The sequence below is a fragment of the Haliotis asinina genome, chromosome 13 (assembly GCF_037392515.1).
Source record: "Haliotis asinina isolate JCU_RB_2024 chromosome 13, JCU_Hal_asi_v2, whole genome shotgun sequence".
In the NCBI taxonomy this organism is placed as follows: Eukaryota; Metazoa; Mollusca; class Gastropoda; order Lepetellida; family Haliotidae; genus Haliotis; species Haliotis asinina.
In genome coordinates this window covers 31,804,026-31,948,204 of record NC_090292.1, presented here as the reverse complement: position 1 = coordinate 31,948,204, position 144,179 = coordinate 31,804,026, and the positions used below count along the sequence as shown (strand labels likewise).

Genomic DNA, 144,179 nt, shown 5'->3' with positions numbered 1-144,179 from the left:
ATATAGAGCGGAGCGGAATAGAGTAGAGTGGAGCGGAATAGAGTAGAGGGGAACGGAATAGAGTACAGTGGAGCGGAATAGAGTACAATGGAGCGGAGAGTAGCGGAACAGAGTAAAGCAGAGCAGAATAGAGTAGAGTGGAACGGAACAGAGTAGAGAGGAGTGGAATAGAGTGGAGCGGAGAATAATGAATAGAGTGGAGAGGAGCGGAATAGAGAGGAGTGGGGCAGAATGGAGAGGAGTGGAGCGGAATAGAGTAGAGTAGAGCGGAGAGTAGCGGCATAAAGTAGAGCGGAGCGGAATAGAGTACAGCGGAGTGTGGAGGAATAGAGAGGATTGGAGCGGAATAGAGAGGGGTTGGGCGGAATAGAGTAGAGCGGAACGGAATAGTGTAGAGTGGAGTGGATAGGAGTGGAGAGGAGCGGAATAGAGTAGAGTGGAGCGGAATAGAGTAGAGTGGAACGGAATAGAGTGGATAGGAGCGGAGAGTAGCGAAATAGAGTAGAGCGGAGTGGAATAGAGTAGAGTGGATTGGGATGGAATAGAGAGGATTGGAACGGAATAGAGTAGAGCGGAGCAGAATAGAGTAGAGCGGAGCGGCGAGTAGCGGAATAGAGTTGAGTGGAGAGGAATAGAGGGGGAGAGCAGCGGAATTGAGTAGAGCGGAGCGGAGCGGATGTTTAACCTCGAAGTCATAATTTTCGGAAATTGTCTCATGCACTGGGGCAGGTGTATTTAAAGTTTGTGTGTGTGTTTAGTCATTATTGTTGAGGAAGAAAATCTGCGAGAAACACATAAGGTAAGTTATGACCTTTTGTAATGTAGTTCTTGTCATGTTCATTTAGGGTATTAACATATCTAACAAAAGACCTACTGTGTGTACCAGCCCGGAAATATATTATCTTTCAATCAATGTTCTACCGTCTCACTTGTGTATATGTTACAGTTCATAAAACATGTACCTTCTTATATAATACATAAACAATTGCTCAGCCATATACATATAAATACTAAAATGCTAAAACATTATAAAAATATGATATAAACGTATGTGAAAGGATAAACAGCAGACATATGACATTAAAGTATACTGAGTCAAAAAAAGAAACTTCACAAAAGGTAATTTTTAAAAATAATGAATAATGTTTCTCTGGTGATACATCTATGTACCAGAAATGGGATCCCTACCTTTCGACTCAAGAAAAGGTTGGCCAAACCCAATCAAACCCACCCATTCGTCGTGTAAATGAAGTTAGTGCCAAATCAGGTTTTGCACGTGCAGTCGATCACGTGATTTTCGCATCGAAGTTTTCTTCATTTGCAGGTGTTTGCATTGGCCTCAAGAATTGAAAAAACAGTTTCAAACCACAGTTCCAACGGTACTTTAAATGCCACGATTGACAAATGTGCAACGTGAACGTGCCGTTGGCATGTTGGGAAGGTCAGTTATTGACATCGCAAGAGCAATGGGATGCAGCCGTCGTACTGTATATGACTTGCGAGGTCGTCTACAACAAACTGGCAGTACTGATCGCCCAAGGTCGGGTCGTCCACGTGTGACGTCAATAGCAGAAAACCGTCAAATCGTCTGTCACCTACGTGACAGATTTCTGCCGGCTACACGAACCAGGGCTGAGATGTTTAGAGGTCGACTGTCCTCACAGACCATCCGAAATCGGTTGTGGGCTGCCAATCTCCACTCTCGATTTCAATATTGTGGGCCAATATTGACGCCGTTTCCTCAACGTCAACGTCTGCTGTGAACCCAACGTCACCTCCGATGGACCCAGAGAGACTGGAATCGAGTCGTCGTTAGCGATGAATCCAGGCTTACTCTCATATTCGCGGACGGCAAGCATAGAGTCTGGAGATAACACGGTATGTCCAGTGTTGTGTACAGGACGTCGACAGATTCGGGGGCGGAAGTTGCATGGTGTATGGTGCTTTCTGTGGGAACAACCATTCCCGACTTCTGGTGATCCGTGGAAACCTCACAGCTGCTGCTTACCGCGACCAGGTGCTCACCCCTGAACTCGTCCCTTTTATGGCGGCTCATGGCCCAGGTCTGCAGTTCCCGCATGATAATGCTCGGCCGCATACCGCGATGTTGACATGAAATTTCCTTCAACGTCATGGACTAGCCATCGAGGTCCCCTGACCTTAATCCAATACAGCACGTTTGGGATGCATTTGGGAGACGGCTTCGTGGTCTTCGCACCTAACCACAGAATCTGCAAGAACTTGGCGCTACCCAGTGGCGCGGAATCCCCAACCACGCGTTCACAAGCATCAGGCAGTCGATGAGGAAACGGTGTTTGGTAGTGGTGAATGCGCGGGGTGGCTATACACAATATTGAACTGAGAAATTTCGAATTTTTATTCTTGTGACTGTTTTGGAACGGCGGTGTAGCCTAATGGAACTGATTGTGGCACTGTCAGTGTATCGAGTACATCACACAGATCTCAGCAATGAAATAATAACAATTTAACCATCTTAGCATCTCTTGTTCTATTATAGTGCCCTGAAGAAAGAATGAAAAGTTTCTTTTTTGACTCAGTATATACTCATGATGAAAAGCTTAGTCACATAAATATTCCTTCGTTTAAAGAGTATATGAGAGCAGATTACAGTGCAGCATTTATTTGCATGGTCCTTCCAAGTGTGTATGTCAAACAAGGGTGTAACAAAAAGTATTAAACTGTGAAAAAAGGACAACGCCTCAATTATTCTATTAAGCGTCAGTCATCCTACAAAAACTGCTATTGCCAAATGCATATAGATTACATGCCAGGTATCATGTTTGCCAACAGCAAGGGGTGGGAAGGTAGTCTAATGATTAAAGCGTTCACTCATCATGTCGAAGACTCGGGTTCAAATCCACACTATGGGCAAAATTTGACAAGCCCATTTCTGGTGTTTAACGATTAGATTTTGCTAGAATAATGCTAAAAGCGGCGTAAAACTAAACACACTCACTCTCCAACAGTGCTGTTGCCCCGCGCATAAATAACCCTTGGGTTATGTTCCTAGTTGAATGAAGTTTCCACTGAATGATGAACGGCTTTCGTGCCAAATGTTTTAATAAATCAGTCATTAGAGTGTATTGACAACAAAGCTCCGCGGATAAGTGACCTGACTGCGTACTTGGCAAGGGTATCAATATGACAGTGTAATTGTATCTAGCTTGGCTGAATTCGAAAATCAATTAGTCAATTAATAAACAATGTCTAAAAATTCCAAACCTTTCAACGTGCACAAAAGCAGCTCTAAAGTGCACTGCACTGTGTAAATGTGGATCAAACTACATAATTGATTTCTTAATCAGGCAGGCCTTATACAATTACACTCATGAATGCCTTGATTTGATCGGTGATCCATAGGCAACCAAACTCATACATGTCAGTAAATCTTCTGATATGTTCCTTCAAATAAACGTGCATCTGTTCCCGCAATGTTCTTGTGATATGTGATTTATTAGAGTTTAACTTTAAATTTATCGCAAAATTCACTTTGTTCTCCCTCTCTTCTCCCCCAATGTGAAAAATGGTCACAATCTGAGAGGGTTCTCGTTTTGAATTTGCAAATAAATAATTAAAGAATGTTAAACGTTAGCTCATGGGATGATCTCAAACTTATTTTACTGATAAAGTCTACATGGCCGCCATTTTGAAAAAATGTCGGTCATATTTCCTGTTTTCGGGTTGTCACGATATAAATAGATCTAACCATTAAATATAGAAAAGACATACATATATGGATAATGATCAACTATTTCCTCCATTTTGATATATTATGATTTATGAGAATTAGAACATTTTAAAAAATAGTGAAAAAAAGTATTGTTTTTTACTTTTTTTCCTCAAATATATATAATTTTTTTTTAAAATATGCAAGGCCTCTCAATCTTTATTTAATAAGACTAGTATAAGCTATCATGCATTTCATGCTTGTGACACAAAATGCAGAATTTAGTGAAAAAACTGCTGTTGTTCGCTGTACTAACAGTTTCCGAAAGGTGTAGAGTGTGATGTCAATAATATCATGTAACACCAAATCTGAACATCTTTTAGCCAACAAGCTGTAACAACATATGCAAGCGTCGCTATTCTACAACGTACCTTACAAAACTAACCGTTAGCACATATGACTCCAACATAATTGCATTGCATAAATGAATCAGGAATCTAGACTGCTTAGACGTATTATGCAGTCTAGATTCTATGATAAACATTAACGCAACGATTATAGCCTGGCAAAGCGAAATCTGTACCAAACCTCTTCAATTAGGTTTCGCTTTCGCGGGAATGGTCAAACTACAATGAACTCAGAATTTCGCGTTCCCGTACACAAGACAAATGACAGAGTAACAGGCTGTTCACACTGAAGTGGATCACTGAAGATGGATCAGGTCAGCCACGTGATCTGTGAAGTCCACCGGTGATATTGTTGACGAGGTCTTCCTTCAGTGACTGAAGGTGGGTGTCAGCATTCCAGTATTGGGGCTGTCCAGTGTGCTCCGATCCATTGGATGGCGACTTCCCGGCAATCTGGTTTATCCTGTTATTCCATCTCTCGACATTGCTGTTGGTTCGATGTCCGGGATTGTCGAAGTGACTCCAAACTTCTGATCCGAAACAGTGATCTTCCACCCACATTGTCGTAATGTAGTCATGCTTGGGCTTTAGGATCTGCAGGACTGTGAACGATGGTGTCAAGCCAGACGCCATCGACCTTGTCCAGGGGAACCAGAGGCAATGTTGCAGCTCTCTTCACTAGTCGTCGCTCCTCGTCGCCATCCGTGTAGTGTGAAGCAAGACCTTCCTTCTGCACAAGGCGCCAAATGCACTGTGAGAAATGAAAGGGACATCCTCGAAGTAGGGTGTTGGGAAATACACTTTGGGCAGCAAGTTCAAAGTCTGACTGGAATGTCCTTGAATCGAGAGAACAGTTCAGCTGATGGGCCATCTGACTCAAGTGTTCCAGGGTCCTACTGTATGTATCCTCGAATAAGGCAAGGAAACGTCGCACCGGTTTTACTGTACAAAAACATTACGTTTCTGTTCTGTGTGTTTAAGACTTTTATTGCTCTTGAGTATTCTGTTAGTGACATGAAACCACGCTATCAGTCGACCTCATGGGTGCAGTCAGACTTCAACAGCCAGACAAAGAATCATCCGAGGTACTGAATATCCTAAAAGAATTAAAATCCGATGTTAAAACCCTTTCACTAGATTTTCAAACTTTGAATAACAAACTAGACAATATGGCGACCGAAGTGCACGAGAATTTCGAGAGACTGACAACAGAAAATCAGCACCTCAAAACAGAACGTTCACTTATGAGAGAACGTCTAGATGATTCCGCATGCCGAAGTAGACGGAATAATCTCATAATTCACGAAACACCAGGTGCAGTCAACGAGACTTGGGAAAAAGTGCGTGAATTTCTGTCTGACACTCTCGATATTGAAAGCGTGGACGACATCTTCAGACAGGGCACACCGTCTGAACATGAGAAAGAAAGATTCGCCAATCATTGTTAAATTTGTAACAACAACAGACAGGAACTTTGTATATAGACAGGCAAGAGAGATGTTACACAACACCGAGTGAACGAAGATTTCCCACAATACATTCGGGAGGACAGGCGTGATCTGTCAAACTCGTTTACAAAAGCACAGAAAGCTGGGAAACGACCCAAAGTGAGACTGAACAAGCTCATCGTTGATGGCGAATATTCAAGTACGACAGGAACTCAAAATCTATCGTGAGGGTAAGTCCATCAACGCAACACAATGACAGTCCAAAGTGGGCGGACCCCGAGAGCGCAATATTTGGACCCGGAAGTATAGATTCGCCAAGGGAGACCACTCCCAACCACGCAAGTAACACGACACAGATATTCTTACGTGGAACGTAGAGGGGGTGAATAAATACCAACAATGCAGTGAGTTGAAAACGTTTATCAAAATATACGACATTCTTGCTTTTCTTGAATCATTGAATCATGAGGACAAACTCGGAATTCAGTGATTTTCAAACGGGATTTACCACTGAGAACTGTGTCAGAGACAAAACTAAACGGCTTGGTAGACACAGTGGAGGAGTGTCAGTTCTTATTAAGGATGATTTGATTTGATCAGTAAAGGTTATACATCAAGAATATACCATGTATTCGAGAACTCTGTCATATTCCTCCTAAATACCACGCCTTGGAACTGGGAAAATGATGTCATACTGTTCTTTACCTACATATCTCCAGAAAATTCACCACTTTATAAAACCAGGGACTGTGATGATCTCGACTTTCTTGAAGAATGCCTCCATATCATTTCTTCAGACCACCCAGATAAGGCTACATTTGTAGCAGGAGACCTAAATGCAAGAACCAAAGATCTCATGGACTATATTCCTAATGATAATATTGATTTTATTCAACATGACATAGATGACCACCCAAGTGATGTCTTCGACACCCCCAGATCCAATAAAGACCAATATCTGTATATTTATGGAGAAAAAATGCAGAAGTATGTAGAAGCTTTGGTGCACATATTTTGAATGGTAGACTGTTTGCAGATAAACATGCAGAATTCTGGTGCGAGTTCGGTTCAAATTCAAATTTAGTCGCCATCAATTCAGTACAGCATTTTCAAACACAGTAGGTTTATCCCGTAAATGGAAACTGAACATGAGTCATGTGTGATAAGATAAATAATAATATTGACTCAGCAATACTAGCTATTACAAACATTTTTTATCAGTCTGCAGACTTTGCTAAGAAATTATATAAGCCTAACACAAGGAAATTTCAAAGCCAGCCTCCATGGTGGGACCAAGAACTAGAAGAACTTAAACGTAAGAAATATGCTATACTTAGAGCTCACAGAGACTATGGTGCTGATTTTAAAGTATTCAAATCGCTGAGATCATAACTGAAATGCTTGTTTAGAGGGAAGAAGAGACAATATTATGAACACAAAAAACACAAACTTGTGGAAGCCAGGAATGACCCAAAACAGTTTTGGCAATTACTTACGTGTACTAGGAAAACACCTATTATTAATGTTAAAATTGATCCATGTGACTGGGTGAAACATTTCTCCTCTGTGATGACTTGTGATCAATACTTACAGTTACTCTCATTTGACACTCCAGATGCAGTGTTTGATACTATGTGTGATGATCACTTAAATGATAACATTACAGAACAGGAAGTGAGCCATAACATTGACAAGCTGGAAAACAATACATCTCCCGGACCTGATGGTATAGCAGCTGAATTTATTAAGCATCAAAACCATTTTCTGTTGAGCATCTTACATTAATTTTTAACCAAATACTTAATACAGGCAATTTCCCAGCTGTGTGAGGTACAAGTATAATATGTCCTCTGTACAAGTCAGGATCTAACATCTAGACCGCAGGAGTGGTGTCAGAGTGATAATACCATTAGTGAGTACCAGGCTGGATTTAGAGATAATTATAGCACTATTGACCATATGTTTTCATAGAATGCCGTTGTAAAAAAGTATGCTCATAAAAAAGGGGGAAGGTTTTATTGTTTTTTATAGATTTTGCCAAAGCATTTGATACAATCAATCATAAAGTTTTATTTGATGGTCTAAAGGATGTTGGAATAACTGGCAAATCGTATGATGTTTTAGTGTCCATGTACTCGAAATTGGTAGCCAGTGTTAGGACTTAAAATAGCCTCACTGATACTTTCAAGTGCGATCAAGGTACCCGTCAAGGTTGCATCTTGAATCCACAACTATTCATTGTCTTTATCAATGAGATCTTTTCAGTTTTAGAAAGTTTTGGAGGTAAAGGTGTTAACATCAATGTTAATGTTGATAATCTCCATGCATCAATGTTTGCTAATGATGTGTCGGGAGTTGCAGATACTGCACTTCAATTGCTGAAAAGGCTAAATGCACCTAAGAAAACAATGGGAAACAAGAGGAGTACAAAACCATTTCGCTTCAAGCTTTGGAGATAAGGTTAGAATATCCCACCTAAGGAATAAATTCGGCAGGGCATATGAAGAACGCTGGACAGGCGAAATATTCCCCACCTGTCAAAGGATTTTACGAGGTGGACTACCTGTCTATTGTCTCAAGGACTACAATGGAGAGGCTATACATGGAACATTCTGTCAATCTGAGCTGCAGAAAGTAGATGTTCTAAACGATGATATATGGAGGATAGAGAGTGTTTTCAAGACCCATGACAGAGGCATCAAGAAACAATACTTCGTTAAGTGGCTTCTTTGGCCTAAGAAATTCAATTAATGGGTCAGAGCTAGTGATGTAAATACACTTTAGTCTATGTCCATCTGATAGTTATGTCTAATATTGTAAAGGTCTGTGTAAGATCTGGCCTGAATCAGCTGGGTTAATAAATTGTACATAGAAGTTCTGTTGTCTTGTTGTTTATGGTTAGGTTAGATGCTTATCGCGTTTAGATAGGTACATAGTCAGCGCACTTGGATTGTACAAAGCTCTGTGACCGGGAACTGACCGCGGGATATATGAAAAAAATATGTGATGTCGTTAGAAAGACGTCTGAGCTTGCAGAACAATATACCATGAAAACGACGCATCATTATGCACGTGTATATACACGCATATCTCTTAAGAGACGCCACTTATTCGAACGAATTATCATGAGACTCCTGTGTATTCTTATAACTCTACTATCAGCCTCACAAGTTCTCAGGCGTGACGCGACAGTTTCACGTGTCAGAGCTATACACCCGTCCGTCTCGCTCGCCGAGTGACACTATTCAACACTCACTGTAAAGAGTTTAACCGTCAAATTTTAAACATAGCTTTAGTATGTTCCCATACGGGTATTGATTGCACCATAGACTTTTATGGCTATATTTAGCACCACATCACCATGCTTGTCTTTTTTCTGCTCAGTAGAATGTAAATATTAGATACGTTTGTTGCTTTCACTTCATTTTTATTCATATTGCCTCGAACCCAGTTGTATCCACATCATCCATGTGCATTGCCCACATATTCTCTTTAACATACACAGCAACCAACCCTTGAAGGTCCAGGGTAGAATAGGCTTTCAGCAACCCATGCTTGCCATAATAGGCGACAATGCCTGTCGTAAGAGGCGACTAACGGGATCGGGTGGTCAGACTCGCTGACTTGGTTGACACACGTCAACGATTGCGCAGATCGATGCTCATGCTGTTGGTCACTGGATTGTCGGGTCCAGACTTGATTATTTAGACATAGCAGGAATATTACTGAGTGTGCCGTAAAACTAAACTCACTCACTCACTCACTCACTCACTGCAACCCCGCCACCTCGGTTTTCTTTATCCTTACGTATTGGCTGATTAAACCACGGAATGTTGATTTCTTTGTTGTCTATGTCCGAATGTATCCGTGTTTCGGTAAGTCATATAGGCGCCCAGCGTGGTTGCTAATATATCTACTTTTTCTTTCAAACTTCTAACATTCAGGGGAATTATTTTAGTTCAGTATGAGGTTGAGATGACTATACTCACTGTAGGATTATATAAACAAAGAAATCTCGAGAGGTATGTCAAAACCGTAAAATTTACCGAGTTTTTACTTGCGCTTTGACTGCAAACTGGGCCACTGTCTTCCTATACTGTTCAAAGTCAACCGTCATCTTTACGCGTTTTACAAAGATATAAGGCAGTGATGGGCAGAATAAATATACATACATTGTTGTACTTGAATACAACACAAAGTACCTTGATAACATGCATGGTGCGGTGGTAGCATCTGCTGCATTTAAGTCTTGAAATCTATCAAACTCATTAAAGAGGATAGAACTGGAGAGGATTTGTAATGTGATCACTCCGTTTAAGGATTCAACAAGATAAGGTGCAGCTCATCCGCTGCCGTGCACGTAGTGTGAGTGCTGCACGTGCTGAAATAGACAACAAAATGCTAACGACGCTTTGGAGTTGGAGTTGTTCTCTGTATTACAAATATATTCATTTTAACGATCGTTTACAATGTAAGTATGCATTATATTTACTTTGGTAATTGCCCAAAATATTTATCGTAAAGTAGCTGTTCATGTTATTGTAGAATCATATCACTAAAGGATTTTTTGTAAATCATATATGTATTTAAGTTTATTGTAGTAAAAGGGTGTGGTGTGATTTCTTAATTAGTATTTACAAGATAATGAACTGAGATCAATTAACCACTTACTTTCACAGTGAAATAATGGGGAAGAAAGCAGGGCACAACATGAGAACATTGTGGTCTATCCACTTAGAAGTGTCTCGATGAATATGTATAATACTAGATGATAACCAAATGGGAGTCTTTTATATAAAATTAACACAAAAATCAACACTACACATTCCATGTTTTTGCCATATGGACATATACATAAGGTAGCATTTGATCACGCATGTAGGGTAGTGTCATTTGTCATCGGTTAAGGTGTGAAAGTGTTGTTATTTCAATGCTCAGAGTGGTAGAGATACTTTACAACAGTAGGGTAAGTCAAAAGAATTATGCGAATTATATAACCCTAATTTATTGTTTCGAGGCAATGAAAAGAAAAACAATTAGTTTGAAAATGGAAAACGTAATCTGTTTTGTTCACACCAGATGGCTGTATACTGTGAAATATCTGCTCAAAATGTTACAGTATCATTGGAGACATGTGATTTTGACTAATATTTTACCATGAGTCATACTCATGAAAAACAGTTTATTATTATTCCGAGTCTTGGATACCTACCAAGTCTGTTACTTAATATCAACATGAATTGAACCCGTGAAATGTAAAAACATTTTTTAATGCTGCGACACGTAAAACAAGTGGTGCACATTTCGTGAGTATAGGTGATAAGGACGTTTAGTCTTAAGGTTATGTAGTGGTACTAATATGGAAGAATGGCAGAGTTGTTTCCCTTAGCCCATGTATTATCCTTTGAACACCAAATTTGAACAACACCAAATGTTTCCCCTTAGACTTCCGTAGCAACCTTACAATTTAAAAAAGCAATACACAGGCTTTCAACAGCCTTTCCATGTACACATGTGTATATTCAGGCCTTTAAAGTGCAATAGAACACAATTTCTGGCCAACTCGTCAGGCTCATTTTCCAAGCACAAAATGCCACCTACTTGAAAATATCTTTACACAAATAAGCATCAGTCATGGTGATAAAAATGATAGCACTAACTGCTTTAAAATTGTGGTCATGTTTGATTACTAGATGCATGTACTTATAAAAGGCATAACATCTACCCTGTTTCATCCAATGACAGCTGTCACAAGTCTGTGTCTCTTCAGTTGTTTACATACAATGTCCGCTCAGGGAGCATGTGATTCTAACTTAGTGTAGTGGAACCTTGAGAAGTAACATGAATTCATGACCAACCAGTCACCCACCAAAACATTCAGAACCAGATCAAGAGAGATAAGGTAAAGTTATTTTTAGTGGCACGAAGTTCGAATGACAGAATTGTTTCCCTTAGCCCATCGACCGACAAAAATACATTTCTAGCATTGTGGCATTGGTAATTGAGTACATTTTGTGTCTCGAGTCACACATATCCATTCCCAGTGGAGAAGACATTTACTCAGAAATCGCCAAGGTTCCTACACTGAACGGTTTTATATTGACTCCGAACATTACGATGTAATTGGTGTTACCGAGACCTCTACTCACCTATCCGATGATTAAATAAGAAACTGCGGCGCGTGAGTAACGCATCTTGTAACATGAAATCATGGCAATATTAGCACAGAAACATTTATGCCATATATATTGGGAAAAATAGATAGCGATATATGCAAATTTTTGTAATTTTTAATAATGACACACTTGTAAAATATCAATCATAAAAGTACTAATATCCCTAACATATTTTATCCATCATATTTAAAAAAAGAAAACGCTTGATGTAAAGGATGAATTTCGTCCTATTCCAATTTTTATTTTGCTGAAGTTCCCCGACTGGATGTGACATTTCTTATGTATTTGCGCCTTCCATATGCAGCCGACATTAGTTTGTAAGATATGTTACGGCAGTGCCGACAACGACTATTCATGTAAATTTCGATTTGACGAAATAAGAGAGAAATCAAATTTAATCCAATGCCACTTGGTAGGATATGATATAAAGCGCGTCCTTATGAAACATCAAGTATTAGCATATTGGCCTTTATGAGAAGCAAGGGCTGCTGAAGACGAACTTTATTCCAGAATTTCACGGGTGTCGACGACAAAGAGGAAAGAGGACACACACAAAGACATATGATATGACCCATGAAATAAAGCACGGGGTTCTTCTTTTGATGTTTTAATCTGCACAGAACTTTTGAACTTGCCTCCAGGAACTCGGGTCTTCAACGTGATGAGCGAACAGCTACTCTTGTCTCGAGCAACGGTACCAGATTTTCCCCATTCTCAGCTCACAATGTGTTCAAGTCTTGCATTGTTTTCTACACTCTCCATGTGCATCCTTTAGAGCCCACTACCACAATCTTAGGTAACCGAAGGATGGTTTTGACGTATCGCACAAATATCCGTCTTTAAGCGTTGAATTTTGCTGTAGATGTAATGCAGTTCAACGTATTGGGTAAACTATCTACTTTACATGTGACTGTATTTAATACGGTAGAAGATTTGTGAGAAACGTGAAACAAATATTCTCTCAGCTTGTCAGACAATAAACGCTTACTTTGTAGGTAAATGTGAAAATGAAACCACTTTGGTTGTACTTGGCAAAGCGCTGCACAAAGAGTAACACAGGTCTCACTCCTCAATATGTCTCGTCGGATGGAGGAATGTATGACTAATCTCAGCGGTACGTCGCACTCCTGATCCCAAAATATAAACGTGAAATTTCATCTCTTGCTATTATCACTATCTGCCATACGTTGATTGTAATGTGCTCCCAGTTCGTTCTAGGAAATGCTACACAGTTTTCAAGTATACCTTTTATTTCTCTATGAGTACGCGTTCGCTTACCATGCCGAAGCCCCGGGTTCGATTCCCCACATGGGCACAATGTGTGAAGCCCATTTCTGGTGTCCCCTGCCGTGACATTGCTGCAATAGTACTAAAAGAGGCGTAAAACCAAACTCACTCAACACAAAGGAATCACAATAGTGTCTATTCTTGGACTCGACACTACGTTTCAAATTTCCTGGCGCCCCTAGGTGACGCAGCTCCACGCACATTTCACTCGTGTGTCCAGCGCGCCACCGGGTTACAATAAGTCTTCAGCAACCCATGCTTGTCGTACGACAAATGAGATCGGGGGTCAGACTCGCTTAGTTGGTTGATACATGTCATCGGTTCCCAGTTGTGTAGATCGATGTTGAGGGTGTTGATCACTGGATTGTCTGGTCCAGACTCGGTTATTAACAGACCGTCACCAATATGCGTGGATCAATATCCATGTCCTTGATCACTGGATTGTCAAGACTCAATTATTTACAGGTATAGCTGGACGTAAAACTAAGCTCAAGCACTCCCAAGCTCGTTCTCGTCCAGTCTCAATTCAACAAAGCAGCATATTTCATTTTATCTCAATTTTCATCACAGGATTTATGGCCACTCACATGTCGACTATTTATCACATAGAATCTAACATCGGCCGTTTCTGTGTGATGGTCCGATTATTCAAGGGCATCGACTAGAGACAGGAGATCTAGATCAGTTCACACATGGACATCACACCCGGGTCACAATTTCAGTGTAGTCCACACATAACGGTCCAATGACCCATTCGCTGACCTCATGATGAAAGCTGTTGCTATGGCCCCTCCAAACATAAACGGGACAGCTATGAAACTCAGCCAGGCCAGCAGGCCCATTCCGGACAAACCGTGACCACTGAAAAACCAAACAACATTTTGGTTATTATGTTATTGTTTGTTTTTGTTGTTTGAGTTTGTTTTTGTATTCTTTGGTTTGTTGGTGCTTTAGTTGTTGTTGTTGTTGTTGTTGTTGTTGTTGTTGTTGTTTTTGCATGTTTCCTTTTTGTTCTTGTTTTTAGTTGGTCTCATGCATTATCAGTGGTTACGATCGACATTCGAACCTGTCGACCTGATACAACAGGTCCCTTATGACGCTGCGGGGAATTTGATTTTTTAGTAATCATCATCTTTCTGAAGCTTTGCGGTGCCTTACATACAAACCCAGAAAAATACAGGTCAAGTCGATTGGAACTCACGGTCATATCTTTGTAAAAGAAGACACCCTACACTGACGCATCAGTGGACATCTGCATCATCGTGTTTGTCACTTGATTAGTTACATGTGACAAGAAAGGACAAATATCCTCCATGTCTTGATTTCGGCTAGATCCAGGAGTTTACAAGAAAAAGAACAAGAAGAACACGGAGATAATCCTCCCTATACCTTGTACATCCGGCGGCTATCCTCGCCCCCAGTAGCATCAGCACTCCTCCAAAGAAGCCTTCAAGTAGTCCGACGCCTTGGATCGAGGCTAGTGAGTCTGACGTCACCGCCGACACAAGTCCTCCAATGATAGCGCAGCATACGTATATCACCTGAAACAAAACCGGTGTTGTAGATACACGTCACCTTGTAGAGCAACCATTGTTTCTGGATTTCGTCGTCTGTGACGTCATTTAAAAAACTGAACGTGACGTCGGTGAATAGGGCCATCACACCGTGTTTTACTGCACAAATGAACATGATTTACATGGATAAAAATGATAATTGGCGCAAACTTACCTCTACTGTAGTATTTACTCAACCCACTTTAGATAATCCTTCTCATGTATTATTTGCCTTGTTGAAGATCATCCTTCATTAAAAAAATGCCCATAGATCTATTCCACTATTTACGAACATGAACCTAACACTTCATTCTATAGGAAATACACATGACCCTAATCCTTAATCTTATCAGAAATGCCTATAAACTTAATCCTTCATCTAAGAGATGCCCATGTACATAATCTTTCATCATCTAAGAGATGCCCATGAACACAATCCTTCATCTTCTAAGAGATGCTGAGGAACCTAATCCTTCATCTTCTAAAGGATGCCCATGAACCTAATCCTTCATCTTCTAAGATATGCCCATGAACCTAATCCTTCATCTTCTAAGATATGCCCAGGAGCCTAATCCTTCATCTTCTAAGATATGCCCAGGAGCCTAATCCTGCATCAAGGAAATGCCCTTGAACCTAATCTTTCATCTCCTTTGAGATTCCCATGAACCTAATGCCGCATCAAGAAAATGTCCATAAACCTAATCCTACGCCTTTTGAGACATGCACGTAAACCTAATTCCTCAACTTCTGCGAAACGTCCATGAACGTAAGCATTCACCTTTTATGAAATACCTATCAGTATCTCTTGTCCTTACTTATAAAACTGTGTTTTAATTTAACTTATGGGAAACATTTTCACCTCTCTTCCTTATCCTGCATTGTGACCAGTTTCTAGACAAATGTAGTTAAGTAAGTTTGAGTCACGAGAATTTGAATTGAAAGATTTTGAATTAAAAGAGATTGAGTTTAATTACATGTTAGGGAAACATCCTACCTGCCACCAGTTACTTATCCCGGTTCGTTTCGCTGCCATATACGGGAATTTCTCTTGCAGTGTTTTTGATACAACCCATTGTGACGAAATAGTGACGTAGCTGGTACTTCCGCCTATGGTGTCGCCCAAGACAAGTACGACTGGAACTTGTAAGATCCCAACGATGATTCCTATAACATACAGTGTCCAATCAATGTAACATCAGTTTGCACAAAGTTGTGTATATCGATGTAGAGAAATGTTTAACTCAAATCACATTTTCGATGGCCTGCATAGGTAGAAAGTAAAATGCGTGAAGCCTTTTTGCATCCTCGATGGAATACTGCTTGTGACAGAGTATCAGAACCGAATTATTTCCCCTTAATTCCAGCCCTTTGGGCAATGCTGAAACGTTAAATGAAGCAAGTCTAGATTTCCTTAAGTCTGTTTCTGCCTTCTCGTTTTGTCTTCTTTGCAATTTACATTATTTATGAATTATTTGTTTCCATCAAAATTGAGTATATTCGGAGACTTAGCATTAAGCTGCGGTACTGAAAAAGACTAGGTATCTCCGCACAGAAACCCGAGTATTGCTAGTCCATCTCATCGTCTGTGTAGATGTATCTTCTCCTTTGTCAGCCTTTTCTGCAATGGACCCGTGAATGCCACGGGGTAGAATAGGCCTTCAGCAACCCACGCTTGCCATAAATAGCGACTACGCTTGTCTTAAGAGGCGACTAACGGGATCGGGTGGTCAGGCCAGCTGACTTGGTTGACACATGTCACCGGTTCCCAATTGTGCAGATTGATGCTGATGCTGTTGGTCACTGGATTGACATCGGTTCACAGTTACGATGCTCTTGGTCAGTGGATTGTCTGGTCGAAACTCGATTATTTACAGACCGCCGCCATATAGCGGAAATATTGCTGAGTGCGACGTAAAACTAAACTCACTCATTCACTTTTTGCAATGCTAAATTCTAATGAAGCCAGTCTAGATGCCCTCGTGGCTTAAGGTCTCATCTCACCAGAGCTGCTTTTCAATTTAAAAAGAATTATTTGTTTCCATCACAATCCGATATATTCAGAGATTATATGTACTGTATCAAAACAAGTTCATTTGTGGTTCCGTTTCTTATATTCGCAGTTTTACCTTAATTACATACATGAGTGGAAGAGTATTCCATCTCGGTACATCGGCAGACAACACAACGTTGTCGTAAGAGGCGAGCAAATGGCACGCACCGGCTGCATGCAGAGGTTCAAGAAGTACAAGAAGTACAAGAAGTAAAGGGCCGCAACTCGTGGATGGCTTATGAGCTATGTAGAGCATTGCTAAAGACTTAGAAAATCCGATCTCCCATACTCGTGGTAATTTGGGTTTATGTAAACAGGACATCTCAGGACCCCAATGAAACAAGGCTCGCTGGTCTTTTTTAATCAAATTGATCAAAATTTCTGTTGTTCTATTTTACATGTTCTGTTTAATTTATGACACACACTTCTTGTTTTTTCCGCAGTGGGTTTGACTCACTCTCAAACTGCCCCAATCACTCCACCCTACACACTCATCTACTCACACACTCACCCGTCCAACACATTCGCTTGCACAATATACTAGTACTCTCCAGTCACTCCCTGTCCAGATCACTCACTAACTCACCCAATCACTCCCCAAGCCATTCAGCGGCCACCCACATCCCACCCTCTCCAACCCACGTACTCACGTAACCTAACCCACTCGCCGCTTCAATACACTCACTCACTCACTCACTAACTGAACTTTCTTCTCACCTGAAAAGTGTGATCACTCACTAACTCACCCAATCACTCCCCAAGTCATCCAGCCCCCACCCACATCCCACCCTCTCCAACCCACGTACTCACTTAACCTAACCCACTCGCCGCTTCAACCCACTCACTCACTCACTCAACTTTCGTCTCATCTGAAAAGGGTGATCACTCACTAACTCACCCAATCACTCCCCAAGCCATTCAGCCCCCACCCACATACCACCCTCTCCAACCCACGTACTCACGTAACCTAACCCACTCGCCGATTCAACCCACTCACCCACTCACTCAACTTTCTTCTCACCTGAGGCATAAGGAGGCCATGCTATTGTCTCGACGATGTTCCAGGACAGCTTCCCTGGTCGCTACAATTAGATTAAGCAATACAAGGAAAATAAAAACACACATATCCCCATAATAAAAAAAATAAAAACCGATAATTTGTAGATTCTTATGCAAAGCCTTCAAACCTTCGACGAGAGAAGCGAACGCTTGACCAACAATCCTAATCAACTTACACCTTGTCCGTTATGGCAGTTGGAATGGAGGTCTATAGATTTGATGTGTTACTGGGTAAAATCCAATCTACCGAAGATTCTCTGTATGCTTTTGGAGTCAGCTATGCCATTGATATGTTTAAGATATCTCTAGAATCTTAGGCAATCCTCCTCACGACGTCCTTCAGAAATGACAAGTGAACATCCGATTTATAATTGATCTTCTGGAACCCATGCTTGTCGTAAGAGGCGAGAAGGGATCGAGTGGTCAGACCGTCTGACCTTGGTTGACACATGTCATCGGTTCCCAATTGCGCAGATCGATGCTCATGTTGTTGGTCACAGGATTGTCTGGTCCAGACTCAATTACTTACAGACCGCCGTCATATAGCTGGAATATTGCTGAGTGCGGCGTAAAACCAAACTCACTCACTCACTCTGAACATGAAAATGAAAGTAAAGGAAGCAGTGTAAAATCTTCTTACATTCAAATCTCGTTGATATGGAATATAGAACTCGAGAAGAAACACTACAACTCCAAGTATCACTGCCATTGGAAGAGCGAACATGATGTATGGCTTGTTGAACTTTGTGTGGATTCTGAAACAGTGGGATGAATGATGTAAATTGAACCAACATGTCTGATTGTGTTTGGGTTGTATATAACGCCGGAAGTCTTAAAGACGCTATCTGTGAAGATTCGGGTAACAAATTCTTAAGAAACGCTTACAGTAAGAGGCGACTAACGGGATCGGGTACTCAGGTTCGCTGACTTGGTTGACACATGTCATGGTATCGATGCTCATGCTGTTGATCATTGGATTACCTGACCCAGACTTGATTTGTTACAGAACGTTGCCATAAAAGCTCCGCTAACAACAGTCTGAGTGCGGCATAAAACTAATTTTACTCACACACTCATAATGACCCAACTGTGCACAGCCAGTTGGACCTCGAAGACTAAAAGTGTTTGTTTTCTGTCTAACGCCGTACTCAGCAATATACAGCAGTGATTTATAAATAATGAGCATCAATCTACCCAACTGGGATTAATGACATGTGTTCACCCTATCCCTTTAGTCTCCTCCTACGACAAGCATGGGTTACTGAAGACAAATTCTAGGCTTGACGGGTCTCGAAGACTCCGGAAGATGATGATGAGGATCGGGGGGCTGGGGTGGGGGTGGGAGGAGGGGCGGGGGAGGAGATCAAGTCGTGTGACACCATATTTGAGCAATTCTGATGACGTCGACCACGACGATGGTGACGTTTTTGAATATTTGTAACATTATGTTTAAGCGCCATTTGGAACGCCAACGCCAGAGAATATCTTGTCTAAACAGGACATTAAAGGGAGCCTAGTGGTTAAAACATTTATTTAAGGTTCATTGAAAATAGAAACTTTTGTCTAACGAAACTTGACTGCATGCTTAAACAAATACATATACAATGTTTTAATACATGTAGATGTGAGGCTTTGTACGTATGGAGTTTACATTTAGACAAACCCGTCCGCATCCCCACAAAAATACTGACTAAATGAATAAATGGGGCTGGTGGTGGGGCTAGGGATTGATGAATGGATAAATGAACTAATGAATATAAAGAATGAATGAGTGAATGAATACGACAACAGAAAACAGAAGGAATAAATATCATCAATGCCAGGTAGTCAAGAAAAGCAAAACTCACTGGTGTAACTTAAAGGGGTTCTTTGGTCTAGTTATTCTGATGACAGCTGGGGCGACAAGGCCGTACAATAACGCACCGATTAATGCTCCCAGCAATGTGAAAACTGAAAAAATAATGATACGTTGTCAATTAATCAATTCTCTTAGTAACATAAAGATTTAAACATACGGGAACGTTTTCAGTGGATTAATTCTCTTGGTAGCCTGAAGAAGGAAATATAATAATGACACAATGGCAATAGATGAATAGTAGCCCGAAGACTAAAATAATAGTGATACGTTGGCAATAGAGTAATTCCCTTAGTAGCCCGAAGATTAAAAAAATAGTGATACGTTGGCAATAGAGTAATTCCCTTAGTAGCCCGAAGACTAAAATAATAGTGATACGTTGGCAATAGATTAATTCCCTTAGTAGCCTGAAGACTAAAATAATAGTGATACGTTCTCAATAGATAAATTCTGTTAGTCGTGATTTTGGTAACAAACAAGTAGGCTTATTTCTACAAGACGTAAACGTTAATAATCTGCTCAGATGTAATCGTGTTTGAAGTGTTGATGGCGGGGTTTTACAACTGTAATTTCACTCCAATGAAAAAGTAAGTGTAGCATGTACAAATACTCACTTGCGTTGGGAACCCAAGCTCCCACTTGAATAAGCACCATCCCCGGACACTGAAATACAAACTGACACTTAGAAGACGGGTAGAGTGAGTGAGTATGTGCGATTGAATTTACGCCGCTTTTAGCAACATTCCAACGACGATGTACATCAAACATGGGCTGCATATGACTTTAGGTAGAAACATGTACATCAGACACAACAGTCAAATGTGAATGTAATTTTATGCCATCGTGAGCAATATGCCAGCGTTGTCCAGCGGCCTATCTGTAATGAGTAAATACGGCAGGGTAGTCTAGTGGTTAAAGCGGTAGGTCCCTTTCTAGATTCCACATAAAGGAACAACGTGTGAATGAAGCGGGAGATGTGCGTTCTTAAAGGTACATAGGTCACTCACCGCTCCTGACAGGGTCATGCCAGCTCCCAGAATGAAGGGGCCGACTGAGCTTGTCAGTAGACCTTTGTCCACGAAGCACTGGACAAACTCCGAACTTGCCAGCTCAAACCTGTACTTGGTGACGGGGACGACAGACAGTATTGCCAGGAACAGCTGCCCTGAGACAGAAACTCACAATCTCGCATTATACATTACAAACTGCATTCACCCTCACACTCATCACGACGAAGATGCATAATCATTCAACACATTCATCGCTGTCGCCATAAGTGCAAGGTATTCAGCAAATATATTGCTTTCACCTTAAATACAATGACGCATTCACCAAATTTGTGTGTGATCGTCACATTACAACAGATTCACCACCATAAACACAATGCATTCACCACATTCACCACATCACCATAAATGCAATGCATCCACCTAATTCATTACTCTCACCATACATACAATGTATTCACCAAAATAATCACTCTCGCCATGAATATAATGTATTTAACTAATTCATTACACTCACTATAAATACAACGTACTCACCAAATTCATCACTCTCACTTTGAATAAGATGTATACACCAAATTCACCGCTCTTACCGAAAATAGAATGCGTTCACCACATTCATTACAATCGCCATAACTACAACGTACACACCAAATCTTCACTTTCATCATAAATACAAAATACACACACATACACGCAGGTACTTTCAAAAGCACAACGAAAATAACCCACCATTGGCCAACACCCTCCACAAATGGGCAAAGCATCCGCTGTGTTACTGACTCACTCACTCACTAAACCAATAACCAACTCACTCTACCAATGACCAACTCACCCAACCAATGACCAACTCACCCAACCAATGACCAACTCACTCACTCAACCAATGACCAAGTCACTCGTTTTTCCACTGTCAAAGAGACAGGAAAAGTATCTTACCCGATGCCACGGCAGCAAGAAACATCTTCAGCATTATCCATTTTTCAAATACCATCTGTAGTCGGATAGACTCAGGCTCGAACACTGCAACAGCAACAGATGAAGTTAATTTCGCTTAGCTTCATTTACAGCATGCTGTTCATAAATAACCATGTATTCTTCGCGGTTACTGACAAACGTATTTGTCTCTTTTGTTGAAAGGCAAAGATCTAAAAGTATAAGGTAGCGCTCAACAATATATTGATGACAGTTTACATATGAAAGAATTTGGATCGGACAATCTAGTGATCGATATTGTGAGCATCTGTCCACGTTGTTCTTGTGCACCAAGCCAACCATCGACCATCAGTCCCATTAACTAGAGTCGTCCGAAAAATATTAGCGAAAAATTGTGACTTAGACTCTACAAACATACAGCAGAACTTGGGAAAGTTCTTATTCGATATAATGTATAGGATTTTCAGTATAAACATAGGATATTGTCTAAGATTATCAATATTTCTAAGATGCTTCAGTGAAAGATCAAAGGCGCCGACAATACTTCATCAGACGATAATGTGCACTTTTTGCATTACGTCAAAATGTGTTGACGTCACTGCGCCATTCCAGTCTGCCCCCTCGTAATCGAACTTTTTTGCATTACGTCACAATGTAACCGACGTCACGATGGATGTCAGTTGCCATCGCCTCGTACAGCCTCCCACAGTAAACTACTTCGTCGCATCCCGTTTCTTGGTTTGCGGTTGCATCACACAGCTAACATCACCGGTGGAAACATTATGTTTATGTTTTCCGAAGGATAAAATGCCTCATAGATCGACTTAAAACTTTACAGAGACACGGTAGTGTTTGCAATGTTTACATTCCCACAATGCAATCGTGGAATGTCGCATGACTAGTCAGCTTCAGCTGAATGTACTGATCTAAACTTTCGTTGGTAGTAGAAATGGGACGGTCATTTTGCCTTGTATGGTTTAAGAGAATCACAGATGTAATTAAAATTATCTATAGAAGACATTTAACCCGACCATAAACCTTCACCAAACTGTTCATCATTTGTTTTTCTAGAAACATTTGTCTTAACGTAGGGGGCTGACACGTCAAAAGAATAGCGCGTCAGTTAGCCCTGTGCGAGGATTCTTAATTTAGGTCACAGACACCCTCGTTTGTTTTCTGCCATAGATTAATCGAAATTAGGCTTAGAAATTATTAAATACGGCATCTTAGAAAAGAAATACAGTTCGTTCTACCACCATGTATAGTGTAACAAAGCACACTTTCGCCGTGAACTATTATATCGTTAAAGCACAAGGACGTTCAGGGCGAAAGTGTGCTTTATTACACTATACATGGTGGTAGAGCGAACAGTATTTCTTAATTATATAATATATGTCTGGGATTATGCATATTTATATAATATATGTCTCCGATTTTCAATATTTATAATATATATCTAGGATTATCAATATTTATAGAATATATGTCTAGGATTTCCAATGTATCTTAATGGTCTACTATTATTTATTATTTGCAGATTTATGAATATGAATATTTGCATGTTGTTCGTTGAGGATTATGAATCTTTGCATGATCTGGTTTGATTATCTATAGGTGTATGTTTTATGTCTAGACATACATTTTCTAAATACTTTTATGTTGTTGAATCTGAATAAAAGGAATGATTTATCTATATTATCACGTGTTTTTATTCTCGCGTCATGAATTCGAAAAATTAAACAGCCTTTAACTGTTTAAAGTATACATGTATATCTAAATACATTGCATAATTTTAGAGCCGGATATGTATCTTTTCACACTCTGTCTGGCATTATCAATATCTGTACACATTATGTCCAACGTTTGCAATGCTTCTAAACTCTGTGCCAAGCATTACTGACCAACCGTTCTATTGTTTAAAAAAGAAAAGAAAAGAAGACGTTGACGTACGAGGCTTTTCCTGTTTTCCTGCTTGGTTCAACACAAGTTGGACGGTGGGGTAGCTTAGTGGTTAAAGTGTTTGCTAAAGACCCGGGTTCGATTCCCCACATTGGTACAATGTGTGAAGTCCATTTCTAGTGTCCACCGCCCTGATATTGCTGGAATATACTCCTTTATGTTTTAATCTTAATGTCTTACACATTTGATGAGCATATTGTCTAATGTGTCTTATTGGCCATCTGAAATGGTGTTTGTATTGTACTATTTCCTTTTACCACTGCCATTTTTGACGTACATTCACGTGACACATAAATAAAGTATTTTTCTGCCTGTCTTCTAAAAGCGTCGTAAAACCATATTCACTCACTCAGTCGACATGAAGGGAATGGTTGGGTTAATGTCAGAATATCGTGTGTGAGTAAGGTGTCAGTTTTAAACTGTTCTATCTCAGCGGGTTGGTTAACACCATAACCGGCATTATACCTGACTAGCCACACACTCGTTCAATAGTCTATGGATCAACTCCATCCATCCATGCATGCATGCATACATACATAAATACATACACACGCACGCACGCACGCACGCACACACACATACACACAGACATACATATACATATGGAAATTAATTAAGCAACACCAAATTCAAAGACACATAAAAACTTAACAAAGTTTAACGAAGTAATTTTGATGATTGATTATTCAATTTTGATGTATTGACATACAGCATGAGCTTTTCATGGGTTGATATGACGCGCGTGAAGCTTGCACAGCGCACGTGCATTGCTTTAACCTCAACTTTCGAAAAATGCACTTTTTCCCTGGGGTGTTTACAAGCGCAGGTTGTCGATTGCATTCGGTTTTTCATTCATTTCAATGTCATGGCACGTAGGAAATTATCAGAGGCTAATCGTTGGCAAATAATCGGCATGAGGAATGCTGGTATGTCTCTAAGACAAATCGGGACTCAAATCGGACGACATCATTCCATAATTTCAAAACTTTTGAAAAAATACCGGGCCACTAATGAAGTTAAAGACCTGCCTAGACCAGGAAGACCCAGGAAGACCACAGTCCGGGAGGACAGAGCTTTACTGAGACTTGTACGGCGCAGGTCCTTCGACTCGAGCTCTCGGTTGAGACAGGAGTGGCTTCCAGGGAGACCCATCTCGAACAGGACTGTTCGGAATCGTCTGAAAGCTGCAGGATACCGGGCAAGGAGGCCAATCAAGCGACCCAGACTGTCTCCAGCCCATAAGGCAGCCCGACTGGCCTGGTGTAATGACCGTTTGCACTGGAACATTGCCTCTTGGAGGAAGGTCCATTTCTCAGATGAGAGCCGGTTCTTGCTGCACATGGTGGACGGTCGTACTCGGGTCTGGAGGCAGAGGAACACAGCAATGGCTCCACGGAACATCCAGGAGACTGTGGCCTTTGGGGGAGGTTCCGTTATGGTATGGGGGTGCATTTCCATGAACTGCAAGTTGGATATCATTACCATCCGTGGCAACCTTAACGGTGTTCGTTACCAACAGGAGGTTCTTGACAGGGCTGTGGTACCTCATTTTGAGAACCATCCTCTGGCAACGAGACCCATATTTATGGACGACAATGCTAGACCTCACAGGGCGCATGCTGTAAATGATTTTTTGCGGCAAAATGCAATTGACAGAATTCCATGGCCTGCCATGAGCCCTGACCTCAACCCCATTGAACATTTGTGGGACTTTATTGGCCGTCGTGTGAGGCAGAGAGACCCACCAGTCCATAATCTCAACGAATTGACGGCTGCCCTGCATGAGGAGTGGAACAGGATCCCCCAGAATCAGATCCGGAGACTCATCCAAGGAATGAGGAGGCGTCTGGAATCGGTGGTGCGTGCGCAGGGAGGACACACTAGATATTGATGAAAGTCGGTGTGCAGACTCTCAGATGACTGTTCTTTCTTTCCATGTGACATTTGTGTTAATACACCTGACAACAACGTCTGTGGATGAATAGTAAATTGTGTCCATTTTTTCATGAATTTAAGACAGTTTTAAGAATTTGGATTTCGTTGCAATAAAGCAAAGTCTTGATACTTTTTCCCTTTAAGTTGTTTGTCAGAGATCGTCTGTTGAATAAAAAAGTGTCAAACTATATCAACCCGGCATATTTTGATTGTCAGAACACTTCAAAGTTGCTCCAATAGAAAAAATTGGGGTGTTGCTTGATTAATTTCCAGGTGTATACATACATACACACACACGCGCACACACGCACACACACGCACACACACGCACATACATACATACATACATACATACATACATACATACATACATACATACATACATACATACATACATACATACATGCATACATGCATACACACGCACACACACATGTATGTATATATTCGACGTCTTTCATTCTCGCTCAGCGTTCAGCATTCCATTCACGCTCAGCTAGCCATCGAAAACATCTGAAGCGAAAATAATTCTTCACGCTTTTCGATCAATAATTAACGAAGTTTAACTCGCAATTTGATGTATATTTACTTCTTACAAAGTCAGCCAAGCGGGGGGAGATACTGCTTATTAACGCACCCATGTATATTGGTAACTATAGGGTTGATCCTTCGTGAACGGCGAAGCAGCCCATTTCTCAGGCATACGTTTTTTAGTGTGGATTCAGTGATAGAATCGTTTCTACAATTAACATCGTGTCTGTAAATTCTGATTTATATACAGTTGCAGTTCTATTATGTGTCCTCGAGCTTTTCTGGAATGTCATATGGATAACTTGACGTGTGACATGTTTGAATATATGGGAATATATATTAATATATGTAATTAGTTGTTTAGTTTAGTTGTTTTTTCTGTGTGAAAAACCCTTGGGGGCCTTCATGATCAGTCATAGTAAATACGGTTGCATGGCAGGTGAAGCACAGGGGGTACATTACTGATATTGGTTGACTGACTAATCGATTGACTGACCGACTGATTAATTGACTGGTTGTCTAAGGTCTAACCCACTGACAGTCAGACTGACTGACCCTCAGACCGACTGACCGACCAATATTCCAATGATACGACAAGTCTACATCAGTGATTGATATCATGAGCTTCAATCTTCATATTAGTAGAGAATACTCCACGAAGTCTCATGATACAAAACGAGTGTCTTGGTCGTCATGCAACTAAATGGATCGGACTGTCAGTACGTGCGTGAGTTGGGGGTTTACCCTGCTTTCAGCAACATTCCTGCAATATCACGGTGGGGACACCACAAATGGGCTTTAACCATTGTGCCAGTATGGGGATTGACGGTCAGACGCGGTCTCAAGATTTCACTCGAGTCTTCTCTTTTCATCAACCACTGTATGCTTTGGTGAACGCACAAATTATTTCAGGCCACTAAAATACGGTCTGAATATTGCCGAGTGCGGCGTTTAGCAAAACGAATACCATAAACCAATCTGTCAGTTGTGATGTACCCCAAGTAAAAGTACACGAATGAATTGCGGAGTTAATAAAAACACATTGACTGTGTCAGGTGATTTACACTTACAGTTACTGTATCAGGAGATTTACGGTTACTTTTACTTTATCAGCTCAACAGATTTACACTTACGTTTACTTTATCAGGAGATTTACATTTACTGTATCAACAGATTTACACTTACATTTACTGTATCAACAGATATTTCCACTTACAGTATCAGGAGATTTACACTTACATTTACTGTGTCAACAGATTTACACTTACATTTACTGTATCAACAGATTTACACTTACAGTTAATGTAGAAACAGATATTTCCACTCACAGTATCAGGAGATTTACACTTACATTTACTGTGTCAACAGATTTACACTTACATTTACTGTATCAACAGATTTACACTTACAGTTAATGTAGAAACAGATTCACACTTACATTTACTGTATCAGGAGATTTACACTTACAGTTAATGTAGAAACAGATATTTCCACTTACAGTATCAGGAGATTTACACTTACATTTACTGTGTCAACAGATTTACACTTACATTTACTGTATCAACAGATTTACACTTACATTTACAGTATCAACAGATTTACACTTACATTTACTGTGTCAACAGATTTACACTTACATTTACTGTATCAACAGATTTACACTTACAGTTAATGTAGAAACAGATATTTCCACTCACAGTATCAGGAGATTTACACTTACATTTACTCTATAAACAGATTCACACTTACATTTACTGTATCAACAGTTTACTCATACATTTCCTGGACCAACAGTTTTACACTTACATTTACAGTATCAACAGATTTACACTTACATTTACAGTATCAACAGATTTACACTTACATTTACAGTATCAACAGATTTACACTTACATTTACAGTATCAACAGATTTACACTTACATTTACAGTATCAACAGATTTGCACTTACTGTATCAGGAGATTTACACTTACATTTACTGGATCAGGAGATTTACACTTACATTTACTGGATCAGGAGATTTACACTTACATTTACTGTATCAGAGCATTTTTATTTACTGTATCAGATTTGTACCCACATTTATTGTATCGGGTAATTTATGTTTACATTTACTGTATAATTTACTCATTTGTGAAATAAAACCAGTTTCACATTCATGAGAAATCTCTGCCCAAAGCAGAGTGGACTGTACAACTGTGACTGTATCCTGAGCAGATATTTGTTTCAGCAGTATTACAGCTGTATGATGTTGTCTGTAAGCAAATCATGTCTTAACAATCCAGTCATTGTCACCATGCAAAACGACCACAGAGCATGTGTTGATGAATCACCATGAAATAGTGACGACATCAGGTGTTCGCGAAAAGGTGAGCATATTCTGACACACCGGTGGTACCTGTCATACCCATATGCTAAGTCTAGACATTTGTCCGCCTAAAATATTTCGGGAACGTATAGCATAAGTCAAAATAGGGAATTATCTCCTTAATTTCAAATTCAGATGGGTAAACTCATCTTTCGGTGTTGTGTGGGACACGTCAGATAAGGGACATATTGGGTAAGGTGAAGGTCAACAAGGGCGGGGAAGCTATTTACAAATGTATCTTATACTTGACTTTCCCTCTGCTGTACGTACCGAGCGAGACTTGACAAGGACACTAGACCTGACATATGAAACAGCCTATATATTTACTACTTATCATAGTGAGATATGGGTATCATCTGTTTACATCTCTACAAGTAGAATTACACGCAGTAAATAGTTGTCAGTGTGGGTAAATGATTCACAACTGTCTGATCATATAATGATATAGGAGAAATTTTCACTTTAGTTTATTATTGCCGAACTTCTATCAGGGGATGAGAAATTAACAAAAGTATAATAATTTATAAATAATTGTGTTTTTCTACAGTTTTTCACACTGGCATGGCTAACTTTTCATGGTAGACTAACTAAAATATAGCAATATCGAAATTAACGAACACACATCTAAATGGCTATTAACTAAAGTATAGTAATATGGAAAATGACTGAAGTATTAGTAATATTGAACTTAACTAAAGTGTGGTATTACGGAAAATAACTCAAGTATAGTAACACAGAAATAAACTTAAGTATATTAATATAGATTCTTTACATAGAATTATTAATAATTAATATTATGAATTATTATTTATTAATATAGAATATATAATTCTTTCCCTTTTGTTTCGTATTGCTTTGGTTCATCTGTCACACCATGAAAGAATAAATCTAGTTATACCAAAAGAAAGAAACGGATATCAAAAGCATTCTTTAACTCCTTTGTGAATTCCAATTGTTTTTAGATCACCTGATTGTTTGGTCCATTTACAGACATCAACTATATAGCTTGGATATTGCTGAGGGCGGCGTAAAACTGAACACACTAATTAATTAATTATTTCGACATTTGCAATAGTTAACAATACATTGTACCTTACCCCGAGCTTTCTCTAGTGCAACTCCAAATATAAATCCGCATATTGACGACACAAGGACTTGGAGTAGAACTCTCCTGCTACTGTTTCTTTCCCTTTCACAGTCCTCTTGTCCGCATTCCATCTGGTCCGGAGATACGGAAGACGATTTTGTCGGACTTTGGTCAGCCATAGTACCAACGTGAATTATATCGTACAAAAGAAGAGGATATATGTCTCCAGTAAACGTATATTACACTAATATGAGGTCTGTGTGTACATACCTGTGTACATATAGCGCCATAAACGAGATAAATAGACGTGTATGTATATGACCGCCTTGTCTCACGCCTCTCTCGGTTTTTCAAAAATACCTTTTCGAGACATCCTTGTACACAGTACACTGCATCACTTCAGTTCACATCACAGCATACGATATGGAAGGCTTTCAAATTTTCCTGATGGTTATTCAATGTCAGTACTCCATGTACAGTAAATCCCATATACCTGATGTTTCGTCAAAGCTGACAACACAGTCACGTAAAGAAACAAATTCCAGATGCCTTTGTATACACCAACGCTGTTATTAGTGAGACAGACCCTTTGGGAGGTCCGGCATTGCGCACAACAGACCCTTCTCAAAATGGATGGTTAAACAAATCGGATAACCTGTGCCGGATAACCTGTGCAAACCTGAAACCGCGAAGACCGTATACTTGGCGACGTGGAATTCTTGAGTGTCGTCCTCTTTGAAACGCTTCCCATGGGATGTTGTCTCAGGGGTCTTTCTGTTCAATACAATTCACTTGCACATACATGTAGCAATGCGAGTGTTAATACCGCACTTTTTGGTTCGTTAAATCGTTCAAATGATCAATCGATCCAAACTAGGTTATCAGCGGCGTATACGTTGTCAGTGTATCTGTACCGACGATCTGTAACAGTCAACTCATCAAAGCATACACTTTCTGTTGACACAACCCCAACGAACACGTCTCGCCACGTCGATATGGTCTCCAGCCTGCTCCACGGTTCTGCCAGCACAACCCAAGAAGATCATCCCGTTTATATCTCCACCACCTCAACATTCCGACGAGGGTTCCAGTCACGTCGTCACGAAAGAAATCAGCTTGCGTCTGTGTAACTGTGCTGATATACCCCGCAGCCTTAAGCTCCGTTTGACGGACAAGGTCATATCCACTCGCTGTCACCCACCCTGCGCTGTCAAAGCCTCGCGTGCTACTGAACGACGGTGCAGTTGGGTCAACTTATTCATGCATCAACTAAAACCTTTTTTCCTAAACATCCTAAATGTTGTTATCACATTCCTTCCCTGTGTTAAGGGGTGGTAGGTAACCCTGTGGTTGCAGTATTCGCTCGTCAGGCTGAAGATCCGGGTTTGATTCCGCATATGTGTACAATGTGTGAAAACCATTTCGGGTGTCCTCGGTCGTCAGATTGCTGGAATATTGCTAAAAATAGCATAAAACTAAACTCACTCAACTCACTCCAAGTGTTAAGACTCGCTTGTTGCATAAGACGGTGGAGACGAACCATCCGTTCATTAGCTTATTTCCTTAATAAACAGATTGGCTCAATGTCCACGAGTAACCGTTAAACCCTACGATTGCTTCCAGGTGTCAAAACCTTTTACTGCAAATAAAGGTTGTAATCATCATTGCTGTTCCCGAATAAAAACATTGACACGTTAACGCTTAGTGACGTTATTGCATATATTTCTTGTCACTTCTTCCCAGTGTGATAGTTTGTGTGATAGGGAATGTTCATCAACGTTTTTTTCCTGCGTAAATATGTGAAACGTTAACGCAGCTTGGTGTTAACGTTTACGGTTGTGTGGATAATACGTGCATCAACTTATCTTAGCCAACGTTTTTCCAGAATAAATAGTAATGAAATCTTAATGTGAACGACGTTAACGCTCCGGTTGTCTGCTCTCAGTGATGTACTACTAAAAATATAGTGTTCATTAACATTTTCCCTTAATACAAAATTTGACTCTTTAACGTGAGGGGCGTCAACGCTTACGGTTATCACCCCTTTCTGTGTTAAAAATCATGTAGCGCGTAAAAAACTAATAACCCGTTCATCAACTTCTTCTCTGAATCAACATGTTTCCTGAATAAAAAGAATTGGCCCGTTAACGTTAATTACATAAAGAAATTGACCCGTGAAGGTCCCGTTGTTGTTTATTAGGCTTTCAGCAACCCATGCTTGCCATAAAAGGCGACTCAGCTTGTCGTGAGGGGCGACAAACGGGATCGGGTGGTCAGGCTCGCCGACTTGGTTGACACATGTCATCGGTTCCCAATTGCACAGATCGATGCTCATGTTGTTGATCACTGGATTGTCTGGTGCAGACTCGATTATTTACAGACTGCCGCCATACAGTTGGAATATTGCTGAATGCGGCGTAAAACTAAACTCACTCACTCACACAGAAAAAAATAGAGTTCATCAATGTTGTTGCTAATAAATATGGACACGTTAACGCTGAGTGACGTCAAAACTACTTTTCAGCGTCAATGTCTTGCGTACTGCGTAGAAACGTAGCATTGATCAACATTTTTCCTGAATATAAAAGGGACATGTTATCGCTAAGTGAGGTAAGAGTTTTCTCCCAGTGTCCAATCACCAATTTCTCACATCAACGCTTCAGGTCTAAGTAAGGGCAGCGGGGTAGCTAAGTGGATAAAACGTCCGCTCGTCACGCCGTAGATCCGGGTTTGATTCCCTACATGGGTACAATGTGTGAAACCCATTTCTGGTGTCCCCTGTCGTGATATTGCTGGAATATTGATAAAAACGGCATAAAACCATACTCACTCGGGTCTTAGTACAAACAAGTTATCAGTACTGCCGCTGACTTGTGCACTGTATCAAAGCTTGGCATTCCTGTGATTTAAGCATTTCTCAGAGCAGCGAGTGTTAATCTGGGATCGCATCAGGCTGACCGCATGATTAACTGCAGAGATATTGTCACTTTTTTCCCGAGCTTAAAAGTCAACCTTCACTGAACGTAATCAATACTGCCGTCCTTGTTGATTTGGGTGAGCTCCTGTGTACCCAGTAACACAGACGGGTATAACCTAATTTCCGCTAATCATCTGCGGTGAAATATCAGATACATTCATTGAAACATGGAGACAGATGGGCTCTTGTTCTAAGCACAATGGGGTTGTTGCTTGGTCGGTTGATTGTTGAACGCCGCACTCAGCAACATTTCTGCTATATGGAGGTGGTCTGTAAATATCAGTGTCAGGACCAGACGATCCAGTGATCAAAACCATGAGCATCGATCTGCGCAACTGGAATACAATAGTATGTGTCAACCAAGTCAGCAAGACTGACCACCCGATCCCGCCAGTCGCCTCTTACGACAAGCATGGGTTACTGAAGATTCTAACCTGGGGCTCCTTTCGCGGAGCAAACTTTACTAAGGTTAACCTTAAGTCCCATCCTTAAACATTGCACTAAGGTTACCTTAGTGACTTACGATCGACCTTAGCGCCTTGTGCAAGGTTCCCTGCATCTTCACGGGTACAGGAATGTATGTTGACCTGGTTTAGTTAGATAAATTTATCAGTTGCTTTAGATATATTTTAGAGCGCTTGAGTTCAGTTTTAGGCCACTTCAAGCAATATTCCAGCAATATCATGGTATATCGACTATGCGTCATAGATGAAAATATTATAGAATCAGTTCAAAATTACATACCTAGTGCAAACCGTTTTACAGAATTTATGTACAAACTTCAGAATATAAATTACATTTGAAATCTTGCTTTACTTATATTTTGATTTTGATTTTGAGTCATTCATTAATGCCTGCTTCATAGAACTGATTACAAGCTAAGACGTACTGCATGTCGAGAACCATTGATACGGTCCTTCGGGTTGTTCGCATGTCCTTTCTCCATTCTGTTTCTTTGTGTAAATAAAAATAAAATATTGTTTGAAAAAGTCTTCAAACAGTATACCAATGTGGGAATCGAACCAGGGTCTTCGGAGTGACGAACGCACCCTTTAACCACTGGGCTACCCCACGTCCCCTTTATTCAGAATTAGTTTAAATTTAAAATGCTGAAAATATCTTAAGGCAAGGATTAAAGGTCCTTTATACCTATAGCTGTGGTAACTCTAGTAAGTGACATATATAGTAATTAGGTCTGAACTGGAATGGCTGTAAGAGGAGGGGTTTTTTTCAAAGTCTAAACAAGAGATATGAAAAAGACACCTTGTCATTGCCGTGATTGTAATGAAGAGATAGTTTAGATTATAACAACGGCGGGTCAACATCATAAACCTTAGATTTACAAAGCGAAGACGCCGAGGGCTTCACCGTTAAACGTTTCTGCTGATTCATGGCTACGCATGCGCGGCAGTTATGAAAGATCACGTCGCGAAGCGGAAAAACTGCAAGTCACGCAGGATCTCTGGTTGTGATATCAGGACAAGGTAGCGTTTGTCGGTACAACAGGTCGTGGTGTGTCACATTATTGCCCTGGGTGATGTTATCCGTGTTTGAGGTTGGAGCGTGTGAGTGAGTTTAGTTTTACGCCGCACTCAGGAATATTCCAACTATGTGGCGGCGGTCTGTAAATAATGGAGTCTGGACCAGACAACCCAGTGATCAACAGCATGAGCATCGATCTGCGCAATTGGGAACCGATGACATGTGTCAACCAAGTCGGCGAGCATGACCACCCGATCCCGTTAGTCACCGCTTAAGACAAGCATAGTCGTTTATGGCAAGCATGGGTTGCCGAAGGCCTGTTCTACTCCGGACCATTACGTGTTACAGATGATGTAAGTGTGTGAGGTTGGAGCCTGTGATATCGTCGTACAGAGGTGCACGTCGCGAGTGATTGGTATGTGATATCAGTATATAGAGGGTGGAGTAGAGACGGAGTGAGTGAATGAGTTTAGTTTCCACCGCATCCAGTAATATCCCAGCTATATGACGGCGGTCTGTAAATAATCGAGTGTAGACCAGACAATCCAGTGATCAAGAGCATCGCAATTGGAAACCGATGACATGTGTCAACCAAGTCAGCGAGTCTGACCCTTAACACCTTAGAAATAGGTGAATGCTTTCTTTTACACATTGATTCATTTTGGATATCAGACAAACCTTAATTGCAGAATTCCTGACACCTATAACACATTGGATTACGTTTCATGATGTCATTCGTCATATGTCTCATTCGTCATCAGGGACGGCGGGGAAGCCCAGTGGTTATAGCGTTCGTTTGTCACGCCGGAAATCCGGGTTTGATTCCCAGCATGGGTACAATGTGTGAAACCCATTTCTGGTGTCCCCCACTGTGATATTTCTGGAATATTGATAAAGACGGCGTAAAACTAAACTCACTCATTCATTTTCATGACGCCATTGTGACCTACAATGAACAGCCATATCTTATCTATTTCTTTTCGGTCACCGTAGAAATATATGAATGGTGTTTTTTACCCGCCGGAGATCAGACAAATATTAAATGCAGAGTTTCTGACACCCAATCACACAGGAATTATGTTTCGCTATTATGTCTCACCACACGCCCCTTTCTGTGACTGCGAGAAGATCGCTTTGTCATAGAATACGAGGAGGTTCTCTCAAATGCCTGCGCACATGCCTAAAACGGCATCCATCAATCAATACGATAAGGAAGATATGTTTTGGAACTAATCTCCAGTGATCTGGAAAATCGATGAATTATCGATTATTCATGGAATATATCATAGGGAGAAAGCTACTAGTGATTTATGGATGTGTGGACTGTATACACGTATATATCCTCCGAAGAATCATGACCGGGGCTGTGGGGTAGCCATGTGGTTAAAGCGTTCGCTCGTCACGCCGAAGGCCCGGGTTCCATTCCCCATATGGGTACAATGTGTGAAGCCCATTTCTGGTGTCCCCCGGCCCTGGAATATTGCTAAAAGCGGCGTAAACTAAACTCACTCACTCACTCACTCGCTCACTCGCCCAAGCAGACGGGTGGTGGGGTTGTCTAATGGTTAAAGTGATCGCTCGTCAGACTGAACACCCAGGTTCGATTCATGACATGGATACAGTATGTGAAACCCATTCCTATTTTCCCCTTCCACGAATTTGTTGGAATATTCCTAAAAACGGCGTAAAACCATACTCATTTACCCCTGCCAAGCAGACTTTAGAGACCATTCACCCACAAATTAAACTCAACAAAACACCACTAAAATCACAGCGTACATCATATTCTGAAAAAAAAACATTTTGTAAACCTTTTTCATTTTTTTTTCTTTTTTGTTTCAATAGTTCACAGTTCACCCTGACCTTAAAAACAATAACACTTTGGACTCTGTGACTGTAAAATCTAGACATTTTAAAAAGAAATACATGCTAAAAGTGTATTTTGATATCCCCGCATACAACAAGACACATTTAAAGTAAAATGTAATGAAAAAAAACGACCATGAAGCTAAAACCACCTTAAACATGTAACTTAGTTAACACAGATGCACAGCACACTATAAAGACTGGATTAAATCCTTGACGGTGCATACTGAAATATAAATATGAGCTTGAGGTTTTCCCACCGGCGCGTACGCCTGTGAAACAGAAAATGCAGCTGTCTGTCTTCTTGTTGGACATTATCTGTACAACACCGGTTGCATCACGTGACCGGATACACGGCGTGGGACACGGAAAGTTGAGCGACCTCCAAGGGGGCTACATACATATCGTCAACGACTGTAACAAGACCACGCCCAGATCATCAGTTGTCAGTGTTACCGCAATATCTAACAGAAAACTTAACGGTAGTATTATCTGTGGTATATTTTAACGGATGTAAAATGATTTCTCAAATGCATATCGATAATTGCAACGGGATTATTGAAATATAACGGCAATGAGATCTATTTTATGACACGAGTACTATAATAATAGGTGGTGACTTTATGTCAGATCACAAACTGGGTGATCAAATCTTGTGCAAAGATGTACAAACATCAAGACATTGACGGATATCATCGATTTCACTTAATTCCTGGTTTACATCTCACCTTTAATTACATACGGATTATAATGAAGACATTTGCGCCTTGATATGAGTCTTATGGGCATTTTTAGATTACGTGGGTACAGATGTGTGATAACTGTTTGCTCAGAATGTAAAACTCGGCGTGTTTTATCTTTGTCTTTCTCGTCATATCAATTATAATAGAGGCTAACTGAAAACAGGGGATTCCCCTCACCGGTGTCACGGCAACTTGTTGACTATGGATTTCGACTACCTGCCTGTACGCGCCTGTATCTCAGCTTGTACGTGCTTTTAAATACACTACACCAATAAAACTGTATCTGCATTTTCCATTGTAAACTGTTTGATACTACAGGAATACTTTTATCAGAATACTAATGTTAATTAGCTTACTCAATCATCTACTATACTATTTTATGACTTATTCCAGTTTGTTTCATAACCTTTACTTTGATCAAAACAGGATTGTGTGCTCTTCCACTTTGTTAAATAATGTTTACTTTGGTCAAAAGAGGATTATGTTCTCTTCCACTTTGTTTCATAATGTGTACTTTGATCAAAAAGGTTTATGATTTCTCACAGTTTATGTTCACAATGTTCACTTTGGTCAAAACAGGGTTGTAGATTCTAGATTTTCCATGTAACTAATTACATCAGTCCTTTACTTCCACACTGTTTTCCAACATAAATGAGATCTGACTTGTGCTACTTCAACAGAGACTGTCATGACTGTGTTTCCTGTCTGAACTGCATGTATTTACAATGTGGTTAATCATAAAACTTAGTGTATTCTAGTACATATGTGACTTAGTGACTTAGTTTGCTGAATAGGATACTTCTTGTACTCATAAACATCCTTGTTGAATTATTTCAATGTGATGTAGATGCTGAATATAGTCACTATCAATAAATTTGGATCAGTTCATTGCTTAATAAAGGTGTATGGCGAAGGTGTTCGCCCGGGACAGCCAGATTTGAAAAATACCTATTGCCGCTAAATATAAAACCACATTTCACATACAAAGCACGTTGCCGCGATAGCCACAAAGAGTTAGGGAAGCATTGCCGTTTTTTCAAATAAGCGACACTTATTAATCACATTGGATTAAAATTGTTTTAGTGACTTGTCTTTGTTCAGTTGAAATATCATGGGGTACTTCTTTATTGGCGTTGAAGTTTTTATTTAACATTAATCTTTTTATGTTTATTTTGTTCTTTTTGTCTTAATTCCTGTGTATAGAATCTGATCTGAAATAAAATGACACATGATGATGGGCTATTGTATGGAAAAGGGCAATTTCAGGTTTTGCCCTTAACAAAATTATATTTGTATTTTATTTGTTTATGTCATGTTAACTACTTTGGTTTGTATGTTCTTGTATATAGCATCAGCCTAGACGTTTGTACATATATTTTTAACATCAAATAATAATGTCTTTGCTGCAATAGCGGCAGAAATAGATTTTGAAAACATTAGTCACAAAGTTTGCTTAAAAACAGCCATGAAACGGAAAGAGTTGTTAGGCTTCGAGGAAATGATTGTGTATTCATAAAAAAAAGTAAAAGCTGTTTGAATACCTACGCGAGGCAGTTAGTTTTATATTCCTTATTTATGGCAGGGGTAATCTACGACATATGTACATAGTTTCACTCAATGATGCCCATTGCTGCAAGAGCCACATTCACACGATCACTCAGGCATGCCCATTGCCGGGAGAGCCACATTCACACGATCACTCAACTATGCCCATTGCCGGTTGAGCCACATTCACACGATCACTCAACCATGCCCATTGCCGAGAGACCCACATTCACACGATCACACAACTATGCCCATTGTCGAGAGGCCCACATTCACATGATCACTCAACCATGCCCGTTGCCGGGAGACCCACATTCACACGACCACTCAACTATGCCCTTTGCCTGTTGAGCCACATTCACAGGATCACTCAACCTTGCCCATTGTCGATTGAGCCTCATTCACACGATCACTCAACCATGCACATTGCCCACTGAGGTCCACTGACATGCCCACTGAACCATGCTCATTGCCGGGAGACCCATATTCACACGATCACTCAACTCTGCCCATTGCCTTAGAGACCCACATTGACACGATCACTCAACCATAACCCATTGCCCACTGAGGTCACTGACATCCTACTCAACCATGCCCATTACCGGGAAAGCCACATTCACACGATCACTCAATCATGCCCATTGCCCACTGAGGTCCACTGACCTAGTGGTTAAGGTGTTCGCTCGTAACGCCAAAGACTCGGGTTCGATTCCCTGCCTGGGAATGTGTGAAGTGCCATTTCTGATGTCCCCCATCGTGATATTGATGGAATATTGCGAAAGATGGGGTGAAACTAAACTCATTCACATTTTCACGTTCAGACGCACTGACGTACATCGGGCGACAAGGATGGGCAGTTTGCCGGGCAATAAGGATGGTGCGGTCGCCATGGACAAGGCCAAGGCATCTGAAAGTGACGCAAAAACGACAGATGATCAAAGCCCCGACTCTACAACGTCGAAATTGGGAAAGAGTAAGTGAAGAAAGTAACACTAGCAACAATAGTAACAATAGTAACAATATTCAGCACTAGAATATTTGGACACGAATGAAGATTATGCGTCATATAAAATATGGCTCCAATATTTGTTTATTTGAATTTATGTAGGTCACATTCGGATCCAGAGAGGCGATCCACTGACCATTGAAACTCGGATGAAATTGAAGCATGCTCCCTCCATGCAACCATACCTCAGCCATACCTCAGCCATACCTAAAGCAGCCATACCTCACAAACCCCAATGCACCACATATAGATGAAATGAAATTTCACCCTCTTGACGACAACTTATTTCTGAAATGCTGATATACATATATGTGAAATGTGTAAAATCAGGGATTTCATGTAATGCCTCAAAAATCAGTCATTTTGTGCATTCAATGTGATCCCTCGGATTTAAAATTTTCCCTAAAATTTCCAGGAATTTCATGAAATTACTGTTTTTCACGGTATTCCATTTTAAAAGTCTCGGGATAAAGATTAGCCCTAACTTAAATAACCGATCATAAATTCATTTGATTGAGTTCATTCATTCATTCATTCATTCATTCATTCATTCATTCATTCATTCTTGGTTCTCTTTTGTGAATATGGGATTATCTGACTATGCTACGTTGACAGTTGTATCACTGACGGGAAGAGTATGGACATAGAGCTTCTTTATCACTGATAGGAGGAACGTTTTGAACGTGTTTATGTGTTTGGTTGGTTTCTTTTCTTTGTGAGCGTTTATTTTTGCCTGTAGTTGTTTTTGCTTTTATGTATGTATATATGTATGTATGTATGTATGTATGTATGTATGTATGTATGTATGTGTGTGTGTGTGTGTGTGCGTGCGTGCGTGCGTGTGTGTGTGTGTGTATGTATGCATGCATGCATACATGCATGGATGGAGTTGATCCATAGAGTATTGAACGAATGTGTGGCTAGTCAGGTATAATGCCGGTTTATGGTGTTAACCAACCCGCTGAGATAGAACTGACACCTTACTCACACACGATATACTGACATTAACCCAACCATTCCCTTTATGTCGACTGAGTGAGCGAATATGGTTTTACGACGCTTTTAGAAGACAGACAGAAAAATACTTTATTTATGTGTCACGTGAATGTACGTCAAAAATGGCAGTGGTAAAAGGAAATAGTACAATACAAACACCATTCCAGATGGCCAATAAGACACATTAGACAATATGCTCATCAAATGTGTAAGACATTAAGATTAAAACATAAAGGCGTATATTCCAGCAATATCAGGGAGGTGGACACTATATACTTGAGTGTGTCTGGAGTGAGATCGGGTAACGGATCTGTGACACAAGGAACCTTAAATGTTTAATGAAATGTTGTAATTGGTTCCAGATACCTCTTACAGCAACATCAGCTGCGTGAAAGGGTCGGAGAACAGCACAGTTACAGATAGCACAGTGATAGGCGCTGTATACAACAGCACAATTAACCATGGTGGTGTGTATATTTATTATATTATATTTAAATGTTTATCCTATATACACCTACATGCATCTATTTATAGAGTACAAAATCAAGAAGATGTACGAGTGTATCTATTTGTGGCGAGCAAAATTATTCCACTAGCTTATATCTCTTGTGAAGGTCAAACAACGCGTACTCTGTGTACTATGTGTGTACTCTCTCTCTCTCTCTCTCTCTTTCTTTCTTTCTTTCTCTCTGTCTCTCTGTCTCCGTGTGTGTCTTTCTCTTCCCCCCCCCCCCCTCTCTCTCTCTCTCTTTTCGAGACTTCCCTTATTTTTTTTATTTCAATGAGCAATTTCTTAGTACTTTTTTGCATATTGCATACACTATGACATTCAGGTCAATATCAACTTCAGTCTTGAGAATCACAATTCTTTTTCCAGTGATACTGGTCATACTCTACTCAGATTAAGAAAGATTTTTTTTATATCTGATCGAGCTTAAACCAATGTTGCAGAGAAACAACGGGAGGGAATATCCTGTAACATCTCCGAGGGTGCGAAGCCTAAAGTCAAGATATCAGGTAAATAGTCACATTATAAAATCAAACAGTTTAAATTTGCTCTGATAAAGATTAAACACTTCTATAAAAATGTGTTTAGGTTTAATAAACTATTTAAAGTTGCAACAACATATTTCAGTTCCGGCAGAAGATGGTGGAACATTGATTCACGGTGAGTTGCATTCATGTCTCCTTAAGTCAAATATCTTTAAGATAACAATTATAGTGCACCTCTTACAACTCAGGCAACAGACAGGTGTTTGGTCGATATGTTTTCATTCCAAAGTCCAGCGTGTAAGTATCTCAATGTATTGCTTCTCATATCGAATATTCAGTCACATAATGACAGTCCTTTTCAATGTCCATTTTTAACAGTTAAAAAACCCGTTAAATTCACCCAAGAGGAATATATCATAGATGTCTTGTCACACATAATTTACAGAATAATAGCGATAAACCGTTTGTCACCTGGTGTCATTCTAATCAAAGTGGAATCTTACAGTGACTGTAGAAAACACATACATAAGATATTTCTAGAAATAGTGCCAGCTATTGACGTTACGAGATAAAGAATAGTAACAAATGGAGGCCCCATGTGTTTTTTTTTCAACAGTTGATTGCACCAACGGCAAAGTTCGTCATTGGTCCTACTGTCGAAATGTCCACATAGAAAAAACCTTCGGATCAACATGGACATTTGGAAATATCTTCGACGGTTTCATGGCAACCATTATCAATGGAGAAATCGGCGATGCTTTCTTCGACCTCATTGGGAAGTGGAAGGAACGGTATGACTGTAAGTTGTACAAAGTTTACAAGAAATGCCTCGTTATAGAATTTCTACATGAGACAGAGGAAGGCAGAAACAAAATGATCCAAGAACAGGAAACAGTGAGACAAATGTTTCAGAAGTTTATGGAAAGCTTTAAACCAGATGCCCCAGTCTCTACTTTGGAAGTGAAAGAAATAGAAACTCCAACTTTAAGCGGCCAACCAGATACCGCCTCAAAATGTACTGAGCAAGATGTGAGTTTGTCTTTGAAATCTACAAGCGAACGAACTCGAACACCAGAAATGTCTCAAGAGTTCATAGAGGAAGGAGAGATTGTTGATGATGATGATGATGATGATGATGATGATGATGATTTCTCTCGTTAGTAAGTATATATTTCTGCATTGCACATTATAGGCGTTATGGTAATCAAACATGTTGCAATATGAAAAAAATGCTTTCAGAAATATTTTATTTGGAGGTATATGTGTGATTGCTGAAAACATTTTACACTTATACACGGGGTTCAAACGATCAAAGTTAAAAAGACTAGCCAAAATTACGACCTTCCATCGATCAATATTCTGTGTATTCAGACCACCATAAACTATATCTGCTGAAACAGAATCTACAGATATACAGATGACCATCTGATCGCTGAAAACCATTGATGACCTGATCACAGAAAATCAGTGATGAAAACATCCACCTTGCTTTATCAATATCACCTGTCACTCACTATGTGTTCATGACCCGTGAAGGTTCGGGATTAGAATAGGTCTTCAGCAACCCATGCTTGCCATAAAAAGTGACTATGTGGTAAGAGGCGACTAACGGGATCGAGTGGTCAGGCTTGGTTGACACGCGTCATCGGTTCCCAGTTGCGCAGATCGATGTTCATGCTGCTGATCACTGGATTGTCTGGTCCAGACTCGATTATGTACAGACTGCCGCCGTATAGATGGAATATTGCTGAGTGCGGCGTAAACCTCAACTCAATCACTCAGCCACTTCTAGGAGATCTTAATTATTTAACTAAAGTGATTATCGCTACGTAAGAACCTTACATCAGCATGGAGAGGTCACTCACTCACTCACTCACGCACTTACTCACTAACTCACCGACCCGTGAAGGTCCTGATTAGACTTGACTTTCACAAACCCATGCTTGTCGTAAGAGACTACTGACGTGATCGGGTGGTCAGGCTCGCTGGCTTGGTTGACACGGTTTGGTCTCAGCCAGCTCAAAACTGTAATGTGCACAGGGCCGTGACTGAAGGGACTAATTGGAAATTCAATGGGAGGATTAGTTATAGTTTATTTCGACACTTGTAGGTAGTACAGGGCCGCTTCCCAGCAGGACCATGGCAGTAAAAAGGCAGTAAAGGATATAAATCACTTCATGATTCCACATGTATATGGCATGGACAAAAAATTGTTTCATATACAGTTTCATCATTAATATACAATATTTACATTGCAATGGACACACATCAATTTCATGAACATTCCACTGATTTCATGCAACATACATTTATTACAATGTTTATTTCACTTAACATTCCTTAATCTAGATGGACAAGATGTGATACTGCATGTGATGTGATACAAGCGCCATCGGAAAGCATATTCTGAGACAATGTAGAGCGAATTCTGCAGTCCATACGGGGTGGTACTTAACAGTGTCGTATCATCGGCCAACAGTATTGATGGCACAACAATACCATATACACATATATCATTGTTACTGAGTCTTAATTCAGTTAATGTCATTAATAAACACAAGGAAGAACCATGGAGATAGGACTCTACCTTGCCCTACACCTCCTTTTGCTTCAAATGTATCCGAGCTATTTCCGTTGTACATCACAAAAGAAGAGCTGCAGGTGCAGCAATGATATAGCAGATTCCATATTTTCCCCGTTATACCCAAACTGTAGAGTTTTAGGAATAGACCGTTATGCCAAATGCGATCAAAGGCTTTCTCATTATCGAGAAACGCTGAAAAGACTTGTGAGCCACGCTCAACATAGTGTGTTACGTAGTCATTGAGCATGAACGTTGACATAACTGCACTATGTTCTTTCCTAAATCCTAATTGTAGAGGGTCTTGAATATACGGATCAGTATGGCTTATATAACGTTGTAGAAGTCTGTTTTTAGGTAAAGTATGGAAACTCAGAGCCAACACTAGTAACCCATAAGCACCTAGTCTTGCAGTTATTACTGGTATACTGTAATGTATTTACCTTGCATAGTATACGTATGTGTTTATATAAAGTATGAAGCATGGGGGTCAACACTATTGCGTCGTAAGCCTTGCAGTTTTTGCCGGGGACACACTAATGTCTCTACCCTGCATGATAAATGTCCCTATGTAAATAAAGCAGGGAAACTGTGACCCAACACTATTAGACCAAAGCACTTAGTCCTTCAGTTATCACTGGTACACAGTAAGGCTTATCATATAAAACCAACAATTTATAAATGTATCTTGTGGTCCATGTGGTATTTATTAGAAGCTTTCACACCTGTGCCTGTCCAGCAGCAATCCCATTCCCTTAATATATGATATATCACCAAGAAAGTGTGTATTATGGGCCCAAGGCCTCTTTATTGAATAAATCTCTTTGTTTGTCAGTAACCATCAGCTCCTTTAGCCCCGCAGAAAAAAAAAACGTTGAATGTTCAAGTAAACTACACTATGTTTGTTTTACTTTGCAGCGGGAGCTTGATAAAGGAAGGTAGGTTTGAATTTGAATTTCACAATGTAGGTCTCGACACATTAGGTTTATAAAACAACAGGCATTATTTGTTTCTCATGCTCATGTTCATTTCTACTGGCAGTTAATTAGTGTCATGTCATGATAATGTACTGTTAAGAGTAAGGACTTCGTTATACCGTGAACTCAATTATAATTATAATACTGTCATCATAATAATAATGTTTATAATGCTATATCTGCTCCTTTTTTAATAATGGTTGTTTATCATCATTTTATCACATTATACATATGAACTGCTAACTAAACCAATTATGTCGTTAGACGTATGTAAGTTCCATGGTTAGGAGATTTCCCATTTGGAACCGGAAGGTTTCACGTTCCGTTTTGTGTTGATTATTACATACAAATCCATTTGATACTGTCAATAACATGTAGACTGTACAGAATAAGTCAACACCCAAGATGGTTTCCGAATGTTCACAGTAAATGGCAGCGTAGGTTTTCCTGTTGTGATCTTGCATAATGCAGTCCAGTGTAAACGAGTGTGCTTTCCCGGGATTCTGTTAATGAGTGTTCACATTTTTTCAGATGACATTACTTGGTATGACTTGGAAACTCATCTGGAGTTTAAGTATTGTGGTTACGATTTGTGGCATGTTATGAACTGTAACTGATATTTGAAAACGTCAGCATGAAAAAACAAGTTTAGACTCCCTCAGCAATATTCCTATTAACCCGCAATATTCACCTCAACATTGAGGTGAGACTAAAATGTGCAGGTCGGTGCGATGTAGATAATTTCTAATTGTCTATTCAGTAACTTATACCATTACTTGACATTGGTGATCATCGACGTGTTGAGCTTGATTTCTTGAAATCTTTTTTCTGAGTAATCGATTGTGTACCTGTGTTATTTAGCTGCACCGCCCTGTGCTTGACCTTGTGATTACAGAGACTGGAGACATTCAAGAGTATCATGGATGGTGTATTTATTTTAGTTCATGACTATTGTGTTGTATCAGAACGTCGGTGAGCTTCTACTTGCAAACACCTGTTTAAGAACGTTGCAAATGGAAGATGTTTACACGATACTAGTTTCATACTGAAAACCCTGATTAACTAAGTTACGCGTTATCTGGGGTATTAAATATCTGCAAACTTGTGCATAATATACGTGTTACACATGTAACAATATAAGCCTAGAAAAGTAGACATGTGATAGTGAAAAGCATTCCTAATCTGATTGAAACACATTCCAAACGGTTCAGGAACAAAACGTGGTGAATATCGGTTTTGTACCCAGGCTTTAATTTCTGAACAATCGATTTGTCCCTACAAGCGTTTGTGGCGTTTAGCATCACCTGTTCAATGTTTTACTGTAAATCTTATCACTGTTTGATGAAGGTATAACATAGTCAGAATTTAGCATAGGCACGTTTTTCGGTAAATATATCTTAGGATTAATGAAATGTTTTAAAATGACATATTCATATCGTTTATTTTAACCTTAATTTGCAACAGGCAGCAACGTGTTGTCGTGATGAATGTGAGAGTGTGGACGTCACCGTCATCACCATCAAAATCTTTATTACGTATAAAGGCCACAGGCCCATATACATATTGATATACATATTCGAAACGATTTCAAATTCAGGAAACAATGTGTTAAAAGATTTAGCATTTACCTGTCGACCTGAGTAAAGTTTCTTACGCCCCCAGTGATAAATATCAGTAAGCTATAAGACATACATGTACAGTGGAAGCTGTCTAAACCGGCATTCACCGGAACTGAAGAATAATCCAGTTTAGATAACGTGTTGAGAGTTGTAGAGTTGATGATGAATGTTCAAACCACTGACGGGACTGAGATTTTATGCTGGTGTTGACACCTTGCCGGATTGGACAGATACCGGTTTTGACAGCTTCCACTGTACATGTATAGCTGTACTGGATTTTTATTTTTTAATAACCCTTATACCTATTACTATTTTTCTAACTTTTATCTTATTTTGTATGCATAATAGCTAAAACGAACTAGATTATATATGTGTTCGGTTTTGTTTTGTTTAAGGATATTTTTAAACTAAGTCACTCAAACCTCAAAAACCATAACTATCGCTTGATCAATAACAATACAAATTGCAGAAAACACACTCTCATAACAGTAGTATAACATATTTTATGTCTTTTTCGGAATTCGTCCATCATGCAATGTCATTAACTTAAGCCAACATTTCATCGTTCGAACGCAGGAATTAATATAAACTGGAAACCGTCCACATTCTCCATATTCTGTTGCATTTAGTGTCTGTAGACCGACATATAAAATATTGTACATGCTTGTAAGAGAACATTTTCAATCCTATCGTATCTCTTAACCCCGCATAATTCTGACCCATACAAGTATATTGGCTGAAATTGGCAGTCAAATATTTTGAAAAATAAATCAAATCAATGAAAGCAAAGTGTATCTTTTTCTTTCTTCTACATAGGTTTTTCTTGATGATAGCGTACAATGTGTGAATGGCCTTTCCGAAAACCAGCTTGAGTTTCAGAAACTTTGTCCATAATATTTGCCCATTTTGTTAGTCTTTCATTTAAAAACACTAGTATATATTTTCCCGAGTGAGCTGAATAAAGATATCCCAAAGTAATTATCGGGAATATTTACATCAACTTTTTTACGCAGAGGAACTATGATTTCCTTACTCCAGACTTGTGGAAAACAACCATTTGAGAGTATCTTGTTAAACATTGCCACTAAACAGGCATTATTTTAGATTCACTTGTTTTAATCATTTATATAAGGACGTTATCAGTTCCTGGAGATTTACCATTTTTCATATGCTGTATAGCCTTGTGAATTTCATTTTCAGTTATAATGGATTCCAGTTTTTCCTTATCAACTTCAATCATGTCTACTGATTAGGCTAAATTGAGCAGTACATCTGGTTCAGTTATATCTCTCCTACTGAAGAGTTCATAAAAGTTATCGAACCATCTTTCCTTAGTTATATCATTCGTATAGGCTTTTGGCTTTGTTGTCTTTCTCAGCTCCCTCCAAATACAGCGGAATTGTTCCTCGCAAGATTTAGTTTATTTGTTCTTTGGTTTTTTGTACTTACGTTTCCACTGACTACATAAATCGTTATATTTCCAAGTCTACAATATTGAGTTTTACACACTGAAGTTTTGTTTCATCTAAATATACGTTAACTGCATTCAGCCTCTTCTTTTGCTTTATGACACTCTGGTCCATAAAGGGTGGACACCTTCGGAATAACAGGCACTCTCTATTGCATACAGCCTGCAGCATTAAGTAAAAATGTTAGAAATGAGTCCATGGCTAAATCTATATCCTTCTCCAAGGCATTTATGAAATTGTCTAAATAGGAACCTATGTCGGATGCGTGTTTAATGAAAGTGTTAGCATGGTCGTTATTCGATCTGTACTTGAATGTACTTGCACTCACGTCTTCGGTTACCAGTATATAGCCAGGGCCAGGGAATCTACGAATCAAAGGCATCTGTTTACTTTCTATATTATCTCCTACATCGAAGTTGGAAAAATACTTAAATAGTCCCGGTGATGATATAACGTAATGAATTAGACTGCAACCCTGTTCAGAAATATATGTGAATATGCCTCCAGTTTCTCCCTTCATCCGGCCATTTAAGATATACAAGTTAAAAACTTTACACATATTTAACAGAAATTTCCCATTTCTATTTACACAAGTGTCCTTTGTAAATCCAGCATTTACAGGAACCGCTTCATCCTCGGGACAATAGTCATTAAAGTTTTGCACTCTGCATATCTAGAGGCTGATTTCCAGTCCCAACCCGATCATTTGAATGTCCACACAGAAGTAATTAGAATTACCCAATAACCACTGCTCTAACTTCTAGAACAGAGCAGCGGTTCCTGTGACTTTATAGTCAGATGATGCTACTATGCTAGTATGCTACTAGAAGTGAAACATCACGATCTATGTCTGTAAGTCGCTTATCAAATCGGATGCAAAGTGTGTTATCAATATCAATAGGAACTCTCGAACAGAATTTCAAAAATGTTTTTCTTATAAATACCTAATACCTCCCGAAAGCTAGCTGTCTAAATGCTAACTGTTTTATTGTCACACTAGGAGAGATATTTATTAAAAAGCAGATTACTCATAATGAATGGAGCAGCTAACTGAACTAAATTATCTGGCAAGAAGTACATCGAAGTGTCGTCATCCATACATTTTCTTTCAGTAAACTTGTCCTTTTTCTCCAAATTGTATCTGTTTCTGGCTATAGATGAGCGTACGTATATTTCGGCACTGATCTTGTTTTTATGATATGAAATAAAGTAAAGCACATATACAAGCCACAAAATGAAAGAAACTCTAAACAGGAAATCAAAATGTACACTTGAACTGCATGTATACACAAATACATATGTAAATGATTAGTGATTTCAATATATATACACATGTACTACGTTTCATGACGGCATGTGACGGAAGATTGTGATGATTGGATGTACAAACAATAGAGCCATATCAGACACTCATATCAGTGGCAATTCCGTTTCTTTAACATCATTCCAACATTCAACATTCAAAAATGACAATTCCCACAAACTAGGACTACTTTTCTTCGGCATCATAATATTCAAGTACTGCTCATTTATCGGATCTCTTTTGTTGGGTGAAATATAGCGATGTGTAGACTGTGTGTCAGCGCATGGTATATTGTGAGCCGACTGGGGATTAGTTCATGATTAAGACGAACATTATATTGACCAAAACGAGGGCATAGTTGAGTTCAAACATCTTAGGTGAGGTGCTTACTCAAGATATGACAAACACATGAATGAGGTGAGCGGACTTCCAACTCAACTCTAGGGCGTTTCCTACGAGCGGCAATAATCCTGTTCGCGGTCGTCCCTACACAGATATAGACAATATAGACCATATATATAAACTGACGGGCAAAAGGAACTTCCCCATGGTACAATTTGATAGCTTAAATACACGACAAGAACACCACAGTGAAATTTGAATGTTGTGATATGTTAAGCAATGACATAGGCACATGTTCAGCTTTAACAGAGACTTATTGAACACATTTTGGTCGACATGGGGTCAAAATTGCGATTTCTCTGTCAGACGGTCTAATAGCGAGTATGTCCGCCTCTGGCTTGAATGCACGCAAAGACGTGCCTTCTCATTGAAGTGGTGAGGCGTCTGATGGCGTCGGCTGGTATACGCCTATATTCTTCGACATTTGTTGAACTGGGTTCTGTCTCTGTTGAATCTGTCGATCAGGGTGATCTCACAAGTGCTCGATGGGCGACATGTCAGGAGAGCATGCAGGCCATGGAGAGACGTTAACGTTGTTCACGTCAAAGACGTTCTGCACAATTCTAGCAACGTGCGATCGAGCATTGTCCTGTTGGAACAATATTCCCTGTCGTTGTTGAAGGAATGACAGAACTGCCGGGGACCAATAAAGGTCATAATTTTCATATACGTAATTATTGGAAGTGACAAAGAGGTGAGTGAGTGAGTGAGTTTAGTTTTACGCCGCACTCAGCAATATTCCAGCTATATGGCGGCGGTCTGTAAATAATCGAGCCTGGACCAGACAATCCAGTGATCTCAACAGCATGTGCATCAGTCTGCGCAATTGGGACAGTGTCGATGTGTACATAAATCCGTAGAATGCAGTAAACAACTTCGCATTCACATTGCTTCTTGCTTGATTCTGAGTTCAAATTCCATATGCTGATTAACAAAGTAAAACAGGTACGTTCGTAACGGTCACCCATCTAGCATCAGATGGCATAAGACAGCAAAGCAGCCAAAGAATTCAGGGGAGGGATATTGTTATTTGACATGTAAGGCGACAAATCGAGATCGTTTTATTTCCAGTTTGCAATATGAAACGACTGTATCTGAAATATGTCCGGAAACAGTCCTGTTCGCTGTGAACAAGAAATTTGATGAATGAAATTTAAGTGCTTCCTATAGTGTACACAATCGGTAAATAATATGTCATGTTTTATACATTTGCAGTTCCCGCCCCATGTCCGCTACAGCAGGTTGATCGGAGTAAGTATTTGGTATTTGTGGTATTGTGGTATTTGTGAAATGATTTCAAACATGGACAGGATGGAGAGTCGCCTTTCAGTAACAGATCCCTTTAACAACATCCTTAATTCATGGCAATGTTCAGACGTTTCATGTGTGTTGATTTTAACACTTCCAAATAATTGGCGTTAATAAACAAAATAACCGGGCGGTATCCAGGCCAGAAACGTTCCGGATACAAAATGGAGGAGTGCCTTGAGTGCTTTCAGACCGTTTCTGGAAAACGGAAACATGACTGTTCAACTTTATACTTTATGCATTTTATCGTGTTTGTAGTAACGTTTATCATGCCTACATCTTTGCCATTCCCGTGTAATGCTTTGTGTTATAAAGACCTTGGAGTAATAAGAGTGATGGAGTTGCTCTTTTCTCGTAAGTGCATACAAACTAAATTCTAATTTTATTATTACTATGTTTTAGTTTCTGATAACTTTTCCCCACTTAATTGTATTAGCGAAGTTTAGATGTCAGTGATTCACTCACCTGGAAATTCGTTAACCCGGGCAATATTTCAGAAAATGCAGTTGTCCGTATAAGCAAGATTTGAGTGTCCAAGTTTGTTTGTTTGGCGCTATGTTGCCTCTCTTGGTTGTTTAATTTACTCTTAGTTTGCAATTATCAGGTAAATAAATGAAACAAATCCTTACAGATCAATCCAAAAGTCATTTGATAACGTAAAATCAATGATAATAATTATAAATAATGAATTTGTTTTCCATGGGAGATATATCATTCATTGCGAGTGATTTGGCATACTGCTAAACACATATAAGATGATCCACGACCTGACAAATGACCCCAATTTGCATACTTGGGAACGCCCCACAGAACGATCCACTTGAAACAAGAGGGAGACAGGTTGTCTGATAAATATCGAAATCTGTTTAACAGCATTGAGACAGGTGTAAAACAGTAGCGAGACAGGTGTTACACAGTAGCGATGTTGATTTCATGTCACGGTTAGCATGTATTGCACGTGCATAATCGTCAAGCTACCTGTAGCAGCCAAGTGTACTCGCCCAATTCGTTGTACCGCCTCTCTTGTCACAAATGCGTTTAATGCACAGGGTCATCTAATATGTGTCTAGCAGTAGGTCATATGACTCACTCGTTCTGGCAAAGCAGAAATTGCACTATCGGAGGCTGCTTATTTACATAACATGTAGTTCTGATATTAAGTTTTAACATATGTATTTTCCAGCTGCATGTCGAAGATGTTCGGATCTGCTTCGTGATTGTGAAGATGACCTGTCAACGTTCAAAAACATATTCATGACTCACTGGACGCATGATTTGATTTCCCCGTATGTGAAGATAACTAAGCTTCGATTCCTTAAGGTACTGACATCTTTAAGAAATTCTCATGGAGGTGTGCTCATAGTTCATGCGTTCGGAATACGTCATTCCGAGGACTTTTATAAGTTTATTGACCATGTGTTTGACTCGATCCCCAAACAGGATGTGGTTCCATGTGAAGTATTTAAAACAAAAGAGATCGAAAACTATGAAAATATGTTCAGAATAGAAGTTGAACCATCAGACATGTTTGTCACGCTTGATTACAAAACGAAGTTCCCATCTTTGTTCATGGACAAATTCGAAAATGCCTCAAACGAAAAAGTCCGACATCTCCTGTTTTCCTCACGTACAACAGAGAGTACAGGTGCTGTTTTGGGAGGTGTTTCTACCAAGCAGCAAAACCAAGGAGCCTTGAGGTTGAATTGTCACAATGACTATGAGGCGCCTCCTTGGGGACATGTGCTCTTAGGTTCCCTAGTGGATGATATAATTCGACTATCTGTCCCTCAACATATATCAGCCCTCTCAAAGAAAAAATGCGGCGGAACCATATTCGTTGTTATGTCCGCGCTCCAATTTGATGCGATTCCTTTGGATAGGCAAAAGCATATCAAGGATTATCTGATGCAAGCACTGATGAAGAAGTTGCGTTTTCAGAAAAACAAACATTCAAAAGTTTCACCTCAAGACTCTGGTGTGTTTGACGTGGCATTATCCAAAGATGAGGAAACTGGAGACTGTAGTATAGAGATCGCTGTGGGACATTTCAATGGCTGTGTTTTCTACGACCCCGAAGGACCCTTGTCTTATAAAATTGAAGGGGACACACCTGTTCGACTGCCCTTTGAAAAATGGATTGAGGAAGCCTTTGACTGAACGACAGTGTGGGATCGACGACTCAGTATTCTGGGGAACCTGAGATTTTCATGAAAGTGGATGTATGGGGATTGTATTTATTACCGGTTCAAAAAAGCGGTGAGTGTTAACTCAGGTTAACGCAAATTGACTTGTCTGGTTCTTGTTATTGAAACATCCATTTGACAGAAAGGTGACAAGACAATGTTCATAGCTGCCCAGTCACACTCTCCATGACTGACCATTTCGCGAGAGTTATTCACGAAGACAAGAATGATGCAGATATCATATAAGTTGCTCACTTGTAACCCATGGGCCCCGAGGGATCTGTGAAAAACGTATTTATCTTACCAACCACCTCAATATTAATTTTGAATAGTTTGAGGTTTGAGTACAAACCATAGTTAGATTTTGCAGACGACAAGAAAAACAGATTTAGCGCGGTGCATAGAAAATGGTACTCACTTGTAAACGGGGTACTTTGAAAATAACAGAAGAGCGCTCAGCCAATCGAAAAACGTCATTTATGTGTGAGGTAAGATGGTGTGTGATGTACCAGTGCCTGATCAGGCGGCGAAATAGCCTGGTGGTTAAAGCGTTCGCTCATCAGGCGGAAGATCCGGGTTCTTTTCCTATACAAATACAATGTGAGAAGCCCATTTCGGGAACTGAATACATTGTTAGATGCATTATATTTGTATAATGTACTCATTTCATACAGAATAATCTGTGTTATATGTTCCCACTACTTCATAGACATGTGAATTAAGTGTTCACACTAAGAATATATTGCTTTTTGTATTATTTACACCTTTTAAACAAATAATGTTACATATTCCACTGTTAGATACTCTGTCTGTACTTATTACAACTAAAAAGTATACAAAAGTGTATAAAAGCTATAATGCCAAAGAACGTATTCCTTTTTAAAACTGGAGTTTACAAGAAAATTACATACGTTATCAAAAGGGAACTAGACTGAGAACAGTTGCCGAAACACTACATGTCTAAGGTCTAAAACATAACTATGAGATCTGTAATAAAGTATATAAAGATACCTTGTGGGGTTTTTTTTAATAAAAAGTATATCATTGTCGAATAGCCATTTCATTTTTTGTTTGATTGTTTGATTGTTTTGTTTGTTTGATTTGTGGCCACCATCATACCGGGATGTATACGTTCTGTTGCCGGCAGTTTATATAGTCATTATTGTTTGTATGTACTGAGTGGATATATTTCACTCGTGTATTGATATGTCTGAAGAATTTATTAACCCATTTTGAATTTGAACTGACTACCATGTTTTCATCGCTGTATGACTGTAATATTGCCGGTGCGATGGAAAATGTTGACTCATTCACTCATTTTATTGACCCCCGCAACAGAGAACATTTGAGTTCCCTTCGTCCGTGCGTCCAGGTGTCCGTCACACTTTGTCAAAAGCATATTGGCTGTTTGACCTAAATATCAATTTTAATATTTGCTGTTTCCATGGAAACAAGAGGGTGTCATCTTTTCCGGAGGAGATATTCCAAATTCTACTCGCCAGTTTCATCAAACTTGGTACACATGTGAAGCATAATCTATTAATGTGCCTTTTGGGGTTTAGACTCAATACTCTCCTTCCAGTTTGCCATATACACACACAAAAACATTCAAACATTTGACATAATCATAACTAGTAGACATATGCGTGAAGAGTATTGTGCCATTGCGGGGGATATTGTTGATTTTGTTTTCTTGTTTTATTTTCCAATCATTTCACTAGTATATTAATGTGACTGAACATTTTATCTTATTTTTCAATCACTTAACTAGCATATACATTGGTACGACTGAACATTATGTTTCATTTTCCAATCCTTTCACTCGTATATTGATATTACTGAACATTTTATTATATCTTCCCATCCATTCACGAGTATATTGATATTACTGAACATTTTATTATATCTTCCCATCCATTCACTAGTATATTGATGTGGCTGAACGTTTTATTCTATTTTCCAAACCATGCACTGGCATACTGACGTACCTGAACGGTTTATTTTTATTTTTCATTTTTCAAGCATTTCACTACTAAATTTATGTTGATGTGACTGAACATTGTGCTTTATTTTCAAATCCTTTCACAAGCAAATCAATTAATGTGATATAACATTTTATTTTATTTTCCAATTGACCCGTGAAGGTCCCTGGGAGGGATAATCCTTCAGCAACCCATGCATGCTTGCCATAAAAAGACTCACTGACTTGCTGACACTTGTCATTGGTTCCCGAGTGCGCATATCGATGCTCATGCTGTTGATCACTGGATTGTCTGGTCCAGACTCGATTATTTACAGACCTCCGCCATATAGCTGGAATATTGCTGAGTGCGGCGAAAACTAAACTCACTCACTCACTATTTTCCAATACTTTCACTAGCACACTTATGTGACGGAACATTTTATTTCATTTTCAATCATTTGAGTATATTGATATCACTGAACATTATATTCTGTATCTCACTTTCATTCACTAGCATGTCAGTTTGTGTTTATTTTACAACTTACTGCAGTTTATCTGGTTAAATGGTTTCACAGCATTTAAAGTGGGTTGTTACGTGTCGATTTCCCAGTTGAAACAAGAGTGAGTGAATTTAGATCTACGCCGCTTTCAATATTCCAGCAATATTTCGATGGGTTATCCATATGGGGAATTGAACCCGGGTCTTCGGCGTGATGAGCAAACGCTCTAACCACGAGGCCACCCCACTCTTCCTGTTGATACAGGTAAATTTAGGTGATCCACACATCTATACGTGTGAAAGAAATGTTATATATTTCCCGTTTGTAAAATTTACTGGGTTTACAAATCAGTACAAGTTACAGCATAACATTGGCAGTACACAACAGACGGGAAGTAAACACTTCAGTGGGATTGTAGGCAGTACGGAAGTAGGTGTGGTAGGCACCAATAAGGCCAGTGATGACACTCACCCTGCAGCAGCTGCGGTCAATCTTCCAGCCAGGCCTGGGTTGGATATCCACGGTGATGTCCACTGATACACACACAGCCGCTGGTCTTGACGTGACAGGGCCGCAGCTGCCCCCACCCAAAAGGTTTTTTACGGATTATTTTTTGTGCATCAAAGTATTGATATGACACCCTTTTGAGTGTCACATGCCCTTCCCACAACCGTAAAATCCACACGTCAATTAGTGAGTGTGTGAGTGAGTGAGTTTAGGCTTTTGCCGCATTCAGCAATATTCCACCTATTCGGAAAATCCAGTCTTGACCAGATAGTCCAGTGATCAACACCATGAGCATAGGTGTGCACATTTGGGAACCGATGACATGTGTCAGCCAAGTCAGCGAGCCTGACCACCCAATGCCGTTAGTCGCCTCTGACCACAAGCATGGGCTACTGACCTTCACGGGTTACACACACCTCAATTAATGATGCAAAGACTGCGAGCAGCCCATAATGACGAATAATTGTTACCAAATGATACACCTATATTACATATGATTACTATCCAGAACTCTCTATACTGAAGGCACATTGTGCGATACCTAATGATAACTAACGAAGAACGACTTAATTACAAAAAGGTTTGCATCAATCCACATGACTCCAAAAGACAGGATAGACAAAAAAAGAGAATAAGATTTTAAAAATGAATATACAATGCAGAAAGAAACACTGATTGGTGAAAAAATAAGTCACGTGCAACAATCAGCACTGAACGTCTAACTGGTCTGGCAATGCTTCACATGTAAAGAAGCACACCTATCATGCCAAGTCCATAATACCAAGTCCATAATGCCAAGTCCATGCACTCTCTCCTCTAATAAGACGGAAGGAAATTCAAATACAGTTGAAAGCGTAGACAAAACCTTTTTTGATATTTCCTTGGAACTGTAAATGTGTTATCTTCAAGACTAATCATAAATAACAATAAATCTATCTGTCTGACTGACTTATCTTCGTTAAGTTTCAATGAGTAGACGAGTGACTAATATTGAATATTGAACAAGCCTGAAGATATTTTGTATTTGATGTAAATTTCACTTGCAATCTTTGGACTGTCAACTGAAATTGATAGTACTACTATTATATACTCATCCATAAAGTAAACAATACATATTCATAAAGTTTAGTTCAAAACATTATGTACAATTAAATGCCACAATTTTTAACAAAGAAACCTTTTTAAAAACATAAAAAAGAATCCAAAGTAATATTTAATACAAAACTGGGCATTACATGAATGGAGGCATTTTGCCTTCAGAGAGCAGGAAATTGCATATACGAACATGTAATTTTTAAAACACTGTAAGACAATTTAGTATAGCCCACACAACCGTTTTGCCGGGTTTACACCATTCGTCCTGTACAATGACAATTGCTCACGTGTGTGTCGCTTAAGGACATTTTGTCAATATCACAGTGATATATCTAGGCAAAGCGTGACTAGGTGCAGTATTTGCTTTGTCTACAGTTTCTTTTTTCTATGTTTGCATCTTCTGAAGTTGTGTATGCAATCGTGTTTTCGTTATGTTACCCACCTATTCGCTTATTTATTTGTTTGTTTATTTCTTTCAATTTAATCTACTTTATTTTCTTTTTCATTCAAGTTTTCCTTTATTTTATTTTATTTTCATTTTATCTATTCATTATAATTCGCCTCTCTAATTTACTTCTTTTCATCTCTCCAATTCATTTCAAATAACCTCTTCATTTAATATTTTCATTTCATTCAACTTCTTCATTAATTTTCTTTTCATTTCATCATTTCATTTAATGTTGAGTCATTTTATTTTATTCATTTGATTACATTTCTACAATTCATTAAATTCAGCTCTTTAATTCATTCCACTTAATGCCATTAATTCACATCAGTTAATCCCATTATTTCATTTCATGTCCTTTCTTTTCATTTCCAAAGTTCATTTCATTTTATCTCATCGTCTGATTTCGTTTCATTTGATTTCATTTCATCTTTTCAATTCATTTCATGTCCTTTCTTTTCATTTTATTTTCATTTCGTTTTCTTTGTTTCCCATTCTTTTCTCTTTTTTCATTTCATTCTATATCAGATCATCTCTTCAGATCATTTCAGTTCATCTCCTAAATTCATTTCAATTCATATAATTTCAATGTAGATCATTTAATGCATTTCCATCAGTTTCGATTAAGTTCAATTCATTCAGTTTATCACTTCTATTTTATTGAATTCATACATTCACTTTTATATTCACTTTAATGAATTGATTTGTTTCATTTATTTAATGTATTCTTACAAATATGTGCACAGTTTCTCTTATAAATACATATACATACAGTCATGTGCCATAATTATGTCATGAAATGGCAGCCATGTTTGAGGGCAGGTTTGGCACAGCGTTTAAGAAAAGTGAAAAATAAGGGTTGCGTACCCTACACAAGAAAGCTTGGTTGGTTAATATTTAGTGATATGGCCCTTATTAATCTTCACAGTTCTTATTCTCATCTAATTGGAATAGACAGATGTAGTGCCTGAATATGATGGAGAGGTATGGCTTGCCAAATCCTGAGAATTTGCTGAAAAAGTTCCTCTTTGGTTTGATGAACGGGAAATGAATTGTCATCTAAAATAGAAACATGCTTCTCTTTGTTGATAGGAAATACACCCCCAAATCATCACAGCAGTCCACCCTAGTGATGCAAATCAGCGCACCTGGTGCCAACACAAGAGGGTCTATACTCCTATCCAGGTGTTCTCCACACAGACATTTTCTTATTTTTTCCAAGGACCACTTGACTCTCATCACTAAAAATTACTTTGCACCAATCTGTTTCAGTTTTCCAATGGAAACGTGTCCGACACCATGCCACTCTTTTCAGTCTTTTCACAGAACTTACCGTTAATTTCTTTCTAACAAGCCTTTTTTCTGTACTTGAGTTTGTGTAAATGCCTCTGAATAGTACTTTGCTTACTTCGGTTGGTAATCTTTCATTAACAGTACATGTGAAGTCTTCAAGAGATCTCCTTCTGTTAGTTTTAACAGTTCTCATTAGCACACGGTCTACCCTCTCTGTCAACAGTGGAGGTCTACCAAGTCTGGGTCTGTTTTCTTCATCTTTACCCATTTCAATACTTTTCAAAAAACTTATAAATTGTGCTTCGATTCCTCTAGACAGCATCTGCAATATCTGACTGTTTGAATCCACTCAAATGTATTTCTATAATTATTTTTTGGATAAAATTGACCTTCTCTTCCCTATCTTGTCAACTTGACCTTGACTTTGTTTATATGCAGCAGACGACGAGAGTTATTCCCCTTAGGTGACCTGTGATCTCTGAAAATGTACCCTGTAAAATTTGTGATTCTATTGTTTTATATATATGGCACTCCAGACAATTTAATTTACCCAACCTATGCCATTTTATGACATAAGTATGGTATGTATATATACATATATACATAGATCCGGGGGCATGGTGGGCGAGCTGGTTAAGGCGCCAGGCTAGTGATCCAGCGAGGTTGAGGTTTCGGGATCGAGCCCACCTGTGACCAGTAAACTAGGACAAAGTACTGTGACTACGTGTCCCAGTCCTCCCAGCTGTGAATTGGGTACCTCGTTAGGATGACACAGACACAATAAACTCGGTGCGCCTAGTGGCAGAAAGAGTTGTATACTACCCAGGGAGTTGAGGTTGAAATGCGATGTGCTGTTGAGACTGGCATCCAGTGATCGAGGGAAAAATACCAGCGCCTTGAGCAAGCACTAGTGCGTGGATATGTGCGCTATATAAATATCCTATATCATATCATATCTGTGTGAATCTACTCCATCTCTTCTTGGCATGGTAACCTTACTGATACCTGTCTATATGTACACATACCTACGACGCCTTGGGGCAACTCACACATGAAGAGAACCTGCTGGCGGTTACCATGGATACAAACAACAACCAGGACTGTCACCAGGAGGGTCGCTGTTGGAGAGGTAAGCTAACATATGACAGGATTTCCCTGTATTTGATTGACGGCTATGGACCACGGGCCTAATTTGTCGTGACGGGTTAACTCCACATGATTCTGGATGAATTAATCAGCAATGTCTGCATGCATGTGCAGTGCTGCAGTATGTTGATCCACAACAAAACGCCTATGCGATTACACAACATCCACTCAGCAATGTGAGCGGGTTATTGAGTGAGTTTAGCTTTTTCCCGCTTTTAACATCACGGGTGGAAATGGGAATCACGATTGTGCCCATGTGGGAATCGAACCCGGGCCTCTGGCGTGACGAGCGAACGCTTTACTGATTAAGCTACCTACCGCCGTGACTCATCATTGACGGCTTTTACACATACATATCGCGAGATACCCGATAAATTCGATGCCACCAGTGGAACATTCTTTCTGGAGTAAATTCAAAGTAAGTGTTTAACGTGCGAGGATGAAATCTATTCAAAAGCAATTCAAGAGATGTACTTTACTACAGGTTCATCAATATAATCAGTTCTGCCTTTGTACATACATTGGACTCCCTGTAAAGCGACATAAAATCATTTAACAAGAATACTATCTGTCAGCAAAATGTGATACAGCTCCAACCAGGGTATCTGTGTGATTTTAAAAATATAATTATGCCTCAGAAGGGGAAAAATAGAAATTATCAGCTAGAAAAATTACGCTTTAATTATGTTGTTGAAAAAAAATTAGAATCTTAGTTCTCATCAATTACGTCGTCGTACAAGATGCCAGCCTGGTCGAGTAGAAAGAATATGTGTGACGGAGATGAGTTATTCTCTGAAAACTGATAATAGTTATGGTACTTGGTCATAGCTTTAGAATGAAACCCATGCTTGCCACAAAAGGCGACTATGCTTGTCGTAAGAGGCTTCTAAAGGGATCGCGTGGTCAGGCTCGCTGACATGGTTGACACATGACGTCGGTTCTCAGTTGCGCAGAACGATACTCATAATGTTGATCACTGGATTCTCTTCTCCAGACTCGATTATTTACAGATAACCGCCAAATAGCTTTAATACTGCTGAGTGCGGCGTAAAATTAAACTCACTCACCTTAGAATGCCATATTGTCTGCCAATGGGAATACAGAACACCACCACTGACAAATAGCGAGTCTGATGCATCTACGTCCTATATTTAATCATTTTAAATGAACTGGGGCATTTGGACTACCAATTTGGCAATTTGACCTAAACCCCGGGGCAATTTGACCAAATCTGCTGGGGCATTTTGTAGCTGGGGCAATCCGACTTGCATTCGGACTTGATTTAATTCATGCTAAAACAGTAAGTTGTAACAGGGAGTGATGAATAAATGAATGTCTTCCTTGTTCAGCTTAAGGATTTTCATGTGCGTCCGACCTAGAGTGATCAGACCATTTCTCCTGCCTAAATCTGTCTTTACATGAAAAGCGGAAGAAATGGTAGCCCTTTCCATTGTTCGGCGACCCCGTGCATTCCCAGGCAACGTAACATACCATCGTACCATTTCCAAAAACGATACACAAAACACGATTTTTACTGTAGCGCATGTTCTTTGGCAATGTGACTCTGATCTCAAATGACATCGCGAGCGGAAAGGTCACGTGAGTTCCATCGGAATATGCACAATGGCCGAAGCTCAGATAACAGTAACTGTTTTAGCGATTAAAAGGTAACAAACCAAATGGTTTAAATAATGAGGTACATGTTTCTGATGACTATATCTTTTCCCCATCAAGTTATTGCAATTGTCTGGTATTAGCATTAAAGTATTTTCGTATTTTGTATCGCAAGGCAGCTTCACAGACCCTCGTGTCTTTGCATAGATTAAAGATCTAAAAAGAATTGAGGTGACCCCCAACTCGAAATGCTTCACAGTACTATACATTATGACATGGTCGGACACTTCGGTGTACCCCGCCCGCCTGCGTTGCCGACTGCTACGCGTGGATGATTGGATTCCTGCATAAGGTACCACAATTTAGAAAAGTCCTCAAACACATCCCATTAATGAGTAGGAATGAGTATTAGCGATTTTATCACATTTATTGTTAAATGGCAGTGTATATAGCAGTTTATTCTGCGCAATTCCTTAATTACATTGAGATAATAACTAAAGAGACGCGTTTTGATAAAATAGGAAATTCTGAGCACATTATCAGCTCATGGGAACGTTTTGATATTCCATACCGCAGCCAAGGAACAAAGGTGTGATGCAGAGGATGACACAATCATTTTTACTGAAGATCAGTTAACCCCGATCTCCACGGGCACAGTGACCAAAATGGCATCATGACCTATGGGTGTACACAAATGCGTTTCCCGGATTTGCGTGTGTAATTTGATGGATAGTAAACACGGATGTGTCTGGTGACGTAGATAAGACAAACCAATCGACAAGCGCTCCGGGCGTTTTCCTTTCAATTACCCTGCCAAATAGTGCTAGGCTTGCGGACTTTTAATGAACACGATCAACAGGTCATTGGGGATACCTACGTATTAACCCTGTTATAAAGAGTCGTAACAGTCACCACCATCAGACCAATGCTGTGAGTGAAGAGAGTGGAAGAGCAAGACGCAGGCTAGGAGAACACAGCCTTGGCGAACATCATGCTGAAACTCACAGTTTCTATTGCAGTCCCAGCAGCAATCGTTGTATGCCTGGCGGTACACGATGTCCAAGGTCTGTATATGAACGTATTGCTTTGCACAGATCATTCAACATGTTACGTGTATTCACTGAGCATGTTTTCTAGTTTTATGTACCGTCATACGTCGCCTATGATGACGCTTAGTTTTCATTGAAGAACCGTTGAAGGGTGAAACATCTTGTGCAGATGAAGGAATTTTAAATATTTATTGCTTACTGTTACGAGAGTGCTTTTTCCGTGATTTGAGATGTTATAAATTATTATCGCTGTAGTTGTAATTAGTTCACAGTATTTCAGGTTTTAGTGTTAGTTATTATGGGTTAGAGGCAGTACTTTAGAGTTAAGCCTTTTGTCATGGCAAAATTCTTAACCTGAGAGAATCACTTGTTTAATGATATGTGTGTGTGTGTGTGTGTCTGTGTGTCTGTGTGTGTGTGTCTGTGTGTGTGTCTGTGTGTGTCTGTGTGTGTGTCTATGTGTGTGTGTGTCTGTGTGTGTGTGTCTGTGTTTCTGTGTGTGTCTGTCTGTGTGTGTGTCTGTGTGTCTGTGTGTGTCTGTGTGTGTGTCTATGTGTGTGTCTGTGTGTGTCTGTGTCTGTGTGTCTGTGTGTGTGTCTGTGTGTGTGTCTGTGTGTCTGTGTGTGTCTGTGTCTGTGTGTCTGTGTGTGTGTGTCTGTGTGTGTGTGTCTGTGTGTGTGTGTCTGTGTGTCTGTGTGTGTTTATATTATATACAGTCAACTAGGTGTACAACGAGCGCGTTTATAGCAATGGGAGAATGGAATGATGTCCAGGGTGTACGTTGCATTTATTTGGATAATGTTTTGCACAGTTGTCGTGTAGGTGTTTTGTTTGCTATATTGCAGGTTTTTTGTTTTGTTAGGTTTTTTGTTGTTGTTTTGGGGTTTTTGGGGGTTTGGGGTTGTTTTTTTTGTTTTACTGTTTGCTGTTTACTTTTTTTGATTTGTTTTGTTTTGTTTTGGGGAGTTTTTTTGGGGGGGTATTTGGGGGTTTTTTGGGGTTTTTTTTGTTTTTTGGGTTTTTTTGGGGGGTGGGGGGGGGGTTTGTTGTGTTTGGGAGTCACCTTATTCGTAGATCGTGATTCCTTTTGTGAGTAAAAGACGATAAAGGCACATTTCCATTGTACCCGCTGTGCTATTGCTGAACTATCCCTAAACGTCTCGTAAAATTTAACTCTTTCACATAGTGAAGAAATTTGAATTCTGATCTCTTGACTCTTTGTCAGCTTGAGCGCTTATTAGTTAGAGATTTTTGTGGCACGTGATCTAAAACTTTGAAAACAACGTGTAGTGCCAGTTTCAACATGTTGACGTCTTGGATCACATGCCGAAATGAATACAGGTTAATGTTCGACCCGTCATAACGTGATGGATGCGTACTTGTGTGCATTCTCTTCCCACAGTGGTTACTCGTCACATCTTTCTACATAACCTCTGTTCTAATACGACCCTTTCGTGGAGCGAGTATTCAAGACTCGTGATTGGAGGCAATCAGATTTAGTAGTGCAATCAGCTACCTTGTTTCAAAAGTGATCGTTCGAAAGATCTCGGTAATTTCCGGATGCATCGTGAAAACTAGAACCTCTTCCCGAGCGCGATACTCAAACGCTAATTCTAGACAGAACTCAGTCTTGTCATTTTTGTTTCTCCACATTGCTTGCATTTGTCAAGATGAATGTAAGTCGGTGTAACAAGTGTTCTGATTGGACAGAAGAAAAGGAGATAAAACTGCTGCCATATTTTGCCGCAAGGGGATTTTATGAGAACCGCGATATATGGCCGTGTTAGAACAGAGGTTCGTAGGAAGATATGACAAGTAGTCTCTGTGGGAAGAGAATGATAATGGTGTAGAACAGCTTTAAAATAGAGTGAGTGAATGAGTTTGATATGAATGACTTGTGTGACGCATACCATCGTCCCGTTCCACAAAATGAAAGTAGAGCAACGGAGATTATTACCCCCACAATTTAACAAGGGATGTATAACGGGAAAACGTAGTGGTTTATATTCATTTGAGATCGATTAACCGTTTGAAAAACGTGGTTGTATTTTGTATTTTATTTGCTTGACATCAATATTTTTAATACGAATCAGTTCAATATGTATTTCATGGCACTTGTGTTCGGGGTGCGCCTTGGGTCGCCTGTGTAATCTACTGTGAAGACTTGTGCCTCTGAGGAATATTCTGGATGCTGTTTTCTTCGAATCTCAGACTCGCCATGGCGATAAGTGATAAGAGTGATAAGAGTGATAAGAGTGATAAGAGTCTAAGACATGCTTATTAGCTCTCCTCCGACTCACTCACTCACTCGCTCACTCATTCACTCACTTTTGTTTTGTTTTGATGTGTCTGTGTGTGTCTGTGTGTCTGTGTGTGCGCGCGCGCTCCAGAATGTAACTGCTGACAGTATTTGAAATGGTGTTTCAGTTTGGGTGTGATTTTATCTTCTCAGTCGAAGGTTTCAATACACAGCATTAAAGTGGAAGATATATACTTCATTCTTAGGAACATCTGCGTTTCTCTCACTCACTCAAAATGAGTGAGGATTTGACCCCTGAAGTAACACAAAATGAGGTCGATAATTTGAGGGAAACAGGGTTAACGCTAGGTGATGTGGAAAACTTTCCGTCTGCATGCATATCGAAATACCTTTTCGTAGAATTGTCTTTACTTTCACCCGCTCGTCAAAGCACCCCCTCCCTCCCATGCTCATCAAGCTAACAAATCTCACTCACTCACTCACTCACTCACTCATGTTACAGGTGCGGCTAACGTTCCTGCTGTGTCTCTGCCCCCAATAAGACCAGTGTGTGGTCCCGTGTGCGCCATTTTCTGTGAATGCGGGAATATTCCTGATGAGAGAGGATGTCCAACATGTCGTTGCCGACCATGCGGTAAGCTCCTGGAGTTTACGTATATCCCAATTCAAAGCCGCAAATAAATGATCAATTATGTAAGAAGTGTCATTACTGACTGTAAACCAAAAGTCACTGTGTTCTGTAATCTGATTGGTTGAAAAACATGATCAAATGGTATTAGATTCCCGGAAACTGCAAGACTATTTACTGCGTACTGACACGTAGAAACAAACAATTGTTTTGTTGCGTCATCAACAGTGGTGACGTCATTCAAATCATATTGTGACGTAAAGTTAGAATGACGTCACAAATGAGCAACTCCAGATGCTACCATGGGAACCAGCTGAAACGGCCAGCTGATGACACTTCACTGCTGTGTCCGCATTCGATGTAAACGAGTGCAGACACTAAAACCCCTTTGGTTTACTTTTGTGTTTACAATGTCGATAAAAATCATGTGTTGGCCAATTTCCGGGTGTTATTGAGTATTTGAAGCACGGGAATATTTCATTTCAAACCTCCGGCTGACGCCGTCGGTTCCAAATGCATTCCCGTGCTTCAAATACTCAATAACACCCGGAAATTGGCCAACTCATGATGTTTATCTCCTAAGTGACATTTGTAAGTGCAGACTGTTCCCAGTCTTTGTTTATAGAGCCTTTCAGTCTAGCGAGGGAATGATTAAGTCGGAAATTTGTTATTCTCTCAAGGTTTATCGGTTCCTCAGACAACCATGACAATATTTGAAAAGGAATGACACGTTGCCAGTGAGCACTAGCCTTCAAGATCTCCCAGATCTGAAAGGAGACGTTTCTTGCGTATTCGTTGCATCGTCAACGTCTCATCCTTTTGAACTCACTTACAAACCTTCCTTTCTTCTGGAGTCTCTCAGTCCCAGATTTGTTTGAACAGTTTGTAGCTGGAAAGCAAGCGCGTTACAAATGCAAGGAGACGTTTCTATTCTTGTGACCAAAACCAGAATTGACCGCGAGGTCTTCTCAGTGACAGATCGTGGAATTCTATTCCTCTCAAACTCCGTTGCATCGTCAACGTCTCATCCTTTTGAACTCACTTACAAACCTTCCTTTCTTCTGGAGTCTCTCAGCCCTCAGCTACAGTTTGTAGCTGGAAAGCAAGCGCGTTACAAATGCATTATTATTGTTGGTTGTCACTACTGCGGTCTCGCCAAGTGCTGTGGCCCACTTAACTGCCCCACTGATGTGTCTATCAACTATTACAGGACCGACATTCTGCCCCTCAATTCGCTGTGCTAGACCAATTGAATGTCCTTTTGGGGTAAAGAAAGTGAATGGTTGTCCCACGTGTGAGTGTAACCCTGGTGAGTGTGATTTCTGACAATTTGACATGATTTCCGAATTTCTAAAATATTCCAATACTTGATAACAGTATTCCATATTGTAAATATGCCAATCTATTTGAACATATATGCATTTAATTATCTAAATTCGATATTACTTTTCGATACTGTAGATGGTACCGATCAACCGATTGCTGCAGACGCTCTTTCATTCCTCCTCATCTCAAATCCTTCCCATGGTCATTCATAGTCCCAATCCCATCTTATTCTGCAACAGTATCTCTCTTTCCCATCTCCCCAACAGTATCCTTTTCACTCTCCCCCTTTTCCCATTGTTCCCAAACTGAAACACCCTCCAACCCCCACCTCAACCCCACACCCCCATGCTATGTATCTCCCCTTGCTGCAGTGTTTATTTCTCCTCCAGGCACTGCCGATTGCTCCAAGATCGGATGCCCACCCAATGTGGCAATCAAGTGTTTATATGGCATCAAGATAATAAATGGCTGTCCTTCATGTTCTTGCAACACAGGTAAGGGAATCGTCCGAAACATGATGGCTAGTTGATTGATTGGTGTTTTGGTTTCAGCAATATCCTAGCTATAATGCGGCGGTATGTACAAATCAAATCTTTACCAGATAATCCAGCGATCGACAGCATGAGCATCGATTGGGATACCCCGCCCTTCCCACGTGAGCCTGACCACTCGACCCCGTTACTCGACTTTTACGACAAGCATGGGTTGCTGAAGACCAATTCTGACCTGGATCTGCACGGGTTCGAAAGATCGTATGGTCCTGAATGATAAGAAATATCCTCACAGACTCCTAGTCCGGGCTACTGGTCGATTTGAAGCAAAAACAAAAAACCAATGAGACTAAAATGTTCGGTGAAACATAACCCTGGTGCTCAAAACTCTAACCTGTCAATACAGATCACAGAGATCGATAGTCCTTCAATAAATATCGATCAATTATCGATAAATATCAAAGACCTATTTTTGAGCAAAAATATTCAAAGAGTCTGAAAGAAATGAAATATTTCAAATCACTTGTGGTGACATGTTTTGCGTGGATTACTAAAACTCAGCACAGGTTAATGAATGAATAACTTTGTCGTCACTTGTGTACGTGTTTCTCGCACACCTGCTATTACCTCACATACACGTCACCCTCGAAACAAATAGTGAACTGTGTCAAAATTTTAATATGATGATGGCTTGTTTAACATGTTCTTAATTTTGGACAAAAATTCTGCAAGAGCCTCACAGAGTTGGTCTGACGTTGTGATCAATGTTTCACTAGGCATTTAATGTTTATTAGTTCTTGAGTTTGCAGTTCTTGGGTCCGCTTTTGAGCCATGCGGACTATAAGATAATGGTGAATATTTTGAGCCAGTGTGTATTTTTAGCAGGATCATTTAGCAATACAGACTTATCTCCCTTGATCAAAAGATGTCAGATCATGGTGGACACCAATAGTTTTACCTAAAGGTATTCGAATATTTTTGTTGAACACATTGTCTCAACGCATAGCTAGAACCTGTGTATTTTCTGTCTACATATCGTCAAACGTTAGTAATTGAGAAGTCATATCATGGAACACAAGATCTATTAAAACCTTACAATGATGTGTACAGATTGGGACATGGTCTATGATACAGAACAAATATTAAAAGGAATGTGTGACATCGTAACTAATTCTACAAATCTTTGTGTCAAAAAGGAAAAGAATCAGAAAAAGACATCAGAATAGCCCCATCAACACTACCAAAGCAAGCCGTGGATTACAAAAGAGATTAGATTATTGTTAAACGCAAACAAACAAGCTTACATGAAGAAATAAAAAAAAAACTCAATTTCATACATGTTGACATCTGTCTTAAAGCTCGTGAAGTGAGTGTAGACTAGCGTACAAAGAGAAAGGTGAGTGACAGTTTCAGCAAAGCAATCTGCAACGAGCCTGGCTAGGCGTGAACACGGCAGGCAGTCACCGCTGGTACAATGAGACCTTTGCTGAAAATACCAACGCTTTCTACAGCCGTTGTGATTGTCACGATTTTACCAATGGGAAAACTCAAGTCATTGAAGCCGTACACGATTGTGATAGTCGTCAGAAGCTGACGTCATTCAAGGCTCCTCCAGAATTACATCCGAAAAGCAACAGGACCTGACAACGGCAATGTGTTGAAGGAGTGCAAATTTCAGCTGTGTTCATTTTTCACAAGATTCAAAGACACAAACTAAAGAACTCAACAACTACAAACTAGTTGCTGTCACTTCTCACTGTTGCAATAGAGTTTTCTGGAGCGCAGATTGATTGGACATCTCTGACAGGAAGTGCCGACATACTGGACCCGCTTCAGTTCGTCCACAGGTGAAAGAGAGCAGTTGCTGATGCCAAACATCTAGAGACATCCGAGGTGAAGGAGAGCAGATGATTCCAAACATCTAGAGACATACTGCAGGATCCTGGCCGTTGACGTTCCTGCAACGTTCTTTGACGTTCCGCACCAACCAGCCATATATCATGACACAAAAACTGTTCGACATGAGCGTTACTCATACCACATCAAATGGATTGGAAACTTTCTGGTGGACAGACGGCAGTATGTGAAAGTTCAACACTGGTGCACCACAAGGCTGGTTAACATCTCCTGTTCTGCACTAATGATTGTGTAAGCTCGAGTTTAACCTGTTCAACTGTTCACAGATGGTGCAGCAATTGTCGGCGAACGATACTGTATCTGAAGAACTGAATAATGAGGACATTAATCATTTCACGACTTGGTGTGCAGAAAACCACTCACTTTGAAATGTCACAAACCAAAGGCACTGATGCTTGACAGAGGAACCCCTCAGAAATGATCCCAGTGGCAATCAACGGTGATAAACAGTATCGGAGTATAAAGAATCTGGAAACCCTCATTGTATCTAAAATTAACTGGAACTGTAACACTGAAGGTCAGTACAACAAGTTCAGCAACGTCTTCACTTCATCAATGAACCCTTATGCTTCAATGTTAACCCATCTATTATATCATCGTTTTATGCAGTGTTTATTCAGAGTATTTTATCTTTTTCCTGCCATTGTTGGAACAACTCTCTTAGTTCATTTCATATCAAAAATAAACAACATAGTTAACACTGGACGCAAAATTTCTAAGGTCATATTTGAATGTTTGTCATCAATATATCAAATCGTGCAAATCGTGAATCTCTCAAAATCACACTTATTTAATTTGAAATACAACCTCCTCCTATCAGACCGGCTACAAAGTCCCAATTGTGAAAACTAAGATATATAGCCTCTGTTTCCGTTATTCCAAGTACCATATCTCTCTTAAACAAATGTGGAAATGCTTTAATTCATGAATTTATTTAAAATAACGTATTTTATATCTCTGATGTGCCATTTGCTCTGTTGACGTAACACAAATTCAATAAAAGGCAATAAAGTATTATGCTCCCCTACCCTATTGTTTTATATTCTGAAAAGTGTAAACTATGTATTGTAAGGTAACTGGATTTTGTATCGTGTGTTTGTCAAGGTCCAGGTTCGAATCCCCTCTTAGTTAAAATATACCAGGTCATTTTTATGATTTCCATTGACGTCATGTTGTGAAAATATTGCTAAAATATCGCTACTCTAACCATCCTCAACCACGGACTATAGGGTCAGTGGCGGTTCGCACAACCGTATTTCGTTAACGGCTCAGTCCAAATGACGATGGCAGTTACTTCTGTCTGCAGCGGGAACTGTCAAGTCCGGCAGCTGCCTATAAAATCTCTGTCATGGCTGCTGCGTTTATCATCAATTAAAACCTCTACAATCCGCCAGCTGTCAATTCCGGATGTCGGCCTGAAATGAACCCTTCAGTTTGTGTTCATTCAATAATCAGAACTGTCTAAACCTGTGCATGACGATATTGACAGAGTGGTGTCCAGTTGCAAACACTCCTGGGTAGTTTAGTGGCCAAATTGTTCGCTCGTCACTCTGAAGACTCGGGTTCGGTTCCCCACATGAATGCAATGTGTGAAGTCCATTTCTTGTGTCTCCCGGAGTAATATCACTGGTATATTGCTGAAAGCTGACTGACTCACTCTTTCACTCACTCATTGCAGGTCCAGTGTGTCCAGAGCGTCGATGTCCTAGAATCTGCAAAAACGGCTTTAAAATGGTCAATGGTTGTCAGTCATGTCTGTGCAATCCAGGTAAGTTTTACTTTAAGCAGAGGGGCAACGGGGTAGCTTTGGAGTCAAAACGTTAGCTCGTCACGCCGATTCTCCACATGAGAATAATGTGTGAAGTCCATTCCTGGTATCTCTCGTCGTGATATTGCTGGAATATTGCTGACTCACTCACTCGCTCATTCACTCACTCACTCATTCATTGCAGGTCCAGTGTGTCCAAAGCGTCGATGTCCTAGAATCTGCAAGTACGGCTTTAAAATGGTCAATGGTTGCCAGTCATGTCTGTGCAATCCAGGTAGGTTTGTTGTTAAAGCGTCCGCTCGTCACGCCGAAGACCCGGGGTTCTATTCCCCACATGGGGGCAATGTGTGAAGTCCATTTCTGGTGTCCTCCACTGTCATATTGCTCGAACATTGCTGAACGAGGCGTAAAACTAAAGCCCGATTACTCCAAAGTCACAGGCAATGCTCCCGTCTGTGGTGTTCACAGACAAATGCGCCTGAAAGTATCGTTCGTGTTCTAGTCTGCTATTCCCTGTGTAGGGTTGTGCCCCTTCTTTGACACATGTCATCGGTCCCCATAGCGCAGATCGATGCTCATGTTGTTGATCACTGAATTGTCTGGTCCAGACTCGATAATTTCGGCGTAAAACTAAACTCACTCACACATTTATCAAAGCGGTTTTAAACCCTATCAGATTCATCCATTACTCCTCTACTGTAGGTCCAAGCACCTGCCCCAAGATACACTGTCCCTTTCGCCAGGTGTGCCGTTATGGCGTGAGGAAGGTGAATGGTTGCCCAACGTGTTCTTGTGAAACACCTATATGTCCCCGCTTGGCCAGGAACTCATGCAGGAGGCGATGCCCGTCAGGGGATGTCATCCTGAGAAGTCTTAGAGGATGCCCCACATGCGTGTGCAGACGAGGACGAGGTTTTGGTGAGTTTTGCATGCTGTTCACGTATTGGGATGCCTAAAACATAAAGTTCTTGAAAGGCATTTCAAAGTTTGACGAACATGAATGCATGACAAGCTTTATGGATAAGAGGGGCGGTGGGGTAGCCTAATGGTGAAAGTGTTCGCTCGTCACGCAGAAGACCCGGGTTCGATTCCCCACATGGGTACAAAAATTGGTGTGAAGCCCATTTTCTGGTGTCCCTCGCCGTGATATTGCTGGAATATTGCTAAAAAGCGGCGTAAAACTAAACTCACTCACTCACTTTATGGATAAGAGATTCTTTTTTATCGTTTATAGAACGTTTCAGAGCAATTTTTGGGTTCCTTCGTCAGTTGAATGCTGAGTCAGTGAATATATACGAACCACAAACAAAAACATAAGGGAAGACCCTAAAATTTGATAGGTATGTGTAAACTTAATCGTGGTGAGGTGATGTATCCACTAAGGTAAATGCAACGTTTTGTGTGCGTAACTGGCACGTCGTGTTAGAACATACAGTGAAGCAACTGATTCAGTATTCGTCGAGGCTGGGTGAAAGAAATAAAATCAAAAACAGCGAAAAGCAAGGTTGTTGAAACACACCAGCCCGTTGTTTGTTGCACAATAGCTTAGTGCATGTGGAAGAAGTCATATCCTAGTGTTTAATGCGTTCACCCGTAGCTCCAAAGGCCCGGGTTCGATTCCCCATATGAATACAATGCACGAAGCCCACTTCCGGTGTGCCCCGCCGTGATTGATATTGCTGGAATACTGCTAGAAGCGTCACAAAACCTCATTTGCTGACTCACTCACTCAAGCAACAGTTAATAAAACTATGTCATAAAATTCGTCACTGTTCACCTTGTTACTTTGAATTTATTTTCAGCTGACGCTGAATAGGAACCGAGTCGCACGCAGACCCAATATCCGAGGAGGACATTTTACGGATTTAACAACGAATCCCATTTCTATTTACGTGTTATATGTGAAGATGTTTTACGCATTTTACGATTTGTTTTACTGCTTTCTTCCCTGTTTATTTATTTTCATGAACAGTACTAAATAAAGTCCATGGGAACCAATTTCGTCCCTTTTTTAACAAATACTGTGTGATATAAGTGACTAATACTGTGTGATAAAAGTGACTAATACTGTGTGATATAAGTGACTAATGCTGTGTGACAAAAGTGACTAATACTGTGTGATAAAAGTGACTAATACTCTGTGATAAAAGTGACTGTTACTGTGTGATAAAAGTGACTAATACTGTGTGATATAAGTGACTAATACTGTGTGATATAAGTGACTAATGCTGTGTGACAAAAGTGACTAATACTCTGTGATAAAAGTGACTGATACTGTGTAACAAAAGTGACTGATACTCTATGACAAAAGTGACTAATACTGTGTGATAAAAGTGACTAATACTCTGTGATAAAAGTGACTGATACTGTGTGACAAAAGTGACTGATACTCTATGACAAAAGTGACTAATACTGGACGGTCGAGTAACCCAGTGGTGAAACCTCACAACCTCAGGGATAATTGTCTCCCTGTGTGGGTACCACGCGTGGCGCATCCTGTATTCAAAACTAGGTCAAACATGTCTTAGGAGAGACAGGAGAGACAGAGACGGGTGTCTGTGGAGGGGGGTGTGTGCGTGCGTGCGCGGTGAGGGTGGGTGAGACACCATTGTTCCTCAACTGTCGAGTGCTCTAGATCAAGCGTTCGTAAAATACACAGTCTTTGCTGGGTGCAGTGCATACTGTGTTGTGTTTTTTTTTTCAACTATCTTTACATATGTGACTGTGCCAATTAATCCCCTCTCAACTACTGACCATTAGCCTTAATCCAATCAAGGATGGGATTTCTCAATATTCACCGATAATCTGGCAATACATACCATATGGATTCTTCTTATCTTCAAGTTCTTTCAAGATTATTTTCTTGAAATTTCAAGTAAAAATGTATCTTGAAATTTCAACTTAGCACTTGAAATAATAAACCCTAAAACCCTAAAGGTTTATCCACATGTATAGTGAGGCTTACAAATCGGACTGTTGAATTGCAATGTAATTTGAAAAATAATAACACATTATACTCAATGAAACGATGATAATAATGCAGAATTTAAGCCCTGAAAATAAAAAAGTTGTTTAACAAGCTATCATTAAAAAATATTGCCACATATAACCCGATATATGCGTTATATGCTTTCAAATACGTGCTCAAAAGCATATAAATATAATTTATACATGACTTGTACCACTTGACATATTCTTTGTATTTACAAAAGAAACTACATGTATAAAACAAACGGATGAAATTATCGCATATAGAAATTATTCAAAATAAATCAATGCATACCTTATACATTCCGAACAAACCGTTGTATTTCAGTTGGAAACCCCTCAGAATGTACACAATATCCTTCTGGATTCCCAGTACAGACATTTTTCATTGAGAACTGTAACCAATTTATGTTTAAACCATTCCGAGTAAATCGTTGCTTCTATAAGTCGCTCGGAACAAACAATTGTACACATAAATCACAGAAGAAAAAAGAATAAATAACAGAAGAATTGCATATAAACACTAGTCTGTACATCCGGTTTGCAAAGACTCTATGCATATGCCATTGCAGTGTCATTGTATGTCATTGTAGGACGTCCTTGTTGTGGTTTTAGTAGCAAAGGCACGTGGGACAGCCGTTCACGTATCTTAAGCCGCGGGGACACACATCTCTGGGAGGAGGAGAACACGAGGGGAGAGAGCAACAGCTGCAGGTGGGACAGCCGTTCACCTCCACGTATCCAAATATACACCACTGACTGCAGTTAAAGGGGGAACACCCTGGAAGACAAAAGAATCGGACATGGGCATGTTGATTAACGCAGCTCTCGCACAGGATGAGGTCATAACTGATATTGATATGACTGCCATGGTCATACGAAGTGGGGGATCAGGGGAATTTTAGCAGCAAAGTCGGTACTCGGTTCCAGCATGACAACGCTACTTCACATATTAGATCATCTCTTGTTTTCCCAGAATAACCGATTTTTATGTTTTTGTTTTTGAGAGAGAGGTTACACTTTTCGTTAGTAGATCGCTTCCCTGGTTTTACTTTTCGTTAGTAAGACCGCTTCCCAGGTTTTGCTTTTCCTTACTTTACATGAACATCAACATTCAAATGATACATGAGTCTTTGATATTAATTGATAAATATCGTTCAAGATTAAACTCGTAATACAAAGGTTTCCCGAAGCGGGATTGGAACCGCAATTCTCCCATCCGTAGGCAGACGCTCTACAGCACGTCCACCGGGCCGACGAAAGTGGAGGGTTTAAATTACCTACTTATAGATACGATCATTCAATTGATTTTACGCGCGCTCCGGTTATTGTTATGCAACTTCATTAAATGATCATCTACATTGTAATTACCCATCATTGACGGTATATATGGTAGAGAAAACACGCCTCCGAGGTTTTGGTAGACAATGTAAAACCGGTGGGGTAGGGAAATCCCGAGGAGCGGAGTCCCTGTACATCACACGCCAATGCTAACATCATGTCTTGCCTTCCCGATCACCAGAAGTAGTCATTGGAAGCTCATCGGGATTGAAGAAATAATCCATTTTAGACGTTTTAAACGTAAAAGCCACAAATGTTAGTGAGATTTTAAGCCGGTGTTGACATCTTAGCGGAATGGACATGTGCCGATAAGGTACCGAGGCGTAATTGCTGCCAATGGTAGCCATAGAAAGTACTGACTTGAAACCATGTTGTGGACTTAAGCAACGAAAACATTACGGGATGTTGTTGTGTTGGCGACCTCTTTGTCTATTTACGTTAATGGCTGTTAAACTAATGCATTGCTCATATATTCTCCTAAAAATGGCTGATGCATTACTATTTTTGAAGAGCGTATTTGCCTAGTAATGTCTGTAAACGTACTTGAAAAAAGAAAAAAAGTGTGTGTGTGTGTGTGTCTGTGTGTGTCTGTGTGTGTGATATAAGTGACTAATACTGTGTGACAAAAGTAACTAATACTGAACGGTCGAGTAACCCAGTGGTGAAACCTCACAACCTCGGGGATGATTGCCTCCCTGTGTGGGTACCACGCGTGTGACGCATCCTATATTCAAAATAAGGTCAAACATGTCTTAGGAGAGACAGAGACAGGTGTGTGTGGAGTGGTGTGCGGATGTGTGCGTGCGTGCGTGTGCGCACGATGAGGAGGGTGAGACACCATTTTTCTCAACTGTCGAGTGCTCTAGATCAAGCGTTCGTAAAATACACAGTCTTTGCTGGGTGCAGTGCATACTGTGCTTTTTTCAACTATCTTTACATATGTGACTGTACCAATTAATCCTCTCTCAACTACTGACCATTAGCCTTAATCTAATCAAGGATGGGCTTTCTCAATATTCACCGATAATCTGGCAATACATACTATATGGATTCTTCTTATCTTCAACTTCTTCTCTTGAACTTGAATTTCAAGAAGATATCATGTGTGTGTGTGTGTGTGTGTGTGTGTGTGTGTGTGTGTATGTGTGTGTGTGTGTGTGTCGTTAACAGTGTGTGCTTGTGGGGAGTGGGGGGGGTGGATGTGAATGTGCTTGAGAGTATTTATGTATGACTTAGGTATTGTTTGTTTATGACTGAGAGAGTGTTTGTGTATGACTGACAGTGCTCACGATGGTCTTTTAAAGTAACAGGACATTGGGTCCTGTAAGTTCTCAGATGTCTGTCTGACCCACTGAAAATTCACAGGACCCAAAGAGTAAAATTAAACACACATTTCAGCTTTAACATTTTTCATAATTGGCATTGAAATTATTAACATTATATAATGACAAACATTATAAACATAAATTTATAAACAGTGAACAAGTGTCACATGCCACAAATAACAACTTCAGAGAAAGTTATTGTGATATATTCAGTTAGACATTGGGTCCAGCAGGTTGGAGACTTCTGTCTGAGCGTTGGCAAATGTGCAGGATTGCATTTTCAAGGATCAACTTGAAATGATTTTGGAAGAGGCTAAAACAAATCACCGCAACCTCTCCATGTGCTGGATTGACTTTTGATCGTTTAGTCCTTTTCTTTGTCTGTTTGCCTTCAATCCTGTGAGCTTTCAGCTCAGTAATGCGAAGGGCTACCACCCCGGCCAACACATTGGCTCATCGCCTTTACATGGAAGACACCGTGTTCCTTGCCAAAGAAGAAACCAGTTTGAAAGTACAGACTCTCCACATTGAATCCCATTTTTTAACACCCTTCATTTGAAACGTGTCAAATAATTAATGGTGGGTCAGTCAAGATGCAAGAGGGCGGCGTTACCGAGCATCTTGTGGAAGTTCGAGGCAAGCTCAGATGCCCAGATTCAAGACAAACACCGAGAGGAGTATAAAACTATCTAGAAATCACAGCCAAACGCTTAAAACCAAGTCAAGGCCATCAATACATTTGCTGTGCCTGTTCTCCTATTCCTTTGGAGTAGTTTATTGGTCAAAACAAGACGTCTTGATCACCAAACCAGAACTAACCTGTCTGTCCACAATCCTCGTTGCTGTCTATTTAGTTTATATATGTCAATCAGTTCTGGAGGTCAAGGTTTGATTAATTAAATCATTAATATATCATTAATATATGATAGAATTATGTACTTGTGGTGATCAGATGATCCTCTGGTCACATATGCCATGAATCAAATTTGAGGCTAGAAAATAATGCTGAATGGAACAGCAATGAGAGTAAACCAAGTGAAGTCATTCACCAAGTCTGCCCACTGCAATATTCCAAGTATATAGCGACGGTCGGTATATAAGTAAATCTGGGTCAAACAATCCAGTGATGAGCAGTATGAGCCTCCCCATCCGATCTCGATCCCGATCCCCACATGGGTACAATGTATGAAGCTTATTTCTGGTGCCCCCCAACATCTCAAGACTATCTCTTTGACTCCTACGACATGGGTGCTGAAGACCAATTTAAACTTCACGGGTGCAAAACATAATAACAATCATTGTAGCACGCTATCCTGATCAATTTCTATCAGTGCCATTCCGTTTGTCACGAACTTCTGATAATTCGACTTACCATCTTGGTTGACGCTCTCCGCAGACAAGCAAGCCGCCATTGCCAGAAGGTACAGCACACTGGAAGCCATGGTAAATATCCACGGGGTTGAAACACACGAACTCCTTTTATAGGAGAGCGTGAGCAATTCATATATCATGCTTGTCAGGCGACGTGATTCGTCAAACATGGCCAGGATGTAAAGCAAAATAACAACTCCTTCTACTTTGTCACACAGCGAAAAAAAATATGATTTACGACATGTCTGAGTGACCAGGTAAAACATGTAACGAGAGGCGATTCTCGTCCCCATTTTTGTTTAATTAATTTGATGTTGGCCGTTGTTCAAAACTATAAATGGCAGTGATATATAATTATAATCTCATGAAGCTCAGAGACGATACTGTATTGCAATGTCTTAAGGTTTTTGCTTTTAGTTGGTCTTTCAGAGGTTTATATGTAGTCTTACGTTGTTGTGTCGAGCTTGAGGAGTGAGTGAGCAAGGGTTAACGTCGTTACAAGCAATATTCAAGCAATATCACGGCGAGGGACACCAGAAAATGGGCTTCACACATTGTACCCATGTGGGGAATCGAACCCGGGTCTTCGGCGTGACGAGCGAATACTTTAACCATTAGGCTACCCCACCGCAGCTCTTATCCATAAAGCTTGTCATGCATTCATGTTCGTCAAACTTTGAAATGCCTTTCAAGAACTTTATGTTTTAGGCATCCCAATACGTGAACAGCATGCAATAGCAGGACAGGGGACACCAGATATAGGTTTGGAATAGTGTGCCCATATGGGCTTCAAACATTGTACTCATGACTGACTACCCTACCGGCCATCCGAGGTTAGGGATATATGTGGGCGACGGGGTAGTCTAGTAGTTAAAACGTTCGCTCGTCATTCCGCGGACCCAGGTTCGATTCCTCACATGGGCACAATGTATGAAGCCCATTTCTGGTGTCCCCTGCCGTGACATTTCTGGGAATGCTGCTAACGGCGGTGCAGCACTAAACATCAATGCTTAGCGATATCAAGACTATCTCTTTGACTGGCATTTAAGAAACTGTTTGGAAATAATAAAAGATACTTTCTGGACGACTGCTTCTTTATTTTATTGTGACATGCCGTTTCGGTATAGAGATATTTGCCCTTATCTAGTGGAGTATGTGACATCGAGCTCCAAACAACGGTTTATAAACGGCAAATGAAAAGCAACCCTTTGTTTTTGTAAGGAAGGGTGTTTTCATTTGGTTCAAGAGGGTTAGGAAAGGGGCGGTGGGGGAGTCTAGTTTAGTAGTCACGCAGAAAATACAGGTTCGATTTTCCACATAGGAACAATGTGTGAAGCCAATTACTTGTGATCTCACCTTGACATTGCTGGAATATTGCTAAAAACGGCGTAAAACTTAACTAAACGATCACTCACCTACTCATGAGGTGAAGAATTACAGTCGAAACTTTACTGCTCGTCAATTGTACTATAGTCGTGATGTAGTCGTCTTTTTGACGGTCAAGTGCTTATTCAGAAATAGACGTATTAAGATGTATTTTTTACCTAGTTCAGTTGCAACTGGAATGAATCAGTTTTCACTGACATTGGCTGTTACGTATATAAGTCATTCGTAGTGTCCATTCACATTTATTTACCTCCGTTTGCCAGGAACGCAGGAGGTCGAGGGTTCGTTGCCCTTGGTCATACCCAGTGATGCTGTTCAGGCTTTTCTGTATTTTTTAGATCCATAATGTGTTTATTTTTGTTTTGTTTTTATTGCGGGAGGGAGCTAGTCTGGTGGTTTTCCAATTTTCCAAAAGCAACCAATCAGCGGACTTCGGCATAAATAATACGTTCAGCAAATGTTAAACACAGCCGACGTACACGTTAACACGTGTAGTAATTCATTAAAATTGACACCCTTTGACATTCTTTTTAATGATACTAAGCATAAAACAAACGTAACTTAAGATCAAATGTATTACTGTTAGGCTAAATATAGGACGGGTGACGAACCCAGTTGTAGTCGTGATTTCGGACTCAGATCGATGCGGATCCCCAGGCGAGTGAAATATACCGTTCGAAAAAAGTAGGGGATATTCCATTGGTCAGAGCATTCCACCAACCAATGCGAATTCATGCGAGAAAAAGAAATATATAGCCATACTGATGGTATCTGTATGGAAAGGAATGGAATTAATTGTCACAATTTCCCTTAAGATCTCATTATCATCTGTTTGGTGGTTCCTCCTTGGCTTCATCATTTGCTCTTTATCAATATCCCCTACTGTTTTTAATGTGTACCTGAAGCCAAATTTCTGTATTCAACCTTTACATGACACAGATATGCTACGTGAAGATCTGGGTTAGTATTGATCTTCAGTAACCCATGCTTGTCATAAGAGGTGACTAACGGGATCGAGTGGTCAGGCTTGCTGAGGATTGATCTTCAATAATCATGCTTGTCGAAAGGGCGACGGGATCGGGTGGTTTGGTTGACACAAGCCATCGTAACTCATTTGCGTTGATCGATGCTCATGGCGTTGATCACTGGATTGTCTTATGCAGATTCGATTATTTACAGACTAACGGGATAGGCGGGGTGACTAGGCTGACTTGATTGGCGCGTGGCATCGCGAGAGGGCGATCATAAATAGTGCACTTGTACCCAACGTCTTTGTCATTTTAACAATAAGATATATTTTAAAAAAGAAACATGTCATCGGATCCCAATTGTGTAGATCGATGCTCATGATCTTGATCACTGTATTATCCAGACTTGATTATGTAAAGGATGTCGCCATGTAGCTGACGTTGAACAACAAAACAAGCCTAACCAGATAAAGCTTCAGGTCACACTAATTCATTTGCAATCACAGACACCGTTTCCAACCCTACATCATTTTAGCCGCCGTTTCTATGACATATCCTGCTCAGTTTGTTAATTGACTTAATCATAACTTTGAAGTTGTTGTCTGAAACCCATGTTATGTATAGTTTTATCACTGTTGACATGGCTTCAGGGCGAGAAATGTCGACTGCCGCAGATGATATCCATACCATCGTACGGATGTTTACAGTCACAGCTGTGTTAGACATCGTAACATCTGGCAGAATTCACGTATGTACGCGTCGTTCAAAGTAAATCTTTAAAAATCGCACCATGTTTTTAAACGCAGAATGTAGGTTCCTTTAATTCATAGCTAAATGTGCCAAAATCCTAAACAAGTGAAGAGATGGTATGAATATTTAGTGTGCATGCAGGTAGAAAAGGCGCCGGAAAGATTCATGGTGCCTGCTATATAGCGATCTAGTTTAAGTTGCTGTCCCATTTTTAAATGTATTGTTGCAAAATGCATTTATGAGTTTTGACAGATTTGAACGTAAATCTGTGATATTTTAGTTGTTTCACTATCCTCAGTTGAGAGATACTCTTTTTTCCAGAGAGTTTCTTTTTTATAACATCCACACATACTGCATAAAAAGTATGATCAGGATTTTTTTCAAATTTGATGCATTTGTTAGTGAGTTTAGTTTATATTCCAGCAATATTCCAGCTATATGGCGGCGGTCTGTAAACAATCGAGTCTGAACCAGACAACCCAGTGATCAACACCATGAGCATTATATCTACGCATTTGGTACACAATCTGTGAATGGCGGCGATCTGTAAATGATACATCACTGACCCAAATGATGTCCCAAGTATGATTTGTAATATGTTCCAGGAATCTTTCAGTAGACTATTGACTAGACTGCACGTGTGTTTATGATGGTGGCCAGTGCAGCAGGATCCGCTCACCTTTTCGTGTACAGCTGTATCATCACTATTTGCTGATGATAGAGCATGGATATATGCAATAAATCGTCAGTAATAGTTCTCCAGTATGGTGTTACAGACGCTTGTGTGAGACGGCAGAATTACATACACCTTTAAAGCTACCCTTGTATTGTATAAGGCCTGTTCAAGACGACCTAGATTTCTGACGGACTGTTTAGAGTAATAACCAGCAAACCAGATGGTCTGGTAAAGCTTTAGATTTAGATTTAGAAAATGGCTGTTCCGAATAACTGTTAGTAAATACATATCTCAAGTTCATTAAATATTCATTGCAACAAAATATTGAGCTATTTTCTTTTGATTGTCTGGTTGAATCAATATTGGGCTGGTAACACTTTGAAGCTACAAACCCTAATACCTGGCCAGGAGACTTATTTCATACACTGCAAATACACATATGTAATAATGTTAAGCACTATTCTTAATGTTCATATAAGCGTAAACATTAAGAATTTGAAATTATTCTTCTTTTGATGATGATGTTCTTGTCGGAAGAGGCAGAAAATTGTCAGGCTCGCTGACGTAGTTGAGGTCGTAAAAGTACATGCAGTTTCATTACCACGGCATCAGGGCACCACTTTAAAAATGCGGATAATAAAGCGGTATTAAATGATGCCCCTTCCTTCCTCTTCTAATTTCATGGTCACGAAATACTGCCGGTGTGACTTTTATGCTTAACTCACTGATTTATTCATCAAGCAAAGACTGAAATCTGACAAGACCATTTTGATAAACAATACCTTAAAGTCTTATTCATCTAAATAATACGTCAATTTATTATGCAATGAACAAATTGTAATACATGTATATCTGTACATGATATTACGTGATAAATGCATGATATATCTGATACATCAAATTATATATAAATACTGATCTAATCAGATACAATGTTATACATAACTGTATATCTTTTCATATGCAACGTTATAAGTACATAATGAGCACTGTTATAACATATGTTGACCTCTTCATGTACATACACAAATGTATACATGTTTCCAGTGTTATAAATACATCTTAACGCATTCATTATGTAATGTTATACAACATACTTATCTTTTCATATACAATAGTATAAATATATGTCGACCTGTACATATACAATGCTATAATTATATTTCGACCTTTGCATAATCAATAGTATAAATATATGTCGACCTGTACATATACAATGCTATAAATATATTTCGACCTTTACATAATCAATAGTATAAATATATGTCGACCTGTACATATACAATGCTATAATTATATGTTGACCTTTACATACTCAATAGTATAAATGTATGTCGACCTGTACATATACAATGCTATAATTCTTTGTCGACCTTCACATACTCAATGGTATAAATATATCTCGATCTGTACATATACAGTGTTATAATTATATGTCGACCTTTACATACTAAATAGTATAAATATATGTCGATCTGTACAGATACAATGCTAAAATTATACGTCGAGCTTTACATACTCAATGGTATAAATACATGTTGAGGTTTTAATATACATTCAACATGCATTGCATAAGGACATAATTTTCCTACACATGTCGGATGCTATCAAATATGTCGATCTTCAGCTATAGAACGCTAACATACCTGCTCACCTATTCTTAATGCAATGTCCTAAATATACGTTGACTTTACCATGTTCAATCTTATGAATACTTATTGACCTTTGAATAATGTTACAAATGCATGATGATGTATTCATGTACAATATTTTCAAAATATATAATGATTTATATACATATGTTATAAATAATACAAGTTGTGTTAATATTAAATACACGTGCCCTTTGTTCGTGCCCAGCATTGGAGTAGTGAGGTGGCCTAGTGATTAAAGCGTTGGCTCGTCGCGCCAAAGACCCGAGTTCGATTCCCCACGATTCCCCATTTCTGGTGTCCCCCGCGGTGATATTGCTGGAATATTAATAAAACCGGCCTTAAGTCATCCTCACTCATACATACGCGATGCCCATTCCTCACGCTGATCTTGATATACACTGTTATAAAGTACTAAATCACCGGAGTGTAGAATCGTGAAGATGCCAGCAACCTGGGTCAGGGTGCACCTCTGCATCACTGCGCCCTTCACTATTGGGCGTGACATAAAGTGTGCAGAATAACATGTTTTCCTAAGATTAACAATTCTTTACTCCTTCGCCGTAGGGTGAATCAAGTATGTGGCATTTGCACGTCTCCAACACGGCATAACAAACAAGGAAATGACGAAATACAACCCTGGTCCTTGATGCTAATATTGCCAGTTATGACACTACATGTTTGAAAAATTCCTTTGCCGTCTTCCGCATAGCGTCCAAAAATGTAAAGGTGTATGTGTAAAATGCACCGTGAGTATGGATTTGCACCACCTTTAGCAAATATTCTAGCGATATCAAGGCGGAGGACACCGGAAATGAGCTTCACACGTTGTACTCATGTAGGGAATCGAACCGGGTCCTCTGACTGACGAGCGAACACTTAACCACTAGGATTTTAACTCTGCCTAGCCTTACCTGCAATGTAGTCTGTCTCACAGTCCCTGAACCACATTATTTCCCAAATATCCAGCCCTCCTTGCAATGTAGTTTGCCTAACAGTCGCTGAACCATGTTATTTTCCCTAAATCCAAGCCCTCCCTGCAATGCAGTCTGTTTCTGAACCACATTATTTCCCGTACTGTCTAGCCCTCCCTACAGTGTAGTCTGTCTTACAGTTTCTGACCCACATTATTTTCCCTACAGTTCACTCCTCCCAGCAATGCCTCATAGTCCCTGAACAATAGTATTTCCCTACTCATCCTCGGCAATATAGCTCTAAAGCCCCCAAAGCCGTAAATGTTCCCGGGTTCTGAATCTCTCATCTCGCCGGGACTTTTCAAGTTAAATTAGGTTATTTGTTATTATCTGGGATTACACTTTCTTAGTAAAGTACAGTTTCTAATACCTTTCATGTGTTGAGTTCCATCCCGGATGCGAACACTATGGAGCAAGGCACCTAATCGCCAGCACATAAAGTCAGCCATCTAACCCACTCAGACACAGCGGCTTCCAGAGCATCAGATGCACGGGTTTTGTCTTCGATTCGTTATTGTGGCCATTATTCAATGTTTAGTTCAATGTGACTAACCGACCACGTTAAAGAGACCGGCTCCCATGTTCAACTGAGTTCCATGATCTTTGTTACGCGTGGAGGCAATAATCTCTCATCTCATCACACATGGAGCACCTCCGTGTTACTTTATATCGTCAAGGCTTGGAGTATCGATCGATGACTTCCTTTAATTCCAAGCTATCTTTGTAATAAACGGACTATCTGCAACGTTCTGGCCGCACCATTTAACTGTGATGACGTAATAGCCGGGATGTGTGACCTCATACATGACCTCATACAGGTTATCTCCCGTGTATGTTGTCGATGTCTCCGTGACATAGCTGGGATCTGGGCCGTTGACGCTGATGTTGACGATGCCGTTGCAGGGATAACGGACCCACACCTATAAGAAGGGAAAAACTCGCATGACGTCACACTTACTAAATCTATAGGTAAAATGACAGCTGAAAAATTGTCCCACAATGAACAACACTCATATTAATGGGAGGTGGAGCAACCTAGCAGTTAGAGCATTCGGCCGCCACCCCGGAGCCCCAGGTTCAATCCCCCCTCCAATATTAATGTACAAAGTTAGTGGTCCTCCCGCTTGTCATGTACAAACACAATGAACCCCCGTCCAGAAACAAATGTGTACAGAATTGTTGACATCCCCACTCCCAATAACAAAATGGGTGACCCCCACCACCACCACCCACCCCTCTACCTCTATCACTTTCAGGAACGAGACGGCACCTTACGTGTTCAGATTTGCTGGACTATCCCTTGGTAAAGCAAGAATAATAGCCATAATAATCTAGTTCCGGTCTCACCTGAAAGTTGTTCTTCATTCCAACTTGGCCATAAGACAGACCAGCTCCAAATGCAAGACAATCCTCCTCCTCCCCCAGGTCTCCAGGGAGTCTCACATCAACCCTAGCTGCCTCAGAGAAGGGGTTGTTAGCCAACAGTTCCAACACAGACTTCGGGAAGAGTTTTGAAAACCACGTTTCATCAGTGAAGTCAGAGTCTGGGAGGCTGGAGTTAGGGTTGGTATATCCTTGAATCGTTTTCACGCCATGACTATTTGGATTCAAGCACGAAACAGGCGAGTCATTATTTAGCAATGATCCTTCTATATGCTCTGTCAGAGATTGCACGCCACTAACAACCTTAACGATATCTTGTTCTTTCATGTCATTATGATCCTGTTTTCCAGTCTGGACCAATGGATCAATTTCAGTCTCTTTTTCAGCAGGTGCACGTTTAGTGGGTTCGTCCTTGTTGTATTGAGTTGGGTTGTATTGTTTGTCTCCTTTTAGTCTGTCAGTTCCAAATCCGCACGTCTTTGGTGGATCTGCTTTCTTTTTTAAGAGCGTATCACGGCAACTTAGCAGTTTTCTTTCACCAAGAAATTGTGATCTCTCTGAGAATGAATGTCCTGACCCATTATCATGCTCATCAACACTATCAGGGGAGCTTACTCTTGCAGGAAGTGTATGTGTCTTAACATTGTCAGCAGTTTTACAGATGCCATCCGAGTCTCTCTGGTCATCGCAACATCCAGAGAAGTGTGGACCTTTAAATGATGGATCTTTCATAACACTCTGATTGTGATCATCCAATGAAGCCTGTCTCTTCAGGCATCTTGATCTTGATCTATCTCCATCCTTCCCTCGAGACACCACTGATGGGCTCAATGTACTGCCATTACAACAGGTTCTAGTTTTACGCCGAGCCCTATTACGCTGTTGAATTCGCCTTGAGCTGTACTCGAGTTCTGAGTCCGAAAAGTTGAACTGGTCAGTGGAACAGCTAACCAATTCTCCCCTCCCTGAGAAAGGAACATGAACTGTCCCTCGTCGGGACCCTCCCTGAAACTGGATCATCCCTCTTCCCTGAAGGTGGTTAAAGATACCTGGATGAAACTGAATATCATTCGAACGATGCCTTCTAGACATTCTTTGATGTTCATTTTGGCATCCCTGGTTTTCGTCAGCTATGCCACTATCACATGTATCAAAGGTTGACTGCCTGTCTGAAGAAGCACCAAATATACCACTCTCGTTGCTATGCAGCCACTCTTCTACATTAAATACATTTCTCCGTATATTCTGAACGTTTCCAATAGGACGGCCATTCATGTGATCAGTATTCGCAAGGATATCAGATTCAGCCGCTGTGGACTTCTGTTGGATGTTCCTTTGGTTAATATATATTTTACGTTTCTTGATCTTAAATGCGCCAGAATGCCAACCCGTTGCATTCTTAATCTCCTCGCTTGTAACTTGGGTTGTTTTGTCTACCTTCGCTGTTGGCACAATGACGACATGACTGGTGTTAGTCCATGACTGACGACGGGATTGATGGTCCACGATGCTCTTAAAACAAGTTGAGGTGACACTGCTGCTTGAACTGACTCCAAGATCTGAGTGATCACGGTCTTGTCTTTCCTTGGACCGATGTTCGTTTGAATTCCTTGTAGACATATCTTTACGTTTCTTGTAGTCAGTTCCCGACTTCAACAGCTTGGTTTCCATGCTTGAATTTCTTCCATGTTCAACTTCTCTGTCCGTTCTGTCAGACATGCTGGTGTAGACAGAAGGTTTGTGTGAGGAATTGTGGACTGGGAGACCACTGTTTCCTGACGCACATTCATGAACATCTTTCACTTCTGGTGATGGGGATTTCTTCTTTGTGCTAGCTGTCAGTTTCTTGATCTCCTCTGAAAATGATTTCCTCTTGCTATCCGAATCCACAGACGCTACCGACAGAGAGTCAGATGTGTCATTGGGTGTCTCGTTCTCGGAGATATATATGTCTTCTTTGATGGTCTTAGATTCTGACGTCCGACTGTTTTTGTTAGCATGAAGGATATGCTGAACCCTCGACTTCACAGTCAGCAGTCCACCAGCCCAGCCTTTCCTTTTCTGTTCTTCTTCTGAATCTTCTGACAACTCAACACTACTTTGCCTAGACATTGTTGGCGAAGGAGAGAAATCAGACAGAACAATCTCCTCTCCATTCCTTGTGATCATCCTTTTAACAACTCTCCGTTTTGCAATAGTTAATTGTTTCGAGTTGCCTCTGTGTCGCCTCGATCTTACTCCAGCTTCCAAGAACCTATTTGAGACTTCCTCCTGAAGCTGTTTCATCTTAGCTGCGCCCTCTCTGCTAGTCAACATGTTGCTCTTCCCTACGATGTTCCAAGAGCTTGACCAATCGGACACAGAGACTTGGTAGGGACTTCCCTGGATGTGATGGTCGTGAGATTTGATGACAATGTCGTGAACTCCTGTGTTTCTTGGAACATACGTCACAAGGAACCGACCTTCCCCTATGCTTTGGTAGTCAAATGGTATGATTTGGTTACTGTCTTCATCAAAGCTTTTCTGACGGATGAACCGGTTGCCCTGACTATCGGTGATGACCTTTGACCTCTGCTCAGGTGGAGGCTTCAGTGCGTTGCCAGCAGATTCGCGTTGTTGACGAGGGTGGATTTCTGGGTGGTAAGATGAGATTCTTTCGCTGTTCATTTCTCCATGTGGGCCGATTATTTCTACCAGGAGGTCAAGTGTACCTGATATAAAGTGCCTCATGAATGAAAACGTTCACTTTGTGGAATAGGCATAAAAATAGAATTTCAATTCCTCTAAGTTTAAACTTAAATAGAATTACAACGAATTAAATCCTTGACACATTCTAATGTATAAATTATAAATAAACATACTTTTGCATTGCATTTCTTAGGCGGGATAATGAAACCATAGGAAACTACTTAGAACCTTTTTAAACTAAAGATGTTTCCTTAATTCTCTTCTTTTTTCTTGAATTGCGGGGTTTTCATAAAGCATTATAGTTTCCTATTCTCGCGATAAACACGTTTTCTGCCGAGATCGCCGTTGCACGATACTTAGCGGTTGTTTACATCACTGACCGGAAGTGACGCAAGTGATCAAAACTTTGCAATGGAACGAATATTGGAACTCAGTATTTAGCAAGGGTCTGGAAGAGCATAGCAATACATGTCTCTATTTCAATGATGCCCCAAGTCATACAACTGAAATTGGGGAAAATACGTTTATGTATGACTAACTGAACTATTATGGCCATATAAAATCAGCTGAGTATGATGCTGTGAGATGAAGCCAGACGACTAGAGTCACCCTTTTTTGACACATACTACATTATGACATTTGTTTTCACTACGTGATCTCTACAAAATATGTGAAGAGTGTCTTCGTTGATAATAAAGATAAATTCCACTATTTCAACATTATTTATAAGCTCTTGGGTTTTACAAACTGCTTCATATGTTTCTAATATAGGTCCGTCTCCTGTTCTCGCGAGTTTCCTTTTCTTGAAGTAAACATGTTTTCTGACGTAATCGACAATGCGCGATACTTAGCGGTTGTTTAGATCACTGGCCGGTAACTAGGAAGTGGCCCAAGTCTGCGAATGATCAAAATTTTGCAATGGAACGAATATTGGTGAGTTCTTACCAACTTGGACAAAACATAACTTTTCCCTAACCTTTCCGACAGAATTTCTCTTTCTTACACTTCATAAAGTTAGTTCCTCATCAGGCCTCGAGAATGGGAAAGGCCTCATTAAGTCAGAAGCGGACGACCTTGTTCTTCACTGAGACCAATGGTGGTAATGCCCCTGATGGATCATACACCTGACTGTTTCATTTAAAAACAACAAGCTTTCATACGATAAGAATTGTATTATTTTTCAGCCGATATCTGTAAGTACCGTGAGAATAGGAAAGGCCAGTATATTACAAAAATAACACTTGCCGTCACTATCCGTGATGATGTTGAACTTGGCTCTGCGCCCAACCATCGCTGTTTTCAAACCTGTTCCACGTGCAAAGCACCTGCTCAATACCCTCCTCACCGGAAGTGCCACTGGACGTGCGTGAGCAGGCGTCTTGGGCATTCGTTGATGTTTCCATCTGATCATCTGAACAAGCTGAACGATCTTCAGCTCCGTGTCTTCCGTTGCAATAGCCATCTCTTCCGGAGTGATGACAACCTGTAACAGCTTCAGCTGTAGACTGACTGTGATACATTTTTAGCACTGACTATTAGGGATGTCTTCAAAAGCATAACATATCCCTAAACATACTTGAAAAAAAAAGTTTTTCATCCGGAAAAAACATAAAAGTTGCCTACCTAAGGACAGTTTGAAAATAGGCCTTATGCCAGGGGTTCAATTTTTTTTCTTGTTTTGAAAGTCACTTGACTTTAAGAAAGTAACCTGTCTTGACTAATTTTCCACTTGCCCTGATTTTCATGACATAATCACGATGATGTAATTATGAAACAATATATCAACATGGCATTTGATGTTAATGTTTAGTGGATTATTTATCGAAAAGTCATAAATAGCATAGAAAGTAAACTCTTCATTCTTATAATTGCAAAATTTAATAGCTACATTATGAGCAGATATGAAATGAAATCCAAGTTTATTCACAGTTTTGAAAGCATGAGTGAAAACTATGTTGTAAGATACCATTTATTTGATTGCCGCAAATGAAAAATAACTTCTCCCGGGCGTCGGACAATGGGATTTTTTAACCCCTGCTTGTCCCTGACAATCATTCCACAATCAATGCTTTTAAAACCACCTTATACTTCAGTTGTTTCAGCTATGGCATATTAAAATCCTATCCCATCTTAAGAGTGAGAGTGAGTGAGTTTAGTTTTAAGCCGTTTTAGCAATATTCCAGCAGTATCACAGCGGGGGACACCAGAAACTGACTTCACGCATCGTATCCATGAGGACAATCAAATCGAGCCTTCGACGTGACGAGCGAACGCTTTACCAATTGTGCTTCCCCGCCGCCCCAACTGCGAAGCGCTTACCCGCTGTATATCGAGGAACTTGTGTGCGATTTGTAGCCCAAATCTGCAATTGTTGACCCTCAGCACGGACTTGAGAAGGTGATACCGGGGACACACGCCGGGACTGACGGACTCCAGGAGGGCGCACAGAGCTATGCCGTCTTGCCAGGAGTAGACGAAGTCGTCGATTTTTACGTGGCTTACCTTTGACTTCACCCACTGAAGCAGGCGGATCTTTCTTTGGACATCTGAAATGTGAGTGAGTGAGTAAGTGTACCGCCATGTTACAACAAAGATGCCCGATGTCAGTACGAAGCTGAATCTAAACACCATTCATTACGGACAGAATGTTTACACGTAAACAATGAGGCATTATGACGCCATGGGTGTCAACCGCTAGAGTGACTTTAACTTGTTTATATCGTTGCCTGCAATTCCTCATTTCGGACTAATATTTGAGAATACAGTGCTTTAAGAAAGGCGGGATTAATGCACGATGGCTATTAAATTAGGGGTAAGAGTGAGTTTAGTTTTACGCGACACTCAGTAATATTCCAGCTATATGGCGGTAGGGATAAGATAAAATCCAAACAACAAAAAAGGCAAAAGGCGTTCAGTTTCATAATCACTCTCTTCTAAAAATCAAAGATATTGTCGCATCCGACTTTATCATATTTTCACAAATCACTACCAAATTGTGATGATACCATGATATCATGTTTGATTCCCTCAAAAACGCATGCAAATGCCAGTCAGTTATTTACCCGAAACCTTGACTATACGGTACAAGCTAAAATAGGGAGCTGCATCAAACAAATTGCTTTTCACTAATGAGTCAAATGTGGAAATGTTTTACTTTCGCTGTTTGAATCCGAAGTCACTCTCCCTCCCCAGTGATTTCCTTTCTTTTCTAAAACTGGTTATAACGACCAACCATGGCTTATATATTAACAGAAACATTGACCTTGAAAATAGAACGCTAATGTAGATCTCTTTCCGTGAAAGGCGGCTGGTTGGGTTCGATTTCCCACCTGGACACAATGTGTGCAACCCATCTATCGTGTCCCACTCTGTGATATTGCTGGAATAAAAGCGGCGTAAAAATTATCTCACTCACACGCTGAAGTAAAGGAGCGTCCGGTGACACCGACCAATGACTTCCTTTAACAGAGGACCTACCACGATATATATGCATAGCGTATGCATTTCTTTTCATCGCGCACGTGTCGTTCTTCCTAGTGAGCATTTGTAACATATATGTACCGTACTCCACGATCACCACGTCCTCTGGGTCTGAATTAACACTAATGAGGCCAGGCCGATTCCATAAACAGCAAACTCTGTTGTTTGAATAGCACGAGGATTTTTGCCTGATTGGTTTGGCTGATTGCCTGATTGGTTTGGCCTAGTGGTATGTGTTCTTATGCGCAGAGCTAAGGCCACGAAAAAGTCCTTGGATAGGTGACAGTGTTTGGCTGTTCGACTTCTGACAGTTTCTAGAACTTCAGCCCTGCCCAGTGAACCAGATGTCACACATGTAGTCTCACCTAAGGCAAGTGAGTTTGTTCAAAATTGCCCTTGTTACCCAGCAAAAAATGGGTACAAGGCTGGATAAAGTCGTGTCACTGTAACCCTCCAGCGCCTGACAGCCAGCTTGGGTTATCCGGTGTAATAATAATCAGATTCAGATTAACCGCCACGAGCAATCACTTGGTGTTTGGAGACTGTGCGCTAACCAAGATGACCTGGTTTGTTATTTTGGGTTTACAAGTCAAGCATAATCTTTGATCCAAGGTCCGGTAGTACATTTTGTCTCCAACAGTCTAATGTTGAAGACAAAATTACGAGTTAATGTATAGCGTAACGCCACGTCAGCAGTTTTTCAACGGATGGGTTGGATCTCGTTGGTTGCTCATTACATCAATCACAGGGTTGTCTGGTTCACATTATTTACATGTCGTGGTGCTGTTGTTGTAGTATCGCTGAGAACAGACAAATCAAGTAACGCAACAGCAGGTGTCTGGGAAAGCGTCACATCCCGGAACCTTTCTGAAGGAAATAGACGAAAGCTGTTACGTCCTTCTTAGATACGCAGTTCACACTCTTGATGCGACAATGGTCAATGGCGCAAATCATGATACGTAATGTTCCTTTGTTGGCTGAATTCATTTCCAAGTACGCTCATGTCATCTCATCCGTCCGTTAATTTATTCGTCCTTCAATATATTCTAACATTTCTCCCTGCTCAGCAAGCAATATTGCGTTCTGAAACACAGTCGTACGGAAGACAGTTTTCCTACCGGAGCTGATGGGCGCGCACTAAAGCATTTCTCCGGGTTCATATGCAATATTACGTCTCAAAACACAGTGGTAAGGAAAACAGTTTTTTCCTTCATGAGGTGATGGATACGTCCTCATAAAATTTCATCAGGTTCGTCTGCAATATTGAGTCTCAAAACAGTCACAAGGAAGACAGTATTCCTTCGAGAGCTAATGAATGCGTCTTCAAAACATTTCCCCAGGTTCGTCTGCCATACTGCGTCTCAAAACAAGGCCGTTTGGAAGACAGGTTTCCTCCGCAAGCTGATGAATGCGTCCTCTTGCAAGTTGCACGTTACAATATTTCAAAGGTATCAAGGGCGGATATTTCCTTTGTCTCGTGTGGTCTACTGCAATTGCCTTGGGTAGGATTAACGATGCCACTGCATTGCGTAATGCTGCTCTGAGTCGATGTAATCACGTGGTAATCAATGACGTCGTGCGGCCGACTCTCTTCCCGCGGCTGGAACCAATCTCCCTGATAAAAGAAGGTCATCTACAGACCTGTGAAGATCCGCGTTAGAGTTGATCTTCAGTAGCCATTGTCTGTCGTACTCATGAAGGTCCGGGTAAGATTTGGTCCTCGGTAGTCCATGTTTGTCGTACCACGGGACGATCGGGGTTAGAATTGGTCCTTGCAACCTATGTTTATAGTACCCCGTGAAGATCGGGGTTAGAATTAGTCTTCGGCAACCCATGCTTGTCGTACCCCGTGAAGATCTAGGCTACAAATGGTCGTCAGCAAACCATGCTTGTCGTACCCCGTGAAGATCTAGGTTACAACAGGTCGTCAGCAAACCATGCTTGTCGTACCCCGTGAAGATCTAGGTTACAACAGGTCGTCAGCAACCCATGCTTGTTGCAAGAGGCAATCAACGCATAGGGTGGTCAGGGTCGCTGAAAACGTCACCGTATCCCGTTGCCTAGATCGACGCTCATGCTGTTGATCACTAGATTTTCTCGTCCTGACTCGATTATGTGATTGTAATGCTCGTTTAATTACACTTTCTGTAAAACGGTCATTTTTAACGTAAAGATTGCTGTAATAAATATTTGAAAATTGGAACATAAGAATGCTTCTAAGGAGTGAAAACATATATTGTCAGCTGAGAAAAAGACCTTTTCTTTCAAAAGCTGATATAGAAAGGTTTACTGGTGCATTTCTCGGTGTGTCGGGATACCTGCAGTATCCGATAATAATCGCACTGCAGTGACACACACACAGACACACACTCACTCATACATACAGATATACACATACAGACACACACACACATGCACGCACGCACGCACACGCACACACGTATAAATGTACATGTATGTAACGTGTGTTTAATGCTGACAGGCAGTGAGACAGGCAGTCAGAGACAAAGACAATGTCATATAAAACCGTGAACAATTTGTGTCACGCAGACAACAGTTAAGTCAGGTCACGGTGACCTTGACAGGTGATTGTGATGGTGACGTTGTGACGGTTGTCTTGAGAATGAATGATGTGACGCTCCTGGTTGGCCCGCCTTACTTTTAAGGGGTGGCATTTACAACTTCTAACCCGCAAAGAGGCGAGTGTCACAGGTGTTTCAGTTTGTTAGCACTTCCTCTGTAATAATGAATCTGCCCAACAAGATGACATAACACATAATGCGGAGCCTGGGGTAACTGTCTGTGCTCGGACTGGCAAGTGCAGATATAAACTGCTTGGCAAAAGGAAGTATACATCAATGTTTTGTTGTGGTTGAAAATGGCACAAATCCTCGTGGGCGTCAACTTCATCATCCTCGTAGTTGTCGAGGTAATCATATTCGTCGTCGTCATTATCATCATCACTATCATTATTATCATCATCGTCACCACCACCTCTTTATCATCAACCTTTCCGCTGTCGTCGTCATCTTCATCACCACTGTCGTCATCATCATCGTCGGCTTCATCATTATCATCATCGTCACTGTCATTATCACCACCTCCAGCATATATCTAACACCACCAACATATTCATCACCATTGTCGTCATCGTCGTTTTCATCGTCATCGTCATTATCACCACCTCCAGCATATACCTAACACCACCAACATCTTCATCACCACCACCATCACCAGCATCACTGGAGCAACGTCAGATACCCGATACTACTTAATGGGTTGCCAACAAGTGAATCTCATGTGTCTCCCTGGAGATCAATACTACACTGTATGTCTGCCATGGGCCCGTCACTTCGTGACAGAAACAGCTCCAAAGATATATTTAAACATAGGACGGGCGTGGCGGCGTGGATATCATTATTGATTTCAGCTAAATGGGGAAAACATACTATGCTATCTGGATCGAAATTCACCTTTTGTCATAGATGCATGGGCACACTGAAAACTGCACGAAGTCATGCAAGTATGCACGTACACACGTACACACGCACACACGCACACACGCACATAATGTGTGTGCCACAATGGTGCTCACGCACAAACTTACGTACACACATACACATGTACAACAGTATCGCAGCTAGAATTTTCATATGATCAATATATTACCATTACCGTAGCGAAAATCATATCCGAAACTCAGATTAACTTACAACAATCTGGATACATTTACTTTGAAGGGATTATCAATTGGTTATTCGAAAAGTAATGAGAAGGAAAAAACATAGTCACAGAAACAAATATGGCAAAAAGACATTACTCATTTTGAAGTGCTGATAAGTAGGAAGGTAACAAGTGCGGTAATTTGATAAATAGGACGGCAACAAGTGCGGTAATTTGATAAATAGGACGGCAACAAGTGCGGTAATTTGATAAACAGGACGGTAACAAGTGCGTAATTTGATACATAGGACGGTAACAAGTGCGTAATTTGATACACAGGACGGTAACAAGTGCGTAATTTGATAAATAGGACGGCAACAAGTGCGGTAATTTGATAAACAGGACGGCAACAAGTGTGTAATTTGATAAATAGGACGGTAACAAGTGCGGTAACTTTCTAGCATGCGTCCGTTGGACTGATGTGTGGTCTGATGAGAAGGTACCACAAAGTCCCCTATGTTTTATGGCAGCAATATGCTACCATTAACCACAGACACTTGTCCCAGTCTCAATTTAAGTTAGGAAAAAAGGTAATGGCCATCTTTTCAGAGCTGACAACTAAGGCTAAATAAAAAAAGTGAAATGTTTCTGGGGCATCTGCGCGTCACTATTATGTCTGCGTGCAACATTTTTTATAGCCATTTAAAAAAATAATTTTGCCGCGCCCCATCATCCATATGTCCACTATAAGAATGAGTGTCTGTAAGAACGAGTGTGACTGAATCTACAACTCATTAACAAGTGCTAAACTTCCCAAACTGTATTTCTGAGAGAAAAAAAAATAAAATGTGTTGCTCATCGTCACTTTTTTATCAAAAAATAAAACAAAAATTCCTACCGCCCTCGTCACTTCTGAAAAAAATGTGCCTAAAAAACATTTGATTTTTTATGCAGCCTAAAGCCTTATTATGGTAAGGAGTGCTGTTATAATCAGTATTCAGGCAAAGAGTCACAAGGAAATCACAAAGTGTCAGTAAGCGTCCATAGTATCAATATATGGTGTTGCATCCGCCAATCCTCCTCTTTTATTTTGTTTTCTGTTGTTTGTTATTGTGTTTTGCTTTGCTGTTTTAGTTGTAGTTTAATTGTTTTGGGTGTTATTTTGATTTATTTTTTGGTTGATGGGGTGGATATTCAAGGAGTGGGAGGTTTGGGGGAATGGGTATTAGAAGGCATATGTCCCTTCGTTGAACAAATGGGGTGTAAAAATCAACCGGAAAATGACCAGCGCGACATTTGAACATCCCTGGGGTTGTCATTCTTTGAATAATGTGTTTACACCTTTAAATAAATGCAATGCTAATCCATACAAATCACTATAGGCACCACCAATACCCATCTTTGACATTTGTAGAATCCGAGTACGTCGGTGTCAAGAAGATCAGGTGTGGGTAACTCTCGACCTACCTGAAATGAAGAGATCCTTGATGCGTTCCGTCCACTTTGGTTGTATGGGGAGATCACTCTTGCCGTCCAACGTGTACATAGTTTTCATCCGGTGCCACAGGAAGCTGACTGGGTTCAGTCTCCAAGCGCGGAACACAACTGTCAAGAGCCACCAGATGACGCCTAGCAGGTACAGCCATATCTCCACCAAACGGATGTCTGTAGAAAACAATTCAAACGAAGACAGGAAATATACAGGTTGTCGAAACATGCCCAAATTTGTCACAGGTTTAGCCGCATTTAAGATCAGAGGTTATTTGCAATATTTTACATCACCTTGATCAACACTATCAAGACTTTGTTCGCCTGCAAAACAGTAGCGCAAACAAAAAGTGCATCTGGTGTGAAAAGAAGATTTAAGTGAGTAGCCTCCTTTATCGTGGAGAGTAACCTCCCTCTAGTAGCTATACGACATGTTCATATTGATTGTTTTGGCCGAATACTAGGGGCGAATGTCACGACAGGGGGCGCAACCCTGATTAGCATGCCACCATGACTATCTCTTGACGTCATTGGGTATGATCACTTCATCAAACCCTCTCGACCTCCCGCTCTCCTGGCAAACGGTCCAACCGCTTGACCAAGGAGGCACGGGAAAATACATTTATTCACCGATTCGTTGCAAAATCAATCAATCAATCAATCAATCAATCAATCAATCCATCCATCAATCCATTCATCCATCCATCAATCAATCAATGAAATAAAAATATGAATAAGCAATAAAATAAACGTATAAGTAAAATAATAAATAAATATGTTTCAATATGTTTTCAATTAAAAGATTTCGACAAGAGGTATTGGGATATTTACCTGAGATACTTCCATTGGCGTGGACGGCGCGTCTGTTTGTACGACGTGGCATTGTCATTCTGACGCACTCGTGTCAGCTTGACGCAGTCCTGGAAGGTAAATGAACACGTGTAAAGAAACACCCACTCGGCTGCTGTCCTGTCAAAAGAGTGAGTGAGTTTTAGTTTTACGCTGCTTTTAGCAATATTCCAGCAGTATCACAGCCTTAACCCATTTTGGGAATCGACCCCGGGAATCGACCCCGTTCCTTCGACGTGATGAGCTAACATATAACCGCGAGGCTACCTCACAGTCCGTCACTATAATAGATAATCATATTTCAGTTTCGAGCCATAATATACGTATCTGCAGCAGTAGATATGGACCCTAATGTACCGAACAGCAAAAGAAACGCAACTTTTGAAATAATGATATCTTTATACAAGTATGCGTTCATGTTTACGTCTTCCATTTAAAAACGTGACAAAAAAGAGCTGGGTTTCTTTTGTGGTTCAGTATGGAAGTGTCACTGATATGGACGCTCGCTGAACCTCAATCAATAAGCATCAATAATTCAGTTTGTACCTGCGAACGTCCGTGTATACTCTTGTACCAGGTGGACGTCATGCACGGGAAACGATGATGAATTCAGCCCAGTTGGCGGATCTGAATGCAAACAGACCACCCTCCACAAATTCATTAATTTACGTAATGCGTTTGCCTCATGTTTCAATGTTGCGTTCGAGCAAGTGTACACGTCAGCTGGACAGAAACGAAAGGTATGACCGTTCATGGATTCTTCAAGTGAGTGAGTGAGTTTAGTTTTACGACGAACTCAGCGATATTCCAGCTGTATGGCGGTGGTCTGTACCGCACAATTCAGTGGTCAACAGCATGAGCATCGATCTTCACAATTGTGAACCGATGACATGTCAACCAAATCAGTGAGTCTCACCATCAGATCGCCTCTTACATTAAGTATGGGTTATCGAAGATCAATTCTAACCCCGATCTTCGCGCATCACGTGTTCTTCGAGAGAACATACAGAAAACATAGTTTGCGTGTGTTGGGTCGGTGTATTAAAGCAACTGTGTGAAATCAAAGGTTATTCCAAAAATACTCACTTAATGAGTGAGTTTAGTTTTATTCCTCGTTAGCAACATATATTCCGACGGGCGACACCACAAATGGGCTTTACACATTGTACTTTTTATTAGTGAAAAAATGTATATATTCCTGGTGTTCGAAAGAAATAGCCCATAATATTATGTCTTTGTTGAGCCCTTCTTATTTTACTAAATTTAAAATGAAGTTGGGTTATGAATAACAGTTATTTTGCAAATATTTAGATGAATACTTGCATTACTCACTGGAGTAAAGCAGGAAACAATGTCAATACATCAGGATATATCATTGCAGTAAAGAAAGGAGATGTGCCTGGACCGAGGCGAAAAAAGAACTCCGTGATGTCTGCCTTATTGTCAATGTATGAAGTGAAAAAAATGACATTTGTTTAAAGGTCACATGCAACAAAAAAATCAAACATAATTAAAACACATTTATCACTTATTCATGACATAAGATATACATTGCTGCTTTTAAAAAACAAGTAAACAAAATCATAAGCGTACAATCGCGATTCAAAAGTGCAATATTTTGTACTTGGGCTTACTTCCCCCGAAACGAAGCCCTCGCGAGACCGAACCCAGTCATAGCGGGTGGATGTGCACTCAAGTGTAACGACGGCCTCCGATTGGCTGTTTCATTTGCTGATATGCCGAGGGTTCATTGTGTGTACAGAAAGATGATCTGTTTGGTGGGCATTTTAGAAGTATAGCGAGTCACAAGAAATTAAAATTCTTTATGGATAACAGCTTCTTTTTGTGTACTCGATGCGTCGTTTCAATATGGATTCATATACTGATGTCAAACAAAATCACATACACTAAAAGAAGTCGTTATCAATGAAGAATATGTATAGAGATGTTGGGTTTTGAAAATACATGTTCTCTGAATTTGCGCTCGATCCAATCAAAAATCATGTCAGTAGAGATGGTGAACTACTGCGTGGCTGGAATCTGTCATTCGTCCAAGTACAAAGCAGGACTTCAACTGACAAGAGTTTGCACCAGTTTCCGTCAGATCCAGTCATCCGAAAAAAAATGAATGTAGTTTGTTTGCAGTCCACAGACATAAAAACATGCCATGTGTATCACACGTGGCTAATTACATAATGTGGCAGAGACGGGACTCAGCTGCACGGGTCATAAATCAACTTATCTTCTTTACGTAGTATAGTCTGATAGGTTTTAAGTTCAAATTGCACGTGGTCAATGATTGAAGCTGTGTACTGCATCTTGTCTTTAAGCAGACAGGCAGGCAGACATATAGGTTTGAATAAACCAGACACTGAGATTTCTCTGTGACAGAGACTGCTTACCACAATCAACAATTTTTTTTACGTAACGAGTTGATTATTTACTTGTTTGTGTACGCAACCAAGACTAGACACTACTGCTCACGATCTCAGACGCTGGGCATGCATACTGTTTCAAGCTCCGCGAACCTATTCACTGCGCATGCGTTATGGACACAGCGCAGCACAGCTTTTGAAACCAGTTTCTCCCCCAGCGCTGGGGGGAATTTAGTGAAAAGTTTGAACTCAGATTTTGCGGGCTTTTTTTTCATCGCGTCTTTTTCAACTTTATAGGTTGAATTGGCATTTTTTATGATTTGTTTCGGTGAGTACATACCGAAAGGTATCAGAATCTGCAAAGTTGTATTTTACGTTGCAAGTGACCTTTAAAGTAAGAAAATGCCTTTGGAGTTATGTGAGAAAATGTCTTTTGAACCAAACCCAAAAATATTAGTCATGACATGGTGTGTCATTTGAGTATACCACGCTAATGTCACGGCGTAAAGTAAGATAGTGTCATTTGAGTATACCACGCTGATGTCACGGCGTAAAGTAAGATAGTGTCATTTGAGTATACCACGGTAATGTCACGGCGTAAAGTAAGATAATGTCATTTGAGTATACCACACTAATGTCACGGCGTAAAGTAACATAGTGTCATTTGAGTATACCACGGTAATGTCACGGCGTAAAGTAAGATAATGTCATTTGAGTATACCACGCTAATGTCATGGCGTAAAGTAAGGAATGTCAATGGACCAACGCAAACAAGATGGGTTATATCATGGTGTGTGATCTGGATTTACAGGATAAATAGATCTGGATTTAGAGGATAAGATAAATGCCGTTGGCCGTTTGTCAAAAGGTCAGTGATGCAAAGTAAGAAACTGTCATTTTATTAAGTAAAATTAATTTCGCTGGCCTTTTGTGAAAAACATCATTGGCACAATGCAAGAAATTGTCATTTGAGTGAAATAAGCAAAATGTCATTGGGGTAATTTAAGGACATGGTATTGTTTTAATAAAAGACATTACCGTGGAAACAAAGCAAACTGTAATTCTGGCAATACATGGTAGAATCACCTACCTGTCCACCAGCAGTGTAGATGTGTTTTAACACAATCCCCCAGTATACATACATATATGTGAAACGTTACATAAGCAACTCCTCCACACGATGGACGGCGTGCTAATGAGTAGCATATGAAACACCACGCGGGTACACATAAAACAGATGGGTTTCTGACCCCTGCTACAAGGTAATGATTTTGATATAATTAAACCACGGAAACGTGTGGACGTGTTACCATGTGGGCGTCTGGTCTGAACCCGATTGTTACGTACATGTGGGGCCGTGTCATAAGACATTACGTCATTAATTAACCCCTTTGTTGGTTTTGTTGTCTGTAAACGATGTTATACAGCAATCATGTAGTATCTAAAAACATTATCCAGTGATCGTGATTACTCACTCACACTGCTAATATGTGTTAATGATAGTAACAAAGTATTGATTGCTTCCAGATGAGGTTTCAATCCGAGGTTGGGTTATCTAAACGAAGACACCACGGCTTCCGTCAACAGCAAGACGATTGGATGCACGCGTACAATCCGTTTGGGTATAAATGAGGACGATGAATGATTAAATAACTAAAAATTGAGATAAATACGCAAAAACATAAATAACACACATGGGCCTGAAACCCCTGGATCTGAAATCTGACGGTTTTTTAACGATCGCGGAAATATCTGTTTGTGAAACTATCATGTAACATTGTCCTGTTGTCATTGTCCACACTGTTACGAGTGTGTATTTTCTGTATATTTTGTTATTAATTCAGTAATAATTATTATTGGGTCTAAATATTTAGTGTTTTGAATATTAATTATGATGGGTCACATTTCGTTTTAATAGACGGTCAACTTTTAGGATTCTGGTTTTCCCGAATTTATCTGCTCCTAGTTTTCTATGTGTTTACTTCCGGGAGACTTATTCGAGGGCATTCTACAGTGTTGACGATATTGGTAAGTGCCCGAACTTTCGGGAAATGACTGTAGACATAAAAAGGCTAGTTGACGTGTTGTGACGGACATTCACTGGAGTTTATATCATCTGCATCCGTCAACGCCTGAATCTACATTATCTGCTATCACACCGATCGCTGTGTTTACATTCTGCATCTAGTTGATTCTCTCTCACACAATGACTTTGGTGAGTTTGCTTATATATATATAAATTCGACAAAATCAAATGAGACAAAATCTAAGGCAATGGGTCACAAGATATATATATATATCTTGTGACCCATTGCCTTAGATTTTGTCTCATTTGATTTTGTCGAATTTGTAATCAGCATTGTGCCTATTGACTTGTGACTTTGTATACCTTGCTTTCGTTGCATAATAATACAATTTGAATGTTTATGACCTGTCTTTGTTCTATCTTGCTGGTTCACAAGGGGATTTCTTACATAGTTTGTCACGGTAAATTCTTAACCGTAACAACATCGAGGAATGACAAACGGCTGGTGGAACAACGCCGGCACGAACGGTTGATGTAACTCAGCACAGCCCCACTTCTAGTCAGGATACGCTTTCCTTGATTGTTTCATGCCGCAGTCGTCAATATTCCAGCTATATGACGGCCGTCTATAGATATTTGAATGTGAACTAATCAAATGATTGACATCATGAGCATCCATCAACACACTTGATGACACGTGTCAACCAGATTAGAGAGTCTGACCACCCGATCCCGTTATTTGTGTCTTTTGACAAGCAAGTGTTCCTGAGGTTCCTGAACACAAATTCTGACCCCAATCTTCACGGGAATACAAGATTTTAATGAAATGATGCCAATCAAAAATATTACGACTGACAATTAACATAAAACGTCAACAAACCAGACCATCATTTCGTACAGTTTTCAAAATATTAGTTTTTGTTAAATATCTCAAAACTATTTAATCAAACAAAGACTATACGCTGACACAAATCCTAAAATAAAATGATAAATATAAAAGGATAATATGAATGAATATTGCCTTTTTACGCTATAAGTACCTGGCTATTTATTAGTGCTGTCGCGCTAAATAAGGTAAAGAATATCGGCACTATATCCGAGCACTGTGTGAGTATACATAAGGCATGTACAAGCCTCTCGATGCATGAAATAATTTTGATTTCATTCAAAATATTAATAATGATGCAACTAAAGCCTCCTGCACTATGCTTCATGTGCTCATGTCAGATGAGGGGCAGTGTCGTAGCCTAGCGGATAAAGAGTTCATTCGTCACGCCAAAGACCAGGGTTCGATTCCCAACGTGTATACAATGTGCGAAGCCCATTTCTGGGCCCCTTGATATAGCTGTAATATTGTTACAAGCGGCGTAAAAATATACTCACCTACTTAATTTGGGGGAATTTATGAGAGTCGCTACCTGTCAGTTGCCGGTTTAGCATTTCTTCTCATGTACATGAAGTCTAACACTCGTTTCCTAGGTCAGGATATATGACATATGGTCTCAAGACGTTACCGCAGATCGTGGGCCAAAGGGGAAATGATGACGATCGCGGTCATCGTCACGCCGAGAGATGACTTCAAACACTGGACTACCCATCCACCCACTAAGATCCATTCATGTCATAAAATCCTTTGGCCACTGACCAGTACCGTTGGGAGCCCAGGGGACAGGGGGTAGGAGCGCCCCCTCCCCACGAATCTTACTGGTACTGATTAATTTGTGCATCAAACTATTGGAAATTCCGTTCAACAATATGACATACTCACCTTAAGCGTCGGCGAGCTCAGTCATATGATAAAACAAAACAATACATGTATTCCGATTTTCGTCAGATTGGCCATCACGTCAATTCGATGACAACGTTCCGCCGCTGTTTGTGTGCTGGTTTGAGCTTCGGTCGTGAACGTTGTATGAATACATCCATTGTGTCTTGTATACTGTATATTGTATTGTCAAATCACATTGACAATCAGGTATTGACAGATACCGTTACATATCCTTTGTAAGTAAACACATGCATCGGCGTAGGTTTACAAATTGCCCCGTCGTTATCATTAAGCGAAGCATCGCTTCAACGACATGCTGTGTTCGATTAGATGAACTGGTAATCTGGCAGACGTGATATTGCCATGCTTTGTGATTGTCAGCCGACGAGCGAGCTATTCTAATGTCGGTACTGTACATGGCTGAACAACAGTGTGTTTGTCACTATATGCTAATGATTAGAACGTATTGATTTGTTGAGATACGTGGGGTTGTTAACCGAGATCGGAATCATCCAAATGAAGACAGAGCAACTACCACGCCCGATGTGTTTTCATCCGTTGCCATGGAAATGAGGAAGAATCTGTCGCTGTATCACCTGAGATACCACACCTTAGTGTGTCGGGAACAAATGCACCTGCCAGGTGTTGTTAGACCTTGTACCATCGACCTTTGATGGTAGTCTTACCTGAGGGCTCATAAATGTTTAAAGCTGTTTAACATGTTTGAAAAACAGACAACAGGTCAAGGTGCTAAAACATCGATTTATGTACTTTTCGTCCATTGAACTTGCTCATGAAGATGGACGGAGAGAGCGATAGAGAAGGAAAGAGACGGGGGTAAAGGAAAAAGAGAGAGATACAGAGAGAGGGAGAGGGGGAGGGAGAGAGCGATAGAGAAGGAAAGAGACGGGGGTAAAGGAAAAAGAGGGAGATACAGAGAGAGGGAGAGAGAGGGGGTGTGAGAGAGGAAAGAGGGGAAAGAAGTGGGGAGAGGGGGAAAGAAAGAAGGGGGATAACAAACAGAAGTAACAGTGATTCTAGTAAAGTGTTCGCTCGTAACGCAGAAGAAGGGTTCAAATACCCACATGGATACAATGTGTGAAGTTCTTTTCTGAATATTGCTAAACGCGTCTTAAACTAAACTCATTCACTCATTCACTGTGGCGTCTACCACTTTGGTGGTTTACCTGGTCCAGACTCGAATATTTACAGCCTGTAGTGATACAACTTGAAACGTTGAGCACGAGAAAAAAGCAACATGCGCTCACTCACCTGCTGTAATATTGCACTGATATTGCCAAAGAGTGAAGAGTGGGTGAGTTTAGTTGTACGCCGCAATACCCAAACTTTATGGCGGCGGTCTGTAAATAATCGAGCCTGGACCAGACTATCCAGTGATCAAGACCATGAGCATCAATCTGCGCACTTGGGAACCGATGACATGTGTCAACCAAACCAGCGAGGCTGACCATCTGATCCCGTCAGACGCCCTTTCGACAAGCATAAGTTACAGATTGAAGATCAGCCCTAACCAAGGCATTCACGCGTGACATCTGTGGAGAAAGAAGAAAAGTGTATTCTCATAGATTCTCACGTTTGTGAAACAGGGAACATACAAATTTTTTACAATATAAACAGAATGAATATGTGAAAATTATGCAAGCTTGTACCTGTGCCGTACACGTGACCACTGGCCGTCACAAGGGAGTCTTCTAGCTCCTTATCTCTCTGTAAACATGACAGATGTTCTGTATACATGGAGAACAACCCTGTGTCTGGTACTGGCAGCCACATGCTCAGGACAAATCGGTAGGGCTTTTGTCCTCTGAAATCTGTAACTTAAAGGATAACAGGTATTGAAAGAAGGCGAAGATGACAAATTGACAACTTAATGAATCTGTATGTTAAAGTAATCTTGAGATAATGCCGATTGTATTGAAATACTAGCTTATTCCAGCTGAGATGAAAATCGTTTTGAGCCAAATATGGGCTATATGTCGTGACATAATTAGCAACTTTCCAGCAATATAAGGGCGCAGGACACCAGAAACGGGCTTCACACAATGTACCCATTAGGGAATGGAACGTATCAAGCGGATGCTTTACAACCGCCGCCCCCTAAAAATGAAATATTTGACCGTTACATTCATTAGTATTGCAAAAATGATGTCAAACTACACTCACTCACTCACTCACTCACTCACTCACTCACTCACTCACTCACTCACGCATTCAACCATCCATTTTCAAGTGCCGTGTGGAAGGATCCAGGACGAAACTCCACCTTTCGGAAGACGTATTGTTGGCGGTACTGAAGCCAAACAAGGGGAATTCCCATGGCAGGTATGACGTCATTTGTTTATTGATCATAGCTGAGTGAGCATACAATTTGCTGAGGGTAAAACTGTAAACAACAAATGAACCAAATAACATAAACCCAGTTAACATATGTTACACAAAATCCGATGCATCAAAGTTTTGGAAATATCCCCAAGATGTCACGACAGGTGAACTTAATGACAAACCAATCAGAGCTGAACCTCTTTATTCTTGATTCCTGATCGCGGTTATGATATTCGAAACTGATTCGAAACCGTCAGTTCCTAATGGAGAATAATAAAACAGCGTCATATATGACGTCAAAATATCATAGTTACCCACTGGTTGTCTCTGGACAATGTCATTTACGCAAGGTTCATTCCCATTATGACTTAACCGTGAAGGTCCAGGGGTAGAATAGGTCTGCAGCAACCCATGTTTGTCATAAAAGGCGACTATGCTTGTCATAAGAGGCGACTAATCGGATCGGGTGGTCAGGCTCGCTGACTTGGTTAACACATGTCATCGGTTCCCAATTGCACAGATCGATGCTCATGTTGTTGATCAGTGGATTGTCTGGTCCAGGCTCGATTATTTACAGACCGCCGCCATATAGCTGGAATATTGCTGAGTGCGGCGTAAAACTAAACTCACTCACTCACTCACTCCCATGATGACTACATCCAATGTGACTACACGTCCAATACACCCTCTGTTCCAATGAAATGGTTTTGAAATGGCAGTTCTCTTCCCCTCCATCAGAAAGACAGTTCCATCATAAAAATATGAAAGATCCACAATAGTAGCTGCACCAGGACTGAAGTCTATTTCACTCAAACTGCAAACTGCCATATAAGATGTATGTAAACAATATTTACATATATACAACAAACTAGACCAAAGTTATGGGGATCCTGCGAACAGTAGCAATGCACATCGGCCACGTCACATCTCAAGGTATTGAACTTATTTCTTAAATAAAGACATACTAATTTCGCACAAAGATTGAAAGTTTTCTTAAAGTTCCGTACTTATTTTTCAAAACACACAACCTGTACATAATATCATTATAATTATCATAATAATAATCACAGAAGCTTAGTTATCTACAAACAATGGATGATCACAAAATCCCTCAGAGAGATGGGGTAGTCCAGTGGTTAAAGAGCACGCTCATCACGCCGAAGTAACGGGTTCGATTCCCGACATGGGTACAATGTGTGAAGCCCATTTCTAGTGTCCCCGCCTTGGTATTGTTGTAATATTGCTACAAACAGCGCGAAAGTATACTCACCCACCGTAGCTATGACGTCACTACACCAGGTATGTCCATATGCTTTAAGAAATGAAAATTTATTCTATGCATTATGTAAAGATTTTAGGTGCCAGTTCATCGCGACTGAGATATACTGCGTGTCTGTTAGTCACTATCAGAATTCCCGAACCTTGTTTTTACCTGTTCAACCCAGACCCAATGTAACGCAAAAGCTCTAAATGAAGTATAGATTGAACCTCTCGACTCACTGGGGTTCGATTATATCCACAGGAACATTAATTAAGCATAACCGAATCTCAGGTCAGTCTTTTAAAATTTGTTCCAAACGACTGGACCCCACTCATAAAGCAGGGATATTTCAACGTGCTGAGAGGGCACCCAGCACATGTCACAGTTTTCTTATGGTCATATATAAATACACTGATCCCAAAACGTTAGGGCCCACCCCAGTATTTAATTAGGTGATAAACATGCTGTGTTGGAAAATCAGAGGTATATAACAAAATTATAATAGCTCTAAATTTGATTCAAAACAGAACGCGTTATACACGTCTGATTTTCCAGCACAATACGTTATCTCCATTCTGCCATAACCGTGTTATTCAGATTTTAAACAAATACCTAAAGTGTTGGAAAATATAATCACGTTATATACCTCTGAATGACTTTGATTAACCAATCACAATCCATTATTTACTGCAGTCATGGCAGAATAGTTCATAGTAAGATCCACATTTTTGTTCAGTATGTATTCAGACACGAAGCGTTAGTCCACCTGTCTGTAAACAAGATTTATTCAGTGATATTTGACATTCCAGGTTGGCCTTAGATCGTTCGGACCTACTTTCTGTAGCGGAGTGTTAATTGCAAAGGACTGGGTGCTAACTGCCGGAAGGTGTTTTGACGGGTAAGAAAAACACCCACCCACTAGGTTACACGACACCAAATGTCACCCACTTGAAAATATCTGTGCACACATAAGCTTAAGTCATGATGATAAAAGTAACAGCGCTAAATACTTAAAACTGTGGTAAACCTGTAATTATTGGATGATGTGAAGTTAACACACACAAACATCTTACATTATTTCATCCAATCAAAACTGTCACCCGTCCCTTTGAGTTCTTGAGCCAAGTTCGCTTGGGGAGCATGTGATTCTGATTTAGTGTAGTGGAACAACTCTGCGACTTGGCGTAACATCACTGCCACGGGCTAATTTCCATATCACTTGACTGGACCTTTCTCTTGTTTGTAAACAAACGTGTATATTCACAAACAGGCCGAGACTAGCATAACGCAAGCGATTCGGCTGTTTTACACGTTTACGTAAATGCAACTACGACACTAAGTTTTATGGCAATACATAGTTACATTTCTCCTGCAGGCACTATGATCCGACCAACTGGATAGTTGTCACGACTTACCTGTTTCTCTGCTGCAGACATTATGATCCCACCAGCTGGATAGTTGTCACGACTTACCTGTTTCTCTGCTGCAGACACTATGATCCCACCAGCTGGATAGTTGTCACGACTTACCCGTTTCTATGCTGCAGGCACTATGAACTGACCAAATGGATAGTTGTCACGATTTACCTGTTTCTATGCTGCAGACACTATGATCCCACCAGCTGGATAGTTGTCACGACTTACCCGTTTCTCTGCTGCAGACACTATGATCCGACCAGCTGGATAGTTGCCACGACTTATCCGTTTCTATGCTGCAGACACTATGATCCGACCAGCTGGATAGTTGCCACGACTTATCCGTTTCTATGCTGCAGACACTATGATCCGACCAGCTGGATAGTTGTCACGACTTACCTGTTTCTCTGCTGCAGGCATTATGATCCCACCAACTGGATAGTTGTCACGACGTACCTGTTTCTATGCTGCAGGCACTATGATCCCACCAGCTGGATAGTTGTCACGACTTACCCGTTTCTCTGCTGCAGGCATCATGATCCGACCAGCTGGATAGTTGTCACGACTTATTTGTGTCTCTGCTGCAGGCACTATGATCCCACCAACTGGATAGTTGTCACGACGTACCTGTTTCTATGCTGCAGGCACTATGATCCCACCAACTGGATAGTTGCCACGACGTACCTGTTTCTATGCTGCAGACACTATGATCCCACCAGCTGGATAGTTGTCACGACTTACCCGTTTCTCTGCTGCAGGCATTATGATCCCACCAACTGGATAGTTGTCACGACTTATTTGTGTCTCTGCTGCAGGCACTATGATCCCACCAGCTGGATAGTTGTCACGACTTACCCGTTTCTCTGCTGCAGGCACTATGAACTGACCAAATGGATAGTTGTCACGATTTACCTGTTTCTATGCTGCAGGCACTATGATCCCACCAGCTGGATAGTTGTCACGACTTACCCGTTTCTCTGCTGCAGACACTATGATCCCACCAGCTGGATAGTTGCCACGACTTATCCGTTTCTATGCTGCAGACATTATGATCCCACCAGCTGGATAGTTGCCACGACTTATCCGTTTCTCTGCTGCAGACACTATGATCCCACCAGCTGGATAGTTGTCACGATTTATTTGTTTCTCTGCTGCAGGCACTATGATCCGACCAGCTGGATAGTTGTCACGACTTACCATTTCTCTGCTGCAGGCACTATGATCCGACCAGCTGGATAGTTGTCACGACTTACCCGTTTCTATGCTGCAGACACTATGATCCCACCAGCTGGATAGTTGTCACGACTTACCCGTTTCTCTGCTGCAGACACTATGATCCGACCAGCTGGATAGTTGTCACGACTTATTTGTTTCTCTGCTGCAGGCACTATGATCCGACCAGCTGGATAGTTGTCACGACTTATTTGTTTCTCTGCTGCAGGCACTATGATCCCACCAGCTGGATAGTTGTCACGACGTACCTGTTTCTATGCTGCAGGCACTATGATCCCACCAACTGGATAGTTGTCACGACTTACCTGTTTCTCTGCTGCAGGCACTATGGTCCGACCAGCTGGATAGTTGTCACGACTTACCTGTTTCTCTGCTGCAGGCACTATGATCCGACCAGCTGGATAGTTGTACTGGGGGACTACGACAGAGGACGCCTGGAGGGGACGGAGATGAGGGTTCACGTCAGGAACATAGTTATTCATGGAGGATTCACTATAGGTAAAATTATTTTCTGTATGGAGCCGTAGGATAGTCGACTGGGCGAAATATAAATGATAGCAAAGGTCCGTTAAGATAAGAATCGATGCTGTCTATATAATTGAAGGAAATCGAATTCGGTTGCACATTTGAGTTCTCCAAGACCACGTGCATTCAAATGATCGCTGTGTGTGCGTGTGAGTGTGCGTGCGTGTGTGTGCGTGTGTGCGTGTATGTGCGTGTTCTTCGTTTCTTTGACACGTTTCGTCCCTGTTTGAGAGGCACCCGTCTATTAATGAATAAATTACAAAATGAACATTGCTTTACGGCGCATCTGCAAATTTCATCCTGTTCGCGGCGATCACGCCAGTGACGATGAAGTGTGTCGACGTAGTGTCTTTATTCGCAGACCCCTACAGTAACGACGTGGCACTCGTACAGCTAGTCAGCCACGACATCGACTACCCATTCGTATGTCTACCAGGTTCGAACACGGACTTGCTGGGATCAAACTGTGTGATAACGGGCTGGGGTGCCACCCACAAAGGTAAACTGGCTCAGATTAAAATAGTGGGAGAATGGGGGAACTGATCGACAGACAGAAGCTAGAAGACCTTTTGAAGGTAGCACATGACATAAAATCGCATCACTACCTTTCAAACGAAAGTCGTTGTAATTTTGTTTGGTTTGTCTGTTTGCTGCTTAACGCCGCACTCAGTAATAGTCCAGGTCTTTTCCAGAAGTGCAAATTACTCATAAATTTAAACGTTCGAGCAGTTGTGAATGAGTTTGGTTTTTTGTCGCTTTGGGCAATATTCCAGCAATATCATGTCGGGGGACACACGTTGTACCCAATGGGCTTCACATACTGTACCCATGTGGGGAATCGAACCCGGGTCTGAGGCATGACGAGCGAACACTTTAACCACTAGGCTATCCCATCTTCCCCGAGCAGTTGTCAAAAAGTAAGGAGATGTATATTTGACAAAGCATTTGTGAAAATACAATGCATCCGAAATAGTCCCCATATGCTGACGTTGTCTGTGCACAGTTGTGTCACTTAGGCGTGCCAGAAACTTTTCGTCGGCGGTTCTAATCAGGATTCGACCTGGTTGTTTCATTTTTTCCACCACTCTACCCTAGGACAAAATGCTGTATCGTCTTGGCCCATAGGCAAACATTAGCACAAATAGGGTTGTGCTACAGAGAGAACATGGCGGGCATACAACAAGACTCGTAATTTTCTCTCTGTTGCGCAACCCTATTTGCGATTTAGTTAGCCTCTGTTTAGACTCGCATCACTTCGGGCTTTCCTGTCAGATTAACAAGTCTTGCCGTGATATAACTGAAATGATCAAACCTTTGAAGGGCATTAAGGAGTGGAATTCATGTCAAAAGAAGATTTATGGATGTTCTTTATTGTGAATAACATGACGTTTCGGACTGTATGTTTGCTCCTTCATCGGGTGAATGGTAGGAGGTATCAGGGTGATATTAAAAGGTGAGTGAGTGAGTTTAGTTTACGCCGAACTCAGCAATATCCCAACTATATGATCTGTAAATAATCGAGTCTGGACCAGACAACCCAGTGATCAACAACATGGGCATCGATCTGCGCAATTGGGAACCGATGACATGTGTCAACCAAGTCAACGAGCCTGACCACTCGATCCCGTTAGTCACCTCTTACGAGAAGCAGAGCCGCCTTTTATGGCAAGCATAGGCTGCTGAAGGCCTATTCTACCCCGGGACCTTCACGGGTGATATTTAAAGGTACATGCACGAGGCCATTGGAAAAACATGGGACACTATAAAGACATCATCTTTAACAAATTTCAGGAATAAATTCGTAGAATATCCTGAGGCCAGTGATATACTAAAACAACATGGTAACTGATGGGAAGTCTGTCTCACAGTCCTGAACTATATTATTTTCTCAATAACGAAGTCCTCCCTCCAATGCTAAATGAAACAAGTCTAGATATCCCCAGGTTCTGAATCTCAGGGCTGCCTCGGGCTACTTTTCGTTTAACAGGTTCGTTTGTTACTATCAAAATTATATATATTCAGTGACTACTTGATTAGTCTAATTGATGGGATAAAGAATACAAACACGGGGAGGCCAGTGATACGTGATATCATATAAAGAGAGAAAGGTAGGCCAGTTATGCAATTCAAACAAGTGACCAGTGGCGATAGGTGAGGAACCTAGGATGAGAAATGTGCATTTAGATAAGCGAGTCCAAAGCACATGGTTTGTAGGTTGTTTGATCAGGGTTGATGGCTGACTTTTGTCCTCGTATGTCTATAGCTTCCTAAGGTTTCCTTTGTTTCTAGCTGTTGTTTGGCGTGACGTGGGTGGCGTCCATTTTGGTGGCGAGGTCCCTGTTCAGATGATGTTCAAAGTGACGTGAAACAAAGCTCTCTCACCGTTTAACCAAACGTACATTAGTGCAATAAGTGAAGTCCATTTCTGTTGTTGCCCACCATGATATTGCTGTAATATTGCTAAAAGCGACATAACCATACTCACTAACCTTTTAGACAAACATTTATTCGTGCCGATGGACCCACGACGTAGCCTCGGGTACTGGTGTACTCCAATTTCAGCCAGTTTAACACAATTAGCGCTAGACTGGCCTCAGATAACGTTTTCCTTTCCAGGCGATGACCTGGCCTACAAACTTCAGAAGCTGTCGGTGAACGTTGTCAACACCTCGCGGTGCCTGTTGCCTAGCAACACCCACAGCGCCGATTATCTGTGCGCGATCAGCGACGTCCAAGGGGGAGGAGGGCCTTGCACAGTGAGTATCGTATGTGCAAATTAACTCGACCGTTTGGTTGTCAAATATGATTGATAAACTGAATGTTCTAAGGCCATTGCAATGACTCATCTCGGTACACCTGTATAGATAAATGGGTCCACTGCCTCGATACACGTGATCTCAAATAGTCGTTCCGCGTAAATCTGTGTTCACTCTAGTAAGAACAGATGCCATAGCATTTCTTTCTGGACTGAGCGTTCCGATAGGCGCATAGGTGAATATAAATTAGACGAACTAGGATGGTTTCAGTTCTTAGTACAAACAGTCATTCAGTCATGGTTGGTTATGTTCCACCAGCAGCCTTTAGTTTATGTAACGAACCAAATAAAACAATTTCACATATCTGATGTAAATGTTCATATTCTGTTTATATTTGGCAAAATTATCAGGGCCCACTTGCACAAAGCAATCTTAGCGCTACGACTGTCTTAAGCCTATGTTGAAGAATGGGAGTTACAATCATTGTAGCGCTAAGATCGCTTTGTGCAAGTAACCCCAGAACTGCTTAGACATCATACAGAGGGTAGAATCACCTTCAGTGAGGAGGATTTATTGTTTGGCTTGAAAGGTAAACATAAAAATACTTTGAACGTTGTTATTATGATAACCAAATCTCTCATTTACAAATTTAATAGGAAAATGACAAAACCAAGCTTTTTAACCTTTCAAAAAGAAATAGGAAGATATTATGAAATCTCTCAATGTATTGCGTATTCAAATTGTAACTTTGCGCGTTTTCATGCCTTCTGGTCTCCTTTTCATGTCTAGTTTAGAAATCAATCCCTGAAAACTGAATGCGTTCGTCTGGAGTTAACACATTCACCTTTCTGTCCATACAGGGTGATGCGGGCAGCGCGCTGCAGTGTAGACTGGGTTCGGTCTGGGCTGCCGCTGGAATAGTACTCAGTACAGAAGCATGTGGTAACACTACAGAGCTATACACCAGCATACAGAGTTACCTCCCTTGGATACAGAAGACGATGATTCTTTTGAAAGATGCAGGGACCATACAGCATTAAATAACGTCGAATCAGCGGGGTTTTTTCCTTTGTGCACAGTCAGCATTTGTCACACTTCCACAGCATGGTCTCAAACACAGACATGGTCAGTAATTAAATAAGAAAATCGAAAATTCCTTAAAAATCACGAAATAGATCTGAATACTTCGATGGTACTTCGTCGTCAATGACGTTTCGGATAAGGAACACACGTGCTCACACATTGTGCCAATGTGGAGAATCGAACGTTTTCTTCAGAGTGACGAACGCTTTACCCACTCTATCCTCTCCCCTCTAGTGGCAGTGTGGCGAATTATAACATGCATATTGTCGATTATGTGATAATATGCCAGCCAGGACAGACAAGCTAGTGAGTGATATTGTGAGCAGCGATCCACGCCTTCAGTAACCTGACTTGCCATCCACAACGTTATCTACCTCTATTACCTGATCGCCCTGTCCCGTGAAGGTCCCGGGGTAGAATAGGCCTTCAGCAACCCATGCTTGCCATAAAAGGCGACTATGCTTGTCGTAAGGGGCGACTAACGGGATCGGGTCGTCAGGCTCGCTGACTTGGCTGACTCATGTCATCGGTTCCCAATTGTGCAGATTGGTGCTCATGCTGTTGATCACTGGACTGGCTGGTCTAAACTCGATTATTTACAGACCGCCGCCATATAGCTGGAATATTACTCATTCATGTAGCCGACTGAGACACACCATTAGGATGATTACATGATTTTAAAAAATGCAGTTCAAAATTGGTAATTGTACATAAAAGTTTCCATTAAATATTGACCCTCTGTCACAACTAGTCGCAGTATTAATGTCGTGACAATTAATGGCTTTACGTGAACATCTGTTTACTTGTTACTGATGAACACCTAATGCAGGGATAATCTACAACAGATACAGTCTCATGAGGTTCTTGAGAGGCATTTAGAAGTTGGTATTCTAATAAAAGACAGAATGACAGTAAATATTTACATTTTTAGGGGCTGCCAGAAACGAGTAAATAATAAAGAAGTCGGCATCCATAACATGTTGCCTTATATTACTTAAAGTCTCCCTGCCTAATGTAAGTTACAGACCGAGTGCTGCGTAAAACTAAATTCACCTTATGTAAGTCAATGTGAATTCAGTTCTCTTGTAATCGTGATTTTGTAGGTATACAGGTCATTTATCGTACGACCCGTGAAGGTCCCGGGGTAGAATAGGCCTTCAGCAACCCACGCTTGCCATAAAAGGGACTCAGCTTGTCGTAAGAGGCGACTAAGGGGATCGGGTGGTCAGGCTCGCTGACTTGGTTGACACATGTCATCGGTTCCCAATAGCGCAGATCGATGCTCATGTTGTTGATCAGTGGATTGTCTGGTCCAGACTCGATTATTTACAGACTGCCGCCATATAGCTGTAATATTGCTGAGTGCGGCGTAAAACTAAACTCACTAAATCACTCATTTATCGTACCTTACCCTTCCTTCATGATGCGAAAGTTGGGGCAAGCAGACAGGCCATCTGTGTCCAGAACGGGATACGTTCGGGCGAAGTGTTTCAAATGTTTGCAAACGGATGCGTTCTAGGGAAGTGTTTGAAGTGTTTGCAAACATACTGCGTTCAGGGGAAGTGTTTCAAAAGTTTGCAAATGGTTGGGTTCGGGAGCAGTGTTTCAAGTGTTTGCAAACGGATGCATTCCGAATTGGGTTTCCGAATCACTTTACCACTCCAGAAGATACGGCGTTCCTACAACCTTCCAATCCCATGAGGTCCTTTTACAAATAAATCAACAACATATATATTTGTGAATCTCTTTTACTGGAAGACTGAGATGTCAGAGTATTTGCAATAAATAATCCACTGATCACATCAGAGATCATATTATGAATTGAATATATGATCACACACAAAGCTTGATCTCTTAAATGCCTCAAACATATGTACAACAATATAATAAATGAAAAACAAAATCAAATTCAATCAGTACATGTTTCGCTATGAGACATGCACATGGAAGATTAATTATATTATACAATGATTGGTTTGTTGTTTCACACCGCACTCAGCAATATTCCAGCTATATGGCAGCAGTCTGTAAATAATCAAGTCTGGACCAGACAATCCAGTGATCAACATCATAAGCATCAGTCTTCACAATTGGTATACATTTTTACCATTCTCAGTCATCCCATGTACTATCTCAATTCAATGAGAATAAATACCCTGAATCTAGCTGCATGGTTTTGGACCTTATACAAAATACCTGACACCAAGAGAAAGCTGCCCAGTCTAAAAACTACATATTTCATTCCAATAATTCATGGAGGGTGGTATTAATGAAACAATGTTCATATACATAAAAAGCCTTAGTATAATTCCTTCCATCAATAGTATTCTATTTATAGACAGCCCTATGCTGAGCAAGCATTGACCTCCGAATACATTTTAGTTCCCTCCCTATAAGACGACTGTCTGTAAATAAAAGTCTGGAGCAGACAGTTCAGTGATCAACAGCATGAGCATCAAACTACAAGTACACTCAAGAAGTGGTCCATACAAATATCTACATAGTTATTGCACTGAGTGTCATGAACATTTCCACCTGCACAAAGGCAACAGTGAAGGTTGACTTAAAGCTCTCAACAAAATCACAACTGCACATTTACTTAGAACATATGCAGGGATGCAAACCTGATGATTAGAATTTTTCTTTGATCATTTTGAACTTATAGAAAAACAAAAAGACTCATGACATTTACTCAACAAATATCAACAAGTAATTTCCCATTTGGGGGCAAACAAACATGAGCTGATTCTGAAATGATTAGCCATAGTGAATGATTCTATGAATGACAGGCAGTAATTATAAAACCCTAAACAACATTAAACAATTATTGAGAATGCCTGCCTGAACTTGTAGCATAAAGATATGTACAAAAAATCAAGATCACAATGTTGAATACTGAATTGATGATCAGAGCATTTAGCGTTCATTTTGAGACTCCTGATTCAAGTGAAAGGTTTCATTGGTTGGCCTTTCAGATGATTTGTACAATGTGAATGTTCCTTACCACATAAAATCTCTGTATACTAACCTGTAGTATCGGAAGTTTAGACTCACTTAAAGTACTTAGCATATTATTTATCTACTTCGAAGACTGATTTATCGAGTAATTTTTGGGAACCAACTGCAAACCTTATGCATATGAACTGTGCAAGGATCATGCATCAAATTGTATAAATATCATGCATGTCAACAGGTGCATTTTGGTGTAAAGTTTTGTTAAAAATTCACCAATTTTCACTGAGTTTCATCACTTACTGAACTTTGACAATAATCTTTTCAATGTTACAAATATATTTCACAGTACATCAGGTGCAAGTGTAAACAATACATCTAAATAGTATGAAATATTTTGAAAAAGTTAGTTTAGATGACTGAAGCAAGGGGCTAAATTTACACTAGTGAGTCTAAACTTTTGATGGCTAGTATATAAAGTAAAGCCATGCAAAAAATCATTGAGTCCCCCTCTCATAATCTGTATACATAATTATAAATTTACATAAAAAATTGAACTTGATGACCCCTCCCTCCACAGAACAAAATGGGTTAACCCCTTTAAATCATCTTCACTTCCTCTAGCCATAAATCATGAACAGTCCATCAGTGAAGAAGAATGGGTTCAATAATCTTACGCCTAAAATAGATTGCAGAGCCAGTTTCAAAAAAATATCTTAGCATTAAGGTGGCCACAGCTCCACATTTCAACATGGACATACGACTGTAACAGAAAGATCGCTTTGTGGAGGGACACCTTTGAGCATTGAGCTTAACCTTGAATTTTTAAAAATCACTGTTGAGTGAATGGCATCCACTTTTAGCAACATCAAGGTGGGGTACACCACAAGTGAGTGAGTGAGTTTGGTTTTACGCCGCTTTTAGCAATATTCCAGCGATATCACGGCGGGGGACACTAGAAAATGGGCCTCACACATTGTACCCATGTGGGGAATCGAACCCGGGTCTTCGGCGTGACGAGCAAATGCTTTAACCACCAGGCTACCCCGCCGCCCCACACCACAAGTGGGTTTCACACACTGTGCCCATGTTGGGAATAGAACATGGGTCTTCAGCGTGATGATAGAATGCTTTAACCACTAGGCTACCCCACAGTGCCAATCACTGTTGAGTTGTACAATCACCAAGGCTACAGTTATCTCATATCGTAGGTTGAGTCGAAGTAGACCTTAGACTGAGTGTTATTTGTTACACTGCTATACTGCATCTAACAAACACGAGTAGAAGGTTGCATAAGGTAACCTTTGAGTGACCAGTGACCGTCCAGCCAAATTCAAGACAGACAAACAGATTTAACCAATCAGACAAGAGCTACTATCTGGGGTTCAGCAACAAATGAAAATATACATAAAACACAGACGTTTGACCGGCTGTCTATACACATAGAGGTTTCTGATGGCATTGTTACTAAATTAGCTTATATTTCCACAAGATGACAGCGACTGTTTACTCACTGTTATGAGTAATAGCATCCTCTATGTGTATTACTCAGAATCAGTGCTGTGGAAAATAGCATTCAATTTGTTCAAGAACAAATGTTTTCGAGGTAAAAGTTAGAATGGTATGTGTCATTGTTTCTTTAATCTTTTTGAAAGAACTTTTGCAATTTGGTAAGCTGTGTTCTCATTGGTCAGTTCAAGAGATTAGCTGACTGACTTCTACTGGGGGTTCGTTAGACTAACAAATAATACTGAGCCTACATTTACTTAGACTGATTGTACATTATCACAGTCCTGTTCCAGTCATATTGCTATATATTGCTATGGTAAGTCCTATGTGTCACTATAGGTTTGCCACCATCTTAGTTCTGACATTGACTTGTGGAATGGGTACATGTTAGTTTCTCATGAAGCAGTATTTAATGTTTCACGGGTGTTGGAAGCCAGGAAGAAGTGTCATGGGTGCCTGCATCAGCTGTCTGTGCGTCCAGCAACTCGCGCTGCCAACATCCTCTCCTTCTCGTGTTCCTTCTCTCGCTGCTGAGCCTTCTGCAGCTCCTCCTTCTGACGCTGTTGCTGCAGCTTGACTGCTCGCTTCTGTAACACAATAATACAATGTCGATTGACCAACTACTTCTGGAACACAATAAAGCCACCGAGCTTGACTGCTTGCTTCTGTAACATGAACAATATAGCATTGCAGCTTGCTTCTGTAACATAAACAATATAGCATTGCAGCTTGCTTCTGTAACATAAACAATATAGCATTGCAGCTTGCTTCTGTAACACAATAACATGATGTAGCTTCAACACCACCTCCTGTAACACATTAACACAATGTAGATTTATTGTCTGCTTCTGTAACACAATGTAGTGTCACTGTTGCTTCTGTAACACAATAACACAATGTACTTTCACTGTCTCCTGCAACACAATAATGTTGTTTCACTCCCCGCCTCTGTAACACAATGTAGCTTCACTGCTTCTGTAACACAATGTAGTGTCATTGTTGCTTCTGTAACACAATAGCACAATGTACTTCACTGTCTCCTGCAACACAGCAATGTTGTTTCACTCCCCACCTCTGTAACACAATGTAGCTTCACTGCCTGCTTGTGTAACATAATACAATGTAGTTTTACTGTCTGCTTTTATAATACAATGTATCTTAACTACCTGCTTCTGCAAGAGAATAACGCTGTAGCTTCATTGCCTACTTATGCATAACAATTAACACCAAGTAGCTTTAACATGATAGCCCAATATTGCTCCTAATGATACTTCTTTGCAACCAAACACCCGTTAAAAGTCAAAGGACACACACCTTGAGCTTCCCTGACTTGTCATGGAGATTGGCCATCTCTTTCTTGATGGTGATGAGTTTATTGTAATACTTCCTTGCCTTTAACATCTGAAATCAAATCATCATCATCATCATCATCATCATCATCATCATCACTTAACAGTAGCTACCTAACAATGATGTTACATAAGTTCATTAGTGAGTCAGCATAGTTTTTTATTGCTTTTAGCAATATTCCAGCAACCTTACAGCAGAGGGAAACAGAAATGGGTTTCATACAAAGCCCATGAATTGAACAAAGGGCTTCAGCATGACAAGCAAACACTTTCACCTCTAGACTACCCCACCTCCCCAGGCAATAGAACATAGCACTAGAGAGCGTCTTGGCCCGCCAGTGGGGCCCGTAAAACACAAAGCAACATGTCGCCCAAACAACACCCACACTTGTGCTGAAGGAAAGGGTTGGATCTTACAGTCTGGGTGAGTTCTTCCATAGACTGGCATTCCTGGAACTTGGAGTTCTCCTGTTCCACAGTCTCTATCAGGATCTTCTGGTTAGATCTGGAACACATTTGCAGTAGTGCTGAGCACTGCTAAAAATCTTATGATTGATGATTGATTCCTTACAACCAATCAATCCTGAAAAATAATTGGTTAGCATCATTCATGAAATTTTCTTGTCATGTTTGTTAATGCACAATGAAATAAAGAAAAAGCACAAAGTTCTTTTGGTTCTTTTGCAAGTTACAGAAAATGCATTTGCAAAATTCACATTAAAGGATGGCTAGTTTGTTGAGAACATAAATTTCCTGAAGTCTTTAACATAAATTCAGTCATGACTTGGAATGGGTTTGTAGTGCTCAGGAAATTGTAAATTTAATGGCACAGATAACACCAACCTTGTGAAAAATACTGTTAATGCTAACAAGTGTTCCAAAATTGTTTGAGTTTGACTATGAGAGAACGAGACCAAATGCATGGTCGTGAATCACTGTGACCAATCTTCGATTACAAAAGGTTAGCTGACGCGACCATCTACTAGGGTATGGCAGTGTAACAAATAACACTGAGCCTAAGTTCACATAGACGGTACTCATCACTTACAGCACTTCCTCGAGCGATGACTTTGATTTCTCCAGAGTTGGCAGAAAGGTCTGAAGAAATCCTGAGCTTAGTTTCTCAACAATTTCTGGGTCAACTCTTACTTCTGGAAACAAAAAATCTCATAGTCAGTACTTCCTGACTTCTTTGATGGGCATTTCAAGAGTTTAGTTGACGAAGAAAGGTGACAATTTTTATAGATATACAACTTCTTTTATTTTGTGAAGGGCGACTTTTCAACATACATTCTAATGTCATTGTCAAGCAAGTTTCTTGACAAAGACATTAAACTCTATGTCTAGGGGCGTTGCAAGCCAATTTTTACCTGCAAGCCTTATAGCCAATGAAACAACAGCATGAACTGGCCAGTGGTACACTGAAACAACAGCATGAACTGGCCAGTGATACACTGAAACAACAGCAGGAAGAGGCCAGTGATACACTGAAACAACAGCATGAAGAGGCCAGTGATACAATGGAAACAACAGCATGAAGAGGCCAGTGATACACTGAAACAACAGCATGAAGAGGCCAGTGATACACTGAAACAACAGCATGAAGAGGCCAGTGATACACTGAAACAACAGCATGAAGAGGCCAGTGATACACTGAAACAACAGCATGAAGAGGCCAGTGATACACTGAAACAACATCATGAAGAGGCCAGTGATACACTGAAACAACAGCATGAAGAGGCCAGTGATACAATGGAAACAACAGCATGAAGTGGCCAGTGATACAATGGAAACAACAGCATGAAGTGGCCAGTGATACAGTGGAAACAATAACATGAAGAGGCCAGTGATACATGGAAACAACAGCATGAAGTGGCCAGTGATACACAGAGACAACAGCATGAAGAGGCCAGTGATACACTGAAACAACAGCATGAAGAGGCCAGTGATACATGGTAACAACAGCATGAAGTGGCCAGTGATACATGGAAACAACAGCATGAAGTGGCCAGTGATACATGGAAACAACAGCATGAAGTGGCCAGTGATACACAGAGACAACAGCATGAAGAGGCCAGTGATACACTGAACAACAGCATGAAGAGGCCAGTGATACACTGAAACAACAGCAGGAAGAGGCCAGTGATACATGGAAACAACAGCATGAAGTGGCCAGTGATACAGTGGAAACAACAGCATGAAGAGGCCAGTGATACACTGAAACAACAGCACGAAGAGGCCAGTGATACACTAAACTAACGTGGTAATGACAGGGTAAAGAATACAATGATACCATAAAATAATGTGGTATTGATGGGGTAAAGAAATACAATGATACAAAAAACACAAGGAAGGGAGACCAGTTATGCTATGAAAACAAATGTGGGGACCAGTGGACTGCTAAGGTGGCAATATGCATGTTCAAGGACACAAGATGAGAAGTGTATGTTATATAAGCGAGTCCCAAGCACATGGTTATGTGGATTCTTTCATCATTGTTGATGGCTGGCTGCTGCCACTGTATGTATATGGCTTCCTGAAGTTGACATTCATGAATCTTGCTTTTCCTATGTATTCCACTCTTAAAGCCCTTCAGAGATTTCATTCATTACCAACCTGACTTGTTAATTGACTCTACAGACAACAATCAGGCACCTAATCTACTCCTGAGTGATTGTCTATACATGTCCACCCCTGATATACTGCCAATCTGGATATAACTCTTTCTTTTATTAAATAACAAATACTGCTGTTTTTTTTCCTCTTTCCATTCATAACTTTGACTTAGAATGTATATTCCATCCACTTTTCCAAAACATTTCATCTCAAAGTTCATTATAGGAAAATGTTATTTATAATTTGTGGGGTAGGTGGTTTATTCCCTATTTCAAAATTTATTAATTATTATTTTAGGTCCCACCTACCTCATTGGCAACATTGGTGCCATCCAGACGCTGATGTAAAACCCAAAATGACTGACCGCCAAAATTTGTTTGGATGGATGGTGGATGTATATCCAGGTTTAACTGTACATCTAAATAATACTTGTGTTCTGTTTGGGCTTTCTTCTACTAGAAAGAAATCTCAGGATGTAAAGAAATATGGTTGAATCATCTTAAAATGGTGGCTTAAGGACCCACACTCCCTTCATTTAACTTTTCACAGCTAATTATTACTCCTTTACAAAGGAAAGCAATATCATGTATTCCTGTTTGAAACAACTTCTACAAGCATTTCAAGAACTTGTTTTGTCAGTAATCTACAACATTTGATGCTAAGTATATATCATCCCCAAAGACTGCATGGATCCTTTTGGATTTTGGAACTATTTAAGCAATACCATGATGTTGGAACAAGAATATTTTAGTTCATTAACTAATTTGACTTCCAGTCTCACCCAAGTCTTCTTCCAGTCTCTTCTCTTGTTCATCTTCGGCAGTCTCTACAACTTCGGCTGGTTCTTTTTCATGAGGTTGGTCATCCAACTGCTTAGGAGTTATCTCCCTTTCTGTCTCTTCTGGAACAAAATCAGAGTGACTGATCTTAGTTTTACTCATCACTCAGCAATATTCAAGCTATAAGGCGGAGGCCTGTAAATAATTCAGTCAGACAATACAGCAATCAACAGCTTGAGCAAGTCTGACCACATGTTCCCTTTAGTCGCATGGGTTGTTGGATATTAGAGTGAGTGAGTGGGTGGGTGGATGAGTGGGTGGGTGGGTGAGTGAGTGAAAGGTGATATGAAAAAGTATTTCAATATGTATGCAGATGAAAAGTTTCGACCATTACCTGTTTTCCTCTCATTCTCAGCTTCTTTCTCCTGTCTCACTTCATGGGTATGATCTTCGCTCATTCTGAGGACTGTATCTCAACTGGAACACAATATTTAGCATTTGTCTGGAAGACCATAGCAATATATGTCACTTACTATCTATTTCAGTGATGCCCCAAGTCATACAACTGAACATGTTTGGTTTGTTAGGTTTATGTATGACGAACTAAACTAACATGGCCATATAAAATCAGCTAAGTATGATGCCCTGAGATAGCCAGACTACTAGAGGCTCCCTATTTGACAAATCAGCTAAGTATGATGCCCTGAGATAGCCAGACTACTACAGGCTCCCTTTTTGACACATACTACATTTTGACATTTATTGATTGATAATAAAGATAAATGCCATTATTTAAACAATTTTATTTATAAGCTCTTCGGTTTTACAAATCTGCTTCATATATTTCTAATATAGGTCCGTCTTCTAATATAGGTCCATTTCCTATTCTTGCTGTAAACGCTTTTTCTGCCGAGATCGCTGATGCGTGATACTTAACGGTTAATTACATCACTGACCGAAATCTGTGCATGATAAAAATTTTGTAATGTAACAAATATTGATGTGTTTTTACCAGCTTGGACAAACCACAACTTTTTCCTGCCCTATCTGACAGGATTCCCCTTCCTTACACTTCATAACGTTAGTTCCTCATTATGCATCGAGAATAGGAGATGCCTCATTAAGTCAGTGGCAGACAACCTTTCCTGCAATAAACCTGATGGATCAAGCAGTTGACAGATGTAGATGTTAGAGGGGGAATCTCTTCATTTAAACACAACAAACATTCATATGATAAAAACTGTTTGTATTATTTTTAAAGGTCATATGCAACGTAAAATACAACTTGGCAGATTCTGATTCTGATAATCCTTTCATATCCTAAGTACTTCGAGAATAGGAAACCCCGGTATACTTTAAGTAATCTGTCAAATGTGTCTTTGTACCACAGAGGCGACGTCAAGCTTCCAAGGCTTCGACATTTTGTCACAGTACCTTTATTTCGGAAATGGCAAAATCAGTCTGTCGTCGTTTTTTCTACTGTGTGCCTTATCCCGTACTTATTTTAAAATAACACTTGCCATTTATATCCGTCCAAAGAGATATTGTGTTTTCAAAGAGAATGGCAGAATGGCAGTGGTATTTAATCACGCACAGGTGAACAAAACTCTCTTACCGATGGCGATTGGCGAATAAAGTTGCAGGAACTGTGCCTGAAGTTTACATTTCTCGTGACTTAGAGTTACTTGCCCTTGTTTAGTCACAATGCTATTATTGATCAACTTATTACAATGACACAATGTATTTCTGTGTCTAAAAGAAAACCTTACTTTTATTTTGAAAAGACGGGGTGCAATATTGATTTATTGGGGCCGATTTATTTTTAATGTGCCACTGTCTATGTTGTATAGGCTAATGTAACATGCGTGACATTGAAAGTAATCTGTATTGATATCTACAACTAATAGCAGTGGTAGGGATATGTTATTCATATCCCGAAGTTGAAACATGGCGACTCATTTCGGAACACCGTCTCCATTGTGGGGAAATGGTCCCCAACCCGGTGGTTTGCATCAGTTCAATCAGAGCAATTCGTCATGCAGCAGTTTGGGAACACAGAGAACCATGTAAGATTCTAACAATTCCCTGTAATTCAGAAATGATACGTTTATCTCAGATATGACCAAGTGGCACACGAAAGCAAAGATCTATTTTGATTTGTCATGCCGTTCTGCAAAATATATTTTTCATAACGACAGCTAAGGAAGACATCACTTTGGTCTTTTAGAACTACAAACCATATACTAACATTATGAAACCCGAGTAATGAAGTTAACTGTTAGTGAAAGTTTTTCGGTAATAATACGTTAATAAATGTGGGATTGATCATTGTCCATAATTCGATCATCTCGATTTCCCATTTAGTTAAATTCAGAGTTAAATCGAAATTTATATTTGTTTAATTAGGAAAAAAGATGAATACAATGCATTCACATGTAACTGGTAACATTTATGCTTGAAAGGTACTGGCCATGCAGAGAGTTGTATCTTTGTAGCACTGCATAATTCATTTCAGCGAGTTGTTTGTCATGATATGTTTGCATTGTTTCTATTATCATTACCATCCATATATTGTTGCCTACAGTGTATACACAATATGAACATGTTGCAGAAAATGATTTGATATCTGATTACAATATCTGCTGTATCTTTATGTTGTCCAGATGCATCTTGAGACCAGTATTTAAGGAAAAAGTTTAAGATAAGTCTTCTTCAGAGGCGTGATCAAACACTATAAATCAACAAGAAAATATGTTTGACCCAAAATTCTTTAAGGGAGCAAGGCAAGTCCCAACTGGACCATTTACGGACTGAAGGGACAGTTGTAAAGATTTTGTTGTCACTGACTAATCATGCTTATGGAAGATATCACTTTCATATCATTCTGCCGGAATTGTGTTCAACACAGTGAAGGATTCCTAGATAGGTAAGTAACAACAATCTCCCTTTATATTTTCTCAGGTATCCAATTGTAACCGGCACATCAGTTCTAGGCATCAAGTTCAATGGTGGCATAGCCATTGCAGCTGATATGCTTGGATCATATGGATCTATGGCTCGTTTCCGTGACATCTCTCGTGTATTGAAGGTGAACGAGACAACAGTGCTGGGTGCTGGTGGAGACTATGCCGACTTCCAGTTTATACGATCTATCATCAACCAGAGGGTGTAAGAAAGATACTTTTTATTTTATCAGCTTTTGATGATGATAAATTTGGTGACTGGAAAGAGGGCAAAATGTATTGTAGAGGCAGGGTTGGAAAATCCCAACAATATCAGCCAGACCACAGGGCTGTTAAAAAATGTAAAACTTGTCATCCCGGACTAAAATTTACCTACCCACAAAATATCTTCAGATACATATGTAAATTGTAACTCGACCACCTGACAGATGAATTTGATAATGTGGCAGTAGTGCAGGCAGGTATTTCGAATGATGGTTAAGGATATATAGAGAATCTCACCCAAATGTGTACTGATATCAACTATGCCAACACGAGTTGATAAAGTAACAAATATCCAAGGCTTGCTGTGAACATTTTTACCTTTATGGACGAGTGTTCATATAAATGTTATCAGTAGACATTAGGGCGAGATTCTATTTATCATCCAAAATCATTCTTCATTAGATTTCAGTGAAAAATGTACATCTCTGAACACAGTACTGATTTGCAGTGCAGTATTATCATGGTATAGTGACATCATCTAACTTCTTAGCATCATAGCATTGTCAGGGCATTGTCCAAAATCTAACAATATCTCCTAGGACATATTATCAGATCTGTTTTCTTCTGTGGAAAACAGTTTTGGATGATAAATTTGTTTTTCTTATAATTCTATTTGGATTTAGAAGGAAAATTCAAGAAAATACAGTGATTTATGTTTTGAAAATGTTTAAGTCATATAAGACATCACTTGCATTGACTTGTATGCCATAATCATGATGATGTAATTATAAAAAAATAAATCAGCATGGTATTTGATCGTAATGGTTACTGGATTTTTTACTGAGAAGTCATAGATAGCAATGAAAGACAACTCTATATTATCATTGCGAAACTTAATTCAGTTTCTTCTAGTATCGTGTCAAATTTTAATTGCTACGAATTTAGCAGATTTGAAATGAAATCCAAATTTATTTTCTGAATGTAACCATAAGCAAAATATTTCTAGTAGCCAATGGACAAGTAAGATACCATTATTTGTCCAAAATGAGAAGTGAGAAGATTTTTTAATGCCAGACTAAAGTTTGAACAGATCTCACTAAAGTAAGAGAAGGTTGAGCATGAGCATAATTTTAATGCTTCAAACAACTGAGGATATGTATCATTGTATGGCAATAAGACTCCATTGTTTCTGCTCATGTTTACACCACTAATTGTTGTATGAATATAAGTAAGTCAGATGTTTGTTTCAGTATTGACGAGGAGTGTCTAAATGATGGATTCAGCTACACACCCAGGAGTCTTTTCTCCTGGCTTACGCGAGTCCTCTACAACAGGAGAAGTAACTTCAACCCTCTTTGGAATGTCTTCGTTGTTGGGGGCATGGACAAGGATGAACCGTGAGTGTATTTATCTTAGTGAGTTATCTTAGGGCAAATGGAACACCTTTTGTCTTGCTCCTGATCACATGCTTGACTATCTGTTGTATTAAATCTTGAATTCTGTAGGGGGAAATATTTAAATTATTGTCATGATCTGTTAACCATCGTTGTGTGATCAGGATTATTTACAGACTACCACCATATAGCTGGAATGTTGCTTAGAGCAGCGATAAATAATCAGACACCATCAATGACTGTATATTTCTTTTCAGTCCGGTTTGAATATTGTGGCATGATAAACAATTGCCCAGTCATATTCATAAATGCCATTGATGTCGCAGTTCTGACCATTACCTTTGACTGTGCTTTCTCAAATGTGAATTTCTTGAAGCAGAAAGATGTTCTCTCTGAATACAAGGACATCTTTCTCAGCAAATCACCCACATGGGTACAGTATGTGAAGCCCACTTCTGGTGTCCCCTGCCTGGGTTATTATGAAATATTGCTAAAAGCAGTGTAAAACTCATCCTTCAATACCTCCAGGGTATTCGTTTCCGATAGATCTCCACTATACCCTGAATGCATCTACGTCCCTGCCCGATGAATTTATTACCTCCCGTGGCTGGCTTTTTACACTATCAGGTGTCTATGCTGGGAAGTTGAGCAAACCAATCACAGCTAACTTTCGCCTATCTTTTTAAGCTTGGCAGTACTAATGATGCAGAGGTACTCTGAGAGAGTAGGAAGGACTTTGTGCATGTGTTTTCTTAAGTTTCAGATCTGTCAGTTTGTCTACATGATTTCCCCAAAATCTGAGTCGCACTGCGAACAAACCTTTGCAACTGCAACTGCAACTGCAACTGCAACTGCTAACTCTGTTGACACTGGCAAGCTCAGTTGCAATGGCGGCTTAGCTGATTGGCTCAGTCTAAGTAAACTTATCCTCAGTACTTTTCGTTACACTCCACTACTGAGTCTAACAAAACCTTATGGGAGGTTGCGTCAGGTAACCTTTGAGATTGACCAATCAGAACACAGCTTACCAAATCGCAAAAGTGCTACCACGCTTTTCTTCAATTTGAACTCAAACATTCCATGTCGTCCTTAATTGAGTTGCCCAGAACCTAAATTCCCATGTATTGAAGCTTGTGTTCGGTTTCAGATTCCTGGGTTATGTGGACAAGATTGGTGTAGCCTATGAGTCAACTACAATAGCTACCGGCTATGGGGCCTACATTGCACAGGTAATACATTAAATAATACTAGTCATTATTATGGTCGATTTATATTGTATATGGCACCTTTCCATGCATGATGCATGCTCAAGGTGCACACAAGGAGCTTTGAGTAGTGGTGGAAATCATTTGGAATAGTTGATTCTGTAGAAGTAGGTCTTCAGATAAGAGCTAAAGGAAGAATAGCCATGACACAGTCTGATTTCAATGAGAAGGCTGTTCCAGACAGTAGGTACAGAATAAGAAAATATTCTGTGGCCAAATCTTTTGGTCCAAACACGAGGCTCTGATCTGAGAGATTAGTGGACTGGCAGATATCGAGGAGGCTGGACATATATAGTCTGGAGTCATTCTAGAGAGAAAGCAAGACAACATCTGAGACCATTTTTATGTTTCTTGAGAGCAATGGATTGCAAAACTGGCCTAGCACCAGGAGTAGAAATTTATCAGAAAATAGCATGACTTGTTGCAAATAGCTTGACATGGGGCAAGTGGCATGACATAAAGCAAATGGCATGGCGTGGGGCAAATCTGAAAGGTGAAAGAATACACAATAGTTTGTTTTTCAGTATTATCTCTTAAAGTACACTTACCAAAATAGAAGTTACTGGAAACATCACTTTGAAAAGCAATTTTGATCCCACATCATCCGATCAGAATGGTGGAAAATGTGATAAAACATACACCTAATAATTGTACATCTGAAAAAAATTCACTAATTTTAGCAAGACAACTATCATATCTTAGTGTTGATGCTTCCAGCCAATCATGAGAGATGCGCTAGAGAAGAAGCCTGACATGAGTCAGGAGGAGGCCGAGCAGCTGCTGGACCGATGTCTGCGTCTGCTGTACTACAGGGATGCCAGGTCTCTCAACAAGGTACATAGTACATTATAAGATGTTCGCTGGTCACAAAGGGGCCATGGGCTGATGTACCATCAATGTGTGTTTATGTTCCCTAAGCCAGAAGTAAGCATTCTTGTTTATGTCTATTTGAAAACTTGACAAAAAGCAAAAGTTGCATTTCTTTTGCTGTTGAGTATATATGCTGTAATGTTTATGGACACCAAAACCACAGACATAGCTAATAGTAATCTTATGTTTTCTTTCAGTACCAAGTTGCCATAGTGACAAAGGATGGAGCATCTATCAAGGGGCCTGTAGTATCACAGACCAACTGGGAGGTGGCTCATATGATCAAGTAAGTGTTGAAACATAGCCACTCCTTGCAGAAGTGTTGGGGATTGGTTGGAGCATCACATTATAATTGGTTTCTTATCAATGGGGCAGTGGATAGTCCAGTGATTAAAGCCTTTGCTCATCACGCCGAAGACCTGAGTTTGATTCCCCACAAGCCCATTTCTGGTGTCCCAGCATAAAGCTGTACTCGCTCACTCCTTACCAATGAGTGATTATTGAAAAAAAATGGTTAGCATAATTTTTACAGATTTCCCTATTCAGGTTGTTATTGGGGGTACTGTAGTATAACATGGTACTTTTTTGTTCTTTTGGGGTGGGTTTTTTTCGGACTCTGCTCAAAATTGCATTTTCATATTTCACATCCAATGTGAAATGATGTATCCTGCTACTTTAAAAAGGTGACTAATATGTCATGAACGTAAACTTCCTGGAATCATCAGGAAATATGCAGTTATGACTTTTCAGTAAGTCAAGTGTGTTTTCTAAGAATTAAACATATTTATGTCCTGACTCTGTCTATGGTATGTTCCATTGTCAACCACTAAAACAATAGGTCCAAAATTGTTTGTGTCGTTTGGTCACTGAGACCAGTTTTCCATTATTTTAATTAATCTGAACTTCACTACCTTGTAGAGTTCTATATTTAAGCTGTCACTGTAGTATTGGTACCTCTTATCTTGAGCTTTTAACACAGGGGTAATGCCATGGAAACCAACCTTTTTCATGGTTGTTTTTTATCATGGACTACTACTTAATACAAGATAGTCTTGTACCTTCTTGGTCTTCAGATTTAATGAACTGATTTTTTTATTCTGTGTTGTTGGTTTTTTTTCATTAATTAATTAATTTATTTATTAAGATTAAATGAACACATTTTAGCTTCCTTGCAATTGGTTTAAAAAATATTGTGTTTTAGTATTATGTTTTAGAAAAACCATTGTTAGGTTATGCCATAAAGGTCCTGGGTAGAATAGGCCTTCAGCAACCCATGCTTGCCATAAAAGGTGACTGCTTGTTGTAAGAGGGGACTAACAGGATCGGGTGATCAGGTTCGCTGACTTGATTGGCACGTCATCAGTTCCCATCGGTTGCGCAGGTCGATGCTCTCATGCTGTTGATCACTGGATTGTCTGGTCCAGACTCAATTATTTACAGATGACTGCCATATAGTTCGAATATTGCTGAGTGTGGCGTAAAACTAAACTCACTCGCTCACACATATTTTTGTTTCTATTTTTTTGAGAAACTTGTGTGCATGAAACTTCACAATTTTGGAGGGGAAACATATTTGTCTCTTAGAAAGAGCCATGGAGAGAATCAGTTTGAGGAGTTTAGTTTTATGCCGCTTGTAGCAATTTTTCAGCAAAATGATGGCAGGGGACACCAGAAATTGGCTTCACACATTGTACCATGTTGGGAATCGAACCCAGGTCTGCAGCATGATGAGCCTATGCTTTCACCATTAGGCCACCCCACTGTCTCATCAGTTTGATGAATGCAGGAATGAGTTATGGGCCAACAAACTAGTCAATGTCAGTCTTAAAACTAAACAGAGAAATACAACATCGGCTAATATAAAATAATTTTTGTCTATATTTGTTTCAGGGGGTATGAATGAACTTCACAAGTCCCAGGATTAAAATCTCATTGAAGAAAGAGAGACTTGTTTAACTTCACCTCTTCACTTTTCATGTAGAACCAGTGCAAACAATGACAGGTTCTTTACATTCAGGGCAGATACAGATAATTGGACACTGTCCATCAAAACATGTAATAACTTTTTCATTGGCAACATAAATATCACATAATTTCGTCCATGTTCTTGACGGATCCCTGCTGTGTTGCACAACATGTGAGACGTATTAAAATAAATTTGTTAAAGTTTAGAAATGATATTTTGGAAGTGATCAGGGGCAGTGAAAACTGGATGTTGAAGTGAAGGTGGCATGTCGCAACCTGAAGATTGGATCCCAGTTGCTAAGGTGTACTGTATGTCTCTTTTGTCATTTGTGTCATGCTAATAAATTATCATTTGTTTAGTTTTGTTTTGTTTTTCTTCCAGCCTCCAATGTTTGTAAGAAATGGTCATTAGTAGCTCGTGCTCACTGAAAGAGGTATCAGGTGGTCAGGCTCGCTGACTTGGTTGACACATGTCATCAGTTCCCAGCTGCACTGATTGATGCTCATGCTGTTGACCACTGGATTGTCTGGTCTAGACTTGATAGTTTATAGACTGCTGCCATATAGCTAAAATACTGCTGAGTGAGTTAGCTGCCTCTTAGACGAGCATAGGTTACAGAAGGCCAATCTTCTAACCCGGATCCCACCATATCTTAGAGCTAATATATTGCCGACTGTGATGTGAAACATCAAAAAGAGAAACTGTTTTCCATCCTTCAGGACTGTACCTTGCATTTCCTTGGAAACACATTTCACAAGTGAGTGGTCAAGTGAGTTCTCATTAGGTCTTCCATTGAAGGGAGTGGTGGGGTAACCTCGTCACACCGATGGCCAGGGTTTTATTCCCCATCTTGGTATGTGTGAAGCCCATTTCTGGTGACTCCTGCTGTGATATTGCTAGAACATTACTAACAGCAGCATACAACCATCCTCAGTGAGTCAGTCCTCTGTTGAAGGTGGGTCAAATATTCTTCGCTTTTGACAATCCTGGCACATCAAACGGAGGCAATGCCAATGACTCAGATTAATCATCAACCATAACATCCACATACAAAACACTGTTTACACCAAAACACATTTATTCTCTTAATGAAAAAAGACCGTAGAAACACTATCATTTAATAATGAAATGTACATACACAATTATCTTACATACTGTATTCATATAAATACTTCAGACAGGGTTATTATTTAGCACTTGGTCAACAGTTCCTCCAGTACACATGTCCTCACATGTAATCTCAAACATTCACAGGATTAGACAGCTTCATTTTTGTCACCATGGTTACTGATAACCAGCTTTACAGAAACAGCAGACTATAGTGACCCTCCGAGTCTGCCAGTAACAACATTGCACAGTCATTTTCATAAAGGGAAGTTGGTTTAGTGAGTTAGTGACGTTTTATGCTGCACTCAGCAATATTCCAGCTATATGGTGGTATAAATGGAAACAAACTGTCATCATGAAAATGCAAGCCAACAGCATTTCCTGGACCAAGATGTCCATAGAAGACACTGCTTGATAAAGAATGAGCAACAGCCAGTTCACCTTTCAACATGTTCAACTCAGTGTTCAGAATTGGAATAGAGCTTCTTGTCCAATGTGAACTTTTACATGCATGACATCCTATTAAATCCCTTTGGAAACCATGCATCTAAGAGGTGATAATTGTTGTAAATATTTTATTTATATAAATAATAAAAACTTCTGCAATGCTGCACTACAATCTTCAATACATTTCCATCAGTCAGTTTGAAACTTAACAGGGTTGACATTCACCTTTCTCAAAAAGGTCATGACAATCCTGCTTGACATCACGGCATCTCATGCATGACTTGTGTGTGCAAACAGACCCAAGAGCTAAGAGTCTGTAAACATTAACTTCTCGGACATACTGACTCCCAGTCAGGTCCAATAAGTTCAATTATGGACCAGAGTTACCAAATACAGAATGGGAATTGGAACTAAGTCCGAAAACCTATGCCAATCAGATGTCTCCATTTGCAGGAACCAATGAACATTATAACAATCAGAAGAAACAATGTCATAAGACATGAAAAAGACATTTACCCAAACATGACATGGAGACAGTTAAAAAAAACCCAGAAATTCCTAAATATAACCCTTTGGCATGACAATGTACAAATGATAGATGGATGTCAGGCAAGATGCATATGCACAAATGTAGCCCACGCACCAAATTCAAAAATTTCTTCTCGTCAAAAACAATATGGCAGACCAGACGTCCATGTTTCTCAGTATGGATGGATTGTAGCTGCTTCTCCCCACAAACACTGAAATCAAAGAAAATGGTCAAATTACTTAGTTGATTCTGATTTGTAATGGTTAGAAAGTGACGAAAAACTCCACTTCTATATTTTCTTGGACAATCATATTCACAAAAAATGAAAACATGATACACATAGGTTAAGGTTGGACATACGCCATTTTGGTTGCACTAGATGCATCAATTATTAATGGAACAGACAATACTGAACTAATGACATGAAACTTACAAGATATTCAAAAAAGTCTTCGACCCAAACATCGGGATGAGTTAAGTTTGAGTCTAGCATGAAGAAATTAGATGGTACACATCTCAGGACTTTACCATCATTGGAACAATGAGTTTATTTGTGAACTTCAAAGTAGTTCCAGTAGATCAAAGGTCATCATTTTGTGGAAGCAGTGCATTTAAAATAAAGCTAATGAAACATAACTTTTCTACTGTTGATCCAAAAAATACTTTAGGAGAATGAATGACCAGTACTTCAGGGCCTAAATGTGTTAAGTGTTATCTGCTTTGTGGTCTGGTACAAATTTGAGAAGCTGCATTCACTCAGATACCACACAATGGAACAAAATGTATTAAGCACCCAGATCAATGTGTACACAATTTCTATAGGTGGTCACTTTAGTCCTAAGCCCAAAAGTTACACAATAGAAAGGCCTCACAGCATAGTTACATACCTATTCAACAAACAGTTTTTACCTCACAGTATTTTCCATCTTTGATAATCTCCAGGGTATATATTTCAACAAGTCTCCACTAGTTCCGTGGATGCATCTACTGCTAAACCCGATAATTGTACTACCCCCTCTCACTGGCACCGCCTTCTCACATAAACCAATCATATGAACCATTACAACCAAATTTGCCAGTATCAACCAAGATGGCAGCAGCAGAGGTTTGCTTAGAGGTTTTGCCTGGCAAAATGCCAGGTCTGAAACCTTAAAAAATATGTGCAAGCTCCTCCACGGTACCTCTGCAACAATTGTGTTGCCTAGTTTAATCGTTATGCTAGAAACCTTATCATTGGAACGTTCAACTTCTCAGCATTGATTAAGTAAAAAGCCAGCAAAGGGAGGTAATACAATTATCAGACTGAGACGCAGATGCATCTTGGGTATTCGTGCAGATTTATTGCAACACATACACTTGACACTGTAGACACCAATGATCGTGTAATAATATTCAGCAATATTTTAGCTAAACGACAGTAGTCTGTAAATAGTCCAACCAAAACCAGACAAGCAGTGAAATGACACCTTCACAATTGATGACCAACGGCTGCTTGTACCAGTGATGGTTTTGTGATGCTAGGCCAGAGAAACGCCAAGCGACAGTTTAATAAAGGCACCCACATACTTTCTTGTTGGTAAAAGACAATGAAGTTTTCCAGAACAAAGAACTACCCACCCATGAGAATTTTTTCCACATCGTGATTTCTTCAGTATTAATGTGGCTGATCCTGTCCTGAAACAATAAAGACATTCCTTCAAATTCCACATCTTCAGTTCATTTATGGCAGACTGAACCCAGTCTAAGTAAACTTAGATTCAATATTTTATTCCTTACACTGACACACTGAGTCTAACAAACCCTAGTAGAAGGTCACGTCAGCAAACCTTTGGAACGGACCAATCAGAACACAGCTTAACAAATTGGGAAGTTAACATTCACACATACCATTTTGAACCTTATCCTTGAAAATGTTTGTACTCAAACAATTCCAAATGCTATTTTCCACATGATCTGCTCTTTTGGATCAGTGGAATATAAGTCAGTAATCAGATCACGACTGCTGAGAACAAGAGTAATCAGCAGATGACATATCCCCCCGGCCCACACATTTGAAAGTACAAATAATCTGAGAGTTACTCATTGTTTTTTCAGACAATGTTTGAATTGTTTCCATGGAATTCATGAAAATTATAAATGCCATATATCTGTAACCAACAAAGTCACAATTTCAAGATCTGTCTCATATATCTGCCAAGATCTGTTGAAAGATATGAAATGGTTTTCGAGTTGTGCTCCATTTTAAGACTAAGTCCGAAACGGACGGACGGACAGACCAGGCGTCGACTACATCGTCCCACATTACATGCCGGGGGGAGAATAATGTGAAATAGGTGCTTTCATGGTGTAAGCTTAAACAGGGTATAAGGAACCTTCTATTTTCACACCATATCCCATGTGTAAATTTGTTGACGTGCACATGAAGATGTATGATCACTGATAAAAATTAGTTTGATGGAAACCGCAGTACTGCATTTTCATGCACTATGACTTAAACACTTACTATATTTGACTACATTCTATCTAGCAATGGCATCATGTATTCAAATCAGGAACAGAAACATCTAATATGATGTCATGATGTGAAGTCCTCCCAACCTCCCCACTACACAGCACATCGGATGTTCCTGTAGGTTTGCTTGTCAGGCATATTCGGTGAGAGTGACAAACATGGCTGGTCATGAGACACTATTCGTAGGTGAGTGTGATTGTACGTCCTCTTCAAAAGAGGGAACTTCAAGGGATTCGAAGTGTTCCACTATCATTTGCATGAAAAGAGGAAACCAGCTTAATAAGCATCATTCAAGATAAGGAAAATTTATGCTACATTAGTGTAATGGCTACCTTTTCCGTCACATGCTACAATCTTCACTTTATCCACTTTGGCGATATCCTGCACAGGACCTTCTCGGAACTTGACGTTGTTCAATACAAACGTCCACACATTGTCACAGAAGCGGTATGTGTTTAGGGAACCCTGGAAGCAGCAAAAAGGTAGATCACATGCCGACAACACGTGCGAAATATGCATTATTATCAGAAAGCACAGAATCAACATATCAGTATCAACACAAGGTCTGCAAAATTAATGATTATTATGAACATGATTTTGCAACATGGAAAATGAGGATACTATGGTTACATTTACATGCGTGTGAATGAGTGAGAAGGTTAGTATGCTTTAACTTGCTCTTAGTTATATTTTCCAGGCAATATCACATCCAACAATGGACAGTAGAAATGGGCCTGACACATTGTATCCCATTCTCTTGCCACAGAAGTTACTTGAGTCATATTTTCCCATGTAACCTCTGTTCTAACAAGACCCTTTCATACAGTGAGTGTTCATTGTAGTCTAGTAGTTAAAGCAGCCTCATCAAGTCAAAGAAGGCCCAGGTTCAACTCACCACATGAGTACAAATACATGTGTGCAGCCTATATCTGGTTTCCCCACCACACTATTGCAGATATGCCAACCCCAGAGCATTGCAAATAGCAGTTTCAACATTCAAAATTAGTCGTTTGACCATAAAATTAGTAGTCACCTAAATAAACAAAATGGATTCTGAGAAAAAATTAATGATATTACGGTCCAATGGTTAAATTATTTCCGTCGGAACTAAATGTGTCAAATTGCAAAGGTATTCAAATCAGCTTCACTAACATTACGTTTGTTACTTGCAATCATTCCAGTTCAAATATGTCATTAAATTTGATGAATGGAAGGTACATGAAGTCCGAAAATGTATTTCATTGTTGAAAATGTCTATGTATCCGAATTTTAATGCATTTTATTCAAATTTCATAGGATTTCTAGTGGAATCGTATGGGCGTAGTTTGAAGTTAAAATTCATAGCGACTATGATAAAATTGTAGAGGTTGGCATCTCTGCTATTGCTGGAATATTACTAAAAGCAGCATAATATTACACTCGCTCATACCAAAACGTAACTAAAGTTAAGTAACCATAGCACTTACAATTTGGATATATTGCGTTTCCATCCCACTAGACCAGCAATGCATTTTTTTTCCATTTTCAGTCTGCATGCCATCTTTGACATCTCCAATGTATACGTTCCAATAAGTTTCCACTATACCCTGGATGCATCTACGGCTCAACCCAACAATTGTATTACCTCCCTTTGCTGGCTCCACCCTCTCACAGAAGCCAATCATATAAGCCAATAATTTTATTAACTCTCTTTGTTGGTCCGCCTTCTCACAGTAGCCAATCATTACAACCGAGCTTGCCAGTGTCAACGAAAATAGGTTGGTTTGCAGTCCACCTCAGATTTTGGGAGAAATCTTACCGACAAATAGACAGGTCCGAAACTTATATATGCCGCTACGTCCTGCTACGTCTTTCACTTCAGAGAACCTCTGCATGGTTTGTATTGCTAAGTTTAATCAGTCACATAATTGAAAGAGCGAAAGTGAGTTGTGATTGGTACAGTCCCAGCACACCTGACTGGATGAAAAGCCAGCAAAGGATGTCTGTATGCATGATGATAAAGGATAACATGAAGGCATTAACATTGTGAACCAAACAGTATCTATCAACTTTGTTTTTGCAAGTACATATGTTACCAGTAGTGACAACAAAATACATAAGACAATCAATCTTATTGTTAATGCTGCAGACAGCCCTATGTCAGTTGTGTAAGTGCAGTCTTTAAAAAAAAGTAAGCAAAGACCACACACTCCAGAGATCAATATTGTGGGTATTATTCCAGTGAGTGAGTCAGTCAGTTTACACTACTTCCAGCAATATCACGGAGGAGGCTCCAGAAATGAGCTTCACTCATTACACCTATGTGGTGAGTCACACCCACGTCTTTGCAGTGACAGGTTAATTCTTTAACCACCAAGGCTCCTTACCATAGCCTAGTAACAAAGAATCAAAGAGATTACTTACTGAGAAAGATATCTTTGACTTGACTCTGTTAGCAAGAGCATTGTTGATGGCTTTGTCAAACTGTAACAAGACCTTGAGAGCTAGGCCTGGCGATATCTGACCACACTGCAAGAATATGATCATTGCTCTGTGCAGTAGTCCACTTGTATCAGTCAAATGTTTGAAGAAATCTCAAAATGATAATCATCAATATGTTACAAAAATGGGAACTTGCTTGCATACTTGCACACACTGAGACTTATTCATAAAAATTATGAGCAGAGTTGGTACATTTACAGCATCATCATCACCATCATCATCATCATCATCGCCATCAGCACCATTATAATTTTCAATTTCCATCACAAACTCCAAACCTATCACAGTAAAAGATCGCGTTTTAATAATAAGATAGATTCGAAGGGTGAAAAGCTTGGGCTAATGGGATCGTTCTTGGCACAGGTAAAACAGATGTGTACCACAGGTATTCAGTGAAAAAAACAGGTATGCCTCTTCAGCAGTCGGGTGGCAGTATCAAATGTTTCAAGATCCATCATTGCTTGCTTGCTGTAACGGTTATTCTAACATTATTTCCACTAGGTATTGTGGTGAGGCCCAATGCAGATGAAACACGAATAATTTCCATGAGTAAATCAATCCTAAATTACTGGTCACAATTTCATCAATAAATGGCTATGCACGTGGGCACGTACGTGGGCACCTACACGCTCTTCACCTTTGCCTGTTGAGTATGTCCAGTCTATAAGTGTCCAAATACCCACTTCTTCATGTAGGCATATATTAAGAAACTCGTCTAAATTAAATGAATCTTGAAAACGCGTACTTCTAGGACAAAACGTTTCACTTATAGACAATCTCGGTTTACCTGAATCAACTCGTCAAGACTCTCCTGCAGCGTGTGCCCAAGTGTTGTATTTCTGTACAGTTGGTAACTCATATTTATACCATACACCGCCAAATATTGTGTGAATCAGCAGTGCGAAAACTCGGCCAAGCAACAATGGACAAGTTATAGCTCCCAAAACGTTCGTCCTGGTTCTTGTAACCGGAAGTTCAGGTGTGCGAAAACTCGATGACAGCGCGTGCCTTATAAGACTGCACGCCTTTTGCTACAGCGAAGAAACGAAATCAATGTTTGGAGCTTCAATAAAAGTATTCACCTTACAACTATCTCAGCAGTTTCTGAATGAAATGGGCATCCGTTGTAAAACTGTGTTTATTTCGCTTGATATCAGAGGTATTTGATTCTTGTAATGAAAATGAAATGAAAGAAGTTTCATTTGGATAACAGGATAGCTCTTAAGCTGAATCTGAAATGTGAATAATCTCTATACAAATCGTCATTTCTCTATTAGGAAACGATGAGACGACTATTTCTGCTTTCGATTCCTTGCTGCAATTTATTGGTTGCAAGCAAACCCTGCTGTGTGGTCGGATCATATAATCAGAGACCATACGTACGGTATATGGTCTCTGATATAATATACACTTACTGGGGCGATAACAGAAGAGCTTATGTTTTAATTTATTTAATAACCTTGACGTTAATGTTAAAGGTCACATGCAACGTAAAACACAACTTTGCAGATTCTGATACCTTTCGGTATGCGCTTACCGACACAAATCATCCAAAATGCCAATTCAACCTATAAAGTTTTTTTTAAAAAAAAAAAAAAGGCGGAGAAATCGGAGTTCAAACGATTCACTAATTTTCTCCCAGCGCTGGGGGGAAAAGTGGTTTCAAAAGCTGTGCTGCGCTTCCCCCATACTCATGCGCAGTGTACATGTATAGGTTCGCGGATATAGGTCGTGAGCAATAGTCTAATCTTGGTTGTGTACACAAGCAAGTAAATAATGTCCTCGTTACCTAATAAAAACATTTTCATTGTGATAACCAGGGTTCAGGCTAAAACGTCACCACAAGCGGCTTGCAGTATGTTTAGACAGGGAGCCTATATAGAAAGAGTTGTAGATTATCCCTGTTTTAGATACTGAATGCGTCTAATCTGCTGACAGTGATTGGAAAGTGAAAACATCGCTTCGATGTTTTAAGTACATTTACTCAACTGGATTCACTCAAACTCAGTGTCAAAATGAAACTGTATTTAAAACCCCAAAATGCAGGCCCCCTAAGTAATGGAAGGAATTACGGCAAATTTGAAGGAACTGCATCTCAAATGTAAACAAACGTAGCCCACTTAAAAAAACAATTGCAGCGATATCGGTAGTATAGCGGTAATAACAGAAACACAACGCCTCTATCGGAAACAATGTCGGTTAATCTTCGGTTCAGTTCCGTGATTTGTCGGTCACGTCCTGAAACTCACACATCAAAACATGGCGTCATCCTTACCTTGTCAGCTTGCTGGCGGGGTTAACTTCTTCGGCCATGTGGACAAGGCGTCCGATTTCGGAGATGTCGTAGTAATACAAAAAAATTACACAAGGGTATTGTTCGCGTCATCAATTAAATGGACAAGATTGTTAACAACGTAATGTCGAAATGACGTCACACTAGAAATGACGTCATAGTTGAATATTGTAGGGTGGGGTTCTTGAAGGGACATGAAGGCTGGAGAATCTCAAAGAGATTAAGAAATAATTAAGAAATACAGTTCTCTACCCCTATGCATAGTTTAATTAAGAGAGAGAGAGAGAGAGAGATAAATGAGGGTTCATTTGAAACACAAGCGAACAATCAAAACGTATACACCCGCAACAGAATACACGATGATATGTATAGGTAATATCTACGCAATATTCACATTTTGTAGTACGAGATCGTCTTTCTTAACTCTGGTGCAAAGTCGCTAAGCAAAGTCGCGTCCCTTGGGTGCACTCGGAACTTCCGATTTGGGGGTTCTATATTCAGTTCGATCCTGTTAGTCGCCTCTTACGACACGCATAGTCGCCTATTATGGCAAGCAATGGGTTGCTGAAGGCCTATTCTACCCCGGGTAGACCTTCACGGGTCCACTGGAAATAGTATACGTCCTCAGCTGCATGGTACCTTGTAACAACCGTGCTGTTATACATTAAGAATGTGAGTACATTTACATGTAGCTGGACAGAGACAAACAGATAATTCATACTGGAGTCTATACACAATATTTATCATATCCATTTCTTCAATATTCACATGATTATAATCAATGTTATCACGTGAATGCATATTTTAACATGAATAATGTTGGTACTGGTGTAGTTCAAAGGCTAGCCGAAATTAAAACCCATTTAAACTGGCCCTTAATATGTTCAGAGACCATATAATATGGTCTCTGATATGTTAGAAAGGGTTCTAAAGTTTCTTCTGCTGACACGCCCCTTTTTGTGTTGTCTCCCTTTTTGAACTCAAAGATGGAGGTTACAATATTTTGATGTGGAAGAGTATTTGTCACAGCAATGTTGATTAAATTATTTGTCATCACAGTTGGCGTGTCCCAGGTAAGAGGCAATGATGTTTACGTATAACCCAGTCTCTGTCACGCTTCATATTTAGGTACCTGTCATTGTTGATATCCGCGACACGGCAACAATTGTTGAGAATGATTCTTCAGGAAACGTTCGGTTTTCGTTCACTGAGTTTTTGTTTGTCACGGGTTTCGTATTGCCTTGTACAAAGTGGTTCATTACAACCTAGAACAGGACTGACTAGTTGTAAGTGGTACAGAGGAGGGAAAGGTTTGCGCTCGTAATCACGCTTTTGTTTGTCACAATATGCCTAAGAATATATAGAGTTGTACGTAAAATGTTCGCTTATTTATTTTGGGGGGTTTTAGTCTAATTTAGAAGTTTTTGGGAATGAAATGATGTCTAAAGAGATTCAGATTCAGGACCTAATCCTAACCGAAACCCAAATCCTAACGCAAATCCTAACCTTTCAAGCGACTAGACTTTATAAGGGGCAGGAATTCACTAATTACATCGGCATCTTGTTGTTAGGCAGGTATAGGTACCTGCGTCATGTTGTTAGGCAGGTGTAGGTACCTGCGTCTTGTTGTTAGGCAGGTGTAGGTACCTGCATCTTGTTGTTAGGCAGGTGTAGGTACTGGCGTCTTGTTGTTAGGCAGGTGATGGTACCCAAATCAAACCTTAGCCCTTGCAACCCCCCAAGACCAAACAGCCTATGCTATTACAACGGCATCTCATATAATTATAGCTCTTTCTTCGGGCTGTTTGTATCTCAACATGCACACATAGATGTCAGATGAAAGGAATTCCATACCCTGAAAAAAATTACCTGAGAAGATCCGGGTTTTAATTGATCTTCAGCAGAATTACAAACAAGAGGTGACTGATGTGACATCATTGGTAATCCTGGTTGTGCAGATCAGTGCTTATTGTGATAATCACTGGATTGTCTGGTCCAGTCACAGTTATTTACATACCATCACTAGAGCCTGTATTGCTGGAATTCAAATGACTGTGGCGTTAAACAAAGAAATCCGGTCTTGAGTATTTATTGACCACTGCCATATGGAATATTTCAGGATGGTGTTCAACAACTTACAAAAAAAAGCCCAAAATTATACCTGATTACCATTTCCTTGTTGGTTTCTTGTTGCAGGTTCTTGGGGAATATGGTGTTCTGAAAGTTCAGGCAACAGGAGGAGCATCATCAAATTTTTGTTTTGCCTACAATAAAGACTTCAAGACAATCCCTTCAGCAATCAATGAAACTGTGAGTATGATGGGGGTAGTAATAATATTAAAAAAATCCACGTATGGTTTAGGAACTAAAACACTCT

The 144,179-nt window shown here is 40.2% G+C and overlaps 9 protein-coding genes and 1 long non-coding RNA gene across 15 annotated transcripts in view; 5 read left to right on the top strand and 5 right to left on the bottom strand.

Moving 5' to 3' along the window:
* Positions 1-12,205: 12,205 nt before the first annotated feature.
* LOC137259736 (thiosulfate transporter TsuA-like) lies at positions 12,206-30,584 on the bottom strand. Its single transcript, XM_067797336.1, has 10 exons — positions 29,358-30,584; positions 21,470-21,553; positions 20,531-20,688; positions 20,138-20,186; positions 19,516-19,618; positions 18,309-18,423; positions 17,631-17,691; positions 15,554-15,723; positions 14,396-14,547; positions 12,206-13,867 (listed from the first exon to the last, which is right to left on the bottom strand). The coding sequence occupies exons 1-10, from the start codon at positions 29,524-29,526 to the stop codon at positions 13,717-13,719; spliced, it is 1,212 nt and encodes a 403-aa protein (XP_067653437.1). The 5' UTR covers positions 29,527-30,584; the 3' UTR covers positions 12,206-13,716.
* A 5,423-nt stretch (positions 30,585-36,007) lies between these two features.
* Positions 36,008-53,855, top strand: LOC137259841 (uncharacterized). 2 transcript variants are annotated; one of them, XM_067797466.1, is made up of 10 exons: positions 36,008-36,154; positions 38,782-38,933; positions 40,325-40,429; positions 40,914-40,979; positions 41,098-41,130; positions 41,572-42,115; positions 44,455-44,474; positions 50,522-50,557; positions 51,798-51,934; positions 52,553-53,846. In XM_067797466.1, the coding sequence occupies exons 2-10, from the start codon at positions 38,810-38,812 to the stop codon at positions 52,769-52,771; spliced, it is 1,284 nt and encodes a 427-aa protein (XP_067653567.1). In that variant the 5' UTR covers positions 36,008-36,154; positions 38,782-38,809; the 3' UTR covers positions 52,772-53,846. The 2 variants fall into 2 exon arrangements, with proteins under 2 accessions (XP_067653567.1, XP_067653566.1); XM_067797465.1 differs by having other exon boundaries at positions 36,016-36,154; positions 51,798-53,855.
* An 8,288-nt stretch (positions 53,856-62,143) lies between these two features.
* LOC137259321 (antistasin-like) lies at positions 62,144-72,797 on the top strand. Of its 5 annotated transcripts, XM_067797001.1 has the most exons (8): positions 62,144-62,424; positions 65,172-65,303; positions 66,508-66,606; positions 67,013-67,117; positions 70,710-70,799; positions 70,984-71,073; positions 71,502-71,717; positions 72,602-72,797. In XM_067797001.1, the coding sequence occupies exons 1-8, from the start codon at positions 62,352-62,354 to the stop codon at positions 72,613-72,615; spliced, it is 819 nt and encodes a 272-aa protein (XP_067653102.1). In that variant the 5' UTR covers positions 62,144-62,351; the 3' UTR covers positions 72,616-72,797. The 5 variants fall into 5 exon arrangements, with proteins under 5 accessions (XP_067653102.1, XP_067653105.1, XP_067653101.1 ...); XM_067797004.1 differs by lacking the exon at positions 66,508-66,606 and having other exon boundaries at positions 62,279-62,424; XM_067797000.1 differs by lacking the exon at positions 72,602-72,797 and having other exon boundaries at positions 62,279-62,424; positions 71,502-71,780.
* A 1,181-nt stretch (positions 72,798-73,978) lies between these two features.
* Positions 73,979-77,908, bottom strand: LOC137259325 (uncharacterized). The gene is made up of 2 exons (XR_010954707.1): positions 77,826-77,908; positions 73,979-74,568 (listed from the first exon to the last, which is right to left on the bottom strand). It is a non-coding gene; the product is annotated as an uncharacterized lncRNA (long non-coding RNA).
* A 4,490-nt stretch (positions 77,909-82,398) lies between these two features.
* On the bottom strand, positions 82,399-90,904 carry LOC137259506 (uncharacterized). The gene is made up of 4 exons (XM_067797145.1): positions 90,621-90,904; positions 89,547-89,784; positions 85,578-88,324; positions 82,399-85,150 (listed from the first exon to the last, which is right to left on the bottom strand). The coding sequence occupies exons 2-4, from the start codon at positions 89,761-89,763 to the stop codon at positions 84,935-84,937; spliced, it is 3,180 nt and encodes a 1,059-aa protein (XP_067653246.1). The 5' UTR covers positions 89,764-89,784; positions 90,621-90,904; the 3' UTR covers positions 82,399-84,934.
* A 14,782-nt stretch (positions 90,905-105,686) lies between these two features.
* On the top strand, positions 105,687-114,523 carry LOC137259505 (transmembrane protease serine 11D-like). The gene is made up of 7 exons (XM_067797144.1): positions 105,687-105,759; positions 106,202-106,293; positions 108,364-108,452; positions 110,582-110,700; positions 111,089-111,226; positions 113,344-113,483; positions 114,344-114,523. Exons 1-7 carry the CDS (start codon positions 105,687-105,689, stop codon positions 114,521-114,523), a joined length of 831 nt encoding a protein of 276 aa, XP_067653245.1.
* A 1,775-nt stretch (positions 114,524-116,298) lies between these two features.
* Positions 116,299-125,464, bottom strand: LOC137259324 (biogenesis of lysosome-related organelles complex 1 subunit 6-like). The gene is made up of 7 exons (XM_067797007.1): positions 125,387-125,464; positions 124,166-124,248; positions 123,774-123,893; positions 121,425-121,527; positions 120,794-120,881; positions 120,342-120,428; positions 116,299-119,614 (listed from the first exon to the last, which is right to left on the bottom strand). Exons 2-7 carry the CDS (start codon positions 124,227-124,229, stop codon positions 119,489-119,491), a joined length of 588 nt encoding a protein of 195 aa, XP_067653108.1. The 5' UTR covers positions 124,230-124,248; positions 125,387-125,464; the 3' UTR covers positions 116,299-119,488.
* Positions 125,465-125,685: 221 nt separating this feature from the next.
* Positions 125,686-132,791, top strand: LOC137259818 (proteasome subunit beta type-4-like). The gene is made up of 7 exons (XM_067797434.1): positions 125,686-125,837; positions 126,733-126,939; positions 128,189-128,335; positions 129,480-129,561; positions 130,315-130,431; positions 130,665-130,753; positions 132,358-132,791. Exons 1-7 carry the CDS (start codon positions 125,719-125,721, stop codon positions 132,368-132,370), a joined length of 774 nt encoding a protein of 257 aa, XP_067653535.1. The 5' UTR covers positions 125,686-125,718; the 3' UTR covers positions 132,371-132,791.
* A 702-nt stretch (positions 132,792-133,493) lies between these two features.
* On the bottom strand, positions 133,494-140,571 carry LOC137259825 (transcription initiation factor IIA subunit 2-like). Its single transcript, XM_067797445.1, has 5 exons — positions 140,297-140,571; positions 139,432-139,536; positions 137,361-137,493; positions 136,134-136,190; positions 133,494-134,727 (listed from the first exon to the last, which is right to left on the bottom strand). The coding sequence occupies exons 1-4, from the start codon at positions 140,366-140,368 to the stop codon at positions 136,171-136,173; spliced, it is 330 nt and encodes a 109-aa protein (XP_067653546.1). The 5' UTR covers positions 140,369-140,571; the 3' UTR covers positions 133,494-134,727; positions 136,134-136,170.
* A 2,195-nt stretch (positions 140,572-142,766) lies between these two features.
* LOC137259315 (signal peptide peptidase-like 2B) overlaps positions 142,767-144,179 on the top strand; it is a 19,061-nt gene continuing 17,648 nt past the window's right edge. Inside the window, exons 1-2 of the mRNA XM_067796995.1 lie at positions 142,767-142,875; positions 143,999-144,112. Of these exons, the coding sequence (XP_067653096.1) occupies positions 142,834-142,875; positions 143,999-144,112 (156 nt within the window). The 5' untranslated portion in view covers positions 142,767-142,833. The remainder of the gene's footprint in view (positions 142,876-143,998; positions 144,113-144,179) is intronic.

Excerpts from the sequence above, each read along its gene's own strand:
- LOC137259736 (XM_067797336.1), bottom strand. The coding sequence starts at position 29,526 with ATGGCTGACCAAAGTCCGACAAAATCGTCTTCCGTATCTCCGGACCAG. Across the intron at positions 20,187-20,530 it reads GCATGACCCTGTCAGGAGCG|TGTCCGGGGATGGTGCTTAT; the intron begins GTGAGTGACCTA and ends TTTGTATTTCAG. Across the intron at positions 17,692-18,308 it reads CATATCAACGAGATTTGAAT|CGACCAGGGAAGCTGTCCTG; the intron begins GTAAGAAGATTT and ends ATCTAATTGTAG.
- LOC137259841 (XM_067797465.1), top strand. The coding sequence starts at position 38,810 with ATGGGCAGTTTGCCGGGCAATAAGGATGGTGCGGTCGCCATGGACAAG. Across the intron at positions 40,430-40,913 it reads CAGCACAATTAACCATGGTG|AGAAACAACGGGAGGGAATA; the intron begins GTGTGTATATTT and ends CCAATGTTGCAG. Across the intron at positions 44,475-50,521 it reads CGGGAGCTTGATAAAGGAAG|TTCCCGCCCCATGTCCGCTA; the intron begins GTAGGTTTGAAT and ends ATACATTTGCAG.
- LOC137259321 (XM_067797000.1), top strand. The coding sequence starts at position 62,352 with ATGCTGAAACTCACAGTTTCTATTGCAGTCCCAGCAGCAATCGTTGTA. Across the intron at positions 62,425-65,171 it reads GGCGGTACACGATGTCCAAG|GTGCGGCTAACGTTCCTGCT; the intron begins GTCTGTATATGA and ends CTCATGTTACAG. Across the intron at positions 66,607-67,012 it reads CACGTGTGAGTGTAACCCTG|GCACTGCCGATTGCTCCAAG; the intron begins GTGAGTGTGATT and ends TTTCTCCTCCAG.
- LOC137259506 (XM_067797145.1), bottom strand. The coding sequence starts at position 89,763 with ATGGCTATTGCAACGGAAGACACGGAGCTGAAGATCGTTCAGCTTGTT. Across the intron at positions 88,325-89,546 it reads CATCATCACGGATAGTGACG|GTACACTTGACCTCCTGGTA; the intron begins GCAAGTGTTATT and ends ACTTTATATCAG. Across the intron at positions 85,151-85,577 it reads GAATGAAGAACAACTTTCAG|GTGTGGGTCCGTTATCCCTG; the intron begins GTGAGACCGGAA and ends CCCTTCTTATAG.
- LOC137259505 (XM_067797144.1), top strand. The coding sequence starts at position 105,687 with ATGACAGATGTTCTGTATACATGGAGAACAACCCTGTGTCTGGTACTG. Across the intron at positions 106,294-108,363 it reads AAGGGGAATTCCCATGGCAG|GTTGGCCTTAGATCGTTCGG; the intron begins GTATGACGTCAT and ends TTGACATTCCAG. Across the intron at positions 110,701-111,088 it reads TCATGGAGGATTCACTATAG|ACCCCTACAGTAACGACGTG; the intron begins GTAAAATTATTT and ends CTTTATTCGCAG.
- LOC137259324 (XM_067797007.1), bottom strand. The coding sequence starts at position 124,229 with ATGAGCGAAGATCATACCCATGAAGTGAGACAGGAGAAAGAAGCTGAG. Across the intron at positions 121,528-123,773 it reads GAGACTGGAAGAAGACTTGG|AAGTAAGAGTTGACCCAGAA; the intron begins GTGAGACTGGAA and ends TTTTGTTTCCAG. Across the intron at positions 120,882-121,424 it reads TCATCGCTCGAGGAAGTGCT|ATCTAACCAGAAGATCCTGA; the intron begins GTAAGTGATGAG and ends AATGTGTTCCAG.
- LOC137259818 (XM_067797434.1), top strand. The coding sequence starts at position 125,719 with ATGGCGACTCATTTCGGAACACCGTCTCCATTGTGGGGAAATGGTCCC. Across the intron at positions 128,336-129,479 it reads GGCATGGACAAGGATGAACC|ATTCCTGGGTTATGTGGACA; the intron begins GTGAGTGTATTT and ends GTTCGGTTTCAG. Across the intron at positions 129,562-130,314 it reads ATGGGGCCTACATTGCACAG|CCAATCATGAGAGATGCGCT; the intron begins GTAATACATTAA and ends TGATGCTTCCAG.
- LOC137259825 (XM_067797445.1), bottom strand. The coding sequence starts at position 140,368 with ATGAGTTACCAACTGTACAGAAATACAACACTTGGGCACACGCTGCAG. Across the intron at positions 139,537-140,296 it reads GTCTTGACGAGTTGATTCAG|TGTGGTCAGATATCGCCAGG; the intron begins GTAAACCGAGAT and ends ATATTCTTGCAG. Across the intron at positions 137,494-139,431 it reads AGTCAAAGATATCTTTCTCA|GGTTCCCTAAACACATACCG; the intron begins GTAAGTAATCTC and ends TGCTGCTTCCAG.